Below are 144179 nucleotides of genomic sequence, written 5' to 3' on the forward strand. Positions count from 1 at the left end.
GGAAAGGTCTTGAGGGTCAAGGTGAAGGTGCCTTACATTATGAATCTGTTGATGATTGTCAGGTAAGGCAGGAGTGCTTCAGTATGAACGGTCTTTAGGGTCAAGCGGAAGGTGCCTTAAGTTATGGAGCTGTTGATGATTGTCAGGTAAGGCAGGACTTCTTCAGTATGAACGGTCTTGAGGGTCAAGCGGAAGGTGCCTTAAGTTATGGAGCTGTTGATGATTGTCAGGTAAGGCAGGAGTGCTTCAGAAGGAAAGCTCTTGAGGGTCAAGGGGAAGGTGCCTTAAGTTATGGAGCTGTTGATGATTGTCAGGTAAGGCAGTAGTGCTTCAGACCGAAAGGTCTTGAGAGTCAAGGGGAAGGTGCCTTAAGCTATGGAGCTGTTGATGAATGTCAGGTAAGGCAGGAATGCTTCAGTAGGAAAGGTTGTGAGGGTCAAGGGGAAGGTGCCTTAAGTTAAGGAGCTGTTGATGATTGTCAGGTAAGGCAGGAATGCTTCAGACGGAAAGGTCCTGAGAGTCAAGGGGAAGGTGCCTTAAGTTACAGAGTTGTTGATAATTGTCAGGTAAGGCAGGAGTGCTTCAGTAGGAAAGGTCTTGAGGGTCAAGGGGAAGGTGCCTTAAGCTATGGAGCTGTTGATGAATGTCAGGTAAGGCAGGAATGCTTCAGTAGGAAAGGTTGTGAGGGTCAAGGGGAAGGTGCCTTAAGTTATGGAGCTGTTGATGATTGTCAGGTAAAGCAGGAATGCTTCAGACGGAAAGGGCTTGAGAGTCAAGGGGAAGGTGCCTTAAGTTACGAGCTGTTGATGATTGTCAGGTAAGGCAGGAGTGCTTCAGTAGGAAAGGTTGAGGCTCAACGGGAATGTGCCTTAAGTTATGGAGCTGTTGATGATTGTCAGGTAAGGCAGTAGTGCTTCAGTATGAACGGTCTTGAGGGTCAAGCGGAAGGTGCCTTAAGTTACAGAGCTGTTGATGATTGTCAGGTAAGGCAGGAGTGCTTCAGTATGAACGGTCTTGAGGGTCAAGCGGAAGGTGCCTTAAGTTACGGAGCTGTTGTTGATTGTCCGGTAAGGCAGGCGTGCTTCAGTAAGAAAGGTCTTGAGGGTCAAGGGGAAGGTGCCTTAAATTATGGAGCTTTTGATTATAATCAGGTAAGGCAGGAGTGCTTCAGTTGGAAATGTCTTGAGGGTCAACGGGATGGTGCCTTAAGTTATGGAGCTGTTGATGATTGTCAGGTAAGGCAGGAGTGCTTCAATAGGAAAGGTCTTGAGGGTCAAGGGGAAGGTGCCTTAAGTTATGGAGCTGTTGATGATTGTCAGGTAATTCAGGAGTGCTTCAGTAGGAAAGGTCTTGAGGGTCAAGGGGAAGGTGCCTTAAGTTACGGAGCTGTTGATGATTGTCAGGTAAGGCAGTAGTGCTTCAGTAGGAAAGGTCTTGAGGGTCAAGGGGAAGTTGCCCTAAGTTTCGGAGCTGTTGATGATTGTCAGGTAAGGTATGAGTGCTTCAGTATGAACGATCTTGATGGTCAAGGGGAAGGTGGCTTAAGTTACGGAGCTGTTGATAATTGTCAGGTAAGCCAGGAGTGCTTCAGTGGGAAAGGTCTTGAGGGTCAAGGGGAAGCTGCCTTAAGTACGGAGCTGTTGATGATTGTCAGGTAAGGGAGGAATGCTTCAGTAGGAAAGATCATGAGGGTCAAGGGGAAGGTGCCTTAATTTATGGAGCTGTTGATTGTCAGGTAAGGCAGTAGTGCTTCAGTAGGAAATGTCTGGAGGGTCAAGGGGAAGGTGCCTTAAGTTACGGAGCTGTTGATGATTTTCAGGTAAGGCAGGAGTGCTTCAGTAGGAAAGGTCTTGAGGGTCAAGGGGAAGGTGCATTAAGTTATGGAGCTGTTGATGCTTGTCAGGTAAGGCAGGAGTGCTTCAGTAGGAAACGTCTTGAGGGTCAACGGGATGGTGCCTAAAGCTATGGAGCTGTTGATGATTGTGACGTAAGGCAGGAGTGCTTCAGTAGGAAAGGTCTTGAGGGTCAAGGGGAAGGTGCCTTAAACTATGGAGCTGTTGATGATTGTCAGATAAGGCAGGAGTGCTTCAGTAGGAAAGGTCTTGTGTACCGAGAGTGACAGCTCTTCTTCCCTAGGGGGAGACCTTTCCCATGGGGCCAGGCCGGTGGGTCCACAGTACAATAATCCTCATGCGGGTGGTGCACCAGGGGAGGATCACATGGGTGGAAACCCCTTATGGGATTAGGGGCGACCATGTTCAGAGAACGCAGTATACCCCTGCGTTAGTACACCTAAAACCTTCTCCAGTACTGAGCTCTCCCCTCCCTTCTGTGGTTACAGCCAATATCTGTTATTAGTTTATTATATCTGACACTGTGGCATTTACTGAGAAGAAGATGATCAGGAGTCCAAAGATCACTATGGAGAAGCAGAGTGAGTGCTCTAGCTTCTCAAGGACTGAGAAGAAGATGATCAGGAGTCCAAGGATCACTATGAGAAGCAGAGTGAGCGCTCTAGCTTCTCAAGGACTGAGAAGAAGATGATCAGGAATGCAAGGATCACTATGGAAAAGCCGAGTGAGCGCTCTCGCTTCTCAAGGAACATGATTGTTCCAAAGCAACTCCTTTTCCCAATAAAGGAGTTTAAATATCCCACAGCTGAGATGTACATTGAGAACGATACTCGAGGGAGCAAACCAGCGAGCCATGCAGCGGTGAAAGAGATGAGAACCAGTAGGAGGGAAGCAGAAATCGGAGGAGGAGAAAACAAGCGAGGTCCCAGAAGCAAGGACTGCTTGCGTTGCTGCAGCATGAAACCTCTGGGCAACCAGAGCACCAGTGAACTGTCCTGTAGAGCAGACTTGTCGCCAGGAAGAGGCAAACGTCAGAAAATCTGCTGCCGACCGCGATGAAGCCCTGAAGGCAACCATAGCCTCTGGAGATGCAGCAGCTGCTCTGGAAACACCAATACCTACTAGAAGGTAGTAAACAGGTATGCAGAATATGTGTGTGAGGTGCTGGAGGTCCAGGGGAGAAGGGGGCGAAGGTGGAAGCTGCATTAACATCTGGGATCTTGGGAATGAAGTGAGGGGCTGTAACACCCAAGCATATGAGAAACAGAAGCCAATAAGAATGCTGCGAGTTCGGGACATTCACGTGTATAAGAGATTGAAACAAATCAGAACAGATTCTTGTAAGTATAGGACCCACACCCAAAAAGAGATAATCCCTGTTGGGACTGTTGCTTGGCAGGCGAGTGAACCAAGCTGTTACATTGCGACTCTGGAACCCACACCAAAAAGGAAATAATCACTGCTTGGACTGTTACATGGCAGGAGAGTAAACCAAGTAACTGGGCTTGGCAGGAGAGAATACCAAGCCAGTTTTTTAAAAGAAGTGTATGAAAATATAACTGCTTGGCAGGAGAGTGAACCAAGCAGTTATACTGGACATTTGTTTGGCAAGGAAGAAACCAAGCCATTTCAGAAAATTGTGAGTCTGGGACCCGTACCCAAACTAAGTGAAGAAAGCATTGTGAAAATAGATCCTAAACTTGGCCAAAGGCAATGTGCCCAGTTAGAGGAATGAATAAGAGAAGCATAATGGATACATTCCTGTACACTGTCTATTGACATTTGCTTGAGCAAACACAGGCCAGAGAGGGCCAAAGGGGAAACTGCAGGCCTGCAAGGCCACCACAGGGAAAGAAAACCTACACGAAGGATTCTAGGGGAAAGGACTACGACTCTAACCTCAGAGAAACATAATGGATACATTCCTGTGAACTGTCTATTGACATTTGGTTGAGCAAATACAGGCTACAGAAGGCCAAAAGGGAAACTGCAGGCCTGCAAGGCCACCAAAGGGAAAGAAAACCTACAAGGAGGATTATAAGGGAAATTACTACGACCCTAACGTCAGAGTCCTAGAGTTTTGAACATTTCTTTATTTTTGCCACCTATGATTACCCAAGAGATTGGGAACTTTTATGTTGGTTGGATTTACACAGAACACATTTCTTTAAGAAGAGCTCATCCTTGCAAAGTGGGTTATTAGTGTTAGGGACTGAAGACTTTTTGGAACACAACAGTGACGGACTTTATTATTTGGACATTCTGACAACTTCTTTAGTTTAGTCAGAGGCATTGAAACCCCTCTTAGTTATAAGGCTGGAGAGGCCTTTTTCCAACCCCTTTTTATGTAATAAATGTGTCTACCCCAAAACATGCCACTGTCGTGTCCTAGTCTTACTCCTGCACCCTCAGATATGGTGTCAGAAGTGGGATTCTGCCCAGTGGTACAAACAGAAGAACCCACAGGAGTAGTAAGCAGATCACATGATCTTTACTCTTGCAATTGATACACCCAGAAAAGATTTGACTAAAATCAACTTTTAAGCCAGTTTACTGTTTACCCTAAAAACCCTAAAAAGCGAGACCAATCAACCACACTGCATTGGGGCAAGACTGCAAGGTCAGGGTTGGCTTGGAAGCCATGAACCCCACAACCATCTACACCCTAAAATAGGAGTCACAGTCCATCTATTAACTTCCTAAGCCATTATTCTGGTAAGGAAAACCACAGAGGGGAACAGTTATATATTTTTTGTCCCCGTGAATATATGGTTCCGTCCAGAGATAACATAAACATCTCTTTAGATCTACTGGCAGACCTCTCCACTAACGTCCTCATCTATATTATTCCTCTTGAGAGAACTGGCCAAAAGAGAGAGAGCAAATTATTACCCTCCTGTCCTATAGAGAGGAAATTAAGTTTGCCTTGCCATAAAGCCTAATTAAGATCAAAAGGGGTGACTTAGTGGGACACTTAATATATGAGAACCTCTGGGAGCTTTCACCCAAGCAGACCTATAGAGAGAAAGGATCTTCATGAGAACCAACCTAGGGAGAATCAGACCCAAGAAAAGGTTTCCTACAACTCAAAGCTGGAGGCGGTTTTAAATTCTAACTTTAGTCACAGTCAATCAGAGTCAAGACTTTCAGGGAAAGGGGAGAGGTATCCGAAAGCGTGAATATTGGGGGAGATCCCTCTCCCATTGAGAATAACAGATGGTGATGCTCTTGAGGCTACAACCTTACTGTCCTCACCCCAAACCCGGAATCACTATAAGAGAAACCCAGCCTATGCCCCATGTAAGGGACTCTCATTTACTGACCCCTACTGGAGAAAACAACAGCGACCTAGTTCATACTTTGCTGTCAGGGTCTTTTGCTGAGAAACTAGTAGGAAATATAGCTAGGGAAAATAACAACTTTCCCAATATATTTATTTATTTATTGGATATTTGTAATAAATATATACATACATAAATTGGGAAGGTTGTTTCTCGGGAAATGTCCTACACATTACAGACAAAACCTTGTGAGACTTCCGAGAACACCATTATCCTATCTCCCGCCAGGGACAATTATTCCCTAACGTATGGAGAAGAGAAGAAGGATAATTTTCACCTTAAGAGAACTATTCCTTAAGAGAAACTTGCCCATCCACTTTACCATCACTACCCTTTATGGAGGGACTGCCACACCATTTAGAGAGAGGTGTTGGTCATACTATGATAGATTGTCCCCTGAATATGTTAATATGTTAATATGTTAATGTAAAGGGATATTTATACCGTGCACTGTCACCACCACAGTGGTCCCCTGGCGCTCTGGTGGATCTGAAAGAAAGGGGGGTGGGTTAGGGCACATTAGTAGGACAACGTTTGGAGAAAGAGCAAGGGAGCGGTGATGTGCTGTTGGCAGCTTCAGTTCAGTTAACACCGTTTGCTGAGATTTTTGGTGTGGTATACGGTCAGAGTCCGTTGTGTGCTGTTGTGTAAGGCTCTGTGTGGTGTGTTTGTTGTTTATATGTGGTGAAGTGCATGCAGGTTGCTGTGGCTTAAGAGGTATGGTTGTGTGTATTTAAGGTTTGAGAGGTGTGTGAAGAGGGGTGAGGTTTTAGTAGGATTGGTCATTAGCATTGTTGTCTGGAGAAACGCACACTCATATTGTGTGTCTTTCGAGATTTAGACAAAATGTCTTCCTTACAGTGATATAGTTTCAGCATGACAAGGCTGTCTCTCATCTCTCCGTCCAACACTTGTGTATAGGCACGTTATAAATGCCATATCATATAATTTCATATGTTGTGTTAGTTAATCTCTATAGTACAATTAGTTAGTACAATTATATCTTTATTCTTACTCAGGCCGGCTCCTATATCCCAGTCTGTGCTTGATGCAAACTGGTCCCCGCGGATCTATCTAATTGTGACCTATGCCCATACGCATAGCTCGGTCTCAGTTCAACGCAGTACTGTTAAGTCCTTACCAGGATGTCTGGATTGACGCAAGTGAATCACCATACCTATGTCTCAGATGATTTTGTTGTGTGTGTTGGGTTAATCATTAGGAAGTCAGTACCATCTCCAAGAATACTGCTAGGGTATCGTGTATGTCGGACTAGTGCATTCTGTTTTCTACTTACTAGCTTGGGTGTGGATTTCTTAGTGGTGATGGTGGTCTCATTTGGCTGGCGGGTTAGCTTATATGAGGGGTTGGTTTGAGGATGGTGGTCTTGTGAGCGTGAGGTAGTAGTTGGATAATGTGGATGCACAATTGCGTTGGGTTGGGGTTTACACACAGGTCATGTAATCATGTCTGTCAGGGGGACGCTTGGTAGTGAGTAAGGTCGGTAGTTGTGTTTGTATTTATTGTATTTATATAGCGCCTTAATCCAAGGGCTTTACAGTTTAACAAGGATACATCAAACATGGAACAGTAGAAGCAACAATCTACATGAATCAAACCAAAAAACAGTATGTAGAACAATTTGCATATGAGAAGGAGGAGAAGAGGAGGGGGATGGGGAAGGAAGGATGAGGGAGAGAGTTTAGGGAGCAAAGTAAATAGGAAGAAAGGTCATAGGGAAGAAGTGGGGAAGATGAAGAAAACTAAGATGAGGTACTAGGGGGGAGAGAGAGAGAGAGAGAGAGAGAGAGAGAGAGAGAGAGAGAGAGAGAGAGAGAGAGAGAGAGAGAGAAAGGGAAAAAAGGGGAATAGGGTATCAGGGAGGGGAATGAAGAAGGAGTGATTTCAAGGAGGAATGGAATGAAGAATAGGTAGGGATGGAGCAGATAGAAAGAGGCAGGGAGTTCCAGTGTAAAGGGGCAAGGAGCTGAAAGGAGCAGAAACGAGAAGAGGCACAAGGGGGTGGGGGAACAGAAAGTAAGAAGAGATCAGCGGAGCGAAGGAAGCGAGAGGAAGTGTGGAATGAGAGAAGAGAGGAGAGATATGGAGGGGCAAGGTCATGGATAGATTTAATGACAAGACAAAGGAAGTGAAATTTAAGTTGGGAGTGGAAAGGAAGCCATCCTGTGCCTGTTATTTGTGTCAGCCTTCTTAGCTATTGTTCTGTCCTGATTGGGTTGTTGCTTGTGGTAAGTTCCACCTAACATTGTCTCTTTTGTTCTTGTGGGTGGTCCCCCTCTCTGTCGGTTCTAGGTGTTATCTCTACCGTCATGGGTTCTGTCAACTGGTTCTCTTTGCATTTTTTGGTTTTCTTGTTTCAGTTGTCTCCGTCTGGTTCTGAGGATTTGAAGAGCCAGGTTTTTAGTAGTTTTCTGAATTCTAGGTGGTCTTTGGTGTTTCTTATTTCTTTTGGGAGGTTGTTACAGGTTTTTGCCACCAGGTGGGAGAAAGAGGAGCTCTCCAGTTTTTTCCTGGGGTATGGCTTTGGTTCCAGGCAGATTTCATTGCTTGATCTAAGGAGTCTCGTTGGCTTGTAGATGGTGATTTTCTTTTGTAGGAATTCTGCTCCCTGGCCGCTGATTACCCGCTGATTGCCCTGTGTGTTATGCACATTGTTTTGAACGTTAGTGCTTAGTTTTGCTGTCTCGCTGGGTTAGTCTGGGGTGAGGCGGGTTTGTCCGATACAAGCTTGCAGACTGTCTGGTGATGTGGCTTGCTAGATAACGTGTGTCTGGTTCAATAGGTGAAATAAACTATGTGTAGTTGGTGCCTGAGGGGATGATCTAGTCGGGGGGTATATAGCTAAGGCAACTCTTTAGCTATTCATTTGGGTTTTATCAGAGTTCTATCTCAGTGTGGTACTGGCTAGTATCCACAGTTCTGTCATAATGTGGTCAAGGCCAATGGTCACTGTCCTCACTAGTTGTGACTCAAGGCGATATTCACAGTTCTCTCTCAGTTTCGTACTGGCTAGTATTCACAGTTCTGTCCTGATGTGGCCGAGGCCAGTGGTCACAATCCTCTCTAGATGTGACTCAAGGCAATATTCACAGTTCTCTCTGAGTGTGACGCAGATCAGTATTCACAGTTCTATCTCAATGTGGCCTAGGCTAATATTCACAGTTCTATCTTGATGTGGCAGAGGACAGTGATTGCGGTCCTCTCTAGATGTGACTTAAGGCCGCATTAAACAATATTCAAATCAATGAATATAAAACCCACTCATAGTTCCCAGGAGTTAGAAACACCTGCAAGGTCCAGGGATAGTGAACACTTGGCCAACGCCCTTGTGGTAAGAGATGAAGATAGGAATATATTATCATCTTTACCCCCATCACCTACACAATACAAGTCATGTTTCTGTTGTGGAGAGTCTGGTTCTATGGTGAGGCATTGCCCCTTAAATAGGATGGATATCCCAACCATACCACCATTAAAATAATGCCACCAGGAAGCGGGAGTTAGGCAATTAAAGGCTGAACCATCTTATGCTAGTATCCTACATACCCTGTCTAGTGGGATAAAAACAAGTTGGGAAGGGACACAAATAAGGGCAGGAGAAACCCTAAAACCTTTCTGTATGCACCATCTACAGAATCCCAGGCACCCTTCAAGGACAACAAATATGGGTCCAACTAGATAGCGGAGGCAGGCGTGTGCCATAAGAGTACAGCTACATCCCCATGGGTTGATGAAGATGAAGAAAGAAAAGGTTGGGTGCATCCATGGTCTAGTGGGGGAGGCGGTACCCCAAGACACAAATCCCCATTACCATATTAGGAAAGGAAAGTCATGTCAAAGCAGGGGTGATTCACAATTTTCCAATTCAATTGGTTACAAATAGCCACTGTCCTAAGGGGAAATGTTTCTCCTTTGGGAACACCACACACCCCGTTATAAGCTTTAGATTGGGAAGCCACCGTCCCAAGGGGAAAGGTATCTCCTGTGGGAACACCACACACCCTGTTATAAGCTTTAGATTGGGAAGCCACCGTCCTAAGGGGAAAGGTATCTCCTGTGGGAATGCCACACACCCCGTTAGGTATCTCCTGTGGGAACACCACACACCCTGTTATAAGCTTTAGATTGGGAAGCCACCGTCCTAAGGGGAAAGGTATCTCCTGTGGGAATGCCACACACCCCGTTAGAAGCTTTAGATTGGGAAGCCACCGTCCTAAGGGGAAAGGTTTCTCCTGTGGGAACACCACACACCCTGTTATAAGCTTTAGATCGGGAAGCCACCGTCCGAAGGGGAAAGGTATCTCCTGTGGGAACACCACACACCCTGTTATAAGCTTTAGATTGGGGAGCCACCGTCCTAAGGGGAAATGTATCTACAGTGGGAACACCACACACCCTGTTGTAAGCATTAGATCGGGAAGCCACCGTCCTAAGGGAAAGGTATCTCCTGTGGGAACACCACACACCCTGTTGTAAGCTTTAGATCGGGAAGCCACCCTCCTAAGGGAAAGGTATCTCCTGTGGGATCACCACACACCCTGTTATAAGCTTTAGATTGGGAAGTCACCGTCCTAAGGGGAAAGGTATCTCCTGTGGGAACACCACACACCCTGTAATAAGCTTTAGATTGGGAAGCCACCGTCCTAAGGGGAAATGTATCTCCTGTGGGAATACCACACACCCTGTTATAAGCTTTAGATCGGGAAGCCACCGTCCTAAGGGAAAGGTATCTCCTGTGGGAACACCACACACCCTGTTGTAAGCTTTAGATCGGGAAGCCACCGTCCTAAGGGAAAGGTACCTCCTGTGGGAACACCACACACCCTGTTATAAGCTTTAGATCGGGAAGCCACCGTCCTAAGGGGAAAGGTTTCTCCTGTGGGAACACCACACACCCTGTTACAAGCTTTAGATTGGCAAGTCACCGTCCTAAGGGGAAATGTATCTCCCGTGGGAACAACACACACCCTGTTATAAGCTTTAGATTGGGAAGCGGCCATTCTAAGGGGAAAGGTATCTCCCGTGGGAACACCACACACCCTGTTATAAGCTTTAGATTGGGAAGCCCATCCTAAGGGGAAAGGTATCTCCTGAGGTAACACCACACACCCTGTTATAAGCTTTAGATTGGCAAGTCACTGTCCTAAGGGGAAATGTATCTCCTGTGGGAACACCACACACCCTGTTATAAGCTTTAGATTGGGAAGCCGCCGTCCTAAGGGGAAAGGTTTCTCCTGTGGGAACACCACACACCCTGTTACAAGCTTTAGATTGGCAAGTCACCGTCCTAAGGGGAAATGTATCTCCCGTGGGAACAACACACACCCTGTTATAAGCTTTAGATTGGGAAGCGGCCATTCTAAGGGGAAAGGTATCTCCCGTGGGAACACCACACACCCTGTTATAAGCTTTAGATTGGGAAGCCCGTCCTAAGGGGAAAGGTATCTCCTGAGGTAACACCACACACCCTGTTATAAGCTTTAGATTGGCAAGTCACTGTCCTAAGGGGAAATGTATCTCCTGTGGGAACACCACACACCCTGTTATAAGCTTTAGATTGGGAAGCCACCGTCCTAAGGGGAAAGATATCTCCTGTGGGATCTCCACACACCCTGTTATAAGCTTTAGATTGGGAAGCCACCGTCTGTTAGGCAGAATCTGTGAGGAATAAGGGCTGGAAGCGCACAGGAGTCACATGTTTTGTCCCTTAAACCTCCTAGGGCAAGTATGGAGGCAAGACTACAATTCCCACCAAGCCACGGGAGGTTTGTAGTTCAGGCCACGGCCACAGGGGTATGTCACATGCGCGTTGCCAGCTGCAGTGATTACGAGCAGCATGAGGGGCAACGGCGCGTGAATCAGGTGTGGCTTATTGATGATCTGGGAGCGGTTGGTGTGAGGAGCCTGTCGGCGGAGCGCTGCGGAGCCATGGACGGCGAAGCTCTGTCCCTTTGATCCCGAATCTGCAACAAAGCTCCGCCCGATGGACCATTGAAGCCGCCAGCGTTCTCGCGCACAGTGCAGAGCAGGTGGAACGGCTGCGGCTTACGGCGTGCTACTAGTACTCCGAGGAGTCCCGCAGGGCTCTTGGAGATCAGATAAGTGCTGAAGACATTGCGGGGTGGGGGCTCATTATTTAAATGCTTTCACTCGCATTGGACTTGTGCTTGGCAATCACGGAAGGTCTGAGTTGATTGCTAAAACAGTTGGTTTTGTTAATATGATGCGAGGACATCACGGAATGCTTTTTTGGGCATAATCTCCATCTAGTACTATTCACTGTGGGTCACAAGAATACCCGCTCTATGGGGAGATGAAGTGCATTAGTTTGCCTGTTTAAACTTCAAGGACATGAATTTACGTGTTTATGTATTGCAGCATGCCTGCCCTACGGGCCATGTGTTTTGTCCTTCATTTATGGGAAAGGTTCCCTTGTCCTGTGTTCATCCCGCTTGCTACTACATGTGAATGCTTTGTTCTCTATGTTTGTTCTGAAGTCAAGTGCATACGTATTAAGGTGTGTCTTGGTCTATGCTACAGTGTGTTCAGGTATTAGGAAAAAACAGGTATCAGATAGGAAGGGTTTTTCCCCAGTGCTTCCCCCTACCTATCCAACTAAGGTTTGTCCTAACCCTTTTTCCGGTTTCCCTAACTTCCCCACCCCATCCACAACCTCTCCCTAACTCCTCTTCCCCCCATTGGCTGCCACGTGCACCTGTGCCAACCACAGTGGGAGGGTCGAATTCATTCGGCTTCTGTGGTTCGGGGGAGAGTGTCGATTCCTCTCCTCCATCATTGTAAGTGTGTATTGACAGAATCACATGCAGTACCCTTTGGTAACACTACATGCAATTAGGACTACAAGTGTAAGCACAATTTCATCTGTGGTACAAGCCTGTACTACACAGTAAAGTGGTAGCGATGGCTGAGCAGCCAGACTTATCTCAAGAGTTTAAGTGAGCAGTAGAACAAGTTACACAAAGGACCAACTAATACAGTGATTCAAACAAACACTTACTCAAGGTATCTTGGTAAAAGAATATACATTTATTTACACAGTTCGTTTGAAAACATTACACTAGAGATAGCAGCTCAATATCACACACTGATCAAACCACAAAAACACAACCGCTAAGTAAATGAACAAGTTTAGCTCCACTGAATTGGGAGCAAAATGGCACTTCAGATACTACAAGGTTATATGAATTAACAGCACAAATGCATTCATACGCAGGGCAAAGGGTTTCAGTATACTACAACTAGCAATTCATCACATAGGCCTGGGCCAAAGTCAATGGTTCAGAGTCTTTGTATTGGATAGCACAGTTCCGGTAGTAACTGTCAAGTTTTTGCCACAGAGTTTAGAAGAATTTGGCTAGGCGAAAAGTTTGACGAATGTTTAGGGAAGGACAAGCCTTTGAAGTTGAGCAAAATTCCACAAATTTTAGCGATGGCCGAAAAGATTTCCGGACCTCATTTGCACAGTACCTTTTTAGTGAAGAAGAGCTGTAGCTGAGGCAGTTGTTCCTGGCAATTCGAGCAGACCTCGCTGTTCCTGATCTACAGTCGTGGGGACAAGAAGGAGGACGTTGGGAGGTTCCTGCACTGCCCAGGGATGAGGCCAAAAGCTTAGCAAGATGTCGCTTTAAGGTGTGAGTGCCTTAAAGACCACGAACTGGTTTCCTTACCTCTGGCTATCCAGTTTTCAACAGCACTCTGAAGAAAATTCAACCAGATGGGGACGGTGTCCAGGTGGCTTACGAGTTGGTTGTTCCCACCAAACTCAAGGGAAGAAGTTAACCTTGAAGGGCTTCTCTGTCGATTGGAATTTCAGTCAATTCGGACCTGCAGCAGGGCTTCACCGGTCATCCAGTAGTTGCAGCAGTCCTCTTCCTTCAGCTCGTCTTCGGTTCTTTCGTTCCAGTGGTCGACTCTGCTTTCCAAGACCCAGAGACCTGCTTTTAAACAGTTTTCCCCCATTCATTCCAGCCTGGCTGTCACTCACACAGCAGGGTGGCTGTCCTTGCCAGACAGTCAGCCAGCCAATCACGCTAGAGTGCATTCAGGTCTCCTAGAAGACTAAGCACAGGGAGTTTCGGCACCTCCATCACATCCTGTCCAACTCAGACACTCAGGCACCAGAGGAGGGCTTCAGCCCTGAAGCCCGCGAAACGCACAACAAAAGGACCAAACCTGGTTTGGCGTGCAGAGACAAACACAAGAAGGACTATTCCTAAAAGAAATGGTGAAAAAAGATGACTAGAGATAGGTCTTGGGCGCCATATTGAAAAACATGGCTGACCCACTTTTTAGCTACTGTTGTTAGCGGTCGCAAAAAATCACGATAGTTGATCTAAACCACTGCCACCAGCCATTTAAAGTAGGAAAAGGTAACATTTGACTGTTACATGAGTGTTTTGGGGGAAGCTAGGCAGCCCCTCCAGCACTCTATAGGAAGATAGTGTGTGCTGGGTCAGTAAATTTAAAAAGACTAGTAAAGCCTATTTCACTTTACATGCCCTGCGAGACAGTAGTCAGCCCCAGAGAAGGTTTTTAAACCTTGGGAAGTCTGAAAGACATCCCTGTGCCACTGCACTGAAGGTGCTGTGTGACACACAGAAAAAGATGATGCCTATGGAGTTGTTTTAAAACTCCATAACCAAAGAACACAAAAGTAAAACACACACAAAATCCATGGAAGAGTGGGAAAAAAGGCTCACACTCTTCCCATGTAAAAAAATCAAATCCTAGAAATCCAGCAAAGTTGCTCGGGGTCTCAAAAGGTAAGGGAAATGAGCACATTTTGAGAATTCTCCCTAACACGTGTCCCCCCCCAGACTAAGGGACAGGAGGATTTAATCCACTACTGGATGAATCTCCTTACTCCAGTCGGTCAAACATCCTGGAGAGACCATCAGCATTTTGGTGGTGACACCCTGACCTGTGTTCAATAGTAAAATCAAACCCTTGGAGGCAGATTGACCAGCTCAGTAGTTTTGGGTGTTCCCCTTTCATTTGCATCAACCATCTCAAGTGTTGGTGGTCAGTCTGAATCCCAAAAGTAGATCCATACAAGTATGGCCTAAACTTCTTCAGTGACCACACAATAGCAAAGCACTCACGCTCAATGGTTGCCCACCTGGTTTCTTGTTCCTTCAGCTTTCTGCTGATGAAGCAAATGGGGTGCTCCCTACCTTTCTCATTCAGTTGACTAAGGACTGTACCTATATCTGTACTCGAAGTATCAGTTTGCACAATGAATGTTTGGTTATAGTCAGGAGCTCTTAGGACTGGAGCTTGACAAAGGGATTTCTTTAGGCCTTCAAATGCATGAGTTCACTCCTCATTCCACCTGACCTTTTTAGGGAATTTGGGAGAGGAGACCACATTCAAGGGAGAAGCTATGGTCCCATAGTTCTCTATGAAGTATCTATAGTACCCAGTGAGACCTAGGAAGGCTCTCACCTGGGTTTGAGTAGTATGGGTGGCCCAGTTTTGTACAGCTTGTACTTTACTAGGCAACACCAAGCTTACATACAGCAACGGAAACAACAGTGCTATCCCTGACATTACAATCAACCACACGAACTGCTAACCCTGCACCTGTTAGGGAGAATTCTCTGTTTAGGCTGAATTTCCTAACCTAGTGAGTCCCCCAGCAGCTTTGCTGGATTTCTGGAGTTTGTTTTTTTCTCCTGCCAAGAGTGAGACTCTTTTCCTCCCACTCTTGGACATGATTTGAGGGGTTCCTTTGAATGTTAATGGGCCTCATTACGACCTTGGCGGAGGACCATGGTGCAATTAGCACCATGGTCCATGGCGCTAAGGGTGCAATTCCGCCATGGTGGATGGCGGACTTACCGCCCCATTCCGAGGTTGGCGGGGCGGTAAGTCCCCAATCCCCATTTTACCCTTCCCCATTCCCATTTTTGCCCCATAGGGCATAATGGGAGTGGGTAAGGCGTTAATTACGCCACCGTAAATTACGGTGGCGTAATTAACAACAAGGTCCCTTAGCGCCATGGATTTTTACGCCTGCAAAAAGCAGCCGTAAAAATCACCATGGCGCTAAGGGACCTCGTAGTCAGGCGGTAAGGGTCGGCGCAGTTTACGCTGCCGTAAACCCCTTACCGCCAGGGTCGTAATGAGGCCCAATGTGTTTTATGGGCTATGGGGACTTTTACTCCATAGGGTCTCATGTGTTTTTACTATGTGTGTTGCACAGCACCCTCCGTGCAGTGACACCCCACCATAGACTCCATAGCCTGGGACTGACTACTGTCTCCCAGGGCATGTAAAGTCACCATTGGCTTTACTAGTCCCAAATTACTAACAGAACCAGTACAAACCATCATATTGTGGACGTACTGGTAGGGGCAATTCGATTCGCCCCTGGGTCTGTTGTTCGAGGGGGCACTGTCCCGTCCCCCCTCGTCGAGTTTTGGCTGGTGGCAGTGGATACTACCCTTTATATTCAACCGCGAATATATCTCTATGGGATTTTCCCATTGTTCGAGGCTAATACTTTTTAACATAGCCTCTGACATACCGCCGGTTTATTTATTGAATATTAATTCACCGGTTGGTATTTTTTGCCAGAACTCGGTTTTAAAATGGCGTTTGTGTTTGCCTCTGTAACTCCAAACCAAAGGTCGAGCCCTTTGTTCCACTTTTGGCGGGCTTCTACACAGAAGCCCTCCAAAGTGGTGCCACTCTGTCTGGCTACCACAGGGAGTGTGGGAGGGGGTTTAGGCACCTTGGACTAAGTTGCCTTGCCAACTCAGGTCGCACCCCGCTCACCACTTAGCATGTTTGATTGACAGCTAGGCTGAATGAATGGGGGTTTTCTGCATAAAAGCAGGGCTTTGGGGACTGGAACTTCAGAAGTCGCCACAGGACCTGAAAATCCGAAGAGGGAGAAGCTGAGTTGACCTGCTACGACGACACCACCGGTGGAGCCCTGCTGAACAGACTCACCACTTCTCAACGACAGAGGAGATCTCCCTGCTGGAGAGTCTTCTTCCCTTGACTGGTGGGCACAACCAGTTTACCTTCTTTTTCGCATCCCAGGACGTCTAGCGGTCGAATTGCCCATGCCAAGCACCCCGGCAACCGGATAGCCACTTACCACTGAACCGCAAATAAAAGGACCGCTCCTTTTAATTGAGAACTCCGCGGCTGGTTTCTTCCCTGGCAGTGCAACGGACTCCTGCTCTCCACGACAAGATCCTCTCTTCCCCCAGACGAAGCACCGACTTGCACCCACTGCCAGGAACAACTGCCCCCGCTGGAGCATTCTCACCATTTTAAAGGTACTGTGTCCGCCTGGCCGCCCTTTCTATAGATTGCTACAAGGTGACAGTAAATCCTTAACCTTCTGGACTGGGCTGGCCTCTTGACCATCTAACTGGTCCCTTTATTTTGGTCCAACTCTTTCTGAACCTTTTTAGAGACTTTTGTGCACTTTTCAACCGTGTGACCTTGGACACATTTCGCGCTGATCCTCTTAAAGTGGATCTGGCGCACTGAACTTTAACGTCACGGTTTTATCCTGCCTTCTTCTCTTACTGTGTTCGTTCTGAAAGTGTTGGGATCTGTTTCAATCTATGCTTTGCCTTTCTCTTCCTTTTTAACTGAATTATTAGAGTGCCATCTGCGTTAAGCGCTCACTGCTGTCTGGAAATAAGTGGTGCTTTACTTTAGACTTGTCTAATATTCTTTTAAGGGAGTGTATATACTGTAGTGACCGTGTTTTTGAACTGCTTGATATTAGTGCCAGTGTGTTTAACTAGATGTGTTTTTAAATAAATAATTATATCTTTTACACCAAGCTCTGGTCAGTGTTTTCTTGTTCTACTGTGTCCTTGTGCCCTATTGTGTATGCTCTGTATACTGCCTAACTCTTCTTGAGAGAAGTCTGACTGCTCAGCCACAGCTACCAGGTAAATCTGGGTGGTACAGACTGCTACCAATTGGGTTTACTGCCAACCACCTTTAGTCTTAAATCTTTAGCAGTGGTCCCAGAGTTAACTGCACAGGTTTCTGCCTAACAGCACCGAACCCCAAAAATGCCGGAACAGGAACGGGCAAAGGGATAGAGCACAAGAACGTGCAACAAGGGACAGGGACACACAAAACTCACTGACCCCAGCAGCACCAACCTCAACTGCAGGAAACACCCCACCAGAAACCAATATGATCAGAACAGACTCCGAAAGAGAAAAATCCTTATATCTCACACCATACCTCACAAGTACACCTGAACGTCGACATCCCATCGACACTGAGTGCCCGAGCCAAGTAAAGAAGCATGCCAGACAAGAAAAAAAAAAGGAAGCACCTTAGAAGAGGGTGGGAAGATTCCAACCCCACCACCCCATACATCACAAGAACAGAAGGACACCAACACCACCCACGTCACACCAGACAAAACAACGAAGCACTAATAACCAGCAACCCAACCGTAAACCTAACGGACCGATTCAATGAAGACGAAGCCTCCTCTGACCTTCAAACAATCAGCATGAGCAGAGAAGCACCGCTATTGAACAACCAAGTTTTCAATCTAGTAGACAGCTTCAATTTAGATGCAGCCTTCGATGATCCTCATCCTCACCATCACCCTCACCAAATAGACGTCAACACAGACGAACCAAGTCAGAACAGCTGCAAACCAACCCAAGGAACAACTAATAAGCAAAACCACAACCAAAAGATCCACTGCAATTTAATCAATGCAAGGTCAATGTCCAAGCATGCCACCGAAATATATGACCTCATCTGTGACGGAGGCATTGACATCCTATTTGTAACTGAAACTTGGCTAGACGACAACTACAAGATCACCCTCAACAACTGTCTGCTGTCAAACTTCAAATGCATCCAAGCAAACAGAAAAACCAAAAGAGGGGGCGACTGGCATTCATCCACAAGGACCACCTGGCCATCAAATCGGAAGACCCATTAAACATCGATAAATGCGAATCCCTAATCCTATGCCTATCAGTAAACCCCAAAACCAACCTGAAATTCATATTGATTTACAGACCACCAACCTATAACGCGATCTTCGTAGATGCCCTCACCGAAGAGATCACCACCCTAGCCATTAATCATAACCACATGATCGTCCTCTGAGATTTCAACTTTTGATTCGATGAAGAAACAGCAACCACACAAAAATCTCTCACCAGCCAACTAGCAGCAATGAATCTACAACAGCTAGTCAAAGGAGCAACCCACTCAGCAGGGCATATATTTGACGCAATTTTCGTGAACAAAAAAGTAATTAACACTGCACCGCCAATTCAGATACTGTGGAGTGACCACCTCATCATTCCTTTCATAATTACAATGTCCACGCCAGTAAACAAGCAACAAGACAAACCGATGACCACAATGAAAAGAAATTGGAGAACCGTAAAAAACTCCAACCTAACCGAACTCCTGGAGCTCACCAGTCCATCTCCAGTATTTATGCAACAGACCGACCTAGACAAAAAAGTAGCCATTCTCCATACCTGGATTGTAACAACCATCGACAACATCGCCAAAGAAAAACCTTTCACTCCCTCTCATAATAGAGCAATGGCAAAATGGTACACCCCACTACTCAGCACTATGAAAAGAAAAAAAACAAATACTCGAACTAGACTGGAGGGAAAATAACGACACTACAAATAAGCAGAAATTCCTCCAACATAACCGCGCATACAAAAAGAAAATACAAAAAGCAAAGAGGAAACGTTACGACAACTGAATCTTCAAAGCACTGAACACACAAACAGAACTCTTTAGAATCATAAATGAAATTTAAAAAAACACTGGGATGCAACTATGTGCCAATTCCGTCAATGAAACTATGCAATGACTTAGCAGACCACTTCAAAAACAAAATCATCAGCATCCAACAAACCATACAAAGCAGACCACCAGACCCTACTATGAACCCCACCTACCCTCAAGAGGAACACCCGAACACACTAAGAAGCTTTCCTGAAATATCAGCAGAGAATTTCGCCAATCTGGTAAATCAAAGCAACAACTCAGGTTCACCGGAGGAACCATGCTCCCCGGACATTTACAAATCAATCCTGAAACAAGGATCTGCCATGGAATATCACAGGAACGTCCTCAACCTCTCCATCACGACAGGAAAAGTGCCACAATCCTTCAAATCGGCACACATAAGGCCGATACTCAAAAACACAGCAGGATCCATAGATGACCTCTCCAACTACAGACCCATCTCTAACATCCTGTACACAGCCAAACCGCTCGAAACATACATATACAAAACAACCCAAGAATTCATAGAAGAATACTGCCTACTAGTCCAGGCACAAGTTGGCTTAAGACCAATGAGTGGAACACAATCAGCTCTCTCTATATGGGATGACCTAAAAACAAATGCAGACTCGGACAACAGTGCTGCCTTGATACTTTTAGACCTATCCGCAGCATTCGACACAGTTAATCACGACATTCTCCTAACGAGATTAGAAGGACTTGGAATAACAGACACTGCCCTACAGTGGATCAAATCCTTCCTTACAAACAGAACAGAAACCATATGGATGAAACCTTTCAAATCAATCCCAAGAGACTCTACTTGTGGAGTTACACAATCATCATCGTTCTCCCCGCTGTTATTCAATATCTACCTCTCCCTACTAATTAAATTCATCAAAAGTCACGGCCTCTCCTGCTACAACTGAACTGAATCTGCAACTGGGCCACTCACCGATCTCGGTCCTTGGCCCAGCCACTCTTCCCTGCACTTCCTCCCTGCACTACGGGACTGCCTCTGTATCCTACAGCCCCTCCTCTCGGCACTTACCTTGCACTTGCCACCAGCTGGCCCTATTATTTATCTTGTATTCTACTAACCCTGTACTGCACTTTCCCCTCTCCCCTTTCCCTTGCACTTTTCCCTTCCCCTCTACCCTTGCACTTGCGCGATCTGAATGACACCTGGCCTAGTAGGATCGTTGTCTGTCTCCCCTTGTTCACCTCCCTGCCTCGTCGCGTCTTGAAACACTTGTGTATAGGCGCGTTACAAATGCCATATCATATCATAACTATGCCGACGACACGCAAATAATCTTCAAAATACAAGATAACCAAGAAAATAACTCAACGCTAGAGAACTGCCTTCATGATATATTCAATTGGAAGAACTCGAACTGCCTCAAAATCAACCCAGGCAAAACAGAAATAATGATGGTCACAAAAAACGGAGGAGACATCCACGTCATCCCATGGCCAAAGGAACTCGGCACTACCCCAGCACCATTGGCAATTGTAAAAAAAAAACCTGGGGGTCCTGATGTACAACAACCTTACCCTAGAGCCTCAAGTTAACTCTATACTTAAGAAATGCTTCTTTCGCCTACAAGCAGCAAAAAATATCCTACTGTTCCTATCATTTGCCAACAAAACAACCACCATCATCACTCTTATCATGTCCAGAGTAGACTATGCCAATAGCCTATACCTGGGCATGTCTGAACGTCTTCTAAAAAAACTACAACGCACACAAAAAGCCGCAGCCAGACTGCTCCTCAAACTACCCCGAAGAGAGCACATCACATCTGCGCCTAAAACACTACATTGGCTACCAATAAAAGAACAAATCAAATGAAAAACCATGTGCATCACGCACAGAGCAATACACAAAGCGCTGAATTCTTGAGAGACAAATTATAACTACATCAACCAACAAGAACGCTCAGATCAAGTAACGATATCCGCCTGGAACCAAAACCCTACAACAAAAGAAAGAGGATCCTCTTTCTCTCACCAGGCGCCAAAAACCTGGAACAACCTATCTCAGATCATAGGCAACACAAGAAACCACCTACTAGTCAGGAAACTGCTCAAATCCTGGCTCTTCACTCCATAACTAGGAGACCGTCCACAGGGACACACGACTAACAGAAACAACGATGAATGAAAACACAGACCCCGTTCCCATTCAAAGCAATCATATGGGAAAGAAACAAAGGAAGACTCCACACGACATACCCATCAACTGAGAAAGAGGTAGGACACATAGACCGCACATATTACCAGACCAAGACGGCAGAACCAGGGCGACCCAGCTATAGAACCCTGGCCCGAAACTGCACCCCAGCTCCAACAGAACCACGACATAAGATAGGAAGGGAATAGGGACCCCTCCCTCTACACAGACATCAGTAGATGAAAAGCAGACACACCAATCCACACTAGAAAAAGCTGACACAGCGGGGAGCGCTCCCCTCATCCTTACACAAGCGACCACTACACCATAGAATTCAAGGAAGATGTTCTACGAGATAGGAGGTCCACATAAAATACTCAGCCACACCAATACCAAGTTCCAGGACATCCACCAATAGCACCCCGGCTCCGAGCCTTCCCAGGCCAACAGACCCAGGGCATTTCAGACAGCTAGGAAACTGGGAAAGACACAGACTCACCCCAACATATTATATTAAGCTCATCAGGACACAACTGGGAGGGTGACGCGCCATCACACACCAATGTCAGATGGCCTTTAAAGGAATCAGCAACAATCCCCACCCACAGCGATAGAACTGAAATCAGAAAGATGTACCTGAACCAGGATACTGACCCCACTAAACCAATCTTCCCAAATTTCCACACTAAATCTCACACAACCATCTCTCACCCAGCAAACTGCACACACTTCACCACACTGCATCAACAACACACGAACAGCACAAGTGGTCTTTCCCGATTCGCTACCCACACCAAAAGCTCAGCGCACAGTGTATACCGAACTGGAGCCGCCAGCAGCACACCACTTCTCCCACTCTCCTACTCCCCTCCTCCCAACTATCATACCCGCCCTCCTTCTTTGCAGATCCGCCGGAGCGGCTGGGGACCAATTCCGTTGGTGACAATGCTCTATATAAATACCTTTAACATTATCTACTATCGTGCCTCTGCTGTTTGTGACGGGCTAATACATTTTCCTCAGTCTGAACCTTTTGGCATGGCTGGGACGCTGCATGTGCATCCCCAACAACAGGACGCCATGTGGATTTACTGCAAGCAGTCATTTCACAGGGTAAATTCACTGATTTTGGCTTAAAGTGGAGGATCTATCTACAGTATCATCCTGGAGGTAACTCCTATATTTCAAGGTCAATCTGGGAATTTCACACTGTGGTAATTCTGTTACTGCCAAATAAAATGGTGGGGATAACAGAATTACCACCACTTGTTTACCACACTACTGAACCTGTAACAAAGCACTAAATTCAAGCAAATGCCTGAACACTTTTGGAGATGAAGCCTATTCTGTCAAATGATGCTCTACTTACCATAAATGACAGCAATACCATGTTATGGTCAAACTAGATTTTGGACAAATTATGTTCCAAATTACTAAGTGTCTCTTAAACATGGTCCTTTTTTCTCTGTCTCTTGAATTCAGTGAAGTGTAGCATTTTGAAACCCCGAAACTGCTCAGGTGGTCCATTAGCCTGCAAGGGCTAGACTTCACCATTGAACATTGACCTGGGAAGAGTCACGATAATGTGCAGATGGCCTTTCCAGAAGATATGTTGACCGTCTGGATGAGGGTGTCAATCTCATGGGGAGATTAGACGCCTTAACCTCAGTCTGGTGGGGTAGGGGGGGGCGACTGGGATGCTGGAAATACATTGGAGGGGCAGAGCCTCCCTGTCCTTGCTCTGTAGTCCTTTTTCACATGTGTTCTGTGATATTTTCTGCACAGGAGTCCATGTGGGACTCCTGGCAGTGCATCTCTTCCTCTTTTTGGTTTGGTGAACAGACCCCTGGGATACCCTTATGACAGCCATGGGTGGGGGTGCAACCCTGTACCCCTAGTGTATGTTTTTTGGGCACCTGTGGGTAGCCCACAGAGCAGGGTATGGGCTGGTGGCAGCTCCATGCTGAATTAGACAGGTGCTCTGAGTATCCTCCGTTTTGGGATACCGAAGACCTGCCATTGGAATCAGTTGATTCCCGATAGGAAACAAGATGGCCCCTGTGGCCTCTTGGTTTCTATTGCCTGTTACCTTGTTTTCCCAAAGTCCTGGGAAGCCCTGATTCTGTCCCTTCGCCTGAGTGGCTGTTGGGTGGAAGAAACATACATGGTCTTGTGGGGAAGTCCAGGCCAGACCGGCTGGAGCCTTCCCTGTAACTATGTTGTGGGTATACCTCTGGGGTGGGACCTGTGTAAATAGAGTGTGTGACCAATATACATTATATGCTATGAGTGTCTGGTACCTGTGTGTGTGATGCAAAGAATGAGACACCCCTGCCTGAAACTGACATGAATGCAGTGTGATGTGCTGAAAATCTGGGTGCTTGCCCCAAACCACATTCCTTGTTATGGGTGTCTGGGTGGAAGTGAATGGCCTGAATGCACTGTGAGCCAAATTGGCTGTCTGCCTGCATGAATGCCCTTCTGTGCGATTGGCTGAATAGCTGGGCTCAGCAGTGTGAATGAGGGACAGATGTGTACATCTGGGGACCTCTCACTTCCCAATTTGTTCAGAAGCTGAAGTTGAAACTTGAAGTTGGTTATCCTTGAAGCCCAGCTGAAAGAAGACAAATTGCTGCTGCTTTCCTTCGACGAAATGTAAAAGCGTGGAGTCGGTCGAAGACTGATCCGAGAGAGGACCTTCCTAGGAACATCTCCCCAGGCGACTAGGGAACATCGTGCAGAAGCTGATCTTCATCGAGGCACCCTGGAAGGCAGTCCCGAAAGGCTGTTGACCGGAGACTTGGTCTGCTGAGAAATCTTGAAGTAAAGCACCAAGACATCGGGTCCATCGAAATCCATCATCATCGATGGGGGTTCAGAGGATTTCTGTGACTGCTGGAAGGCCGTCGAGTCGTGCTGCCCAGAATCAGGGACAGCTTGACGCTGTGCTGCTCAACAAATGGAGCCACAAAGCTCCACCTTGTGCCTAAGAACATTTTCGCCAATTTGAATGATCAAAGTACATTAAGAAACAAACGTTAGACCCATCCATACCAACTAATTACAGGCATATTACTACTGTACCATTCTTGCTGAAGATTTTAGACAAGGTTGCATATATCCAAATCCAGAACTTCTTAGAACTTAACCAACTCTTAGGTTCACATCAACCATTACATGGCACAGAAACTGCACTCATCGATCTTAAAGACCAAATAGACAAATTAAGAGACAATGGAAAACCCGTACTACTACTACTACTACTACTACTACTACTCCTCCTTCTCCTTCTCCTTCTCCTTCTCCAGTGAGGCAATAGCATGGATACAATCATTCCTCAGTGACCGAACCATGAGGGTTTTCTCACCATCTGCAGCCGGGGACCCCATTCCCATCCCCTGCGGGGTTCCCCAGGGCTCGTGTGTTTCGCCAACCCTGTATAATATTTTCACCAATCCTCTGTTTGATGACTTGGACCATCTGGGTATCACCTACACTAATTATGCAGATGATACCCAGATCCTCCTACCACTTACTGGGGACTATAGCAAGGATTTAGCATTGGTGAATAGAATTTAAAGCATCATTCAGGCATGGATGGCCACTCACGGCCTCTGTCTGAACGATGATACAACAGAGCTTCTCATCTTGGGAACTGTATCTCTTCTCACCAGACTGGGCACAAAATACTCATCTTTCATCATTGATGGGAACCTTATTAAGGTTGCCAAGGAAGTAAAAACATTAGGCTTTTACCTGGATTCCACCCTATCTTTCACCAAACAGGTAAATACCCTAGCCTCCTCTACAGCATATACATGCAAATTAATTAGAGCTAGCAAACAATTCCTATAATCCAACAGTTGCATGACCCTAGCCAGAGCCCTCATTATATCCAAACTAGATTACTGCAATGCCCTTTACATTGGTGCGACCAAATTCATTGTTAACAAAATACAGATACTCCAAAATAATGTTCTTAGAGCCGCACTCAGTATCTCTAAGAAAGAACACGTTTCTGAAACAAGAAGGAAGCACAAGTTGCTATCCACTCAAGGGAAAATTAGACTTAAGACCGCTTCCCTCATCCACAAATGCCTAAACAATAAAGCACCACAATATCTAATAGATAGATTCTCTAGACAAACATCTACGAGACCTACGAGACTAGCGAACTCCAACTGCCTTCAGGTACCTCGCTTTAAACTTTCCACCATCGGGGGCACCAGTTTCCAAGTCAAAGCATCCCAAATGTGGAACGCACTACCCACCACACTGAGAAAGGACCAAACCTTCACCAAAGTTAGGCATAATTTGATTAGATGGCTCCTAGAGAATGATGATAAATGAACGGGCAAAACCCGATCTTACTTGTAAATAACTGCTCATCTTTTGTATATAATCTGTCTGTATATTCTTTACCATAGTATATTCTCTACCAATTTTCACTGTATGTACCTATACCAGGGACTGTTTGATCATATGTTTTCCTGATACTCTGTAAACAATGTAACCTGTGCACCAAGCTGCATTACTTCCTACTTTCCTGCGCCCTGATACCTTCGGGTCTGGCACGCACAATAAATACTAAACAAACAAACATTCCCTGTTGCAAGTAACAGGTTAAAAAGTATTTAATAGCAATGGGATTTTGCATAATGTAATATATCCCGCCCCGTAAGTATATACGTGAAGTGTGAAACCTATGCACATGTAGGCTTGCTTCTGTTTTAGTCTTTCGTCAATCGTGAATTGTGTGTAATAACTGGCAGTTTGATCTTACAGTGAGATAATATGCTCTGCTCAAAACACATTTTGAGAAATCACTTCACTGATGAGTTATCAATTATTCATGAATCCAAATAACAATACACTTTCTTTTAATTCTATACACAAATTATACTTCACAAAGTGCCTGTCTGATAATATGGGTTAGTAACTTTACTCTCCAAAAACAGCAGGGCCCAGCAGACTTTGTAAGTTGTGGATGTTTTGGGCATCCGTGTAGTCCATTTCAACACCTTTCATGAATTTGCAATGTCGCCACAGGTCACAGATTTCCTTGAAAGTCTTCATTTAGAACATGTATATTGCTCCCCCGTGTGATTTTTTTGTAATGTATGAACAAGTCAGGCGTTGCTGCAAACCCATATTGCAATTTCTCTGATGTATCACAGGTTTCTCATTACGCTTGTAAGCTTCATCACAGTGAGAACATGCAATTGTGATTTCTCTGGTGCAGCCCTAGTTCACCTTATTGCTTGAAGGACATGGGCCTCATTACGAGTTACTGGGCCAGCAAACGACAAGTCTGCAAGCGGGTGCCCTTCTGCCTGCCAGGTCTGACCTGGTGGGCGGAACGGCACATTCGTCCTCCCCATTCTCATTGAGTCCTGTGGGACTCAAAGGGAATGGGGAGCAATATTTTCTGGCACCCATGAATGGGCAATTACCGGGTCCGCCAGGGTTGTAATGACCCGGTAATTGCCTATTCCCGGTGCCGGAAAAAAATGACTGGTGGCAGCCATGCCGATTTTATCAGCACGGCTACCACCAGACTCATAATTAGGCCCATTGTATTCAGAACACATTTATGGTTTCTCATCAGTGTGATTTCTCAAATGTAGCACAAGTTGATCATTTCGCATGAAAGCCTTATCACATTCAAAACATGTGTATGGTCTCTCCCCAGTGTGAATTCTATGATGACTCAATAGTTCACGCTTTTGCTTGAAAGCCTTATCGCATTCAGAACATGTATATGGTTTCTCCTCAGTGTGCATTCTCTGATGGCTCAATAGACTACCAATGTGCTTGAAAGCCTTATTACATTCAGAACATGTATATGGTTTCTCCCCAGTGTGATTTCTCTGATGACTCAATAGATTACCCCTTTGCTTGAAAGCCTTATCGCATTCAGAACATGGATATGGTTTCTCCCCAGTGTGAATTCTCTGATGACGCAATAGATTATACCTTTGCTTGAAAGCCATATCACATTCAGAACATGTATATGAGTTCCCCCCAGTGTGAATTCTCTGATGACGCAATAGAGTATGCCTTCGCGTGAAAGCCTTATCACATTCAGAACATGTATATGGTTTCTCCCCAGTGTGATTTCTGTAATGATGCAATAGTTCACTCTTATGCTTGAAAGACTTATTACATTCAGAACACGCATATGGTTTCAACCCAGTGTGATTTGTCTGATGGCTCAATAGATTACCCCTTCGCTTGAAAGCCTTATCACATTCAGAACATGCATATGGTTTCTCCCCAGTGTGAATTCTCTGATGAATCAATAAATAACTCTTTTGCTTGAAAGACGTATTACATTCAGAACATCTATATGGTTTCTCGCCAGTGTGAATTATCTGATGACTCAATAGTTCACTCTTTTGCTTGAAAGCCTTACCACACTCAGAACATGTATATGGTTTCTCCCCAGTGTGAATTCTCTGATGAATCAATAAATAACTCTTTTGCTTGAAAGCCTTACTACATTCAGAACATGTATATGGTTTCACCCCAGTGTGACTTCTCTGATGTATGACAAGTTGACCCTTTTGTTTGAAAGCCTTATCACATTCAGAACATGTATATGGTTTCACCCCAATGTGATTTCTCTGATGACGCAATAGCTCACTCTTTCGCTTGAAAGCCTTATCACATTCAGAACATCTATATGGTTTCTCGCAAGTGTGAATTTTCTTATGACTCAATAGTTCACTCTTTTGCTTGAAAGCCTTATCACATTCAGAACATGTATATGGTTTCACCGCAGTGTGATTTCTCTGATGACGCAATAGCTCACTCTTTTGCTTGAAAGCCTTATCACATTCAGAACATGTATATGGTATCTTCCCAGTGTGATTCATCAATAGATTATTTGTTTCTGTAAAAGCCTTGTAGCTTTCAAAACATTTATGTTCTTTCTCTTCTGTGAGACATCTCTGATGTTGCCATAAATAACCAGTTTCATTGAAAGTTGTTTCACATTCAGAAAATTCTTCAAAGGGTAACTGCATTGTCAAGGTGTTCATTTTTGAATAGGGATTTCTGTCTAAGGAGCTCCTTGTCCAATTCAAAATATTTACATAACGATCTTAATCTCTCGGGTGGTCTCACCAAGTCAGATGCATTTCTGTACACATGAATGTCAATACAGAACCTCAATCCTCAGCCAGAACAGGAAAGTCTGAAAAAAAAAAAAGCTGCCACTGGAACATCAGCACCACAGCAGGGGTGCCATTGATTCTGAAGCATCAAATCCAAAGCTGGTGTTGAGCACCTTTCTCTTACTCAATGTGGTGCATTGCATGAAAATGCCCTGCCTCTACTTTAAAGTGGCAGCCATTCTTATTAGACTCGATGCTGGTAGTGACAGTTGTGAGCAAGAAAATGTTTCCTTTTAAAACCATATCACTGTTTTCCATGCTTCCTGCATTGTTGCCCTGTTTGAAAGAAAAGGAAAAACAGGATTAGTGTTCCATAAGAGATAAATACATATTTCTTGTTTTAAATAGAAAATGTGAAAAACCAAAAAGGCACTTCAGCTCATGAAATCCTGCACTTCTACTGAATGTCTTATGGACACTGAGTTAAATGAATAGAGTAAGGAGCCCTCAACATCATGGAAAGGGTTAACACAGAAATCAAGAACCAAGAGACACATTGCCTCTCCCACATCACATGGCACATAAATTAATAAAGGTGTGACCCACTAGCCCACAGCCAGGATTAACACAATGTAGTGACGTGTGGTCACTGAAGTCTAAGAAAAGGCCAACCTGTCAGTCAGTCATAGCTGGTTCTGTCAAGACTAAGGTAGATAGGAACACTACCGCTACCATTTTACTGTGTAGTACAGGCTTGTACCAAAGGTGAAATTGTACTGACACCTGTAGTCTTAAATGTGTGTAGTGTTCCCAAAGGGTACTGCATGTGATTCTGCTTAACATACAAGTATGGTCTAAACTTCTTCAGTGACCACACAATAGCAAAGCATTCACGCTCAATGGTTGCCCACTTTGTCTCAGGTTCCTTCAGCTTCCTGATGAAGCAAATGGGGGGCTCTCTACCTTTCTCATCCAGCTGACTCACAACTGCACCTATACCTGTATTCGAAGCATCTGTCTGAACAATGAAGGTTTGGTTATAGTCAGGAGCTCTTAGGACTGGAGATTGACAAAGGGCTTTCTTTAGGCCTTCAAATGCTTGAGTGCACTGTTATGCAGAATCCTGTGCAATACCCTTTGGGAACACTACACACAATTAAGAATGCAGGTGTCAGTACAATTTCACCTTTGGTACAAGCCTGTACTACACAGTAATGTGGTAGCAGTGGCTGAGCAGCCAGACTTATCTCAAGAGCAAAGTGAGCAGTAGCAGGAGTTACACAAAGGACCAATAATCACAGTGATTCAAGTAGACACTAACTCAAGGTTTCTTGGTAAAAGAATATACATTTATTTACACATTGGTTCAGAAAACATTACACTAGCACAAGCAGCTCAATATCACACACTAATAAACCACAACAATCCAACCGGTAAGTAAATGAACAAGTTTAGCTCTCCTGAAGTGGGAGCAAAATGGTACTTCATATACTTTTAAAAGGGGTAAAAAGACAAGGTTAGAAAAAGTCAAAGACACAAATACTCTCTCAGGCAGGGCAAAGGTTTTCAGTTCACTACAACCAGCAATTCAATTCAATAGGCCTGAGCCAAAGTCAATGGTCTTGTATAGGATAGCACAGTTCTGGTGGTGAGCGGTTAAGTCTTTGCCACAGTTCTTAGAAGAATGTGGTCAGACGAAAAGTTATATGTTGGTTTAGGGAAGGACAAGCCTTAAAAGTTGGGAAAGTTACACAAACTGTCACCGCGGCCGAACAGAGTTCTGCACCGCACTTGCACAGTACCTTTAAAGTGAAGAAGAGCTGTAGCTGAAGGCAGTTGTTCCTGGCAGTTCCTGCAGATCTCGCTGTTCCTGAGCTTCAGTCATGGGGACAAGGACGACGACGTCAGTAGGTTCCTGCACTGCCCAGGGAAGAGCCCACAAGCTTGGCAAAACATCGGTTTAAGGTGCGAGTGCCTTAAAGACCACAAACTGGTATCCTTCCAACTCGCTATCTGGATTTCAACAGCACTCTGAAGAAAATTCGACCAGTATAGGGACGGTGTCCCAGTGACTTGCGAGTTGGTTGTTCCCACCAAACTCAAGGGAAGAAGTTAACCTTGAAGGGCTTCTCTGTCAATGGAGTTTCAGGCAATTCGGACCTGCAGCAGGGCTTCACCGGTGGCCCATACGTTGCAGCAGTCGTTTTCCTTCAGCTCGTCTTCGGTTCTTTCGTTCCAGTGGTCAACTCTGCTTTCCAAGACCCAGAGACCTGCTTTTAAACAGTTTTCCCCCCATTAATTCCAGCCTGGCTGTCACTCACAGCAGGGTGGCTGTCCGTGCCAGCCAGCCAGCCAGCCAGCCAGCCGGCCGGCCGGCCAATCACTCCAGAGTGCATTCAGGTCTCCTAGGAAACTAAGCACAGGGAGTTTCGGGCACCTCCCTCACATCCTGTCCACCCCAGACACTCAGGCGCCAGAGGAGGGCTTCAGCACTGAAGCCCGCCAACGAACAAAGGGACCAAACCTGGTTTGGCACGCAGAGACAAACACTAGAAGGACCTTTCCAAAAAGAAATGGCGAAAAAAGTGGACCAGAGTCTGTTTTTTACAGATAGGTCTTGGGCGCCATATTGAAAAACATGGCTGACCCGATTTGTAGCTACCATTATTCGCGGTCGGGAAATATCATAGTAGTTTGATCTAAACCACTGCCACCAGCCATTTCATGTGGGAAAGGGTAACATGTGACTGTTACGTGAGTGTTTTGACTCAGGGGATGCTAGGCAACCCCTCCAGTACTCTATAGGAAGATAGTGTGTGCTGGGTCTGTAAATTTAAAAAGACTAGTAAAGTTAATTTAACTTTACATGCTCTGGGAGAGAGGAGCCCGTCCCAGAGAAGGTATTTAAACCTTGGGGAGTCTGGAAGACACCACTGTGCCACTGCACTAAAGGTGCTGCGTGACACACGAAAAAGATGATGCCTATGGAGTTGTTTTGAAACGCCATACCCAAAGAACACAAAAGTAAAACACACCAAAAATACATGTGACAGTGGGGGAAAAAGGCTCACACTCTTTCCAGGTAAAAATAGAAAATCCTAGGTTGCAAAGTTGCAGGGGGTCTCAGAAGGTAAGGGAAATTAGCACATTCTTGAGAATCCTCCCTAACAACGTGTATTCAGGGGTACGTGAGTGTGCCTCACATGCGATTTGACAGGCGCGAGAGGGGTACGGGTATTCAGGGGTTCGCGAGTGCGCTTTACACGCGATTTGGCCGGCGCGAGTTGGGTACGTGTATTCAGGGGTACGCAAGAAGATATTCACGCATTTCAGCTGGTGGGGTACGCGTATTCAAGGGGTTGGGCGAGTAGATTTTCACGCGGTTTGGCTGGTGCGAGCGGGGTATCTGTATTGAGGGGTACACAAGTGCGTTTCACATGCAATTTGGCCGGCGCGAGCGGGGTAAGTGTATTCAGGGGTAAGCAAATTTGTTTGTTTGTTTTAATATGTGTAATGCGCGCCAGACCTGAGGGTATCCGGGCGCAATAAGCATCAAGAGATTTGTTCAGATTCGGTTACATTGCTGTACAAGATCATACATTATATACAACAAGTTGTAGACAGGCAGTATCAGTAAAAAACTTAAAACCTTGCTTTTTAAGTATTTCAAGATAAGGCTTTACGACCTCTGATGGACAACCCCTATATGTAATGAATCGTCCTGTATATTGTTTGTCTTCACTATTTGTCTACGTCTTCATGTAAGTGCCCCGATGCTTGCGAGCAGTTCGGCGCTCTACAAATTAACAAATAAAATAAAGTATGTACAGAATACAGGCATAAGACAGGCGGGTTGCACATTGCAGCAAAAGCACCGTAGGTAGTATATACAGTATGTACAGTCGGAGGGGGAGTTGCAATAAATATGTGATGAGAGGTCAGAGGTCGTTTTCCTTGATCCAATGGATGAGGTTGGACCTAAAGCATAGGTAGGGTAGGTCTTCCCTCAGGGTCAGAGGGAGGGAGTTCCAGTATTGGGCAGCTTTGACCGGGAAACTGCTCCCACCAGTCTTAGTACGTTTAAATCTGGGCACCATTAGGAGGTTGGCATTAGCCGTTCTCGAGGGACAGTTGGAGGATTGTCTCATAAATCTAGCTATGAGGTATTGTGGGGCGGCTTGGTGGAGACATTTGTGTGTCAGGTTAGCTGTTTTGAAGAGGATTTTGTCTTTCGTGGAGAGCCAGTTAAATCTTCTGAGGTCAGAGATGTGGGTTTTCTTAGGGATACTTAGGGCTGCTCTCAAGGCATTATTTTGTAGAATCTGAATCTTATTGGTGATGTATTTGTTGCTCCCTACATATAAGGCATTACAGTAATCCAGTTTGGATAAGACAGGGGCTCTTGCTAGGGTGATGCAGTTGTTGGAGGAAAGGCTTGGCTGCTCTGATTAGCTTAGGCAAGTGCATTTAACACGCAATTTGGCTGTGGGTTGGCCCTCCCCATGCCCCGCAGGCAGCCCACACCCCCACACCCCTGCCATGTCCCGCAGGCAGCCCACACCACAGGGGACACCCCTACACTCCTGCCATGCCCCGCAGGCAGCCCACACCACAGGGGACCCCCCCTTACACCCATGACCATCCTCATGCCCTGCAGGCAGCCCAACACCCCTGACCATGCCCCACAGGCAGCCCACACCACAGGGGACCCCCCTACACCTGTGACCATGCCCCGCAGGCAACCCAACACCCCTGACCATGCCCCGCAGGCAGCCCACACCACAGGGGACCCCCCCCTACACCCATGACCATGCCCCGCAGACAGCCCAACAACCCTGACCATGCCCCACAGTCAGCCCACGCACACCACAGGGGACCCCCCCATACCCGTGACCATGGCCCACAGGCAGCCCAACACCCCTGACCATGCCCCGCAGACAGCCCACACCACAGGGGACCCCCTACACCTGTGACCATGCACACAGGGAGCCCAATGCCCCTGACCATGCCCCGCAGGCAGCCCACACAACAGGGGACCCCCCCCCTACACCCATGACCTTGCGCCACAGGCAGCCCAACACCCCTGACCATGCCCTGCAGGTAGCCCACACCACAGGGGACCCCCTACACCCCTGACCATGCCCCGCAGGCAGCCCACATGACACCATACACCGAATGCAGGCCCCCACTCATGTCCCCCCGACCCCCACCAGTGACGGCAACCTGCAGGCAGGCCCCGACTCTTGTCCCCCTCACCCCCACCAGTGACGGCAACCTGCAGGCAGGCCCCGACTCATATTCCCATCAACCAACACATTGTCACAACATACATTCATGTAGCAAATGTACACCCAAATGCCACCCCACGCTGCCACCCCCACAGTGCAACTCCACACCCATCCATTGTCCCCACTTCCCAGTACAGGCCCCATGGCATGTCATTCACAGAAGCACACATGCATGCACCCAAAGACATGCCCAAAATGGCCACACAGCAGTGACACATGACTGAGGCAATGACTGACACATGCACCAAACAAATGAGAGCAGACAACACAAATATATGAAATGTATTAAAAAAAAAATGAAATAGACCAAAGGAAAAGCAAACATGACAATGAAAAAGAAATGAATGTGAATTGAAATGAAATGCAAAATCCAAAAGGAACATGAAATCCAAAAAAGTGCACACCCTTAAACTGGTCCTTGTCCAAAGTCAAATAATCCACTTCCAAACGGTAAACCCCCCCAAAAAAAAAAAAAAAAAATGATAATACATTCTTCCATGGATAAAAAAAAAAAAATCACTAAATCCACAATACTACAACTATGTATAAGGAAAGTTTGAAGGATCCATGATCACAAAACAAAATGAAATACAATTATTAACAAAAAGTGGAGCAATGTCCATGGACTTCAAAGAAAAAAGGAAAAGAAAGTAAACTGAACCCTAAAAAATGATTTACAATGGCGGCGGGCTAGTCCTACGGCTCACCATTCTTACCAAGTGTTTTGGCCAGGGCATCATCGAACTCTGAGTCTATGGCCCAGAGGCGGGACTGTGCTCTATCCTCGAGGGCTCGCAGGGACGCCGCCATGCTCCGCCACCAGGAACAACTGCCCCCGCCGGAGCTGGCTCTTCACTTGCAAGGTACTGTGTCCGCCTGGCTTCCCTTGAAACGGTTAGCGTGAGGTCCGACTCCAGACTGTGGCAGGGATGGGATCTCCACCAGCCTGTCCGCAGTGGTTGGGGGAGGTCCACAGTGGTGGCATTTGGGCCGGAAAACGGCATGGAGGACTGGCGCATAGTGGGTGAAGAGGAGGAGGGGGAAGGGTGGGGGGGGGGTCGCAAGAGCGCCCAGCACATGGAGGACACCCCCGACAATGAGCCGGCCTAGTCAGTTCAGGATGGCACACGCCTGTTCGTGATGACGTGCGTGTTCCTGCCAGGAAGCACGCACATCATCACGAATGACGCGTGTGCGCATCACCAACTAGGACGGGCTCAACCCTGTCACGGATTTCCTTGTCCGCAGGTAGAGGAAGGTCAGTTGATGTGGACTCTTCCTCTACCTGCGGACGGGCCTGGACTGAGGCATCCGTGCCGGTGCACAGTGATGCAGTCTGTTGCAGGGACAGGGTTAGGCACAGGCCCCTCCGCGGTGACCTGCGGTGCCTCCTGCCCCTGGACTGCACCACTTGCACCGGTGGCATCACCCTCTCCAGGCCCCATGTGCTGGTCTGATGCGGCCTCCTCCTCTGCCTCAAACACCACCAACCTGGATGTCTCTGCACCGTCTTCCGCATTTTCCTGCCCCTGTGGGGTCTCACCTGCCACTTCCGCTGCCGAGGAGCAGACGTCCAACCTCGCCTTCTTGGGCATGCCCTCGGTAGCTGCAGCCGTAGTCGCAGACACGGCACCAGTCCCCCGCTCCCGGAAGATGTGGTAGCATGGCAGGGTGACTGGGCCTTGCGTCGCCGCCTGGTGGAGGCATCCCCGCCGCTTTGCTGCACAGCACCATCTCCACCCTCTTCCTCCATCAGCGTTGTAGAAAGGGAGACATTGAACACAAGCATCAGGGTACCGAACAAATGTCTGCTAGAAACAAAGCAAATGCAGATGAGTGGCACTGTGAAATGTCCTAATCATCATCATCATCCTCTAGAACACACGGGTCAGTGCATGCAACACACATGCACAAACAAGCACAAACAAGCAAGTCTGGCATGTGCAACACATATTCGCATCCATGTCCACGGCACTGTGGGAACAGCTGTAGAGAGGCTCAAACTCACATGCATCATGGTACATGCACATCACATGCACACACATCACCGGACAGTCATGCATTTGACCATGTCTACCTCCCGTCACTGTACACTCATGGACAACTGGGCCGCATCAGTCAATCAGGCATCGAGATGGCCATGCATCCATGGGGTTTCCCAGTCACACACACACCCACATGTACACCATCCATGTCCATGAAGGTGATGTAAGCATCCATGTCTCACACCCCTCGCATGGCCAAGTACAGACACGTAAACATGTGTGCATCGTCACATGCTGGTGCACATCATGCATTGCAACACAGACACCATTGATGTGGAACACGCTTGACTGGACTCACATGCAGCACCATCATGTCCCTGCACACAGAAATCCATACATGGGGCATGCCAGAAATACGACCGAGGTGCCCACTCCTGCCGCACCTCAACATGCACTATGCTGGACATGAACACATGGACACTTACCACTCGACTCCAGACGGGTCTGCAACTGGAGGACCAGGTGGTGAAGTGCTGGGCGTGTGCGCCCCAGGACCCGCATCTGGATCTTGCTCAACTGGTCCCAGCGCCCCACTTTTCCACCAGCCTCAACGAGGCACCGGGCCTTGCTGTGGGTCCTGGAGCTGAAATCCTCCCAGCGTTTCCGGACGCGTTAGTAGTCGTGGGGTGCCACCCCCTATGCGTTTATGGCACCCACGATGTCCTCCCAGATCCTCATCTGTCCTTCTTTGTCGGTGCGCAATGTCGAGAAGATGGCATCATTATGCCCCAGGACTTGCTTGCTACACCAGGATGCCAACTTCATTGGCAGTGAAGCTGACAGCCCTCTGCCTCTCTGCTGGGGGGTTGCCACTGGCCCCAGATGGTGTTTGTTCCGACATGGCAACCCCCGAGGCAGGTGTGGGTGGGCATCTGGATCCTGGGGCTGGGCTGTGGAGCGATGGAACAGCAGTCGGGACTCTTCTGTTTCAGCAGAGGTGGTCGCAGCAACCGGACCTCTGGCAATGTCTTCTGTGCAGGCACCAAATAGCAGGCAGACTGAGTTGGCTGGCAGCAGCAGATGGCTTGTAGGAGGCTGCTCAGGGCGTTGGGGGGGCAGGTAAATGGTCTTGTGGGCAGGAGCGTGGTTTTACGTGTGTTGTCGTGTGGCTAGCTTGATGCAGAGTGACTCTGCACGTGAAAAGCTTGCGCGTTAGCGTGTAATTCGAGGAAAGGCCCTTAGCATGTAAGCACGTAGGTGACATGACGCGCGAGGGCGTTGCCTTGGTAGGGGTTAAAGGTCAGCACGGAACAGCAGTTTGCTGTACATGCTTTTCGTGGAGACCGACGCGTATGTTTCTTCATCTTGTGGGTTGACACGCAATATCATCTTCACAGCGGTTAGAGTTCGTAATTCTTGTTTTGGTGGGGGAGTTGCCTATGCGCACGTGTGTGTGTGTTGGTTTCTTTTACACGCAATGTAGACAGTGAGTCGTGCATGCTTATTTTTCCCACTGTGGATCCCCCTGTGTGTCGCATACCCCATTTTCGAGGTCAGAGTAGCCTGTGTGTTCCATGCGTACGCATTTTTTGCGTCCCTGGGTGCCACTGCGTACTGCAGGAGGTCTATTCCACGCACGTGGGCTACCGGGGTTGCGTGCAAGTTTGTTTTATATTTTTGGGGTGCCTGAGCGTTGCGTGACCCGTCATTTTTCACCAGGGGTCACAGAGAGCCTCGTTGGAGCACAGGGGTGCGTCTACCATCACGTACCCTGCCCCCTTCCCCCCCCAATTGCCCAGGACAATTGTTGTGTGCACCTCCCATTGGCAATAATAGTCCATCTGAGCTGGGGGACCTTCCAGGGCTGGGCGTGGTGGGGCACGTGGCCAGGGAGGCCAAGTTGGACGCAGAGGGGGACGTTGCCAGGGTGTTCCACCGGGGTAGGATGTCGAGCAACTTGCTGGGACAGCCACACCACCACCCCGAGTGGCTCAGGGAGATGCTGCTGCTGCAGTCATCCCTGGCACACATCTGACCCCGCAACAAGTGTCATCTGCTGGCATGGGCCACCAAGTGGTGGAAGCTGCAGGTGCAGCTGTGGCAACCACCACCCAGGCTCGGGGTCAGCCAGCGCTGGCTGCCTTGGTACAGGACTCCCAAGCAAATTTTCAGGTCAGGAAGGCCAAGTCACGTGTGTCCAAGGTAGCTGTGACCAAGGCACATGTATCTGGGGCAGTGTTGACATCTGCTGCCCCAAGCAGCCAGGTGGTGGGAGCTGCAGGGGCAGATGCAGCCAACACCACCCGGCTGTGAGTCTGCCAGCCAGGACTGTGTTCGTCACAGCCCTTGGCAATGAGGCAGTTGTGCAGCTGGGTCCTGGCAACAGCACCCAGCAGCCAATTACTCAATCCAGGCCTTCCGTCCTCATGCCAAGGACTACTCCCATTGCCCAGTCCACCATCGCCACTGCCCCTACTGACCAGAGAGGCATTAGCCACTCAGAGTCTGCACAACTGGCCAAGAGCAGAAAGTGTGCTTCTGCGCAAGAGGCTGGGACCCCAGATACAGCTCCGGCCTCCCGCATGGCAAGGAAGAAACCTTTCAATAAACAGGAACTCGACTTCCTTGTGGACTATGTGTCGGCACACGACCGCAATATGCTGGTGGGCTCAGGTTGCCATACTACACCTGCCCAGCGTCAGGTCCACTGGCAGTGCATTACGGATAGTGTCAGTGCCATGGGATATGAGAGGCGCACGGCTTAGGATTGCTACAAGCGTTGGACTGACCTCCAACGCTGTGCAAAACAAAAGCAGGCCTCTAATTACTCCCTGACTCTGGTGACTGGCAGTGGGCCACCGCCAGAGGAGGATGAACTTACTCTGCACGAGGAAATCATTTCGGAATTCATCGATCAGGGACATAACCTGGGAGTGGGAGGGATGCAGGATTATGACGCAACGTCCGGTGAGTGTTGATGCGTGTGTGTCCAGCCCATGTGTGTTTTGCTTGTGTTGTGATTGACTGCCAGTTCAGGCTATGTATTGACGAGTGCCACGTGTGACACATGCAATGCTTGACTGATGCGTGCTTGTAGTGATGCAGTCTGCATGCAGGCCATGTGCTGCACACAGGGGCAGTCCTCATCACCACACATGCACCGTACTGTTAGGCAGAATTATATGCAGTACCCTTTCAATGAAGACTACAAGTGACAGTACAAATTTGCCTTTGGTACAAGCATGTACTACACAGTAAAAGTGGTAGCGATGGCTGAGCAGCCAGACTTATCTCAAGAACACGTGAGCAGTATCAATAGTTACACAAAGGACAGCAATTACTATGATTCAAACAAACACTGACTCAAGGTTTCTGAGTAAAAGAATATTCATTTATTTACACATCAGTTGTATAACATTTCACTAAAGTAAAGCAGTTTAAAAAATCACACTCTTCATACATCACACCACTCCCAATAGGTTCCAGACAAGTTGAGCTCACAAAATGAAGTGGGAGCAAATGGCACTCCAGAAATTTGAAAGGGAGGGAAAGACAAAGTTAGGTAGAAATTGAACAGCACCAACAGGTAAGTAAGCAGGGCAATCTAGAAAGAGGAACTACAGTGATGGAATAAAATCAAAAAGGCTTAAGGCCAAAGTCAATAGGACAAAAGTCTTTTGCTCAAGTTCACAAAGTTCAGGGTAGTTCGCGGTTAAGTCTTTGCCAAGAGTTCCGGACGAAGTTGGTCGGCAGAAAAGTTAGGTTAAAGAGTAGAGAAGGACAAGCCCTCGGATTGGAGAAAGATTTCACACACTTTCACCGCGGCTGAACGAAACGAACAACCGGATTTGAACAGTATCTTTCAATGGAGAAGAAGCTGTAGCTGAGGCGGACGTTCCTGGTAGTCCCTGAAGCGACTGTCGAACTGACACGCAGTAGGAAGATTGGAGGGTCCTGCACTACCCAGGGAAGAAACCAGCAGCAGAGCAAAGTAACAAATAAAAGGTGTGCTCCTTAAAACCCAAGCAGGGTCCGACCTTCCTGGCAATCCGGTCCACTGTAGCTCTGTACAGCGAATTCGACCAGAGGAGGGAGTCCTGGCTTATAGTTTGGGCGAACTGGTTGGTCCCACTAGCTCCGGGGAAGAAGATTCCTGGAGGATCTTCTCTGTCGTTGGAGTTTGAGGATTCGTACCTGCAGCAGGGCTTCACCGGGCGGTTCAGTCGTGGTAGGAGTCCTCTTCCGTCAGCTCCTCGTCGGTTCTTTCGTTCCAGTGGCGACTTTGCCTTTCCTGTCCCAGCGACCTGCTTTTTATGCAGTTTTCCCCCCATTCACACAGCCTGGCTGTCAATCACACAGCAGGGTGGCTTTCCCGCCGGGACAGTCACCACAGCCAATCATTTCAGAGTGCGACATGGGTCTCCAAGGAGACCCTGTGCAGGGAGTCTTAAACCCCTCCCTTACATCCTGTCCCCCCCAGACATACAGGTACCTAGGGGGGGGGGGGCTTCTGCGTGGAATCCCGCGAAAAGACGGTGAACAAAGGAATCAAACCTGGTTTGGCGCGCAGAGTAAAACACGAGAAAGACTTTTACAAAAAGAAATGGCGAATAAACCCAGCCGGAACCGTAATAAAACATATATGGTCTAGCGGGTTTAAGTTTGAGGATACCAAGATAGCCTAAAACAATACCAAGGTTATTTAAGATAACCGCGGTAGGAAAAATAGGGTAGTTACCACTGCCACCAGCCAAGTCTTGATGAAAAGGGAGCAAAACAATGATCCAAGAGGAAAAGACAAAAAGGGATAAGTATTAACCCTTTCCAGTACTCCATGTAAGATGGGTTGTACTGGATCTGTCGTTTTTCAGAGGCTAATAAAGTTAATGGCAACTTTATGTGTTCTGGGAGACAGTAGTCAGTCCCAGAAAATGGAGTCTGAGTTGGGAAGTCTAAAAGACAACTCTGTGTCACTGCACTGAAGGTGCTGTGTAACACATAGTAAAAAGATGATGCCCGTGGAGTAGGTGAGGCTCCACAGTCGATGAACACAAAAAGGTTAAACACACACAGCAAAACACATGTAAGAGGGGGAAAAAAGGCTCACACTCTTACTAGGTGAAAAAATAAATCCTAGAAATCCAGCAAAGCTGCTGAGGAACTCAGTAGGTAAGGGAAATTAGCCATTCTGGAGAATTCTCCCCAACACTCAGCCCCCCTTACCCCCACAGACTAAGGGACAGGAGGATTTAATCCACCCCTGGATGAATCTCTACCTCTAGTCGGTTAAAAACATCCTAGAGAGACCATCAGCATTTTGGTGGTGACATCCTGCTCTGTGCTCAATGATGAAATGAAACCCTTGCAGGCAGATTGACCATCTCAGAGGTTTTGGGTTTTCCCCTTTCATTTGCATTAACCATCTCAAGGGTTGGTGGTCTGTCTGAATCACAAAAGTAGATCCATACAGGTATGGTCTAAACCTCTTCAGAGACCACACAATGGCCAAACCGTAACGCTCACCTGATTCCCACGGAGGCGCCGACCTGTTCTGGACTGCTATGACCTCTTCCAAGGTGATGCGCAGGACTCGGAAGACGGACTGGACCGGACCCCCAAACCTTGCCTGTCCGGCCCGTAGAAGAATCCTTCTGTAGATGGAAAAGGGGATTAACTGTCCGCTGGATAATGTGTCGGATTCCCCTCCTTCCCCCTCTCACATTCCTCGAACCCCCTACGCGATTCCCCGTAGAGTCTCACCTTAGAGTCTGAAAGGACGAGCTCTCCATCCTGCTTCCGATGCAGGGGCGCGTTGATTTCCAGTTACTTCACTGGATCTCGGGTTTGGTGAGTATTCAACTCCGCTTGACTTTTCCGATATGAGGCCGTAAGTATTCAGTTGCAAAAGTTCAAGCCTTAATTGTCCGTTGTCCTTTTCTCTATTTCAGATGCAGGATGAAGAATCCGCGTTGAGGAATGGATTCGCCGAAGGTAAACTCTGGTGAGTCTTTTTGATGGATGGTTCCCTTAGTGATCTTGCTTTCACCCACTAATGCGTGTGTCTTTATCCCCTTAGGGGCCGGGGTACGAAGTGCCAAAGAAGCGGCACCGACCCGAGGTGAGGAAAGATTGTCCCAACAATAATCAGGTAAGTCTTAGGTGGAAGAATCATCAGCAAAAACAAAGAGGTGATGGCTGGAAGGTTTAGAATTAATCTTAACCACTGGCAATGCTCTGGGCAACCCTCCAGACCACCTTTCTTCGCCTGCCAAGCCATTACAGAAGGGAAAGACCATATGCAAATCAGGCTTGGCCCCACCCCAAAAGGGGCAGTCCAGTCCGAACTGCTAGGCCACATCCCTTCTGCACGAGACCACCAGCATCCCCAAACATGTTTCGCCCTTGTTGGGGCTCATCAGTGAGGAGTAGCTTGGGTCCCTGATTTGCATATGGTTTTTCCCCTTCTGTAATGGCTTGGCAGACTGAAAAACGATGGTCTGGAGGGTTGCCCAGAGCTTTGCCCGTGGTTATGATTTATTCAAAACCTTCCAGCCATCACCTTTTCGTTTTGCTAGAATCATCAGGCCTTCCTCAATCTGTTCCTTCGCTCACCTTTGTTTAGTCTCTTTTTCTCCTTAGGTGCTGAAAGGCGACGGATGGTGGCAATGGTCGCTGAAGAGCCCGAGGGCGCCTCGTGAAGGTGAGTGGAACGCGGCGCTGCAGCGAGCGATGCGATGCGCTTCTAAAAATAATGTTTTTTCTCAGGATCGTCGTAGTGATGGTTCCGGACTCCGGATGGAGGTAGGTAAAGTTCAATTATTCACCTTCAGGCGGGGGTGGCTGGAGCCAGGATGCAGGAGCAGACACGGTGAGCGTCTAGCTGCTAGATGCAGAACAAGGCGAAGCGTGAGCTGCTGTCTGGGCGTGGTTTAAATAGCCCCCAAAGTAGTTCCAGGTAAGTATTCTTCCTCAGCCACGCCCGAGTGGTAAAATAGTCCCATAGGTAAAATAGTCCCTTTCAGACCTCAAGGAGGTCTGGATCCGGCAGCATGGTCTGCATCAGGTAAGTCCATCCAAGCACTCCCATAATGAGCCTGGCGCCTATGGTGCCAGGACTGATGCCTTCTATGAGCCTGGCGCCACAGGCGCCAGGACAATGCCCAAAGAGCCCCTATAAGGGGTTGCTGGGTCCCTCCCTGGGGACATGATGTCTGCTTTCGGGGACACTGGTCCTGAACTGGCTTCCCGGGAGTAGGCATCATGACACAAACATTCACCCTCTATGGTTGCCCACCTTCTTTCTGGTTCCTTCACTTTCCTACTGATGAAGCAAATGGGGTGCTCCCTACCTTTCTTATCCAGTTGACTGAGGACTGCACCTATACCTATATTGGAGGCATCTGTCTGCACAATGAAGGGTTGGTGATAATCAGGAGCTCTTAGGACTGGAGCTTGACAAAGGGCTTTCTTCAGGCTTTCAAAGGCTTGAGTGCACTCCTCATTCCATCTAACGTTTTTAGGGAATTTTGGAGAGGAGATCACAATCAAGGGAGAAGATATGGTCCCATAGTTCTCTATGCAATTCCTGTAGTACCCAGTGAGACCTAGGAAAGCTCTCACTTGGGTTTGAGTAGTAGGGTTGGCCAGGTTTTGTACAGCTTGTACTTTGCTAGGCAATGGCCTTATTTCACCTCCTCCTACCTCATGACCAAGGTAGACCACTTTGCTCTGACCAATTTGACATTTACTTGCCTTTATGGTCAGATGGGCCTGCTCAAGAGCCTGCAAAACACATCCTAAGTGATCAATATGTTGTTTCCATGTAGGGCTGAACACTGCAATGTCATCCAAGTATGCCATGCAGAAGTCCTCCATCCCATTCAGAACTTGATTGACCATCCTTTGGAATGTAGCAGGTGCATTCTTTAGACCAAAAGGCATAACCTTAAACTGATAGAGGCCTGCTGGGGTTGAGAATGCAGTTTTCTCCTTGGCATGGTCTGTCGGGGCTATTTGCCAATAGCCTGATGTCAGATCAAATGTACTGAGGTACTTGGCTGAACCAAGCCTATCCACCAGTCATCTGTCATTGGGATAGGATGGGCATCAGTCTTTGCGACTGCATTTAGAGCTCTATAGTCCACACAGAATCTCAACTCCTTGGATCCTGCTTTTGGTACTAGAACAACTGGACTAGACCATGGACTTGTAAATGGGTCTATAACCCCGGGATCAAGCATCTTGTTGACCTCTCCTTTGATGTGGGATCTCACATGTTCTGACATTCTGTACCCCCTGTTTTTGACAGGTAAACAGTCACCAGTGAGAATATCATGCAGGCCCCAAGGGGTCAAGCCTGGTGAAAGTGAAAACAGGGAGGCAAACTGATTTAACAGAACTTTGCACTCCTCCTGTTGTTCAGATGTCAGCCGAGAAGAGAGATTGACTCCTATTTTTTCATCTAAAGGTTGGCCTCTGAGGAGGTCAGGTAGAGGTTCACTCTCCTCCTCCTCTAGAGATGAAGCTAGAAGCAAAGCTCCTACTTCTGGTCTCGAGACATATTATTCAATTGGTTGGTGTGAAAGACTCTGGGAGCCTCCTTAGGTCTGCCTAAGTCCACCAAATAGTTCACCTCTCCAAGTTTGCCCACAACCTTGAAGGGTCCTATCCATTTGTCCTGCAAGGCCCTCTGCCTTGTTGGCACCATAACTAATACAAGCTGGTCTTCAGTAAACTCATCCATGCTGGCCTTCTGGTCATGCCAATGTTTGACCAGAGCCTGACCTGCTTTTAAGTTATCACTAGCTTCTGCCATCATGTGTGACATTCTCCTCCGGAGACCTATCACATAGTCAAGTCACTCTGACTGGCGTGGCAACCCCTCCTTAATAAGGGCCAATGGACCTCTGACTGGATGGCCATAGAGAAGTTTGAAGGGACTGTAACCAACTCCCTCCTGAGGGACTTCCCTATAAGCAAATGGAAGGCATGGCAGTAGAAGGTCCCACTTCCTTTTAAGGGGTTCCTCTAAAGCACCTATCATGCTCTTCATAGTACGATTAAACCTCTCTACCAGTCCATTTGTCTGTGGGTGGTAGGCTGTAGAGAACTTGTAAGTGACACCACAGTTTTTCCACATGGCTTGCATGTAGTGGGACATAAAATTGGATCCCCTGTTGGATATCACTGCCTTAGGAAACCCTAAATACCAAGTAGAGCCTTGGCCACAGCCTGAGCCATAACAGTTCTCATAGGTATAGCTTCTTGGTATCTTGTAGCATGGTCTACTACAACCAGGATAAACCTGTTCCCTGAAGATGTGGGATGGTCAAGGGGACCAACAATGTTGATGCCCACCCTCTCAAAACGAACTCCCACCACTGGGAGAGGCACCAGGGTGCCACATTCTTGGCTCCACTCTTGCCAGAGGTTTGACAAGTGTGACAGCTCCTACAGAATTTGTCAACTTCTGAACCCATTTTAGGCCAGTAGAAGTATAAGGAGAGCCTTTCCCTAGTCTTTTTGAAATTCAGGTGACCAGCCAAAGGTATCTCATGGGCCAACTGTAGGAACTGGAGTCTGTTGGCAAGGGGCACTACAATTCTTTTGCAGTCCCCAGGGATAGACTCAGTTGGTTCACTGTAGAAGAGGCCATCTTCCCAGCTTAACCTGTGCTTTCCAACTTCTTGCCCATCAAGTTGGTTATAGCCTGTTGTCGCAGACCTTCAAGAATAGGACACTCTCTCTGTCCTCTGCTGAAGTCTGCCCTTTCGGGTCCACCTTCTGCCAGTAAAGACTGCAGCTCAGGATGGTCAACAGGGTCCAGATCTCCAACTAAAACAGTGGGCCTCATTACACGGAAGGCGGTAAGCCATGGTGCTATTAGCGCCATGGCTGCCGCCGGTACCTTACCGGGTCCGCCTTGGTGGATGGCAGAATTAGCGCCATATTCCAAGGTGTGTGGGGGCGCTAATTCCACCATTCACCATTGCCCCTTCACCATTGCCAGTCAGCCCCATAGGGCTCTATGTTAATGGTGAAGGTGCTAATTACGGTACCGCAAATTAGAGCCAAGGTCCCTTTGCGGGTCCCGTACTTAACGCCTGTAAAAAACAGGCGTTAAGGGAGGACCCGCAAAGGGACCTTGTAGTAAGGCAGTAAGGGTTTACCGGTACCGGTAAACCCATACCGTCTTCTGTGTAATGAGGCCCAGTGTCTTCTTCCAGATCTAATTCTTCAGAAACTGGCTCAACCACACAAGGTTCCACCTCACACTCCGCCTCAGCAGGTGGAGGGATCACAGGTGTGATCTTGGACAATCTTGGGGATGTCCTTGTTGGTAGCACAGGGGTGCTGTCTGACTATTTCCTGGGGGTCTTGGGTTTCCCCTTTGCCTCATTCTTCCTAGAAATAGCAGTGAGCAGCTCCTGTGGAGTGGGAGTGATAGTTTCCTCTATCAGCTCCTCTGGAGAGCCTCTCAAGGCCCTCTCCATTGCAGGCCTAGTGAGCTCTTGTCTCCTCATACTGGGGAGCCTGGGGGTGCTTGACACAACGCCAAGATTTTTCAGGCGATTACCCAACAGGACCCTCCCAGGCACTTCACTCTGCACACTAACAGGTGTTTTGACAGTCCTATCATTACACTGAATGAGAGCTGGTAACTGGGGAAGCATTTGCACAGGGCCTCCAGCTAACTTGGTAAGGCGTTTGGGTGCCTTAGCAACATCCTCCACCTTGAACAATGATTCATCCACCACAGTTGTGCTGTCTCCAGTGTCTCTGACGGCAGGACTCTCCTGGCCATTCACAAGAACACTATCTTTATAATACTCTTTAGTATTATCTGGGATGGAATTATAGACATCTAAATTCTGTTGTTCCCACAAGCCCAGGGACACTAAAGAAACACTAGCTGAGACTCTCATGGGTTCATCAGCCAGTAGGTGAAAGTTTCCACTTGCCATATGTACTTCTTCCTCTGGGGAGAAGGCTAAGGAGACAGTGTGGATCCCTGAAGGTGTACCCTTACATCTAGGATCGCCTTTCACATGGTCAATTGACCCACACACATAACATTTCCCAAATGTCTTGATGAATGGGGGTTTGTTCTGACCTCCATCTGGTTTGGGTCCAGATGGTGTACTAGCCTGATTTGGTTTCCCTTGTGGCTTACCCTTATGTTGTTGTTTGTGGCCCTCTTTTGGATTGGAGGTGTTAGAATTCTCCTTGTTATCTTTCTTTGGCTGCTTTCCCTCATCTTTCTTCGAGTTGCCCCAGAATCCTTGTGAGTAGCCCTGTTGGCAACCCACAAGTCAGCAGCCTTAGCTAGCTTCTTTGGATCTATCTCCTTAGAATCAGCCAAGTGCTGTCCGAGCTCAGGAGAGCAGGCATCATAAATTGACTCCAACATAACAAGATTCCTCATATCTTCATAAGTGTTTACTCTGTAACCCTTAATCTAACCATCTAGGTTTTTCAAACAGTCACACACCCCGGTAGCACAAGGGGTACCATCAAGCTTTTTGAGGGTCCTAAACCTCTTAAGGTACTGGGAAGGGGTCTTCCCAAATCTAGCAAATAAAGCTAGCTTCACACACTCATAATCCATTCTATCCACCTCCCAAACTCCATTACAACATCAGATGCAACAGTGGGTAGCCTAGAGAAGAGCAAGGGAAGCAACAGATTCCCTGCAAGACCTTGAATCAAATGGTTATATTCAAACATTGCCAACCAATCCAAAATATCAAGCTTAGCCTCATACATACCCACAATTTCTTTAGGCATACAGGGTCTCTTAGCACTGGAATACCAAGAAGACTCTGGGAGAGAAGTATTTTCAAGAGTTAACCTTTTAATTTCTAGTTCATGATTCAACTCCATTTCTCTGAGCTTAGGTTTTTGGTATTTTTGTTCAGTTTGAGCATGTAAACGTTTGAATTCCAATTCAAGCCTCATCTTTTGTAGAACAAAGAATTAAGTACTGAGTGTAGGACCTGATGGGGTCGCAGTGGACAAAGGTTGAGGTTGCTGAGCAGACAAGGGAGCAGTGAGGCCTACATTAGGAGACACAGTTATTTCCTCTAACTCATCAATAATAGACACATTATCATCCTCATTATTTTCCACATTTGCTGGAGTCAGGCATTTCAGACCCATTCACCAGACTTTGGTTCTTAAATCAATTCAGACTTTTTGCCTTTGGCAGAGAGGTTCCTTTCTCTACACAGATTTTTTAAATAATCCACAGTGTAACTAAGGAGGGTCTCCTGACTGTAGCTTTCCATATCAGACATGATTAATATTGCTTTTTAGTGATGGTAGCCTTGTGGTTAGTTGATTCAAGGTAATAGCAGCACTCTAATTGTAATTACTATACTTGATCCTCACCGCTGTACATCAGTGTTAGGCAGAATTATATGCAGTACCCTTTGGGAACACCACACACAATTAAGACTACAAGTGACAGTACAAATTCACCTTTGGTACAAGCCTGTACTACACCGTAAAAGTGGTAGTGATGGCTGAGCAGCCAGACTTATCTCAAGAGCAAGTGAGCAGTATCAATAGTTACACAAAGAACAGCAATTACTATGATTCAAACAAACACTGACTCAAAGTTTCTGAGTAAAAGAATATACATTTATTTACACATCAGTTGTATAACATCTCACTAAAGTAAAACAGTTTAAAAATCACACTCTTAATACACCACACCACTCCCAATAGGTTCCAGACAAGTTAAGCTCACAAAATGAAGTGGGAGCAAAATGGAACTCCAGGAATTAAAAGGGAGGGAAAGACAAAGTTAGGCATAAATTGAATAGCACCAACAGGTAAGTAAGCAGGGCAATCTAGAAAGAGGAACTACAGTGTTGGAATCAAATCAAAAAGGCTTAGGTACAAAGTCAAAAGGGCAAAAGTCTTTTGCTCAAGATCACACAGTTCAGGGTAGTTCGCGGTTAAGTCTTTGCCAAGAGTTCCGGACAAAGTTGGTTGGCAGAAAAGTTAGTTTAAAGAGTAGAGAAGGACAAGCCCTCCAATTGGAGAATGATTTCACACACTTTCACTGCGGCTGAACGAAACAAACAACCGGATTTGAACAGTACCTTTAAATGGAGAAGACGCTGTAGCTGAGGCGGACGTTCCTGGTAGTTCCTGTAGGCTCACGGTTCCTGAAGCAACTGTTGGACTGACACAAAGAAGAAAGATTGGAGGGTCCTGCACTACACAGGGAAGACACCAGCAGCAGAGCAAAGCAACAAATAAAGGTGCGCTCCTTAAAACCCAAGCAGGGTCCGACCTTCCTGGCTATCCGGCCCACTGTAGCTCTTTACAGCGAATTCGACCAGAGATGGGAGTCCTGGCTTGCAGTTTGGGCGAACTGGTTGGTCCCACCAGCTCTGGGGAAGAAGATTCCTGGAGGATCTTCTCTGACATTGGAGTACGAGGATTCGGACCTGCAGCAGGGCTTCACTGGGTTGTTCAGTCGTGGTAGGGGTCCTCTTCTTTCAGCTCCTCATCGGTTCTTTCGTTCCAGTGGCGACTCTGCCTTTCCAGTACCAGAGACCTGCTTTTTATGCACTTTTCCCCCATTCACACAGCCTGGCTGTCAATCACACAGCAGGGTGGCTATCCCGCCGGTACAGTCACCACAGCCAATCATTTCAGAGTGCGACATGGGTCTCCAAGGAGACTCTGTGCAGGGAGTCCTAAACCCCTCCCTCACATCCTGTCCCCCCAGACATACAGGTGCCTAAGGAGGGCTTCTGTGTAGAGGCCCGCAAAAAGACGGTGAACAAAGGAATCAACCTGTGTTTGGCGCGCAGAGTAAAACACGAGAAATACTTTTACAAAAAGAAATGGAGAATGAACCCAGCCAGAACCGTAATAAAACATATATGGTCTAGCGGGTTTAAGTTTGAGGCTACCAAGATAGCCTAAAACAATATCAAGGTTATTTAAGATAACTGCGGTAGGAAAAATAGGGTATTAACACTGCCATCAGCCAAGTCTTGATGAACAGGGAGCGAAACAATGCTCCAAGAGGAACAGACAAAAAGGGATAAGTATTAACCCTGTCCAGTACTCCATGTAAGATGGGTTGTACTGGGCCTGTGGTTCTACTGAGGCTAATAAAGTTAATGGCAACTTTATTTGTTCTGGGAGACAGTAGTCAGTCCCAGAAAATGGAGTCTGAGTTGGGAAGTCTAAAAGTCAACCCTGTGTCACTGCACTGAAGGTGCTGTGTAACACATAGTAAAAAGATGATGCCAGTGGAGTAGGTGAGGCTCCACAGTCGATGAACACAAAAAGGTTAAACACACACAGCAAAACACATGCAAGAGTGGGAAAAAAGGCTCACACTCTTACTAGGTGAAAAAATAAATCTTAGAAATCCAGCAAAGCTGCTGAGGAACTCAGTAGGTAAGGGAAATTAGCCATTCTGGAGAATTCTCCCTAACACCTACTTACATGCAAGTCACTCAGCAGACTCTCCTGTCCATGTACAAGCTCACTGACATGTTTGCTTATAGCCTGTGGTGTATTTCCACCCAACACTCGGCCTATGTCGTCACTTGACTGACGGCTATGTGAGGTCACCCTGCAAGCTGCTCTCCTCACGAGCATGCTTCCTTGCCTCTCCACCACCCTGCAGCTCACTATCTCCATGGTACTGGTGATTTCCGTGTTAGACTATTGCAATGGCCTGTTCCCCTTTCCTGTGTACATGCACACTTCCCTCTGCAACCCTGACATACCTGTACTGTGGGGTGCATCATTTGTCCTTGATGCAGGCTGTCTCACGTGGACTGTGCAGATAGCACAGGCTCAGAGTGGACATGAGTGTTCATTCATGGACCATTGCATACCCTGCAAGCCCCTATGGGTCCGTGGCAGGCTACTCATTGTACCACATCTCTGGTATTTTATCCGTCTCATGTTATTTGGTGAGCCATATCATGGTCACTCAGGGTCACTTCCTCATCACGCACATGTTTAGGGTGTCCTTGTCTATGTGGAGCACAGGCCTGCCTGTTACAGCCACCCTGCTTCTAGACAACTGGTGTTGTACCTTCTGCGTGTATAGATGTACTTGTGATGATTCCTCATGTGTCCTGCTTACTGTCCCCCTCTCATCTGCTGTACTGTCAGTTGACTGAGATGATGCAATTGACACCTGCCAACACTGTCTGCAACTTCACAGTACTCTGGTCAGCCATTCAGATCCATGCACTGCCTTCCTGCCATTCCCTGGGGGGGGTGAGGGGTTCACTGCATCCCTCCTACCCAGTGCCAGCACTTTGCACATGATGACCGCACTTGCCCTTACAATGCCGTCATGTCACGAGATTGACATCACTACTTTTTTGGTTCTGTAGATAGTTGAGGACGTACACATGTGCTGCACTGCACCCACGCACTTGTGAGCCATGTTTCACCCTTCAACATGCCTATTCACTTGTGTGATGTCAAAGTGACCTGGCATATATGTATCCATGTGCCTCCCTTCACTGTATTTCAATGCACTTGCGTTGTTGCATCCTGTGACGTGTACTTTTTTGGGTATTTATTTTCTTGTAGTGCATGTTGCCATGCATTTTACATGTGTCATGGACAGTTCTCTTTGACTTACTGCTGTGGCTATTAGGGAATTGTGCCATGGCTATGCTACGTGCCATCTCTTTGTTGACATCTGTCATTTTTCGTCTAAGATCTATGCCTGCCAGAAGGTTGTGTGTGATGCAGTTGATATGCAACTTGCAGCACATGTGCGAGTTTCGCATTTGACACACATCCCATGTCTGCTTTCAGGGTCCCCTTCCATTTCAATGCCACTGCATGCATGCCAGAGTTTGTGTTGTGTGTGACATGGCTGTCTCATGTGTTGGCCCTCAATATTGTGTTGTCTATGTGGGTGGTATGTGCTGCTGACATGTGTGCTCATGTGTTTTTTTTTATTTTCTTACAGGTGATGATGCACCAGAAGCAGGGGGGGGAGGAGATGGCAGACAGGGTGAGGGTTCAGGTCAACAACCATGCACCAGTGGTGGTCGTGGGGAGGTAGGCCGCGAACATCCATTGGTGCTACAGGCCATCCTGTCCAGGCCTGCCTCTGGGTATGGCTCCGAGGATCTCTGACTCTGAATCGGATGCTCATCAATCCGTGGCGTCGACAGTGGGTGATTCTGCAGTGGACGCTGTTCTGTCTGCCACATCTGCAGTGGGGGTTGAGCCCTCAAGGGGCCAGTCAGTGTTGGAATGTCCGCCTGTGGTGGTTACTGGTGCAGGGTCACGCTCCACACCAGTTGGTCCTGTTCCTAGGGCAGCAGATCGACGGAGGAATGCAGTCCTGCAGCTACAGGCAGTGCCAGCACAGCAAGGACCAGGTCTCCTTGGGCCCCAACATGTGTGGTGTCCGGCAACGCGGTGGCCATGCGCCACCGGGGAACACTGGGTGGGAGAATGCCATGTATGCCATTGCACAGCAACAGGGGGGGGGGAGCGACTGGGATGTTGGCTCAAGGCATGGAACGTGTGGCCGATTCCATTCTCCCCCCTGATAGGCAGGTGGAGCTCCAGCAGCAGGCAACGCAGTCCACGTGCCGCTCACTCAGGACGAGCACGGCGGCCTCCAACAGGGCCGGCAGAGCTGAACTGGTGGCTCTGCGCTCAGCTATTGCTGCTGAGGGATAGGCCCACAAAGAAGCCCTGAGGGAAGATAACACCTCCCTCAGAAGTACTCTGGCTGCACTCATTATGAGCCAGGGGACACGGGCAGATCAGAGGATGGAGCAGCTGGAACACACCATCTCGGCTGAACTCCATGCAAGCCGGGAGGAGGCCCATCTGTCAAGTGAGACCTGACTGGCAGAGCTCCGTGTTACACGTCAGTCCTTGCAGGAGGAACTATGTGTTACACATGAGTTGCTGCATGGTGACCTCTATGCCATATTTCTGCAGAACCAGGCTCACCAGGTCTGCATGCTTGCTGCCGTGGAGGGGCTTGCAGGGGCTATGCATGGTCAGGCACACGTGCCACGCGCACCTCCTGATGTACAACCAGGGGGGGGGGGTGATGACGACGTATCTCACTCAGGTCGGGCCGTGAAGACCATGAGCCCATGGAGGATTTTTTTTTTGTCTCAATATCATCGCATGTGGGTGTTGAGGTGCACCCTGCACCTCCCACCCCCCTCCCCCTGGGTCCACTATAGACATTTTTATTTTTTGTCTATTGTGCATTTATGTTACAGTGTGGTGCTATGTGGCATCCGATGGCATCCACTGTGTGTTCCGGCTGGGCCCATACAGGCTTGTCTCGTGTTTGTGGCTTGGGGTCCGGACACATATGCCACTCCTGCTTCCCCTTTTCATGGGCTCGCAAGGATGGCACCGTGTGACAGTAACTTACACAGAGTCATTGGACTTCCGTCATATCTGTGGCCAGTCTGAAGTCAGACTTGTGTATACACCCCTAGTGGAGATTCATGATGGTTTCTCCAGTGCATTGTTGAAGTGCATTTTGGCGAGTATATTGTTGACTGCACATGATTTCATTTTGCTTATTTATGTATTGCCTTGACTGTATACATTGTTGATGCACTTAATGCTGTATGCGGTCCCATGTCCCCTTTAGCTGTCGGAGCCACTCTCATGATGGTAGGGGGACGTGTGGTGGCAATGTCACATTGAGGCACTTGTGCTATGGTGTTTCCTCACTGTCTGACATTGTCACTGTTGGCTCTTGCGCACATGATATGTTATGCTGGTAAATTGATAGTCCTGTGTTGGTTTAGCTTATGATGTGTCACGGGATCGGCAATATGTTTCCATTGCAGATGTGTCCACAACGGAGTGGTTCACATGGGAAAAGTATGCAACACTGAAGGTTCATGTATTTCCCATGCTAACATGCATTGAATAGCCCTGCAAACACACCCCACAACACACAACCACCCCAACAACACCCCAAAACACACACACACACACACACACACACACACACACACACACACAACTTGCCTTCTGAGACATGCTGTGTCCCTGCTGCACATGTCCACATTGACTTTCGTGATCGTGAACTGGCACTGCAGGCTCATTTTAAAAAAAAATGTTATGCAGCTGCAGGGTTTTCCAGGCCGCAAACACCACTCACTGTACTGTGTTGTGTAGTGAGGGGGGTGTTGCGGGGCACAACCCCACAGCACCTGCATTTTCTTTTCTTTTTTGGGATTCCCTGAAATGCATGCCACCAAAAGGTGCAAGCTTTTGGTGTTCACACCTTTGGTGGCATGCATTTACATACTTTTAGTATAGGTTGGATATTTTTGCTCACTCTTTTTTTTCAGAGTCTGTGTCTGAGGGGATTGTCTGTGGCCTGTTTCCATTTGTGATGGTGCACTTTGTGACAGTTCTGTCATGTGTGTTGATATTTTTATTGTAGTTTTCACATTGCATGACATGGCATGGTGTGTGGGGTGGGTGACATGGGGTTGAGGAAGGTTTACATGACATACCAGCATTTGAATGTGATATTTTGCATGGGGGGGTGGAATCTGTAGCTTGCATGTGTGCCTTTTGGTCACACGGGATTGTGTTTGTTTAAGTGGCTAGGGATGCACACAATGCTGCTATTCCAAGGACACATTCTCAGGGTGTTAAGGTTGGGACAGTTGACTGTCCCTTCGTCATCATCGATTGTCACCTGGAATGTGCCAGGCCTGTGTGCACTCCGAAGGGGTGGGGGGGGGTGGGGGGAGGGGAGTTTAGGTGAAAAATGTAGCCACAAGCTGGGTACGGGCTGCCTCGCCACGTGCCCTTTCCCCTCCCATGCGCAGCGGCCGTGCGTGTGGTTGAGGATGTGGGGGCACCACCATGACCACCGGCACGCACACAAGCTGCCACAATGATCCTGCACACTACTGGGGGCGCATATAGTGGCTGCCCACCAGAGCGGTCAAGGGAGGGGAAACATGACTTGAGCACTTCGAATGTGGCTCCACTATGCCCCGGTTTGCAATATGGGCTGCGTTGTATCTTACCTCGGGTGGTGTGGCAGGGTTCCTTATTGGCGTCATCATGTAGGTGCTCAGAGGGTAGGCACTGTCCCCTCGGGGAGGTGATAATGGTTGTCTTTAGTTGGGTTTGTCTATGTGTGACATGCATGCATGTGCAGAGGCATTTGTACTCACCAATGAGCCATGTGTTGCATGCCTCCCAGCATCCAAGTCCCGGTTTAGGGCTGACATTCTGAATATGAAACTGTCATGGGTGGACCCGGGATAGTTTGCATAGACAGAGGTGATGATTCCCTTGGCATCGCATGCAACCTGCATGTTGATGGAATGCCAGTACTTGCGGTTGCGATAGATGTGCTCAGTGGCCCTGGGTGGACGTAGGGCCACATGGGTGCAATCAATGGCACCAAGCACTTTGGGGAAGTGTACCACCCTGTAAAAGTCCTGGACCACGGCCTGCCTTTCTGTGGGTCTTCTGGGCATGTATATGTGCCTGCGGACTGAGGGGCGTGCAGTCATGATTGCCAACACCTGGTGTAGGCAGCGGGGCATCTCACAGCCCACGCAACAACTATGGCAGTTGTCCGCTGAAATGACCCAGTGGCCAACAAAATGCAGGACATTGAGCACCTTTTCCAAGGGGCTCAGTGTTTGGGACCACAAGGAAGGTGATGTGAGGTCATCCTCCCACTCAGTGACCAGGTCTAGGATGATATGAGTTGGAAACCTATACCTGCCATAGACCTGGTCATCAGGCATCCCAAAAAGGCTGGTCCTGGGTAAGAAAATGCAGGGCCTGGCTATGCTCCACCTCCTGCGGTGTCCCACGATCACTGCTGCGAGAAATGGGACATTCATCGTAGCTGTATATGCGTGTTTGTTGTTTGTGCGCACTTTTATGCGGCGCAGGGGCGCTTCCGCCTGTTTTCGTGTGGCAGATGTGTTTCCGGCTTTGCACGTCTTTTGGCGTGCGCGGGTTTGCCCTGTTCAATTCCATGAATACGTGTTAGCGCACGTGTGGGCGTTGCAGGGATTTTGCTGCTGAACTTCCCCGTTACGCCCACATTTTCGTGTTGTTCCCCATTCCGCATGTTCCGCCCCCTTTTTAGGTGTGTGCGCTGGACGTTGTGCGCCTTCACTGGGAGACTTGCGCACAGCTTTCGGGATGTCGCAGAGACGTGTGCGCCACGCGCGGATTTGGGGCAAGTCCCAGGTAAGCCAGATGCAGTGCCTTCCACGAATCGGGAAACGGGCGCAGGCGTGCGCTGCGTTTTTCACGCTTGCGCCGCACATTTCGGTGCACAGTCATTCCATGAATCACCCTGTTAATTTCTAATGCTAACTATTACAGGTGGAAAATCATGCCGAACACCGGGCCGCTCGCAAGAGCCTTTTGGAGCCCATGCCAACTATAAACACCAGGCCGTGCATTCCACTTTACAACCTGCAATCTGTCCTGAATGCAGGACTATATTTTAATAATTGGGTAACTAGTATTATACTAGAACTTATATTCAACATTTAATAATCTGACTACAACCTAGTAACGGTATTATTCATGACCCCAACATAGAGCTTCATAGAGTGCAGTACAGCATACTTACTGTGGTACTCACATACCCTAATTTATCCTATCTGTAGGGATATATACCGCAATCAAGACCCTGGGCCGTGTATATAGGAACCTATCAGCACTAACATGCTGAAATGAGTGCTCACTTTAATCACTTTGCGCGTTCCGACAACATTCCGACAATTATTATAAGTAAATGAATATTCAAAGCATGATATATTTTCAATATATACTTTTGTTTCAGTTTTATGAGCTGAATGCTCACACGGTGACCATGACCCACAATACTATTGGTACTCATTAGCCTTACCTACTAGGTCAGTGCTCGCATTACCCACATCCCCCATTACTCCGACTTGACTCACCGAGGCAAACGCTTACTGCTTTAGGCCACTAACGAGTATAGATAGTGTTACCTCAACTGTAAGCAATCATCCAGCACCGACTCCTTGCTCTTACACCACTAACCTCACCGTTGATGCGTTCAAGGAATTTATGACACACCTTAAAAATGGTAAATTCACCTTATGGTGCCATCCTAACTATGGTAATTCTTTGGGTGCTTCTCCTACCGCGGTCTCATTTACCGCATGAACCACATGGATGTTACTCACTTATATCAGTTCACTGCTACATGGGGTTATTAGAACATGCTAATTATAGCATGAAGATGTAAAAAGTGCAATGCAACCATATTTTACTTGTCCTCTTGATGCAACTTCTCTCCCCGCTCTCCCAAACCCTGCTAATGGTATGTAAAATGATTTATGTGTTTTTTTAAACACTATTATTATTCAATTTCTTCATGTTTTTCTGATATGTTGTGAGATCAGCCTTGACAAAGAAACAACTGCTGTGATATGTATGAATTAAATCGCAGCTTAACAAGCCCATCAGGATACTTATGTTGATTTAACTTGATGATTGAAGTGTGCCAGTGTACATTTATTTGAAGAAAACACCTTCAGGCTAGCGCAATCACCTAGAACCACCCTGTTCGTGTGTATTTGTTGTGTGGGAGTGGAGCCTCAAGGTTCCGGTGGTGCAGCCAGCCTCACCATACCTTAGGACACTAAGTGCGCTAGAGTCGGATCTACTTGCATTTCTTAATCTACTATGCTAGAAGCAGGAGCCAAATAGCTCCCAGCTCCCCTCAATTTCGAGACCTGCCCTATACAAGAAAAGGGAGAGCGGCTGAACCCTGCAATGTACCACCTGATAGCGAGAGAGTACACAAGTCTGTATATGATATGATTGCTAGGCAAAGTTTGTATGGAGTACCCCTTGGGAACACTACACAGAACTAGGACCACAGATGTAAGCAAAACGACCTTTGGTAGAAGTCTGTACTACACAGTTTTGGTAGCGGGTTGGTCAACCAGGCATATCTCAAGAGGGAATGTGAGCAGTAGTGATGTTACACAGAGGTTCACAGTTACAATGGTTCAAATAAAGTCTTACACTCAAGGTTTCTTGTGTCAATACTCATACATTTAACAGTTTCGTTATAAAACATTCACTAGAAGGAGGCAATAATATAATCACACACAAATATACTCCAACAAATTGATGTGGAGTCTGGACTCTGGCGGAGACCAACGACCGCTGGTGGTCAAATCGCCGGAATGAGCTCCCCACCCTGTGAGGGAAGCATCTGTCACTACAGTCACCTCCAGCCATGGTTGCCAAAACGGCTCCCCTTTTATTCAGGTTCCCCTCGTTGGCCCACCACAGAAGATCCTGGGAGACCGAGAGTGGAACCTGAACGGGATCCGACATCTTGCCCGAGAATTGCGACCACTGCATCTTGAGAACCCATTGCAGGGATCTCATCCGCAGTCTGGCCTTTGGCACCAGAAAAATGCAGGAAGCCATGAGGCCTAGCAACCTTAAGAATTCGAAGGCCAGGAGACTCTGAGCATGTTGAAACTTGTCCACCATCTGCACAATGTGATGAGCCCTCACCTTCGGAGGCGAGCACTTCCCCAATGACGTGTCCAACACAGCCCCAATGTACCGGCGCTGTTGGGAAGGTGTCAAATGTGACTTCTTGAAATTGAGGGAGAAGCCCAGCTGGTGGTGGGAGCGGCAGGTGAGATTGAGATGATCCAGCGTCTGTTCAGGAGAACGTGCCCGAATCCGCCAGTTGTGCAGGTAGGGGTGGACGTGAATCTCCCCCGCCTGAGATACGCTGCCACCACCACCATTAGCTTGGTGAAGACCCTCTGGGCAGAGGTCAATCCGAATGGCAGGACCCGAAACTGAAAGTGCGAGCTGCCAGCCGCGAACCTTAGGTACTGTCTGTGTCTTGGATGCATCGGCACATGAAAGTAAGCATCCTGTAGGTCCAGGGACACCAACCAATCCTGAAGACAAAGGGCCTGGAGGACCTGAGAAAGAGTGACCATTTCGAACTTGTCCTTCCGGAGAAGTTTGTTCAACCAAAGTAAGTCCAAAATGGGTCTCAATCCCCAGTCTTTCTTTGGAATCAAAAAAATAGGAGGAATACCATCCCGTGTTCCTCTCCGCTACAGGCACCAGTTCTATAGCGCCTTTCTCCAGCCGGGTCAAAATTTCCTGCACAAGGAGCGGATCGGGAAGCTTCAAAGAGAGATTCTCTGGTGGATTGTCGTGAGGCCGCCGTAGGAAGGGAAGACAGTAGGCGTGGGCTATGGTATCCAGAACCCATGCATCTGAAGTAATGGCTCGCCACTCTTCGAGATGCTGAGACAGTCTGCCCCCAACCAGCGAACAATGGAACATGGCCTCATGACTGTTTTGGAGCGGCAGCACGTGAGGAGAAAGAGGCAGCTGCCTGAGCCGCTTTGGCACCCCTATTTCCCGGACCACCACGGTACTCTTTCGCTGACCCCTTTGACTGGCAGCTCCTCACATCCTAGCAAAGGAGGAGTAGTAACAAAAGGAACCTCCCCTCCACTGCTGTCCCCTAGGACGAAAAGGCGGAGGTTGACGCACAGCTGCGCTCAAAGATTTAGCCGCAGCTTTTGGTAACCTCTCAAGGCTCTCGTCAACATTGCTGCCAAACAAATGCTCGCCATCAAAGGGCATTTCAAAAGACGGTCTTGCACATCTGGAGCAAAACCCGACTTCCGCAAATCTGCGAATCACGGTGCTCGCAGCCATGTACCGGCTAACACTGTCGGCCGTGTCCAAACCCGACTGAAGGGACTCACACATGGTGTCCTTGCCATCGTGCACGAGAGCAAGGAACCCATCCCTTTCATCCCCTTCAGGAATACGTTCTGCCGCTAAAGAAACAATTCCACAGAGTGTGTGAAAACCTTGCTAAGGCACACGTGGAGTTGGCAGACTTCAACGCCATACTCCCTGCAGAAAACACCTTGCGTACCCAACCCTCGAAGCGTTTGTCACCCCTATCCGGAGGGATGGTAGGGTATGCAGCCTGCCTCGAGGTGGCCATAGCCACCTGAACCACCAAACTCTCGGGAGTGGGGTGAGAGGAAAGGTAGCTACGGTCGCTACCGGAAGGGCGGTATTTCTTAGTTAACGATTTGTTAACCGCTAGAAGAGATTACGTTGACTGCCAAGCAGCTGCCACCATTTTCTGCAAAGTCAAATGAAAAGGTAACACCGGGCCAGAGGATGGACCTTGATCCAAAATATCCGTCAAGTCATCTTGAACAAAAGCCTCTAGGACTAGACCAACCAAGATACTCCGTGACCCTAGCCATCAGTCTCCTGTAGGACGATTCAGCATGAGCCCCTGGTCAGGCCTGCCAAACTCCACCTCAGGAGAAGTGTCTTATCCACTGGCATCATGAAGAGTTTGCCTCAAGGACTGTCCCCGGAAAAAACAGGAGCCACATCCGGCTCCCCAGGGTCAACCTCCAAATCTGACCGTTCCTCATCCTCATAGATGTCATCCAGAGGGAGAAATCCTCCTGCCTCACGACAGAAGAGGACCTGGAAACCTTAACAGGCCTCACAGACTTGGAAGTAGTCTTCCTCGGAGGATCCACAGTATCAGGGACCTCACCCAGCAAATTCCAGCCAAAAGGCCCCAAAGGCGCAGATTGCTGTGGCATCGACAACGGCGCAGAGGGCTGGTGCGACAGCAAAGTGTCGACATTCGTATCCGAGGGACACTGCGCTGATGGAGTCGACGCTGACCTCGAGCCCTTAGCAGACTTCTGCGGTCTCGCTGGGGACGAGGACCGAGATCTCGAAGCACGTCTCTGGCGATCAGCCTGAACCTTGTCCGAACGGGACCTCGAAGGTTTCCGATGAGAATCACACCGAGGACCCGAGCCCGAAGGCGTGCGAGCCAAAGTCCGAGACCGTTCCCTGCCAGCTTCTTGCGAAGGCGCGGACGGAACTGTGCCCTGGAATTGGAAAATCGCCAGCATCTGCTCCTTGAAGGCAGCCCATTATTCCGGAGTCGAGGACATAGTCGGGCAAGCCACTTTCCTCATGGCACCATCCTCCGAGGAGGACAGGGAAGGCAACCGAAGACTGCTCTTCCGAAGACTGCTCTTCCGAAGACTGCTCTTCCTAGAATGCCGAGACGAGGACGACGAATGGCAGAAACCACTCCGGGACCGAGATCCCCGGGACACCTTCCGACACGGAGAGTCGCCCCTCGAGTCGTCGGTGGACATTACCTTAGAAGTTTTACAAGATTTACTGGGTTTGCAACCCCTACCTACCTGCAACTTCCCCTTACGCTCCCTCAAGGCCTTAGCAGTCAGCGACGGGCATTTGGAACAGTCGTCGGTGTCATGACTCTCGCCCAGGCACCACAAACAAATGCGATGCAGGTCCGTAATCGACATCTTAGACTTGCAGTCCCGGCAAGTCTTGAAGCCAAACGGCATAGTCGGAGGGGTCGAAGAATAAGACATATTCACGAGTAATACACGAGGCGCGCTGAGTCTCCGAAGCAAACACTTATGCAGAAAAAATGGAACTGAGGCTACGGGCGCCTTGCATCCCATTTATAACATCCAGTGATGTCGCCCTCGACAGAGGCCCTCGAGGGACATCAACCCGATGCCATAGACGCAGGACGCCCTCTGCCGAAAAGTTTCCGAAGTACATAGCTGTGGACACTATATGTCAAAGATGTACGTTGGAGGAGAAGGAGGGAGAGAGGGGGAGAAGGGGAAGAGGGGGGAAGAGGGGGAAGAGGGAGAAGAGGGAGACTACAGACCAGGCATTCAAAGGAGGAGTAGGTCTGCATAGGAATCATAGAGGAAGGAATCCAGTCAGGGAAGATCAAGGCTACACCACCACCAGAACGGTTGGGTTCATGGCGCAGAGAGGATCTTGTAGCCATCAGGAAGGAGGGTATCAAAGCTTATGACAGAGCTGGCTGTGAACCATGTTTCGGTGAGACCAAGGACATCGAGGTCAAGTTCTTCCAGGAGGCGGCATATGTCAGAGGAGTGTTTGACAGCTGAGCAAGAGTTAAGAGTGGCAAGAAGGAGAAGGTTGCCATCCTTGAAAGACTTCCGGGGAGGGGTACAAATCAGAGGAACTCCCTGCGGAGGTGTAGAAGGAGCCAGAGGGAGGGCAGAGGAGGTAGGACGAGATGCCAAGGTAGCTGAGGAGGGGGCACCAGAGTAGTGGCAGAGGGAGGAGACAAGGGACCCGAAGAAAGTAGAGAATGAACATCAGGAGAGGAAAGGAAGTTGATAAGGCATGGGAAGCGTCGATCAAAGAGGAGGAGGAGGTTGGCCTGAGGGCCTTGGACCAAGACAGTGCCATTGAGGTAAACATTGATGATGACCTTAAAGGAGAGGAAGGAAGCCATGAGGGCCTCCCACCCGGTGCCACCATTAATGGGAGAAGCAGAGTAAGGAGAGAGCACAGAGACCATATGAGGAGTCAATAGGTCTGGCAAAGGAACGACCAAGAAGATGTCAGTGAGGGTCAGCGCTGGTGTAGGTATCAGTTATCGGGAGGCCTGGGTTGGAGACCAGGATATCCTTTTTAAACTTCTTCCTATCAGATTTAGTGAGAAGGGTAGGATAGTCAAGCAGTTGGAGAAGATATGAGAAACAGAGAGCACCGTAGGAGATGTGGAAGAGGAGAGAGGCAGGGTGGGGAGTGAAGAAAGAACACTAAGGGAGAAAAAAGGGAGGGTGCAAGCGGACGAGATGGAGCAATACAAGACAGATGAAGCACAATGCAGCCACTGGGCACAGTGGGCAGATGTAAAAGAGAGTGAAGCCACTGGGCACAGTGGGCAGATGTGAAAGACAGTAAAGCCACTGGGTACAGCTGGAGGTAAAGAGAGTGGAAGTCCAGGTGAGACGGAATGAGAGGGGGAAGTTAGAGATGATCGCAGTGACGACTATAAGGATGACTAACCCCAAGGAATGAAAGTGTCACTCTCTTCACACTATGCTCTGATAAAGAGCAGGGACACATCAGTCACAGTGTGGGGGTGAAGGGGCAGCCCCCTCAGACCCGGCCACGGAGCAGGTAGAGCCTTTGTTTCGGGCCTTAGTTAACAGGCCGGATCGTGCCTCCCGTTTGCTACTATTGGTTAAAAAAGACCAAGGCAACCAATGGGAGGGGGAGCAGGCTCAGACAGCAAGGAGCCTAGTTAGGGCAACGTGAAGCGGCCATCTTGGAAGGGCCCCAAGGCAGGGCAAAGTACAAGAGATTTCCAGAGCAATAAAGTAAAACAGAGCTTAGTGGCTGAAGGCAAGATGTTAATGCTCCAAAGGTTGCATGCTTCAAGTGACGATAATCTTTTTTTAAATATATTCAGTTTGGGCGATGAGCACCTGCACACAATCATTGAAGCAAAGTGAAGGGAAATCGCCCAAAGTATAAAAGAAAAGGGAGAGCGTTCAACCCTGCAACATACCACCTGATAGAGAGAGAGTATACAAGTCCCTGTGTTAATGTTAAAGGATATTTGTACTGCACCTATCACCACCGGAGTGGTCCCCTCGCAGTTCTGAGAAAGAGAAAAAAGGGGAGGGGGGGCGAATTCATGGGGAATAAGCTGGAAAAGAGAAAGAGAGCAGTGATGTGCTGTTGGCGGCCTCAGCCCGGTGGGTCAGTTGGCTGGGCCTGGGGTGTTTCACGGTCGGGAGTCGTCGTGTATTGTTAAGTGAGTCTGTGTGTTTTGTTTTGTTGTTGCAGTGTAGTGAAGTTATGTGTGTTATGTTTTGCTGTTGCGATGAAGTGTGTGTGTGGTTTGTAGTGCTTTGGCGGTGTGGTTGTGTAGAGTGTGAGAGTTGTATGCAGACAGGTGAGATTGTTTAGTGGGGTTGGTTAGTGGCATCGGTATTTAGAAGCAACGCATTCCAATCTTCACAATTCTTTCCAGATGTGACGCAAAGCTAATCTTTGCAGCTCTGTCTAGCTGGGACGCAGGTTATCTCTATCTCAATGTAGCGCAGGCCAATATTCACAGCTCTATCTCAATGTGGCGCAGGCCAATAATTACAGTTCTACCTCAATGTGGCGCATGCTAACATCCATCCATCCATCCATCCATCCATCCATCCATCCATCCATCCATCCATCCATCCATCCCAATGTGGCGCAGGCCAATAATGACAGCTCTATCTCAATGTGGCGCAGGCCAATAATCACAGTTCTATCTCAATGGGGCACAGGCTAATATTAACAGTGCTATCCCAAAGTGACGCAGGCCAATATTCATCCCTCTATCCCAACGGGGCGCAGGCCAATAAATCACAGCTCTATCCAAATGTGGCGCAGGCAAATAATCACAGCTCTATCGTAATGTGGCGCAGGCTAATCACAGTCCTCTCTAGCTGTGATTCAGGTTATACTCACAATCCTCACTAGTTGTGAAGCTAGTTAGTATTAACAGCCTGGTGTGCTATGTTCTGAGGGTAGGTAGAGTGGCATGGCTTCCTGGAGTACAGTGGTTGCTCTATCCCCCCCCACCCAGGCCACACCTACCTTGGTGGTTGCTTCTGGTTGACGGCTGGCCCTGGCCTCCCCTGCTGACACCTGCAGACAGTTTGGAGCTGCCATTGTAAGAGCCGCCCTTTGCCTTGGGGCCCTTAGCTGAAGGGGATGCCGGGCATAGGGCAGCTCTGGTCAGATTTTCTGTTATGGGGACGAGGGCTAATCAGGGAGTGTGGGAGGGCTGGGAGGCGGGTTGATTGCGCAAGTGGGCAGGGGGAGCGGGGACACATGGGCCTTTTAAAGTACACTAATGTAACTTGGAGGCTCGGTGGGTCAGGGCCTTGAGTCTCACTCACCTTGGCCTCTTGGATTTTTCCCAAATGGTGCCAGCGAGTACGGTGCACCCTGGGTTGTTGTGACTACATAACTTGGAGCTCGAGCCAATCAGGGAGCGTGGGCAGGAAGGGAGTTCCGAAAGCGGGCATGGGGGGAGCAGGGACAAATGCACCCAGCACGGTGCTCGTGGTTTTTTAAACCTCACTAATGTAAATTGGAGCTGGCTCTGTGGGTTTGTGCCTTCATTCTCACTCACCTTGGCCACTTGGATTTTTACCAAGTGGTGCCCATAGCGAGAGAGTATACACGCCCCTATACCAGAAAAGGGAGAGCGGCTGAACAATGCAAACTACCTTCTGATAGCGAGAGACTAAACAAGCCCCTATAAAAGAAAAGGGGAGAGTGGCTGAACTATGCAATGTACCATCTGATAGGGAGAGAGTATACAAGTCCCTATACTTTTTTTTTAAAAATTAGTCAATTGGTTTATTACAAACCTTTTACTACAAAACATCAATTAATAGATTATCCAATTCATCAAATATATAATGTTCCGGAATCAAAAATTATTCAAAGTGGTTACTTCCAGCCAAAATTGGATCACCCTGAATATAAGCGATTTTTGCTCACCTAGTAGCAAAGAGGACCAGCAATCCTCTGTTAAGCAGAATCACATGCAGTACCCTTTGGAAACACTACACACAATTAAGACTACAGGTGTAAGTACAATTTCACCTTTGTTACAGGCCTGTACTACACAGTAATGTGGTAGCAGCCAGGCCTACCTCAAGAGTAAAGTGGGCAGTACAAGAGGTTACACAAAGGACTAGCAATCACAGTGTTTGTTTTTTTGTTTATTGAATTTGTAAGGCACACCAAACCCAAAGGTAACAGGGTGCAGATACTTAAAGCTTAGTTACAAAGGTATAGGTACAGGGTACAGGCGAATAGGTATATATACATAAGGTACAGACAGATGAACATGTATACATTCGAGCAGGGTCAGTAAAATATATAGGTTATATTCACAAAGCATGGTTGCATAGCTTGGGCATGTTTGTCTTCTGGATCATTGAATCCTAAGTTAAAGTCTCCCAAAATAAGTATTTGAGAAGAGTCTTTGATGTTATTTGTTAATAGGCTCGATAGGTCCTCTTCAAAATGTACCGATAGGCCCTGGTGGCCTGTATATTAAGTAGATAGTTAAGGTGCGAGGGGGGGATATGGGCAGTTAGCCGTAAGTAGTTCACAAGATTTTAGAGGGAGTGACGCTGATAATTTTAGGTTGAGGTTAGCTTTAGCAATGATAGCTAGGCCGCCTCCTCTGGCATTAGGTCTGTCCCTTCTAATTAGGCGATAGTCATCTGGTATGGCTAGTGTAAGGGCAGGGCCCACTGCTTCGTGCAGCCATGTTTCTGAGATCGCTAGGAATTCTAGTTTGTCAGAGGAAAGGATATCGTCTATTTCAGTAGCATGAGCAACTACAGATCTGGCATTGATCAGGGCTGCCGCTAGCGTGGTAGAGGTTGGTAATTTCTGTGGTTCCTTTGAGGCTAGTATGTGCTGTTTAAGGCTGGCACATGATGTCCTACATGTGTGTGATAGCTCATGGTGCAAGGTATTACGTTTGCAGTTGGATCGAGTATTAGGGTGCTTGTTGAAACTTTTAGACTCGTAAAGGCAGGGGAGTCTAGCTCGTAGCCTAGAGTTTCTGTCAATTGTAGGGCAAGGTGTATACATTATTTGGGCCATGCTAGGAAGGTTATAGTTATGGTAAACAACATTAGAGAGGCTACCAAAGACTTTATCATACATCGTTTAGATAGGGTGCAGTATGGAGGTAAGTAAGTCAGTATTGCTGGTCTAAGGCAGGATACTGGTGTGCGCAGGGGTCTACAGATCTGCCCATAGAAGGATGGTTGTGGCACTTTCTAGGCAAATCCAAGATGGGAGTAGCGTGAGCAAATTCGATTGAGCTAGGTTTAGTAAAAGTTAGGCATCCTGCCACAGGGAGAGCAAGTTTGCCATATGTAGGATTAATGCAAATCTTAAGTGGACTAATCTTGACCTGAGTGGCAATATCCGTCGTAGTGGTTAGGTTTGCGTAACCAATACATTATCATACAGGTATGCTAAACTAACATAAGTATGGCAGTTGTAGAGTAGTATAGTTCTAGTTTACATAGGCAGAGTCAATACAATGTTCAGTAGGCATGATAGGCAAATACAGAGTAAGTTGTATCAGGAACTAGTTGTGGTTGACAAATATATTTAGGCAATTTCAGTTTTAGTTTTGGCCTGGCCGATTATGCAATACACTGAACTTTCACAAAAAGGGGAGGGAACATTAGGATCGCTGAATTGGTAAAGCACTGCAATAGTGCAAGTGCCAATGGGCAAGCACAATTCAGCACTATGGGCACACTTCGGTAAAACAGGTTTCTCAATAACTGTTCTTGTTGGTGCATGAAACAGATGGCTAGGCACTATTGACTGGCATTTGCTATAGTCGGTAGATACAATTAGCTATCCACAGTCACAGTGGATGAGAGCGCACATTACTTACTAGTCTGTCATAGGAGACATCAATAAAGGCAAGTTGTGATACTTAGGACTTAGTAAAGCAATTTGCTGTACCTAAAGTACTGTTAACAATTTAACTAGGCAAGTATAGTTTGATTTAGACTAGTAGGCGGAACGACTTGGATAGTAGGCTATCAGTGGTACGATATGCATAGAGACTAGATACAGAATGTTTTAACAGCTAGCGATACAACATGTAAGAAACACTGAACATTGTACGTAGGCACGGTTGGGTGGTTACAGTTTTTGTGATAGGTAGCATTTAAGCATTATTACAATTAACATTGTGTGAGGCTCGGTGCCCAGAATCTATAAGTGTCTTGCATCGATTAACACATCGTATTGCAGACAATAGTGGGGTTGTTAAGGTGCAGGTGTTGTATAAGAACGGTAGCGGTGTGGTTAGGTAGCACTGAGGAGCTTTCTGAATCTTTTCACCAACCTTGCTACTGGCGTAGATGCAGTCTAAGGAGAGACCAACAGGGCGGTGGAAAGGTTCGATGATCACCGTAATCAAATGCAGAAGCTGGGTGGACGACAGTAAATACGCTGAATTCGAGGTGAAGGGCAGCGGACATCTCGCAGACACCTTCAGACAGATTCAGACAGATGGTAGGCCTTATATACCAGGATTAAAAAAGCACCAGACCGGCTAGCGCCATCCAGCGGTGCATGAAGCATTAAATACTATGGATAGCCCAATCGGAGCCTTTGATACGACAAGGCCTGTTGCTAGGTACACAGAACTTGGCGGCGGCCATTTTAGGGTCAGCTGCACGCGTATGAACGCTTCGTTAGACAATGGGAGTGGTGTAAAGCCACACGGAGGGCCTTGCATGGGAGGCAGGTATGTCAGAGGGGACCAGATAAGGCACAGCGGTGTAATCAGGATATGCACAGCCTTACCCTAGAGCCCTATGAAGATTCCACGTGGTCAGCCTGGCGTCGAGCAGGCAGATGGGGCTGGTGTAGCAAGGACAGGCTCCTGCCCTCCACCCTGTAAGAGCAAGCAGCACGGGGACAAATTCAGACAGATGGTAGGCCTTATATACCAGGCCTACAAGCACCAGACCGGCTAGCGCCATCCGGCGGTGCCGGAAGCAGTAACTACTGTGGATGGCCCAATCGGAGCCTTTGATGCGACGGGGCCTGTTGCTAGGCAACAGGTACACAGAACTTGGTGGCAGCCATCTTAGGGTCAGCTGCACGCGTATGAACGCTTCGTTAGACAATGGGAGTGGGGTAAAGCAACACGGAGGGCCTTGCATGGGAGGCAGGTATGCCAGAGGGGACCAGATAAGGCACAGCGGTGCATTCAGGATATGCACGGCCTTACTCTGGAGACCTATGAAGATCCCACGTGGTCAGCCTGGTGTCGAGCAAGCAGATGGGGCTGTTGTAGCAGGGACAGACTCCTGCCCTCCACCCTGTAAGAGCGAGCAGTGGTTCAAACAAACACTTACTCAAGGTTTCTTGGTAAATGAATATACATTTATTTACACATTTGGCTTGAAAACATTCCACTAGTAAGAAGCAGCTCAATATCACACTACACTACTAAACCAATACGTTTCTGAACAAGTTCGGCTCCCGGAAGTGGGAGCGAAATGGCACTTCAGTAACTTTCAAAAGGGATAGAAAGACAAAGGTTATAAGAATCAACACACAGTTACTTTCATAGGCAGGGTAAATAGTTTCAGTTCACTACAAGAGGAAGTTCAATTCAATAGGCCTGGGCCAAAGTCAATGGTCCAGTGTCTCGGATAGGATAGCACAGTTCTGGTAGTAAACGGTTAAGTCTTTGCCAATGTTCTTGGAAGTAGTTTGCAAGAAAAAAAAGAGTCATATGTCGGATTAGGAGCGAACAAGACTCCAAAGTTGGGAAAGTTTCACAAACTTTCACTGCGGCAGAAAGGATTTCTCTACCGCATTTTCCCAGTACCTTGTAAGTGAAGAAAAGCTGTAGCTAAGGCACTTGTTCCTGGCAGTTCTTGCAGATCTCGCTGTTCCTGAGCTTCAGTCGTGGGGACAAGGAGGACGTCTGGAGGTTCATGCACTGCCCAGGGAAGAGGCCACTGTCACGGCCCAGAGGTTGTTTTCTGGTTGTGTGCAGTTATTCCTTTCGCTCAAGTAATCCTGGGCCTTATTGAAGATGCGCCCAAGACTTCCCTCCCAAGAGCTCAGCCTACAGGGATAAATAAACCTGACAGGCTGGGGGCTTGAGCGAAAAGGCCGGAGCAGAATCGTCAGAGCTAGAGGGACAAAGAACAAAACAAAAAACAGTTGTTCAGAAAATGCAGCCAAGTAGTGTTGGATAACAAACAGCCAACACCGCCCACAATCCCTACTCTTACCTGCTCCGTAGAAACAATATACCAGTAACCTACTAGTATCGGATTGTAGTAAACAAGGAGGGTGAAGTGGAAGTTTGCCAGTATCTTAGGGTCACCACGGTGAAGGCAGCAGAGCGTCCCAAGTAGGTTCAAGGCAATCCAAGTATAAACAGCAGAACGTTCCAAATAAAGATTCAAAGCAATCCAAAAGGTAAACAGCAGAGCGTCCCAAATAAAGGTTCAAAGCAATCCAAAAGGTAAACAGCAGAGCGTCCCAAATAAAGGTTCAAAGCAATCCAAAAGGTAAACAGCAGAGCGTCCCAAAATATAGTTCAAAGCAACAGAAGAAAAAGGAAAATGAAAATGGGAAGTGAGCGTTCACTTCACGCTAATTCCCTTACGGAAATGTTCGGGGTATCGGGTCACCAAACTTTAAGGATTTAGAATTAGGAGGTCGAGAATGGGTAAGCCGGGTTCAGAATATCCAAGGGGAACAATCGAGGGAGGCTGGCGTCGGGAGGCAGGCACGGACAAGGCGAAGGCAATAACTTGATTCAGGCGCTGGTTATTCAAGGATTCAAAAAAACGGGAGTCCGGGAGCTCGCAACTAACAGTTTAGGAGCACTCGATCTCCGGATAGATGGGAGTTAAATGTCGTTCCCAACAAATGAAATCATCGCAACGTCACGCGTACTTCACGCGGCTATGATAGCAAGCGTTGTGGGAGTTGTAGTCTCAGGGACTTTTACGTGCCGAATAGCGCTCGGATAATCGCCAAGGCAATTTCCAACCTGGCCGGGTCGTGACAGTACCCCTCCACAAAGAACGCTTTCTCCTGAGACTACGCAAGCGGTGAGACCAAAAAGCACGTAGTAAACGGGGCGCGTTTAGATTAGAGGCCGGTTCCCAGGACCTGTCCTCTGGACCATACCCTTTCCAATCGATCAGGTAGGACCGAATCCCACGACATAGGCGAGTGTCCAAGATTGCACGCACCTCGTACTCGTCTTCACCATGGACGTTAACTGGGGTGGGGGCAGTAGGCAACCTCGTGCCAGGTACAAAAGGGCGAAGCAAGGAAACATGGAATACCGGGTGTACCCGCCAATGAGATGGAATCTCTAGACAAACAGTGACAGGGTTAAGACACCGTAGAATCTTATAAGGACCTAGGTAACATGGCAATAGTTTCCTTTTCCCTTTAATGGCCAGATGTTTTGTAGAGAGCCATACACGTTCCCCACAAGAATACGAAGGGGCGGGTGCGCGCCGTTTGTCAGCTTGCATTTTGGTACGACGTTGCGCCGTTTGCAGATGGGACAACACCGATTTACGGATGGCAAGCAAGGAGTCTTTTACAGCATTAGCGGCGGGAAATTGCTTCAAGGAGGGCAAGACAGGTGGCAGAGTCCTTGGGTGCAGACCATATAAAGCATAAAACGGAGAGCAACCAATTGATGAATGTATAGAATTGTTATAGGCAAATTCTGCAGCACCTAGTAGCGAGAACCAGTTGGACTGATGTTGCAGACACAGACAGCGAAGAAACTGTTCCATAGTGCCATTGGTACGTTCAGTCTGACCATCCGTTTGAGGATGGTAGGCCGAAGACAAGCGGGCATCGATACCCAAAGATGAAGTAAGGGAGCGCCAGAAGCGTGAGGTGAATTGAGACCCCTGATCAGAAATTAGAACCGTAGGAAGCCCAAAAAAAAAATCGTACCACATGGTCAAAAAACAGATTCGCTAACATAGAAGCAATAGGTATACCCGAACACGGTATAAATCGTGCTATTTTGGTGAAGACATCTACAACCACAAGAATGGTGGACATACCCCCGATACAAGGGAGATCCACCACGAAATCAAGGATAACCGTATGCCACGGATACGGGGGTAACGGCATACTCATTAGAAGACCGACGGGCTTGCCTGGTTGCCTCTTGCACTGTGTACATACTGCACACTTGGAGACATATTGTTCGGTGTCGTTCTTCATACCAGGCCACCAGCACCATCGGTGGAGAAGATCATAAGTTTTAGCCCGACCAGGGTGAGCTGCCAACGGGAGATCATGGGACCATTCAAGAGCTTTTCGCCGGATTCGATTATCAGGCAGGTATAGTAAACCTTTAACATATGGAAGACCGGTGATGAGTTCAGCGTCCAACTCCTTAAGAATAGGAGCATGATCCTTAGCCCACGTCCTTAACCCATCTAAGATGGACGGAGAAACCGAACAAACACACACCACAGTCCCTGAGGATAATACTGGGGTTGACTGTTTCGTAGTTTCCATATCTGTACCGATACGTGATAATGCGTCCGCCTTTCCATGTAATGGACCGGGGCGATATGTCACTGTGAAATTAAACATGGTAAAAAATAAATGCCACCGTATTTGCCTAGCATTGGTGCATTTTTTATGGGATAATGCCTGGAGATTCCGATGATCCGTATATACAGTAATGGGATGTTTAGCACCTAAGAGATGATGTCTCCACTCATTAAACGTTACCTTAATCGCCAGTAGTTCTCTCTCCATGATCGTATAATTACGTTCGGCTGGCGTAAGTTTCCGAGAATGGAAAGCCACAGGGTGTAGTCTGTGGGTGGCTGGACAAATTTGCGACAGGATGGCCCCCACAGCAATTGCAGAGGCATCGGCTTCCACGATAAATGGAAGGGTCGGATTAGGGTGCTGCAGGACGGGAGCTGTGGTAAAAGCTTCCTTCAATTCATGAAATGCAGAGTGCGCCTGTTCATCCCAAATGAAAGGGACGTTCGGGCTGGTCAACCGAGTTAGTGGCGCAACTATTTCAGAAAAGGAGGCGATGAAACGTCTGTAAAAGTTGGAAAAGCCCAAGAATGATTGAAGGGCTTTTACTGAAGTCGGGACAGGCCAATCCCGTACTGCCCGGACCTTGGAGGTGCACATAAGCACTCCCTTTTGCGATATTTGAAAACCCAAAAACTCCACAGACGATGCATGAAACACACATTTCTCCAGTTTTGCAAAGAGGGAGTGTTCTCTCAGACAGAGGAGAACAGAGCGTACATGGTGTATGTGTTGGGACAAGGTTTCTGAATATATCAGGATGTCGTCCAAATATATTACGACGTAACAGTCCAACAAGTCCCTGAAAATGTCGTTGACAAAGTGTTGGAATGTCGCTGGGGCGTTGCAAAGCCCGAAGGGCATTACACAGTATTCGTAAAGCCCAAATTTAGTTTTGAATGCGGTTTTCCATTCATCCCCCTCACGCATCCTCACCAAGTTGTATGCTCCCCGTAAGTCCAACTTGGTGAAGATGGTAGAGGAGGTCATTTTATCAAGGAGCTCCGTAATGAGCGGTAGAGGATATTGGTTCTTGATTGTGACGTTATTGAGGGCACGATAATCGACACATGGACGTAAATCCCCTTCTTTTTTTGGTACGAAGAATATCGGGGAGGCCGCTGGTGAACGGGATGGACGTATGTGTCCCAAGCGTAATGCATTGTCAACATAGTCCCGCAAGTGTTCTTCTTCCTTTCGAGTAAGGGAGTAGATACGACCATGTGGGATGACCGCCCCAGGTATAAGGTCAATGGGGCAGTCATAGTCTCGGTGTGGAGGCAGTTTTTCTGATAAGCCTTTGTCGAACACATCCGAGTACTCTCGGTATTCCACTGGAAGTACAGGGACTGGGATAGATGATAAAGCACTGATGGAAGGTACACTTGTCACCAGGGCCAGGCAAGGGGAGAAGACTGCTGCCTCTTGAGTCCCTAGGCATTTCTGACTGCAAAAAGAGGAAGAGAACAGCACGGTTTGTTTAACCCAATTGATTACGGGATTATGGGTTTGCAACCAAGATAGACCCAGAATCATACCGAACTGGGGGGCCGTAATGAGGTCAAAGGTGATGTATTCCGAATGACCCTGTAAGGTGGACATTTGTAGTGCAGTGGTTTGTTCCATGACTTGTCCGGATACCAAACGGGAACCGTCTACAGCATGTATGTCCTCAGGTCGTATTTTGGAAGTTATAGGTAGCCCATAATGTTTGGCCAAGCTGGAATCCATATAATTCCCGCTAGCCCCTGAGTCTATCATTACCGGGTTGGAAAAAGATTTGACGCCAGGGGCCTTGAAGCACATAGTAAGATACACATGTGGAGACGGAAAACATTCATCCGAGCCCGGATTCATTTGACTCATCCTAAAGGCCCGGTTTATGGACGAGTCCTGGCGTTTCCCGCCGGTTTAGTTGGTCTTTTAGGACATAAACGTATATAATGTCCTGACTGGCCACAATAGAAACATATGTTATTCAGTACCCGTTTCTCTCGTTCAGCCTTAGACAATGGACCCCTGATGGCCCCAATTTGCATGGGTTCAACCTCGCCTTGAGGAACCGTAGTAGGGCCATCTGATCGGGAAGAGGTACGAATATCAGGGTACCGACGTTCGCCCCGTCTTTGCCGAATCCGAGCATCAACTTGGAGAACCAGGTCGAGTAACTCAGGAAAACCAGGTGGAAGGGCGGGCACCACTGACAAGGCATCTTTTAGGTCCTCCGACAAACCTTTGTAGAAAACAGCCGCTTTCTTCTGTTCTGGCCAAGTGGTTTCAGCCGCCAACTGATTGAAACGGGCCAGGTAGGTCAACAGATCCGTCTTGCCTTGATTGATAGCTAAAAATTCTAAATCCGAGGTTTGTGCTTTGTATCGCATGTCAAAAACGCTGTTCATGGATTGAATTAGCCGATCAAAGTCATAAAGAGCCGGATCATTAGCTTCCAACAAAGGATTAGCCCATGCTGCGGCAGTGCCGCCTAAATGGGAGAGAACGAAGGCTGCCTTAGTGGTAGCGTCTGGAAACGCCAAAGGACGACAAAGAAAGTGAAGGCGACATTGATTTACGAAAGTCCGATATGCCTTGGGATCCCCCAAAAAGCGTTCGGGTGGGGCCAAAGGAAAGGGCCCAGGAAGAACCACCGGAGCTGGAGTTGGGGGGAATACAGGAGGAGGTGCCGCTGCAGCGCCATCCCCGAATTCCTCATCATGGGGTAATGGCTGCACAAAGCTCTGTAATACGTCCATGCGTTGATGTAAGGTCGCATGGGCAGATGCCATATCGGTACGCAAGGCAGAAAAAGCCTGCATGAGAGCTGCCATCGGGTCAGATGCGGCTTCCATAACCAATAGGCGTTATGTTAGGCTCCTAAATCTGTCACGGCCCAGAGGTTGTTTTCTGGTTGTGTGCAGTTATTCCTTTCGCTCAAGTAATCCTGGGCCTTATTGAAGATGCGCCCAAGACTTCCCTCCCAAGAGCTCAGCCTACAGGGATAAATAAACCTGACAGGCTGGGGGCTTGAGCGAAAAGGCCGGAGCAGAATCGTCAGAGCTAGAGGGACAAAGAACAAAACAAAAAACAGTTGTTCAGAAAATGCAAGTTGGATAACTAACAGCCAACACCGCCCACAATCCCCACTCTTACCTGCTCCGTAGAAACAATATACCAGTAACCTACTAGTATCGGATTGTAGTAAACAAGGAGGGTGAAGTGGAAGTTTGCCAGTATCTTAGGGTCACCACGGTGAAGGCAGCAGAGCGTCCCAAGTAGGTTCAAGGCAATCCAAGTATAAACAGCAGAACGTTCCAAATAAAGATTCAAAGCAATCCAAAAGGTAAACAGCAAAGCGTCCCAAATAAAGGTTCAAAGCAATCCAAAAGGTAAACAGCAGAGCGTCCCAAATAAAGGTTCAAAGCAATCCAAAAGGTAAACAGCAGAGCGTCCCAAAATATAGTTCAAAGCAACAGAAGAAAAAGGAAAATGAAAATGGGAAGTGAGCGTTCACTTCACGCTAATTCCCTTACGGAAACGTTCGGGGTATCGGGTCACCAAACTTTAAGGATTTAGAATTAGGAGGTCGAGAATGGGTAAGCCGGGTTCAGAATATCCAAGGGGAACAATCGAGAGAGGCTGGCGTCGGGAGGCAGGCACGGACAAGGCGAAGGCAATAACTTGATTCAGGCGCTGGTTATTCAAGGATTCAAAAAAACGGGAGTCCGGGAGCTCGCAACTAACAGTTTAGGAGCACTCGATCTCCGGATAGATGGGAGTTAAATGTCGTTCCCAACAAATGAAATCATCGCAACGTCACACGTACTTCACGCGGCTATGATAGCAAGCGTTGTGGGAGTTGTAGTCTCAGGGATTTTTACGTGCCGAATAGCGCTCGGATAATCGCCAAGGCAATTTCCAACCTGGCCGGGTCGTGACAGCCACAAACTTGTCAAAACGTCGGTTTAAGGTGTGACTGCCTTAAAGTCCACGAGCTGGTTTCCTTCTCACTGGCTATCCGGTTTTCCACAGCACTCTGCAGAAAATTCGACCAGTTTAGAGACGGTGTGAAGGTGGCTTGCGAGTTGGTTGTTCCCACCAAACTCAAGGGAAGAAGTTATCCTTGAAGGGCTTCTCTGTCGATGGAGTTTCAGGAAATTCAGACCTGCAGCAGGGCTTCACCTGGCAATTTCAATGGACCAGGAGCTGCAGCAGTCGTCTTCCTTCAACTCGTCTTCGGTTCTTTCGTTCCAGTGGTCGACTCTGCCTTCCAAGTGCCAGAGACCTGCTTTTAAACATTTTTGTCCCATTCATTCCAGCCTAGCTGTCACTCACCCAGCAGTGTGGCTGTCCTTGCCGGACAGTCAGCCAACCAATCACACCAGAGTGCATTTGGGTCTCATAGCAGACCAAGCACAGGGTGTTTTGGGGCACCTCCCTCACATCCTGTCGACCCCAGACACTCAGGCACCAGAGGAGGTCTTCAGCACTGAAGCCCATCGAAGGGAACAAACCTGGTTTGGCGCGCAGAGACAAACACTAGAAGGACCTTTCCTAAAAGTAACAGCGAAAAAAGGTGACTGGAGTCTGTTGTTACAGATAGGCCTTGGGTGCCATATTGAAAAACATGGCTGTTCCCGGTCGGGAAAAATCATGGTAGTTTGTTCTAAAACCACTGCCACCAGCCATTTCAAGAGGAAAGGATACATTTTGACTGTTACATGAGTGTTTAGACATAGGGGATGCTAGGCAACCCCTCCAGCACTCTATAGGAAGATAGTGTGTGTTGGGTCTGTAAATGGGTCTGTAAATTTAAAAAGACTAGTAAAGTCAATTTACCTTTACATGCTCTGGGAGATAGTAGTCAGTCCCGGAGAAGGTATTTAAACCTTGGGGAGTCTGAAAGACATCCCTGTGCCACTGCACTGAAGGTGTTGGATGACACACAAGAAAAAGAGGATGCCTATGGAGTTGTTTAAAACTCCATATCCAAAGAACACAAAAGTAAAACACACATCGAAATACATGAAGAGTAGGAAAAAAGGCTCACACTCTTTCCAGGTAATAATTCAAATCCTAGAAATCCAGCCAGGTTGCTGGGGGTCTCAAAAGGTGAGGGAAATTAGCAAATTCTTGAGAATTCTCCCCAACATCATCTTTGGGCATCGGTGTAGCTTTTGTTTGAAATATGTTCCGATATTGCTGTCTCGTTTCAGCCAGTGCATCACAGTCCATAAGAATATGTTGCATGGTCTCTGCTTGGTTAAGACAGAAACAACAGTAATTCAGATCTGCTTTTAGTTGATTCCGGTGTGTTAATTCTTCTCTTGTCGGAAGGAGGCACTGAAATTTGAGTAGCTATTGAGGTAACTGGATTATTGCACGACAGTCATTAGCACAGTTTATGGAGAGTTTGCATTTGGCCTTGCTTTCTTGCGTCTCCATCCAGTCCATCCATTGAATATATTTTTGGATCATGCAAGGATTCATTTTTAGGACTTCTTCTGAGGAGTCTAATGCACATAGCCATCTAGAGCAAATGGCTTTCCATTGGTTCAGTATTTCTATTTGCTGTGTAGTTTTGCTTGATCTCAAGATCTCGATAGAAAGAATGGCATCATCGACCAGAGTTTTTCGATACAGATCAAGTGACTTCCAGAGCACTATCGAATTAATCAATTGTGTCGCAATTTCAAACCTTATCCATACAATTGGAAAGGACTTTGGGTGGGACAGAACCCTTCTCCATAGAATACCTTCTAGCTGGTCCCAAATTGTCCATGATTGATTGAGAGCAGCTTCTGCACCGAAGGATAGAATTGGAATAACCTTCTGTCGGTAGAATGTTAATACCGGACTAGCAAAGAATTTCCCATATTTTCGATGTAGTACATAGGCTTGACGCGCCAGAGAGCGCACTTTAGTGCGAAGGGCATTTCCCCCATTATGTTCATCTATAGCAGTATTGATCCATACACCTAGATATATTTGATTTTTGTACTTGTGTCAACTTGGTTAGGCCCAAGTAAAGGGAACAATTCTCATTACACTGCCCTTGCCGGTTAGAGAAAGATATTGTTTGGGTTTTTGTAGAGTCGATGGTTAGCCCATTGATACCCAGGTAGTTGACAAGTGCATTTAGACTGCGTTGAACACCAATCAGTGTTTTGTCTAACAACACGTCATCTGCATATATCATCCAGGGTATAGCAGTACCATTTACGATCGGTGGTAATGCTCATACTTCATGTTGAGATTTATTCAGATCGGAGATATACAAGTTGAACAGAAATGCAGCAAGTCAGCAGCCCTATTTTAGTCCGTTCCATGTGTCGATTTTCTTGGATAATACGCCTTGGTTAGATAGCCTGACCTGAATTGACGTGGCAGAGTACAGCTCTTGAATGGCAGATATCAGGTCCGGTGGACAATTCCACATCCGTAGCTTCAGCCACAATCTCTGAAGGTCGACACTGTGAAACGTTTTTTAAAATCTATGGAAACAGCATAGATTTTTGTTTTCGCTCTCATTGCTTCGAGTTTTAGGAGATTTATTAGCAGAAGATTGATGTTAGTTCCTGCGCCTGTAACAAACCTGGTCTGTCTAGGATCCATTCTATTGGCTGGTTTTGCCCATTGTGTTAATTGCCTGTAAGGAACCTGGTCTGTCTAGGATCCATTCTATCGGCTTGTTTTGCCGGTTGTGATAATTGCCTGTGTATGGGAGCGAGGGGCCCCCAGGCCCCTCGCACCGCACACTCCTCAGTACAAGGCTTGGACCACGTGCCTCCAGTAGTGGGTTCACCCCTTGCCCTTATGTAATGTTAACCACGGCTGACAACTGCACCCTCACCTAGAGTAACTTATTGCCATCTTGACCCCGAGTCCCCCCGTGAGGTATCCCTTTCAAGTGCCAGACCCTCGCCTGCGCTGCGAAACCCACCCAGCACACCCACGACTAACCCTAGAACTTTACCGCAGTATATGGTTTACTTAGATTAACAAAAGTCCAAAGCTTGAGACTTGTGTGCAACACAGCCTAACCATTTTAACAAATGCATAATAAAGGTCAAGGCCTCCAATTAAAGCCATGAATGACCCAAGTGTACTGACAAGGTTTTATGTGCAATTTTTTGTAGACATGTAACAATAGCATAAAATGTTTATATAATTTGTTATTTAGAAATAAATAATGCAACATATTAGCTTAGGTAGTGACCACAGCCTCAACTCGACCAAACCTTGACCCGCGTGGAGCACAAGATGTCTGACGTCCATCATCTCATCAGCCGATCAGCCAACCAGGGGGAAGAGATGTCGCCCACACCTACAGCACCATACCGCCTGGCCAATCGGGTCCACTTAGTATTTTTTATTAGAGTTACTTTGAATGATATAAAAATGTGTAATAATGTAAATGATGCAGAGAGTGCTTTGGGATATTTCTGAGCTTAGAAATAAATCCTGCCTTGAACTCTCGCAGCCGGTTCTCTGTGCCTCATTCCCCGACAGGGGTTTTGTTGATTATTTTATTTTATTGCACGTTATAAGTCGGGGTAGGCACTAACATTTTGGTGACCCCCGCAACGTGATTTAGAGAGGTGCCTCGAGGCCTGCACCACACGGCAGCGAGATCCAGAACGCCCCCAGCAAAACCATCACATCCACGGTTGACCAGACTGTGCACACCACGAAGAAGGGTTAAGGGTTCCCGGTTGACGAATACCCGATCGAAAAAGCTGCTCGCCGAGGCGGGCCACGGGTTGGTTGGGGGACGGACCTGAGCGGGGTCCGGCCGTGAGCGGTGACCCTCGGAGTACCTGACTGAACACGTGAAGTGCCGGTTGCGAAGACCTCAAGGGAAGGTAAGGGGGAAATACGGGAAGGAGGGAATTAGCAACAAAGGGAAGGTAGCTAAGAATAGGGTCTGTGTGAGTGACGGCGAGGCTTTTCTGATCTATCCTTTATATGGCCATTAGGTTTTTGTAAGAAGAGAAGTGGTATCCTAGCTCGAACGGGGTAGAAGGCGGCGCCGCGTAGCATTTGTCCCGACCAAGTGCAGAATAGAGATATATTGAGTAGACTCGGAGTAGTTTTAGAATATTCTTTTTCCGTGGAGGTAAGAAATCTTGAGGTAAAATAAAGGTGAAAGAGGTGGGGAGTGAATGAAACTATTAAGCAGAGTAGGGAAGAGCAATAAAAGGGGAAGAACAAACGCGCGCAGGCAGTGCATGTGAATGTTGCATAATTATATGTTTGTCAGTCTGCTTTGTGTATATGTCCTGTTGAACACGCCAAAGTATTACAGTACAAACTTGTTGATTAATGAATTATATGCAAAGAAATAAATTGTGAGAAGTAACCAGGTAACACCTCTCAGAGAGAACAGTGGATGTGATATGCAATAACTGCTAGGATTGATAAAACGTGTTTTACATATTGTGTGGGAGGAGACTCGAGAATACCAGAACATACAAGTAGGGAAAGAAACATTGCCATGGGGGGAGTAACGCCATTAGCACATATCTGCCAACACCTTCCACTATATAGCGACAGGATACAGAAGTATCATGAACAGTGGATTACTGAGATCAAAGGGGACGGTGTTATACCGATTTGGCCAGAGGGGGGGGGTCATTCGATAAAAGAGTATTGGATCTAGTATCAACACATTTGCTAGCGCGATACAAAGGGAAACGGTTGCAGAACCGAAGGGAAGTATTAGACCTGTTGCGAATGTTTGAGGAAATTACCCCCACGGCATAGGTAGGTACAAGCTGAATGATAGAAAAACAGAGAATGCCGGAAGTAGTAAATGGGACACCAAAAGGCGAGTGCTCAACAACTACAGCTGAGAATGAGGTAACGAAAATCTATCCCTTGATGACAACGCCAGCAGTAGGGTTCAGCGAACCCCTGTATATAGAGCCCACCCCCACTCCTCCGTGTGGGGCAACAGCCCCTGCACTCCTACCATACAACAAAGGGGCCTGCCTGTAAGGCCCAACGAGCGCACCTCCTGTGAACTTAGCACAATTAACAGGCGATTTAGAACGTCAGTTAGCATACGCACAAATGGAAATAACACGGCTAAGAGCACTATGCGACAGAGGACAAATGCTGCCAGGGGGAGGGGAGACACCCCCGCTGACAATGGCAGATCTCACACCTCCGGTAAGGACAACAAACACCACAACCCCAGCAGCCTCAGAATCAAGACATTCTATAGCATCACAAGGGACATCAGCACAGCAAAGGCGGGAACAAGAGTGGCAGTCGGGACAGTTCCTGTTCCAGTTGAATGACAAACCAGTGAGAATTATACGCCCAAATACTCCAGAGAGTCAACAAATTGAAGGCCAGGGTGGAGAACAAGGAAGTGAGCACGAGGAAAACTGGGAGGATAACAATGAGCAAGAATCAGAAATAGAGGAAATATGGGATGATTTAGATGAATACGAAGAGGCAGCTGCTGCGAGAGGATCCCCATTGCCAAACTGCTGTTACTCAGATACACCAGCACCGCCATTATGGCAGGGCAGATTAAGACAGCGAACAGGGAACATACTGGTAAGTAAAACCAAGAAAAGGATAGCTAGCAAAACAGGAAAGAAACAGAAACTACAGATGCCATTGATACACAAAGGGGCAGGTAGGCCAAACTACATCCCGTGGGCCCAAATGGACAAAAACAACCTATTGAAACTCCTCCCCCCACTTACGGGAGGGGCAGGTAAATGGATACATGCATTTGAGAAAAACACGGCAGGAGTGGCGTTAGCGATAGGTGATGTAAAAAGCTTGTTAGTATCAGCAATCAGGGTTCCCCGGGGTAACAATGAGCTGTGATCGTCACGATGGATCACCATTCAATAATGTTCGAGCACAAGTATGGGACGCATTGCGGCGTGCATTTCCAGACATTCCAGATTTACATTCAGTGATGCAGTGCACGATGGAGGATAGCGAGGATCCTGTGCAATTCATATTGTGGGTGCAAGACTTGTGGAGAAGCGAAACTGGCACGGCGTGGAATCAGTCCACGGCCTTGTTCTATTTTATCATCAAAAAGGGGCTGCCGAAAGGATGTGCAGAAGGCCTTGGACAAAATAGCTGGGATAGAAGCCAAGGGGTGTCCTGAAATTCAGAGTATAATTGTACACCATTGGAGGAGGATCAAAGAGAAGGAAAAGGAGATTACACAAAAGAGGTTGGCCGATGAAGCGAAACTGGTGCAGAAAAAGTTAGTGAAGGTCGCCGCCATTAATGCCAGTGTGGCATTAATGCCAGGAGAGCCCACACCCGGGCAGCCCTCATGGAGCTCCAATGGGGAGAGGGGGACAGCAGGATCAGTATTGCTATGAACCCCCAATGCAACAGAGACAGCCAGCCCCACAACAGCAGCAACAGTACCAACCACAGCAGCACAATGCACCACAGCCTGTGGCAAGACAGAACTCGGTAGGGAATATAAACAATAACCCTTTTGCAGCAGCCGCAAACGGTGCTCCCGCGCCGTTTCAAGGTGTAAGAGTGGTGGGTGAAAACGTTTTCTTAGCCCCGGGGCAGCAAAAATACCAAGATTAGGACAGCCCACAGGGAGCACTTGCGTGTCCAGTCCTATCCACCACCCTATGTGCAGATGAGGAACCACTAGTGGCGGCAGAAATAGGAAACAAACAGTTTATCTTTATGGTAGACTCTGGAGCAGAAAAATCATGTCTTACAGAAGGGCGGTTTCCGCTCTCGGGCAGGAATTTGGAAACGCAGGGGTTCTCTGGGGCTATTTTAAAAAGTTCCTTACACAAAAGATCTTGATATAACAGTGGGGGGAAAAAACAGTGCGCGCACCCTTACTGTACTACGAAGACGCGCCAATCAACCTGCTGGGATGAGACTTGCTCAGCAGATTAAACATGACCATAGCCTTCACCGAACGAGGGATAGTGTGCTTGACGCCAGGGGTTATGCCCCGTACAAGCACTCCTGATGATAAGCACAACTATGAACAAAGTCGCAGTGCGAGGGATCCCTATTGACATGGACATGTTTGTCTATGGAATACAGGTGTTAGCCCGAGTAGTACCTGAAATAACGCAAAAAGAGTGGAGAATACCATCAGATTTCATATTCCGCCCAATCACACCCACAGATGTAGTGCCAGGCACAATTATAGCTATAGACATTGAGGCAGTTCAAATATCAAAACAGACGCATTGTGGTCATAGGTCTGGACACGCAAGGACCCGAGTAGAGAAGTGTGCTATGCATAGAACCCAACATAATGCTAAAAGACTTAACTGATGAAGAATTGTTCACTGATAATGAGGGGGATGGAGAGATAATAATGGAAATAAGCATACTATGTGACATTATGATCCAGTACAGAGAAATACACAACCCACTCATGGCTAACATAAAGGCCACACTGACAATATTTGAGGAAGACATGGCAAAAGTAGCACCTGAAATTTGGACTACAGGGCCGCACGATGTGGGATTGTTACATGAGGTGACTCCCATAAGGATAAAACTAAAACCAGGTGCCCTCCCACCCAGAGTGAAACAATACCCCATATCCAAAGAGGCAGAAGAAGGTATCAGATAAACAGTAAATGCACTTCTAAGCCAAGGTATTTTAGTACCATCAACTTCCCCATGTAACAGCGTTTTGTCCGATCAAAAAAGCAAAAGGAGGGGTGTGGAGGATGATCAGGATCTCCGCCCACTCAATGACGTCATCCAAAAAGAGTTCCCATTAGTGCCTAACCCGGCATCAATATTGTACAGTATACCCAAAGAGACTACCTGTTTTACTGTAATTGATTTGAAAAATGCCTTCTTCTGTGTGCCACTCGCCCCAGAGTCGCAGTACCTTACAGCATTCACATTAGGGAACAACAGATATGAACACCGCAGACTCCCACAGGGGTATTGCAAGAGCCCAAGCATTATCAATAGAGTACTACGAGAAGACATTGGTAACATAGATGTAGAGAGCACCATTATACAATACGTAGACGATTTACTCGTCTGCAGCAAGACAGAAGAGTGCAGAGAAGACTCAGTGATACTGCTTAACATATTGGCTGCCAATGGATACAAAGTGGACAAAGGAAAGTTACAATACTGCCTCGCAGACGTTGTATACCTCGGCCAGCAAATATCTAAAGATGGAAAAAGAATACTCCCAGACAGAGCAGCTGCCATTCGACACCTTATCATACCAAAAACAGTGAAGGACATGCAGAAATTTCTTGTCATGTAACTATTGCCGAGCATGGATCCTTGATTACGCAGCATATACACGACCAATGCTCCAAGCACTGAAGGAGGCACAAAAAAGCAGGGCCCCAATAAAATGGACGCAAGACATGATTGCCCAATTTTCCAGATTAAAAGATCTCATTGCAGACGCTCCGGTCCTAGCAAATCCAGATTATGAACGGGAATTCTTCTTGTTTTCACACAGCAATGGAAGGCTGATGACAGCAGTACTCACACAAAAAACATCGCTAGGACACAAGCCATTAGCATACTACAGCAGAACACTAGATCCAGCAATGCAGGGACACTTCGCTTGCGAACAGGCCCTCGCTGCAGCGGCATTCGCTATTGAAAAAAGGGCCACAATTGTGATGGGATGTTCAGTGACACTATATGCAGAACACTCACTATTTGCAATCCTTGAACGATCAAAATCGACCCTCACAACACAGAGAGCATCTGCTGACGAAATAATCATATCCAGCCCAAACGTACACGTAGTCAGATGCAAGACCGTAAACCCAGCTACATTCATTACAGAGCCATGCACAACAGAAGACATACAGGAACACGATTGTAGCACATATGAGGGAGAGGGTGATGATATTCCCAAGGCAAGTGAAAATGCCCTTACAGAAGGAGAGATCTACTTCATAGATGGGGCAGCCTCAATAAACTCAGAGACAGGAGAGAAACATGTAGGGATGGCAGGGTTGCGCATGGAAGAAGATACTTATGAAATAATTGTTCAAAAGTGCCTCCCCTCACATTACTCTGCACAAGCAGCTGAACTGACTGCACTAATCGACGCATTAGACACAGCCAAAGGTTATGCAGTAACCATATGTTCAGACTCAGTTTACGCCACCACCACAGTCCATTCAGGACTATCACGTTGGCGAAGAAGGGGGGTTCAGGAGAGCAGACAGGTCCCCCGTACAACTTGCCAAATTGCTAAATGAACTAATAGAAGCTTTAGCAGAGCCTTTGGTAGTGGCTGTGGTTAAATGCCAAGCCCATACTAACAATACAGACTCTATCTCATTGGGGAACGCGGCAGCCGATGCGGCAGCAAAGGAGGCCTCGTACTTCAATAAGGCACCAGCACCAGAATGCATTGTGAAAACAGCCACAACAGAAGAACCAGTAGAAGCATACAGTAACACGCCCATAGCACAAGTAATAGAGCTCCAGAGAAGGGCCCCGCCAGAGGAGCAGGAGCTTCGGGACAAATGAGGGTGTAAACAATCAGCCACAGATCTCATTTGGAGACAGGAGACAACAGGCAAAGTTGTGATGCCTGTGGAATTACTAGAGGTAGCATTCCAACAATTGCACTTTCCAGCCCATGTTGCAAAACAACACATCGCCTCAGACATTCAGGAGGACTGGTTCGTCCCCAATTTACACAAACACTTGTCTAAATTTGTGATTGAATGTACGATATGCCAAACTTACAATTCAGGAATGACATTAAGAACCTTGCGTAGCACTTTGCCACGCCCTACAGGTCCATTCAGAGAACTACATATTGACTATGCCGATATGGGAGAAAGATGTAACGGAGCGAGATACTTGATTGTGGTGGTATGCCCCTTTTCACGGTGGGTGGAAGCAGGCCCCTGCCCCCATCCCGATGCGAAATGTGCTGCAAAGTTCTTTGTGCGAGAAGTGTTCTCGCGTTGGGGAATCTGTGAAGTGATCCGTTCAGACAACGGCACGCACTTTGTGAATGATCTTTTCAAAGACGTGACCTCCCTCTTGGGGGTGAAACACAAACTATGTTCGATTTATCATCCAATGGCCAGTGGGGTCGTGGAAAGGATCAACGGCCTGCTTAAAAGCAAATTATCAAAATTATGCAGCACGTTGAAAAGAAATTGGATGCATTGTCTGCCCCTAGCACTGTTCCAACTCAGAACTCAACCATGCAAGGATCACCATTTGAGACCCCACGAAATCGTGATGGGGAGAAGAATGCACACGCCGCTCTCCCGTTAGGAGGGCGTCTGATGCACACAGGGCTGCAACAGTGCTGGGGGAAGAATTCCAAGATTACCTAGCACAGCTAACGTGCGCAGTACGCAGCATAGCGAAACAAATTGCTCCTCCATTTACTGAAAATGTAGAAACAGACACCACCATGCCAGCAGCAGACAGCCTAACTGGGCCATTAATGCCAGGAGAGCACATTTACATGCGTAGCTTCGTAAGAAGGTGGAATTCACCAAGGTTTCATGGCCCATATGAAGTGGTGTACAGCACACAAACTGCAGTTAAGGTGAAGGGATTGAAATATTGGGTGCACCTCTCAGATGTGAGAAGGGTGCGCAGTAGTGCAATCCCTCAAAATGACACAGAGTGTGTAGACGGTACTGCAAACACAGTCTAATATGACAGAAAATGCAACTGAAAAAAAATGAATTGATTCAGCTAAATGTCTTTACATCTCTTGTTATTGCATCTCTCTCCCTCTTATGAATTCTGTTATTTCTCCTATCTTTTTCCATTATTTTTCTATGACAACTTGAAAGAAATTGCTAATGACTAAATGAATACGAATGAAAAATGTTCTTTTGTATATATTATGCTGACTTAACGAAATTGTCTCGCCCACATAGGTTCAACATGAGCCAATGCTGCGAAACGGCTGAGCGGCCCGAAATGATAGATAGAAATAGGGATGCCACTAGGTTTAGCAATGTTGAATGGGTTATAAAATATGCTGCAGTACTATTTGCAATAATGATGTTTTATATGTTATTCGTGGTGAATGAAATGCACAAAGGAGGGAGCGGGGCTAAAATGATACGACAGGGGTCTAAACTAATATGGACTGGGGTAAAAACGATGTGGAAAGAAACATAATGTTGAGCCGAATAGTATAAATGCAACACCACCTAATGAACAATTGCATGCAAATATAACTGCTACCCCACTGTTGAGTGATGACATGGCTAGGGGAAAGGAATCCAAATGGAAGGAATATGAGGATTATTATTGGTCAACAAACTCCAGGAACACAAGCATGCATACACATACAGCACCAGAAACTACTACTGAATACACACGTTACCACGAACAACAATAAGGATACATGGTCTGGAATATTCCCCATACAGTACCAACAAGTTGGTATCAGATTAAAAGACAGGAGAAGGAGGAGAAAAAGGGGGGTGGGAAAAAACAGACACAATATTTATCATGACTTAGGGTTAGACGAGATAGAGGATCCCCGCCACCCTGACCAATCAAATAAATGGTATTCAGACATGAGCTCCGCAGCAAAGCAAGCAACAAATGAGAGCTGCTACGTGTGCTCACTTATTCCCCATGCATCTCGAACACCAGAAATGTTAATTCCACAAGAAATACCCTTGTCAGATGCGCAATGTTTGATTCATCTGGTTCTGTGTAAGATAAGAAAAACATTCCAAGCACACACAGTCACCATGGAAAAATTGGAAAACGAACAAACATGCACCAGCAGACGACAAGGAGCGATTTGCCTCAAAGAGCCATTTTTTTAATCATAAAAGGGACGAGACATGCAGACAACAAGTGGCATGATGAAACAATCGAATGTAAGGCGGAGGGCCTCCGAGGGCTGCCGGACGACATGTACGAATGGATAAAAGAAACGTGCATCGCCATCTAGTCACAGCATATCGCCAAGCTGACATGGGTCACAGCACTGGAGAAACCCATAAAGATTCAAAAAGAAACACTGCACGAACTTTGCTTCCAGGGAGAAGGGAAGGTGAACATGGGAGATGTAAAACGGTGCAATAAGACTTAAATAATACCAGATATGAAAAAAAGGCACCGCCGCACTAATGGACATATACTGGATCTGTGGCAAACAAGCTTACCTGCATTTCCCTGCATCATGGAGGGGCATTTGAGCCCTAGCCACCCTCCACACAGCACTAATGGTGATACCAGAGAGCAACATTCAGCATACAGCAGGGCCTTCGGCTGGCAGTTCGACAGCAGGTCAATCGGCTGACATAGACAGCAGGGCAAGAGCAATCGGCTGAACCATCGACAGCGCCCGATCAGACAATTACGGAGCCCCAGCATACAAACTATTATCAGAAGAAACATTGAGAACGAAGCTATCGCGTAGCAAAAGGTCCAATTATAGCTCGTCCAAATCATCAGAACTCCTTGCTGAAATACCGCAGCAGTACAAGCTTTTCTCATCTGCAGAGACATTTTTTGCATCACTCTTAGCACCAGGCCTCAAAGCACGAACAAACGCTAAGTGGCTGCAGATCACGTGCTGGGAGCTCATCCAACTGGCCAACGAAACTGAAGAAGGGTTCAACGTCATAAAAATAGAGCTCCGTGCACTACGCCTGATGACAATGCAAAACAGATATGTCCTAGATCTCCTCACGGCGATGGACGGTGGTGTTTGTAAAAAAAAATTGGGGGGGCCTGTTGCACGTTCGTGCCAACTGCAGACGCTGATAACGGAACACTTTCACACGTGATAAAAGCAGTGCATAATTTAGGAGAAAGAATGAGAAGCGAAGGCAGAGCGGACAACAGCACGTGGTTTGACAATATGTTCAGCTGGATACCCTCATGGGTGAACGTGGCAGCAAAAATACTCATTTCCATCATTGGGCCTCATCACGACCCTGGCGGAAAGGGGTTTGCGGCAGCGTTAGCTGCGCCAACCCCTTTCCGCCAATTACGAGGTCCCTTTCCGCCATGGCGGTTTTTACACCTGCTTTTAGCAGGTGTAAAGAACCATGGCGGTAAGGGACCATGGAGTTAATTACGCCACCGTAATTTACGGTGGCGTAATTAACGCCTTCCCCACTCCCATTATGCCCTATGGGGCAAAAATGGGAATGGGGAAGGGTAAATGGGGATTGGGGATTTACCGCCCCGCCAAGGTCGGAATGGGGCGGTAAATCCCCTTACCGCCATGGCGTAAACGTAGTTTGCGCCATGGCGGTAAAGTCACGGCCCTGGCGGTAACTTACCGCCAGGGTCGTGATGAGGCCCATTGTCTTTCTTCTCCTAATATTCTGTGTGTGCCAACTGGGACTACGGTGCTGTGAAAATAATATGCCTAACTCAGTGATGATGATGGTAACAGTGGGCCGACAGACAACGGTAGCTACCATGATAGATGCACAAGTACAAACTTGAGAATACACCACACCGCAGTATAGAATGACTGCCCTCTACAGGCAGTATGGGGACAGGGTCGATAACTTACATTACACTACCATTAAAAGAGCCAAAGGAATTGCAGTGGTATGAAGAAGTATGGATAGATTTGGATGGGGATGGTGAGATAAAAATTAATGGTCACCCCAGAAGAATACGCAAGAAGAGGTAACAGCTTGAGAAGTGTGTGCAAGGCATGGATGCCAATTAAAAGGTACCCCAGCTTGGGATGAGGCTGCTGCGGAAGCCGACTACCGAAGGGAGAACGAAAAGAACGAGATAAAATAGTTCGTTACTTTAGATGTAACGAAAGGGGGGAAATGTATGGGAGCGAGGGGCCCCCAGGCCCCTCGTGCCGCACACTCCTCAGTACAAGGCTTGGACCACGTGCCTCCAGTAGTGGGTTCACCCCTTGCCCTTATGTAATGTTAACCACGGTTGACAACTGCATAGATGGGACCACTGAGCAGGACACAGGGCATCCATCTTTTGTGCCCCCTTTCGACTCCATCTTGGTAAACAGGCCTCACTGCGATAGTACAGCAAGGCTCCGCTCCCTTTCGATCGCAGCAGCCAAGGACACAGACACACATGGCGCAAAGGCGTCCACCCTTGCTCCCCCTATGCAAAGGAAAGCTCTGCGATCCCATTCTCACGCTGACGCTGGAGAAATTTGCAATAACTAATACGATACAGTATTCTTCCTCTGAGATCACTGCCCCGCATGAGAACCGGCATGCGAACCAGCATGAGCTAAGCACTTTGCTCGTTCGTCTCCATAAACGAACAGTCATCCACCCTCACCTAGAGTAACTTACTGCTGTCTTGACCCCGAGTCCCCCCCGTGAGGTATCCCTTTCAAGTGCCAGACCCTCGCCTGCGCTGCGAAACCCACCCAGCACACCCACGACTAACCCTAGAACTTTACTGAAGTATATTGTTTACTTATATTAACAAAATTCCAAAGCTTGAGACTTGTGTGCAACACAGCCTAACCATTTTAACAAATGCATAATAAAGGTCAAGGCCTCCAATTAAAGCCATGAATGACCCAAGTGTACCGACAAGGTTTTATGTGCAATTTTTTGTAGACATGTAACAATAGCATAAAATGTTTATATAATTTGTTATTTAGAAATAAATAATGCAACATATTAGCTTAGGTAGTGACCACAGCCTCAACTCGACCAAACCTTGACCCGCGTGGAGCACAAGATGTCTGACGTCCATCATCTCATCAGCCGATCAGCCAACCAGGGGGAAGAGATGTCACCCACACCTACAGCACCATACCGCCTGGCTAATTGGGTCCACTTAGTATTTTTTGTTAGAGTTACCAATGATATAAAAATGTGTAATAATGTAAATGATGCAGAGTGCGCTTTGGGATATTTCTGAGCTTAGAAATAAATCCTGCCTTGAACTCTCGCAGCCGGTTCTCTGTGCCTCATTCCCCGACAGGGGTTTTGTTGATTATTTTATTTTATTGCACGTTATAAGTCGGGGTAGGCACTAACACCTGTAAGGAACCCGGTCTGCCTAGGATCCATTCTGTTGGCTGGTTTTGCCCGTTGTGTTCATTGTCTGAGCAGTACTGAAGCAACGAGATTTCCCAATGGATCTAACATGGATCTTCATTGCTAACAGCCGTTGTACCTTGTCCAAAATGGTCGTTATCCTTTCCTCCGACGGAGCAGCCAGGCAGGATACCGTGTTCAGCCTGGACCCCAGGAACAGTGCGTTCTGCGATGGAATCTAGCAGGATTTTGCATAGTTCACCCGAGAACCCCAGGTCTGTCAGCAGCCGGACGGTCCTTTCCGTGTGATCGACAGTGGTGTCCCTTGACTTGTCCTGGATGAGCCAGTCGTCAAGGTATGGGTACACATGAATTCCCTTTGGTCGAAGATGGGTCGCCACCGGCGCCAGGCACTTCGTAAAGACTCTGGGCACCGACTTCAGTCCGAAGGGGAGAGCCTTGAACTGGTAGTGCTTCCCTTGTACAACGAAGCGCAGGAACTGTTTTTACTGAATGGGGAAATGGAAGTACGTGTCCTCTAGATTCACTAGATAACTGTCTGAGCAGTAATGAAGCAAAGAGTTTCCCCAATTGGATCTACCATGGCAAGCAGATGGTAGTTATTTGGAGAAGCTCCGTCTTCTTTTTTGAGCCTGACGTCGGGGAATATTCATGAGCATGTGAATCCATGCCAGACGCCATGCTGGAGAAGGGAGAGCAGCTAAACCCTGCAAACTACCATCCGATAGCGGGAGAGTATACAAGTCCCTATACAAGAAAAGGGAGGGTGGCTGTACCCTGCAATGTACCGTCTGATAGCCAGAGAGTATACAAGTCCCTATACAAGAAAAGGGAGGGCGGCTGAACCATGCAATGTAACACCTGGAAGCACTTTTGGCAATTACCAGCAAGATTATTGCATATATTTGAATTGCTAAATTAAATCAGGAGGAAAGAGAATAAGTATTGCCCCAGTGTCAGGTTAGATCTAAAAAGGGTTTATCCAAATATACTAACACTATGATTTTGAGATTTTTAGCAAACAGAACTGTGGTTTCAGAGTTTTTAGGTCCGCGTCGATAGGGCGCCTTCGGGCTAAAATGGCAGCAAAACATTAAAGGGATCTGCTACTTCATTGTGAATTAAAAATGAGGGTGTGTTTAGATTTAGAGGGAATGTGGACTGAAAATCTTGGGATGGACTCAGGAGTGAAACAGGGGGGTGTCTTAACCCCTCCTGTTATTTAAGATTTACCTGATGGACTGGGGGCTACACAGCATATCCGCCACAGCTGGGATGGCTCTCCTTACGCTGTCGGTGATGCGGTGGATTTAGTACTAATGGACTAGACCCAGATCCGCCTACAGTGGCTGCAGAACACGGGGTCTACTTATTGTGCTGCCAATTAAAGGAAATAGATATAAGACCCTCGGCGGCGGGCCAATACCGCCCAAGGTAATGCCCCGGGGCTTCGTGAAGGCCCTCGATACGCTAGGGCCTGTAACTACGGCCCCGGGGGCATTACATGGGTCGGTATTGGCCCGCCGCCTCGGGTCTTATTGCCACAATAATAAGAAGAGAATCAAGCAGTCATTGGTAAATGATAAATAAGCTGCACCCACATATGGGCGCAATAAAGGGGTTCCAGGCCCTTGAAATGTGAGGGTTCTTCATTGACTAGAGAGATGGCTCCTATGGGCAGGAAGTGGCAACGGGTGAGCGCCCAGAGGCAGGAGAGTGCGAGCAGGAGCGGCCGGGGAAGGGTAGGAGTGGCCAGGGAAGAGCAGGAGCGGCCGGGGGAAGAGAACAGGGGCGGCCGGGGGAAGAGAACAGGAGCGGCCGGGGAAGAGAACAGGAGCGGCCGGGGAAGAGAACAGGAGCGGCCGGGGAAGAGAACAGGAGCGGCCGGGGAAGAGAACAGGAGCGGCCGGGGAAGAGAACAGGAGCGGCCGGGGAAGAGAGCAGGAGCGGCCGGGGAAGAGAGCAGGAGCGGGCAAAGGGGGGGATTTTGTGGGGGTCAGGAGTGGCCGGGGATCAGGGGGGGCAGGAGTGTGAACATATGAGGAAGAAGCTTGTGGGGCAGACACCCTCTGTCCTAAACCTCGGGGAACGGGATATATGAGCGAAGAACTAAGAATACTCGCTAGAATGGGGAATAATAAACCTCTCACCTCCGACTCCAAGAGAAGGAGAATCCGGGCCTCTAACCCCCGCGCGCAGGCCAAGGGCGGTCTCCAGTGCGCATGCTCCTAGCCTATGAGAGGCGCCACCACACTGTGCGCATGCTCCTAGCCTATGAGAACTCGACACTCCACTCTGCGCATGCTCCCAACCCGTGAGCCATGTCCTCCACTCTGCGCATGCTCCTACAATGTGAGAGACCGTCCTTCCCCTCTGCGCATGCTCTGAAGCTGGACACCTGAAACAGCGCATGCTCCTAGCCTATGAAGGGGGTGGCATTCCCCACTCTGCGCATGCTCCGAACCTTAATAACAGTACCTGCGCATGCTCCGAACCTTAATAACAGTACCTGCGCATGCTCCGGGCCTTGTGTGAGGGCACGTGTGCTGGTGCCTGCACTGCCTGGCTGGGCCGCCCCTGCTCTTCTCCGTGAGCAATCACCGCCGCGGCCCGGGCCACATATCACAATGTGGGTTGCTGCGGGCGGGCAGGCTGCCGGGCCCTCCTACGAGCGTTGCTGCGCCCGCGATCCCATCCTCGTCGCCATTGCGGTGTGCGGCGCGGCCTGGCAAGTGGTGACGCAGCAATAAAGGAGCGGGCACGGAGCTCGGAATCATGCGTCCTTCTTTATTCCATATAACATGTGAACTGCCCCTGCCCCCGCCCCCCTTCGTCACTTCCCTTTCCTCCCTGCTGCTAAGTCATGGAGACATCAACATGACAGGGGGGGGCAGGAGTGGGGGGGGGGAGGGGCAGGAGTATCCAGGGTAGAGCAGGAGTGTGAACATAAGAGGAAGAGGCATGTGGGGCAGACACCCTCTGTGGCGCACGTTCAGGGGGCGGGGCTGGGGCTGAGCGGGAATTTTGAACGCTCTGGCTGCCGCCGGTGCAAGTGCAACCGGACCCTGCCAGCCTTTGGCTAGCAGCGTTTGGGGTTGGCATTTCAACACCGGGAACAACATTTCTAGGAGGCCCTGGAGCGTCCTGAGCGGCAAGGCTCTGGCTGCCAGGCTGCAAGAACAGCAGCAACTCGTGTGCTTTTGGCTGTAAATACAATTGGAATTTTCTTCCGGATACCGTGAACGTTCCTGCAAGACACCCGATTTAGATGGGGGAGCAGGAATTTACATTTACTTTAAAAATCATGCTCAGCTATTCAACATGAAAGGTATGGAGGGCTAAGAAAAGGAACAGGGAGACAGTGTATGCTTGTGTTTAACTGATCAACGGGGGTTCATAGAGTGATTTAATGTTTTATGAGGGTGTGGTTATTAGGATGCATGGTTTTAGAGGGGGTTGGCTGGGGCTATCTGCGTGTGATTCGGGACGGCACACAGGCATCTGTTGCAAGGGGGAAGGGACATCTTGCTATTTGGAAGAAGGATCAAGCATTATGTTATTGGACTAGAGGGAGGGATTGGGCATCTTGCTGGGGTCTGAATGGTTGGATAGGGGCATGCTGGTGTAGGTCTGGTGGGATAAGGCACTTTTGCGTGGCTCTGGAGAAAGGGGGCACATTGGTGTGGGTCTGGAGGGATAGATAGGACATAGTGGTGTGGGTCTGGGTGAGGGATAGGGACACTGGTGTGGGTTGGGGTACATTGGTGTGGGTCTGGGGAGGGATGGAGGACATGGGTGTGTTTCTGGAGGGAGAGATGGGGCACAGTGGGTCTGGAGGGTGGCATGTGTCATCTAGGTGTGGGTTGGGAAGTGGGACGGGGCATTTTGGTGTGGCTCTGGAGGGAGGTGGTGGGGGCACATTGGTTTGTTTCTGGAGGGAGAGATGGGGCACAGTGGGTCTGGTGGGTAGCATGGGTCATCTAGGTGTGGGTTAGGAAGTTGGACAGGACATCTTGGTGTGGCTCTGGAGGGAGGTGGTGGGGGCACATTGGTGTGGATCTGGGTGGAGGGATGGTGCACATGGGTGTGTTTCTGAAGGGGGAGATTGGGCACAGTGTGTCTGGAGGGTGGCATGGGTCATCTAGGTGTGGGTTAGGAAGTGGGACGGGGCATTTTGGTGTGGCTCTGGAGGGAGGTGGTGGGGGCACATTGGTGTGGCTCTGGAGGGAGGTGGTCAGGCACATTGGTGTGGATCTTGGCGGAGGGATGGTGCACATGGGTGTGTTTCTGGAGGGAGAGATGGGGCACAGTGGGTCTGATGGGTATCATGGGTCATCTAGGTGTGGGTTAGGAAGTTGGACGGGGCATCTTGGTGTGGCTCTGGAGGGAGGTGATGGGGGCACATTGGCGTGGATCTGGGCGGAGGGATGGTGCACATGTGTGTGTTTCTGGAGGGAGAGATGGGGCATAGTTGTCTGGAGGGTGGCATGGGTCATCTAGGTGTGGGTTGGGAAGTGGTACGGGCATCTTGGTGTGGCTCTGGAGGGAGGTGGTGGGGGCCCATTGGTGTGGCTCTGGAGGGAGGTGGTGGGGGCACATTGGCGTGTTTCTGGAGGGAGGTGGTGGGGCACATTGGTGTGGCTCTGGAGGGAGGTGGATGGGGAACATGGCCATTTTTCTGGAGGGAGAGATGGGGCACAGTGGGTCTGGAGGGTGGCATGGCTCATCTAGGTGTGGGTTGGGAAGTTGGATGGGGCATCTTGGTGTGGCTCTGGGGGGAGGTGGTGGGGCACATTGGTGTGGCTCTGAAGGGAGGTGGATGGGGCACATGGGCGTGTTTCTGGAGGGGGAGATGGGGCACAGTGGGTCTGGAGGGTAGCATAGGTAATCTAGGTGTGGGTTGGGAAGTTGGGTGGGCATCTTGGTGTGGCTCTGGAGGGAGGTGGTGGGGGTACATTGGTGTGGATTTGGGTGGAGGGATGGTGTACATGGGTTTGTTTCTGGAGGGAGAGATGGGGCACAGTGGTTCTGGAGGGTGGCATGGGTCATCTAGGTGTGGGTTGGAAAGTTGGACTGGGAATCTTGGTGTGGCTCTGTAGGGAGGTGTTGGGGGCACATTGGTGTGGGTTTGATGGGAGGGATGGGGACATTGGTCTGGGGAGGGATGACTGCATATTGGTGTAGGTCTGGAAGGAGGGGACGGGGCACATTGGTGTGGGTCTGGGCAGATGGGGGGCATAATAGGATGGGTGGTTTTAGAGGGGGTTGGCTGGGGCTATCCGCATGTGATTCAGGATCGGCACATGGGCATCTGATGCATGGGGAAGGGGCATCTTGCTATGTGGAGGGAGGATGGGGCATTATGGTATTGGTCTAGAGGGAGGGATGGGGCATCTTGGTGTGGTTCTGAGAGGAAGGGATGGTGCACATGGGTGTGGGTCTGTAGGGAGGGATGGGGACATTGCTGTGGGTATGAAGGGAGGCATAGGCCACATTGGTGTGCATCTGGAGGGAGGGATGGGGCACATTGGTGTGGGTCTGGAGGGAAGGATTGGGGCTCATTGGTCGGAGGACGGATAGGGGCATCTTTCTGTGTGGAGGGAGCATGGGCCATCATGGTATGGGTCTTGAGGAAGGGATTGGGCATCGTGGCGTCTGGATCGGAGGGGGCATTGTTGATCTCAGAGGGGGCATTGTTGATCTGGAATGGAGGGACAGGGCATATAATGGGGGCATGTCAGGGAATGGTGGAGCATGTGGGTCAGGGCTGGAGCGCTCTGGTGGGAAGGAAGGGGGCATCTGGGTGTGAATGGAGGGATATGGGGTATGTTTGTCTGGAGAGAAGGATGTTGGTTTATTGGAGTGGTGGGAGCATGTGTGTGTCGAAGGCATGGGGTAATCGGGTGTGGGTATAGAGAGAGGGCGAATGGCGCCATCTGAGTGTGGAGGTAGAGATGAAGCATATGGGTGTGGCTCTGAGGGGTGGAGCATCTTGGTGTAGGTATGGAGGGACAGATGTTGGTGTCTTTGTGTGGGTTCGGGTGGAGGGATGGTGGCATGTAGGTCAGGAGGGAGGTGGCATTTGAATCTGGAACGTGTTTGGAAGGAGAAATGGGGTGTTTGAGTGTGAATGGTTTCTGCTTGTGGGTGGGGGCATAAAGGATCATTAACAGCGGAGCAGCGGGAGGGAGAGCCGTGGGCCCGACCTCGGTTGCATCCCAGACGTGCACACCCACAGCCCGGGGCACCTCTCGCAGAGCGGTCCGGTGCGCGTGGTCAACCAGCCCCCTCTCCTCACTGAGCCCGCATCTGCGCTGGCCGGGGGCGCACACTCCTCTCTCTGACCTGCCAGCGGCTGGGCATTGGTGGGCACACCCCGGTCACCAGGGAAGCCCCGAGTGGGGGCAGCCGGGAGCCGAGGGAAACCTGACTGCTCTCGAGGGGTGCCTCCCCAGGCAGACAGGCGCCCGGCACGCCAGGCATGAGCCCTGAGCCATGGTGCAGCTGGCTCACTTGACGGTGGGCGCCAAGGTTCCAGCCGCCCACATCTGTGTGTGAGCAATGGCCAGGCCCGCTGGCACAGTGGGTGACCTTCCCTCTTGCCCAGGTACCTGGAGCTGGGCTCTATGCAGCCGGGCTGGGGTTTGAAGACTCTAGTGGTCCCACCCGCCCCCCTGTCTGCTGTCTCTGGCCTGCCTCGTTGTCCATCTCCCAGCCCCCCCTCCCAAAAGGGAAGGGGTCGGGGAAGGAAGAGTGGATCGGGCCGTGTGGGCAGGTGGCGGAGCGGCCTACCTCCATCCCCCTGGGAAGCGCTGTGCTGCTGCACCTGGCGGTCAGGCTGAGCACCTGGATTATTATTATTATTATTATTATTTTTTTTTTAAACCACAATGGTTTCGGCCGAGCTAGACAGGGAGCTGGGCTGTCCTGCCACAGCCAGCGCTGCCTCCCCCAACCTCTCCTGCACCGGCAGGGTCAGGCCGACGTCTAGGACAAAAAAAGTTGCCTGTGGCTCCTGGCGGTGGATCACTCGACTCGTGCATCGATGAAGAACGCAGCTAGCTGCGAGAATTAGTGTGAATTGCAGGACACATTGATCAACACGTCGAACGCACCATGTGGCCCTGGGTTTTTCCCGGGACTACGCCTGTCTGAGGGCCGCTTGTATATGAATCGCCCCGGGGTTCACTCCCAGGGTCGTGGCTGGGGCTGTCGCAGGGACCCCATTCCATTCATCCCCCTAAGGTCAGTCCCCGATCAGCACCGTCGCTGGATCCTTGGATCTGGCGCGCAAGCTCATTGCCGACGCGTCCTGGCTTCCCCAGTTTCCCCTCCTCATGCTGGTTTCGGGAGGGCCGGGTGGCCGACGCGCCCTGGATGTGGTGGCGGCGGCAGCAGGCTTTAAAAAAGCCTGGCGCACCTTCACCCCACCCTGGGGCACCTGGCCGTGCTGTGTGTGGCTGTCTTTGGTGTCCCATGGCTGCCGGCGCAGGATGACCATGGAGCGCGGACCTCGTGACCATGTGGGCCTCGGTCACAGATTGGGACAGAATACACTCACCTGCGCCAAGGGCTGGGGCAACCCCCCGTACGGGCCCGAGGCCAGCTGCCCTGAGCTTTGTGCTCCCCGACCACGGCCTTAGATCAGACGTGGTGACCTGCTGAATTTAAGCATATTACTAAGCAGAGGAAAAGGAACTAACCAAGATTCCCTCAGTAAAGGCCAGTGAAAAGGGAAGAGCCCAGCGTCGAATCCCCATTCAGCAGCAGGCGTGGGAAATGTGGCGTACAGAAGACCGACTCCCCGGCATCGCTCAGGGGGCTCAAGTCCTTCTGATCGAGTCTCCCCACGCGGATGGTGTTAGGCCGATAGCGGCCTCTTGCACACCGGGAGTCAGGTTGCTTGGGAATGCAGCCCAAAGCGTGTGGTAAACTCTAAGGCTAAATACGGGCGCGAGACTGGTGGCCAACAAGTACCGTAAGGGAAAGTTGAAGAGAGTTCAAGAGGGTGTGAAACGGTTGAGCGGTAAACTGGTGGGGTCTGTGCAGTCCACCCACAGGATTCAACACAGCAGGCAGGTTGGTCACCTGGAACGGTGGAGGCCCTTGCAGGTCTGCGGCCCGGGCACATCCAGCCCCAGCAGGGCGCATTTCCTCTGTATCGGTGCAACACGACCGGCTGGGAAGGCCCCAGGGGGCAGGTGGCTCTCTGCTCGAGCAGAGAGTGTTACAGCCCCCTGACAGCAGTTTTGCTGTGTCCACGGGGCTGAGGGAGATAGAACGCCACCGGGCCCTTATCCGGCAACTGTCCTGGCCCCTCTTGGGGGTCGCTAGAGTGGCCACGGGAGACGGGGCTCCCGATGTGACTGTGGTGGATTGCCCTCAATACGCCCCAACCATGTCGTGCTGCCGGGCGGGGAGGCCCACAAAGGGCGCCAGGGGTCTGAGGTGATGTCGGTTAACCACCCGACCTGTTTGGAAACACTGACTAAGAGTATAACGCCTGCCCGAGTCAGAGGGATGAATGAAACCCTGTGATGTAATGATGTTGAGGGCCGGTGCCCGGAGATTGCAGTGGCATCCTGTCGCGGTGGGCCCTCCACCGATCCGTCTCGCCCGCTCTGTCAGAGAGATGATGCATGAGCGTGTGTGATAGGACCCGAAAGATGGTGAACTCGGCCTGGTGGAGGTCCGTAGCGGTCCTGATGTGTAAATCGGTCATCCGACCTGGGTATAGGGGCAAAAGACTAATCAAATGATATAGTAGCTGGTTCTCTCCGAAGTTTCACCCAGGATAGCTGGCGCACGGAAACTCCAGTTTTATCTAGCAAAGCGAATGATTAGAGGTCTTGGGGCCAAAATTATCTCAACCTGCTCTCAAACTTTAAATGGGTATGAAGCCCGGCTTGCTGGCGTGGAGCCGGGTATTGTATGAAAGTGCTCAGTGGGCAACTTTTGGTAAGCAGAACAGGTGCTGCGGGATGAACCGCACCCGGGGTTAAGGCGCATGATGCAGATGCTCATGAGTCCCCAGAAACGGTGTTGGTTGATATAGACAGCAGGGTGGTGGCCATGGTAGTCGGAATCCGCTAAGGAGTGTGTAACAACTCACCTGTCGAATCAACTAGCCCTGAAAATGGATGGCCCTGGAGCATCAGGCCCATACCAGGCCGGCGTTGAGAGCCGCGGGGGCTAAGTCAGGCGAGTAGGAGGGCTGCTGCAGTACGCACAGAAGCCCGGGGCGAGGAGCCGCCGCAGGTGCAGATCTTGGTTGTAGTAGCAAATATTAAAACGAGAACTTTGAAGGATGAAGTGGAGAAGGGTTCCATGTGAACAGAAGTTGAACATGGGTCAGTCAGTCCTAAGAGATGGGCGAGCGCCGTTCGGAAGGGATGGGCTATGGCCTCCATTGCCCTCAGCCGATCGACAGGAAGTCGGGTTCAGATCCCCGAACCCAGAGTGGCAGGGACGTGCGCCCTTGCAGCGTCCAGTGCGGTAATGCAAATGATCCCAGAGAAGCCGGCGGGAGCCGCAGAGTATTTTTTTTTTTTGTTTAAAAAAAAAAAAATTTTAAACAATTTTTATTTTATATAACACACCAAACATTAAACATTACAATTCTTGGGACTTCCATCATCAGATTCAGCGTCAGAGTGTTAAAATCAGCATTGTCCAGTCCCATTCCCTCCCTCCCCCCTAACCTGAGCCAATATGTCCATGTCATCATCCTGTGATTTTTCAGGCGGGTTTATCGTCGTCTCTTTATCCGTTTCATCATCGCTCTGATCAGACTGTGGGGGCCACTCATGGTAGCCACCAGCTGCCTCCATTCAATTAGGGGTCCTACCTCCTCCTCCCCTCCCCTACAAACCGTGTCCCACCAAACAGCCGTTTCTGCCTCTGCCCATTTTAAGAGGTCAGCCCACCACAACTCTATCCTCGGCCTCTGGGCTGCCTTCCAGCACATTGCTATCCTTCGTGTGGCCAGGACATATGCTAGATCTTTCATTTTGCTTATGTGCCTAAAGTTACGTGGCCTAGGGAATCCCCCCAGCATGCATGCCCAGGCCGACTCCACCTCCAGTGTAATACCGGTTCCTGCTAAGCGTGTCTTCACTTCTTGCCAAAAACGCCCCACCTCAGGGCAGGCCCAAAACATGTGGAGTAGCCCAGCCACCTCCACCCCACACCTAGGGCATTTCTGAGTCGTATGGCCACCAAACCTAGCGATCTTACTGGGGGTGAGATATGCTCTATGTGTGACATATAGTTGGATCTGCTGGAGCCTTGCGTTCGGGGACACTTTTTTAATGATATCTTTGGGCTCTTTTCCAGAGCCCATCCGACATAGGCTCTCCCACCTCATCCTCCCAAAGTTGTCTCAGTTGGGTCAAGTCCTTCCCCACCTTGGACCCCAACAGCTCGTATATGCGGGAAATCTCATGACCACCCTCTGAAATATCATATATAGCCTCCATAGTAGCATCTGGTTGTCCGGTGAACACCTCTGTTGGCCACTTCTCTCGTACTCTCTTGAAAATTCTGGTGTAAGTTATGTACTGCCCTTTATGCACCCCAGTATCTTCGATCAGGTTCGGGAACTCTAATGCCTCCCCTTCCAGCCATATGTCTCCCAGGGTGGCCAGGCCCACTGGTTCCCAGTACTTGCGGACCCCTTGTATCAGCTGGGGATCCTCTCCACATAGTGCTGCAAGCGGCACCTGCATAGAGTACGGAACCGGGTGTCCCGCAATCTGCCACGTTCTGTGCCATATCTCCCATCCCAGTACCAGCAGCCCGCCATCCCCCGGACCCTCGTCATGGACAGCCACACCACTTCTTTGAGGAAGAAGGGGAGCGGTTCCCTGCACAGCAGCCTGGTTTCTGCCGTCTCCTCGTCAGACAGCCATCTTGTTACATACTGCAGCTGCCCTGCCAGATAGTATAGCTCAAAATTTGGCAGGTTGATACCTCCCCTATCACACGAGTTCTGTAGTTTCCAGAGGGCCACCCTGTTCCTGGAGTTGCCCCAGATGAAGCCCCTACACAGGCTATGGAGGCAAGCGAAAAAGTGCCTCGGGATCCCATGCGGGATGTTAACAAAGAAATGCAACAGTCTGGGCAAAACTACAATTTTTAGCAGCCCTCCCCACCATAGCCAGGGGGGGTAACCTGGATCAGAATCCCATGCTGTTCTTAATTCCTTCTACTGCTTTAACCGTGTTGCGTGCATGTTCTTCTTCTGCCGTATGGTATATGTCAATTCCGAGATATCGGAACGACTTTGTGTGCCAGGGTATCGGCAACACAGGCAGACTCCCGGGCAAGACAAGCTTGTATCTCCCCAGAGGGAACACGCTAGACTTTTTGGGGTTAACCGCTATGCCAGAGAGAACAGCAAATTGCTCCATCATGTCTAGAATATATTTCATGTTCTCTTCTGGGTAGCGTAAATATAACAGTATGTCGTCCGCATATAAAGAAACCAGGTGCATGCCACCCGCAGTGCGAATACCTATCTCCTCGTATTGCTGTCTCAGGCAGGTGGCCAATGGCTCCAGTGCCAATATGTATAACATGGGCGACCACGGGCAGCCCTGTCTAGTGCCTCTGATTAGTTGCCATTTGTCCGAAATGATAGCACCCGTTTTGACCCTGGCGATCGGGGAGCTGTATAACATTGTCACCCACCTGAGGTAGCCCCGGTCCCATTCCATAGCCCTCTAAGGTCGCGATCAACCAGGGCCATCTCACTCGTCGAAGGCCTTGACTGCATCTAGTGAAACTATTGCCAGTTCACCTGGGTCATTTTTTGTCTGGTCAAGGATGTGATGCAGTCTTCTGAGATTATCAGTTATGTTCCTGCCCGGGACATAGCCCGTTTGGTCGGCGTGTATCAGTTTACCAATGACAGCCTTAAGCCTATTTGCCAGTACAGCAGTGAGGATTTTACTATCCTGATTGAGCATCGATAAGGGCCTGTACGACCCACAATCAGTGCTAGGCTTGCCCGGCTTCAGAAGCAGGATAATCACTGCCTCTCGCAGGGTCTCTGGTAGCCTGCCTTGCTCATACGACTCGTTAAGCGTGGCCAGCAGCGGGGGAAGCAACTCTTGTTTATAGGTTTTATAAAATTCACTTGGAAGCCCATCGGACCCGGGGGCCTTACAGGTGGGCAAGTAGCGAACCACTAGTTCAAGTTTTTCCATCGTAATAGGGGCATCTAGGTCTGCGCGTTCTGCCTCATCTAAGGTGGGTAGGCCCATGTCCTCCAATGTTACCTGAATTTCGTGGTCTCTAGGGCCACCTGGGTCCCCATAAAGATGTTTATAGAATCTCAGGAACTCCTCATTCACCCCCTCCTGGGTATTCTGAGTCCACCCTCCCTTGCCTTTAATTTCCCTGATCACCGTTCGCGGCGTCTCACTCTTGTATAGCCAGGCCAGCAACCTGCCCGTCTTATCTCCCCCTGCGTGCTGTCTCTCCACGTATTTCTTATAGCTTAGTTTACATAACCTGTCCCAGCAGTCCCCACTGGCCTGTTGTAATTGCCTTATCCTGTCTCTGTCCTCATCAGCGGTGCCTTCCGTACGCATCCTGCCCTCCAACTCCTCCTCAATTCCCTTCAACTCATGCTCTATGCCCCCCGGAAGCCCCCTAGACTTCGAAATGGCAACCCCCCGCAAAACCACCTTAAACGCCTCCCAAACAGTTCCCATAGAGCTTACACTACCAGTATTTATCTCAAAGTACTCAGTGATCGCCTCTCTTAAATCCTCCCTGAATCCCGGGTCCTGCAGAGCCTCGGCTCAGAGTTTCCAAGTGGGAATCCGTGCCCTGGGAGGTTGATGCCGCCACTCCAGGACCAGGGGGGAGTGGGCCGAAAGCACCCTAGCTTTGTATTCTGCACCTTCCATCTCTCCTGCCAACTCCGTGGAGGCGAACACATAGTCTAATCTTGTATGAAGGGCTTGTGGTGCCGTATTGTCTATCCACTGGATGCAACTGCCTCCAGACATCCACTAGGTCGAAGTCCCTCAGGAGGGCCTGTAGCACCTTTGCTGCTGGGGTTGGTTTGTCTATCTTACTATCCGATCTGTCAACATTAGGGTTAAGTACACAGTTAAAGTCACCTCCCCAAATAATCCCACCACCCAGCAGAGGGCCGACTCTACCGTACAGGGTCCTAAAGTAAGCCGCTGTGTCATGGTTAGGGGCATATAAATTTACAATACACACTTCTCGGTTTTCCAATATACCCTTCACAACAATCAATCTGCCATCTGGGTCACCCGTGACCTGAAGCGGCTGAAATGGCACCTGCGGCGCCACTCAGATGATAACTCCTCTAGCCTAGGCCGAGTATGTGGATCCCACCAGGCACCCCCTCCACTTCTTCTTAACCACCTCCAATTTCTCCCCAGTGAGGTGGGTCTCTTGCAATAATGCTATGTCGGTCCTCATCCTTTTCAGATACATCATCACCTTGTTACGTTTCAGATAGCTGTTGAGGCCCCTGACATTCCAGGTAACCACTCTAAGGCACCCTGGCGCCATCACCATGATATCCCGCACTCCTTCCCCGCCTCTTATCCCGCCTGTTAAGGGTCACATTTTGGCTCAATACCCTTTCCCTCCCATCAAACTTCCCTCCAACCCCCTTCCCAACTCCCCATTCCCCAACTTCAAACCACTGCACACCCCCCCCCTTCATCTACCCCAACCCCAACAAGTGCCCAGCTCCATCCCTGGATCTCAGGCCCCCCCGCGTTTGGTTCTGCCCTAAAAGGCCCCGGCCCAGAACCCAGCAGGGTGTCACCGAACTACCAGTGACCTAACTAAACTATTCGCTATGGGGTTGTGAGGTCATGCTCCGTATAGCTCCTATATCTATATCAAGGTTTCCAGTGCCACCGTATCATATTTATAATTGTAGCTCTGAACACACTCCTCTGCCGGTATATGCAATGCTATATTCAAGTCCCATTGTCATGAGCTGCAGCACCTAGGGCGCTTTACCGACGCATGTTACTTATCTCCACCTTCTGCTCCCTGGATGTCCGGTTCCTGGGGACAGTTCTGCGCATCTAACCAGCCCATGGCGTCCTCTGGGGTGTCAAAAAACAAGGTTCTGCTCTTGTAGAAAACCTTCAGTTTAGCTGGATAAAGCAGCATGTACCTATGGCCAGCATCCCGCAATCTTTTCACGGACCCAAAGTTCATGCGGCTGCGCTGTACTTGCAAGGTATAATCCGGGTATGCCGTTATGGTCGCAGCACCTCTTTGTATCGTGCTGCCCTTCCGAAAGTGTTCAAGGATTTTTTCCCGGTAGTTTAGGATCTTTGCTATCACCGGCCTGGGGGTGTTCCCCGGCGGTGGCTTCCTCATCAGGGCCCTGTGTGCCCTCTCTACAGCGAACCACTAGGACAGGGCTCCCCCGGTTACCTCCTGTAATAGCATAGACTCGATGTATTCCGTAGGGTTAGTTCCCTCAGCTCCTTCCGACAATGCGAATATTGTTCCTTCGGGCGCGTCCCTCCGCCTCTTCCGCCCTGCTCTCCAGATTGCCCACACGTTGTACCAAAGTTCAGATTTATGGGCAGCACAGGCTGCTGTGTTCGGGGCCACCTCTTTTTCCAGGTCCTCCGTGCGCTCAGCCAACAATCGTACGTCTTGCCGGAGAAGAATTACGTCCTCCTGCACCGCTCCAACTTTGAGCTCAAGTGCAGCTTTCAATTCACTGATTGCCAGGCCCAGTTTGGTCTCCAAGGCCACTTTCAGGTCCGCAATCGCCGCAAGTACCTCCTGGTTGCCCATAATGTCTGGGCCCCCAGCGGGGGTCCTGTCTTTCTTCGTGGCCCCTTCAGCACCTGGTGGTGTTTTGGCAAAATCGTCCAGTGTGGGCTGCTTGCCTTTCTGTCTGATGGGTTTTTAAAGTGAGTCGGCCCCAAAACGTGCTGTCTTCTTTTAGAACATGCTAACTTGCCCAAAATGTCTAGGCCCGGCCTGATCGTTTCAGGGGTGTCCTCCAGCGACCTCCCCTATTTCTAGAATGGACTGTGTCCTCCCACGTACCCATGTGGGTTCATTCCTCCTTCACAGGACTAAGGACCCTGCCCAGTCGATCTGGCTCCCCGGGCTGTCTGCCTGGCGCTGGTGTGGCTCTGCGGGCTTCAGTGGCCACTCTTGCCGGTCCCCACTTTCATGGGGCAACCCCGTACACCTTCATCTGCAGTTACCTCTTGCGGCCACCTCGGGCACGTTGTGTGCGTCTCTTTGTTCCCACTTCAGGCGGTTGCAAGTCTCTGTGTTTCTGTCTATGCCTGTCTGTGCCCCTCGGGTGGCTGGATCAGCATTCGTAAATCAATCATAGGCATGTCTTGTGCTTCGTTGTGCTATTGTGTTTACTAGCCTCCACAGGATGGTTAAGTGCAGTTTGTTGCAGGTTGGGTTGCAGATGTGTGCCTGCGCCTCTTCGTCTCACGGTGCAGCGCTGGGTTTATTGTGTCATGGGCATTTCAGCTTATCAGCTGCCTGTGAGCAGCTACGGTGCTCTTTTCTCTCCCCCCGTCACCTCGTTAAGAGACGGACGCTCCCAGCGTCGCCTCCCTCTGACCGATCTGCTTGGTGCACAACGTACCGGGCAGCTCCCCGCGTCTATATACACGCGCGCATTGGCGCAATTTTGAATGCGCTATCCAAGCTCCGCATTGCAGCCCATTCAAAGAATTGCTTGGCAACGTGATAGTTAGTTCAATATAAGTCAGTAGTGCTCTGGTCGCCACCGGTTCATTCTAGTTACTGGTTCCACATTCCACCATGCAATAGTTCCATGTTTGCAGGGTCAGCGCTGTGCATGACCCTGCCCTGTGCTACAATTGCAAGATCAACTCCCTTGTCCCCGGTGGATGCGTGAACTTATACACGTTGCAAAGGGTAATATGATTAAGCTGACATCTGTTTTGCTAGGAGCTGCTATCACATCTAATCAGGGTCCCCCTGTGTGCCTCTGTCAGGTCTCAGGCAACCCTTAGGCTGTGCTCGGCTTTATTATCAGTGAAACTTGATTGCATCCGTTTCAGGGTCTTCCTGTGTGGCACTCCGTATACTAAGCTGGCCCTGTACCTCCGTCCGGATGGCCGCAACACGGAGCCTGCAGCCGTGGGCACCATGCGCGACCCGAAAGGCTGCCCCGTCATAGGCCTGTCTAATGGCCAAGTCTCCACTGCGGCTGCAAGCGAACCCGCCCATAATGCTTGGACGGCTCACACGCCGTCACTTCGCTACAGCTGCTTGTGGGCACGCCGGTGCCTCGTATGTGTTGCGCATACACTGCCGAGTATTGCAGTGTATATTGTACTGTCACTTATTCGTGGGTGAGCAGCCTCGTAGTCTATCACGCATACAAGCGGACTGCTTGGGGTTCCAGACCCGTTTCGTCGTGCACCGGGCATGCGCTTTTCAATCACGACACTGTTCGTTTGCCGTTTTACTCCGACGTCGGGCTTCTCCCCCGGTTCCCGCGCTGTGGCCACAGAGGGTCTTCAAAGCTCCGCTCTACTCACGGCCCCTTCTGGCAGACCCGATCTGAGCAACGGGCTGCTCGCGAGTCAGCTGTCCTCCACATCTCTTTGTTGTTGGCGGATCACCATTTTGGATTCCTCAAAAGCGCACCGCCACAAAATTCTTCTGGCTGATTTCACTCGCATCACAGCGCTGATCCTCACCATCTCCAGCTCTGGTTGGGCAGTGTTAGTTCATGAACTCGGGCAAACGATGTATTCAGACAAGGATGGTTTCAATGTGTCACATTTTCTCGGATCATTTCAGGATCATCAGGAGCCTCCTTGGAAACACGTCCTCCTACATGGCTCTGTAGCCACGCCCCCAGCCGCACAGAGTTCTTTTCTTTTCTTTGTGAAGGGCAGGGCACCCTGGAATGGGTTGGCCCCGAGAAAGGGGCCCGAGCTTTGCAAAGCGTCGCTGTTCCGGCGGCGTCCGGTGAGCTCCCGCTGGTCCTTAAAAATCTGGGTGAGATTTTGTAAATCTCGCGCCAGGCCGTACCCATATCCGCAGCATGTCTCCAAGGCGGACCACCTCTGGCATGTCAGAACAATGTAGGTACGGGAAGTCCGCAAGTTAGATCTGTAACTTCGGGAAAAGGATTGGCTCTAAGGGCTGGGTCGGTCGGGCTGGGGCGCGAAGCAGGGCTGGGTGCGCACCATGGCTGGATGAGGCGTCTTCCCCCGCCCCCCCGGGGGCGGCTCTGCCTCTGGATGCGAGCCGGGCCCTTCCTGGGGATCACCCCAGCTGCAGTGTTCGCCAATCTCCACCCTCTAGGGGTTCAGGGCCGGCATTCTGCCTCGGCCGACACCTAGCAGCTGACTTGGAACTGGTGCGGACCAGGGGAATCTGACTGTTTAATTAAAACAAAGCATTGCGAAGGCCCGTGGAGGGTGTTGACGCAATGTGATTTCTGCCAAGTGCTCTGAATGTCAAAGTGAAGAAATTCAATGAAGCGTGGGTAAACGGATGGGGTAACTATGACCTTTAAGGTAGCCACATGCCTCGTCATCTAATTAGTGATGTGCATGAATGGATGAATGAGATTCCCACTGTCCCTATCTACTATCTAGCGAAACCACAGCCAAGGTAACAAGCTTGGCAGAATCGCCGGGGAAAGAAGACACGGTTGAGTTTGACTCTAGTCTGGCACTGTGAAGAGACTTGAGGTAGGATAAGTGGGAGGCCCTCGGGCCGCTGGTGAAATACCACTACTCTTATTGTTTTTCCACTTACCCGGTGAGGCGGGGGGCGAGCCCCGTGGGGCTCTCGCTTCTTGCTCCAAGCACCCGGCACCTGCCGGGCACGACCCGCTCCGGGGACAGTGGTAGGTGGGGAGTTTGACTGGGGTGGTACACCCTGTCAAAGGATAACGCAGGTGTCCTAAGGCGAACTCAAGGAGGACAGAAACCTCCCACGGAGCAGAAGGGCAAAAGCTAGCTTGATCTCGATTTTTCAGTATGAATACAGACCGTGAAAGCAGGGCTTCACGATCCTGCTGACTTTTTGGGTTTCAAGCAGGAGGTATCAGAAAGGTTACCACAGGGATAACTGGCTTGTGGCGGCCAAGCCTTCATAGCGACGTCGCTTTTTGATCCTTCGATGTCGACTCTTCCTATCATTGTGAAACAGAATTCACCAAGCATCGGATTGTTCACCCACTAATGGGGAACGTGAGGTGGATTTAGACCGTCGGGAGACAGGTTAGTTTTACCCTATTGATGATGTGTTGTTGCAATAGTAATCCTGTTCAGTACGAGAGGAACCGCAGGTTCAGACATCTGGTGTGCATGCTTGGCTGAGGAGCCAATGGGGTGAAGCTACCATGTGTGGGATTATGACTGAACGCCTCTACGTCCGAAATCCCCCCTCCACCCCAGACCGTGATACTGCAGCGCTGTCGAGCATCGGTTAGCTTAGGATAGCCGGCCTCGGGGGCCGGTGTGTAGAGCCGCTTGCCTCACGACTTGAGTGTGGACAGAAGGGGGCCACCTCTCACCCATATGCAACGCATGTTTGTAGGGAATGTGGTGCTAAATCATTCATAGACAACCTGATTCTGGTTCATGGTTTCGTAAGTAGCAGAGCAGCTACGTCGCTGCGATCTATTGGAAGTCATCCTCTGAGCCAAGCTTTTGTTGTAAGGCGGCAGCACCGCCAAGGTTCTCCATCCTTCCTCCTGGGGCCTGCGGGGTGCACAGGAAAATGCCACCCACCCTAGGGGCGCACCCGCGGGGGTGTGCGGGCTGGGCGGGGAGCACTCTTCTCACCTTTCCTGGTCAGCCTGGCAGACCAGATGGCCTTGGGCCCGGGCCTTCAGGGTGGTGCCTTAAGCCCCTGGACAGGGCAGGGGAAGAGAGGGTGCAGCCACCCCAGGGCGCGGGGTTGTAGCTAAAGCCTGTGCCCCTGGACAGTGGGGTTGGGACTGGCCACTGGGCCACCTGGCCTGGTAGTAGGCCCAGATGGCCCAAGTTGTGGCTGGTGGACCAGATGGCCCGAGTTGCAGCTGACTCCTGCATTTGTCTCCGGTCGGGTTCCGTAAGCTTAATAGTCGGCGTGGAAGTGTCTTCCCGGCCCAAGAGCACTGAGGTGGTGCCTTAAGCCCAGGGCGGGGAAGAGAGGCAGCAGCTTAAGCACCCACCCCAGAGCACGCAGGGTGGTACCTTAAGCCTGTGCCCCTGGGCGGTGGGGGCAGGTACAGCCGCTGGGCCATCTGGTCCGGGGAGTAGGCCCAGATGGCCCGAGTTGTGGTTGCCGCGGATGACTCCTGCATTTGTCTACGGTTGGCATGGAAGTGCCACCTTGCGGCCTTCAGGGCGGCCGTAGCGCAATTACCGGCTTTAGTTCAATGGCGTTCGTGGGTTGCTCCCGGTCCTCTGGCAAGTATCAACCACGTGTGGTCAGGTCCAAGACGAGGTGCGTGTGTCAAGGGGCGCCCTGAGCGGGTCCCTTTCCTCCGCGTGGGAGTAAATGCGCTCGCAGTGGCCGGCCCTGAGTTCCACAGTGTTTGTGGGTTAGTCCTGGAGGGAAAGGCTCTAATGTTGTGGGAGCAGCTCAGGCCAGAGCTCCAGGGTGAAAGCCCCCGGATCCAGTGGTAAGCAGCTCAGGCCAGAGCTCCAGGGTGAAAGCCGCCGGATCCAGTGGTAGTTGCATCGCTCCCCACAGGGAAAAGCTCTAAAGGGGCCCTGCTAAAGCTCCAGGATGGCTGGCGGCGGGGGTGTCCTGGCCTTGGGTGCCTGTCTCACGTCTGGGTTGACTGTCCCCAAGCCTGGTGGTGATCGTGGGGAGCCCTGTCCCTCTCTGGAGGGTAAAGCTCTAATGTGGCGGGCAAAGCTCTAAGGCGGCCCGGGCCAGAGCTCCAGGGTGGCTGGGGCTGCTGCCCCCACTGGCCTTGGGTGCCAGCCTTGTGCGTGTGGGTGGAGTCCCCAAGCCTTGCGGTAGTTGCGGGGAGCCCTGCAAGGTGAAGCTCTAAATGGGCCCTATTAAAGCTCCAGGATGGCTGGGGGGGTGCTGGTCCCCCCAAGCACCCAGCCTTGGGTACCTGTCTCACATGTGGGGCGACTGTCCCTCCCCAGAGGGATAAGCTCCAGGGTGAATCAAAAACCTCTTACGTGGAGCGGGGGGAGAAAAACTCTAAGGTGGCCTTGCCAGAGCTCTAGGATGACGATTGGTGCTGGCCCATGCCTTTGGGCACCTGCCGGTGCCCTATCCTTTGTCAGGTGGGGGGGCCAAAGGCCCTTCCCATCCAGGCCCATTGGATTGCTTTGACCTACCAGATGGCCGCTCTCCGAGCCCGGCCATCTGGTTATTGGCCAGAGGAATGTCTGCAAGGACCAGGCGGCTTGGCTGCTCTGGAAGTTCTGATGGGCGTCAGTTTAAAATGTTTCTCCAGTTGGGTCTATAAGGAGCCCGACGCTTTTGCCGACAGGTCCCACTCTGTCACTCTGGGTACACAGATGACAAAACTTAGTCTCCTTCCTCCGGATTACTATAGACTGGGTGAGAGGGACCTGTCTGCGCTCCTCTTGGTTCTCGTTGCCCAACCCGGGCTCTATGGTGAAAACCCGGGCCAGCCGGGGGGCTGCCCCACGCAATGCCCCAGCAGAGACTGGCCTGCTGGGGGTGCTCTTCCGAGCACTCCATGGGATCGATTTGGTGCACTTGGTCTGTCTAGGGTTGGACTGCTTGGCCATCCTCGGCTGTTTCAAGCATTTTGCTTCCACCCGCCTTGGGACCGGGTCAAGGGTTTGCTTCCCTCGGGGAGGGCCCCCTCGTGTGGGCAGCTCTAGAGCGAAGGCTAAGCAGCCCGGCAACTCCCCAGTGGTCAGATCAGACGGGATCCCCTCGCAAGCCACGACGCGGCCCCTCCTCCACCAAGCACGTTTCTCCAGCAGTTCGGAACACACGTTGGCTGCTGACCCCCTCTGTCGCCATACCAGTGGCAGCGTGCTGGCAAACCCCCCCTACCGGTTCAAGTTGTGCCTGGCCTCTCCCACCCACCCTGTGGCATGGCTGAGCAGGCCCGGCCGCCGGCACCCGCGTGACCAACCTGTCCACCCGACACGCACACGTCTAGGGATGCTCTTTGGCGCTCGGGTCCTGCAGACAGCCCCAGAGGGTGCGAAGGTTGGCTCTGAGGCAGTCGCGCGGCTCCCCCCGTTGCCACCCTCCATCAGGTGCGGCTACCTCATTGATCCTGCCAGTAGCATATGCGTGTCTGAAAGATTAAGCCATGCACGTGTAAGTACAAACGACTGGTACAGTGAAACTGCAAATGGCTCATTAAATCAGTTATGGTTCCATTGATCGCGCCATATGTTACTTGGATAACTGGTAATTCTAGAGCTTATACATGTCGACGAGCGCGGACCTCCCGGGATGCATGCATTTATCAGACCAAGACCAATCCGGGCTCGCCCGGCCGCTTTGGTGACTCTAAATAACCTCATGCTGATCGCACATCCATGTGACCGCGACGATGCATTCAGATCAACTTTCGATGGTACTTTGGTGACCACGGGCAATGGGGAATCAGGGTTTGATTCTGGAGAGGGAGCCTGAGAAACGGCTACCACATCAAGGAATGCAGCAGGCGCCGAAATTACCCAATCCCGACTCTGGGAGTTAGTGACGAAAAATAACAGCACAGGACTCTTTCGAGGCACTGTAATTGGAATGAGTACAATTTTTAAATCCTTTAACGAGTACCCATTGGTGGGCAAGTCTGGTGCCAGCAGCCACAGTAATTCCAGCTCCAATAGCATATATTAAAGTTGCTGCAGTTAAAAAGCTTGTAGTTGGATCTTGGGATTGAGCTGGCGGTCCGCTGTGAGGCGAGCTACCACTGCCTGTCCCAGCCCCTGCCTGAACGTCCTGGGGGTCTGAAGCGTTTACTTTGAAAAAAGTACAGTGTTCAAAGCAGGCTGGTCGCCTGAATACTTAAACTAGGAATAATGGAATAGGACACTGGTTCTATTTTGTTGTTTTTCGGAACTGGGGCCATGATTAAGAGGGACGGCCGGGGGCATTCGTATTGTGCCGCTAGAGGTGACATTCTTGGACCAGCGCAAGACGAACCAAAGTGAAAGCATTAGCCAATAATGTTTTCATTAATCGACTGTTGTTTTTGGTTGTTGGTCTTCAGGTCTGCCACTCTGCCAAATTCCCCTAGGAGTGCTGTTAACTTCCTGAGGGAAGTGTCCATGTCTGTTAGCACGACTAGGAGGTCGTCGGCAAAGGCCATTGCCTTATGGTCTTCCCCACCGAATGTAATCCCTTTTATTCCCCTCTCCTGTCTAATTCTAGCTAGGAAGGGTTCGAGAAAGTTTGCGTACAGGAATGGTGACATGGGCAGCGCTGCTTAGTACCCCTAGTGATCCTTATCGCCTGGGAGACATGCCTATTGATAGCCAGCCTGATAAGTGGTGCTCCATAGTTGACTTTGACCAGGTGGACAAGGCCCGGGCCAAACCCCATAACCATCATGGTAGCAAACAAGAATAACCATTTGACTTGGTCAAATGCTTTCTCTGCATCTAGTGCTAACACTCCCTGCCCTCAGGACTGCCCTGTTTGACTTCTCTATCAGGTGGGATATTCGCCTAATGTTGACAAACGTTTGTCGCCCATTGACAAAGCCTGCTTGATCCGGGTGGATCAGGTCAGTGATTACTTTATCCATTCTAGATGTTAGAATTTTTTGTAAAGATTTTGGCATCAAGGTTTATTAGGGCGGTGGGAGCTACAGAGGGTTTGTTTCTTGTTTGGCTTAGGGAAGAGGATTACCTTGGCCGCCTCCATGGACTGGGAGATGCGGCCCGTATCGGAGAAGGAGTTGAATAGGGATGTCATTAACGGGACTAATGTGGTATGGAATGCTTTATAGAATGTGGTGGGGTACCCGTCCGGGCCTAGGGATTTATTTGGTTGTAGCGATTGGATCGCTGCACGCACCTCGTCTTAGGTAATCGTCCCTTCTAAAGCGTCACGCTGGCTCTGTTCTAATCTTTTTAGCCAGCAAGATTTTAAGAAGGCCTTTTGGAGGTCACTCTCCGGTGCTTCCGCAGAGTAGAGGCTTGTATAGAACTCTGTGAACGCCTGAAGGATCTCTTCTGTACGTGTGGATTCCTGTCCCTGCACCATCTGAATGTGGCGTATTGTACCTGCCGCCTCCTTCTGCTTAACCTACCTGGCTAAGAGCCGGCCTGTCTTGTTTGCCTGGAGGTAATACTTCTGCCTCAAGAATCGGGGCGATTTTACTGCTTGTTTAGCTAGAAGGATATTGATTTGCCCTTTGATATGCCTATACTCCCTCCTGATCATTAGCCCCGCTATCGGTCTCCATTACCCCTGTCTAGGTCCACCTGAAGGGCCTTCTCTTGTTTGGCTCGAGATGCCTGCTTTGCTATGAGCATCCCCCACATGGTTGCCTTAAAGGCGTCCCATACTACATGTTCCTGCACCTCCGGGGTCTTATTTTCCCCAAAGACGTTGCGGATGGACTTGTGTATCTTGTCGCAAATTACTGCATCTCTCAGCAGATGTCAGGGGAACCGCCACTTCCAGAGGTCCCCTCCCTCCCATTGGATTTGTAGCTGCAGGGGAGTGTGGTCGGGCATGGCTATGGTTTCCCTTTCTATGATCCATACTTGGTAAAGCATTGTCTCCGAAACCAATATGTAATCAATTCTTGAGAATGTTCGGTGCACATGTGAGTAGTAAGTATACCCCTTGGAGTCCCCTTTTAGTTCATGCCATGTATCTGCTAATGCCATTCTGTTATGCTAGCCTGTAGTTTACTAGATGGGCCTTCAGATGTGGGTGTCCTGTCTGCGCTTCTGTCCGTGGATGGGCGCCACGCCAAGTTAAAATCCCGTCAGTATGAGCTGGCTTGTTGTTAATTGGTTTAGCTTCTCCAAACCCCCTGCAAGTATTCGTCCTGCCCGGAGTTGGGGGCGTACACTGTGGCGATTGTGAGAGGCCACCCCCCATTGTAGCTGGACGAAGAGGAATCTACCTTCCTTGTCGACTTTTGTGCCTATTATTTCGACGTCAGGTAGGTGTCTAAACGCTATGAGGACCCCTCAAGCTTTGCTCTTGTCGTTGGCCTGCAGAACCTGGGGTTATCCTCAACTTCATTCTATATCTGTCTTGCTTACGGATATCGGTCCCCTGGAGCGTCACAATGTCGGGCTTGGTATCCTGGAGGAGGTTCTCCAGTTTCTGTCTCTTTAGTCGGTGTGTTTAGTCCTCTAACATTGAGTTTTAGTATTTGGATCCCTACCCATACCCCATTACGTTCTGAGAGTAACCATGTCGAAACGATCCCCCTCTGGCTGGACTGGGCTCAACTTTGCCAGGCCGTAACATCGCCCCCTCCGGCTGGACTCGGCTCAACTTCCCCAGGCCATAACATCGCCAACTCCGGCTGGACTCGGCTCAACTTCCCCAAGCCATAACGTCGTCCTAGGTTGCTGGATCTCGTTCCCATCCCAGAGAATAACTGTGCAGGGAGAGCCATTCCTCTGCTCTCCCCTGTTTCCAAGATCCGTCACCCCCCAAACCCCCCGTCTCTCGGAGCCGACCCTTAGGCTGACATTCCCTGTGTAACCCCACCGGGTCTTAACCCTTGTCTCGTGATCCCCCCCCCCTGCTGCTGTTAAGTGGACAGCCTATTCAGCCTGGGGCTTCGGTTGCTATCCCCCCCCGGACCCCGCAATTGTTTGTGTCTCGGCTCTGACCTCTCTACTCTTCTCCACTCCCATGGCTTCTCTTGGTGGATTTCATGTTCTGGCCTCCTATTAGGTACTCCCCCTGCATCCCCTTCTGCTTCAATATTCAGGATTATGGGTCCCTCATCCAACGTAGTAATGAGGTGTTGGCACCCTTCCCACTTGAAGACCATTCCAAAGGGGAATGCCCACCTGGATCTTATCTGGGCTTTGGTAAGGGCTTTGGTCACCGGGCCCATTTGCCTCCTCATTGTTAGTATGGATTTGGCCAGGTCCTGGAAAAGTTCTGACCGCGCTGTTCACTTTTATCAGGGTTGCTTTCCTCGCCGCTTGGAGGATCCATTTGTTTCGGTTGTATCGCTGTAAAGCCATCGCCACTTCTCTTGGCCTGGCCCCGGGTTCTTCTCGCTGCAGACCTTCTATCTGAGAATTTCTCCCCCAGCCATGCCCAGCAAATCTTTGAACACATGCTGCATTGTTTCCCTGAGGTCGGCATCGCTCACACTTTCTGGCAGCCCCTTCACCCTGATGTTGGACCTTCCCGAGCGGTTCTCCAAGTCCTTGGCTTGGAGCTCCAGGTTGTGTCGCTACCGCCTGCTGCTTTGCTAATACATCTATCTTCCGGGTGTTTTAAGTGAGTTCTTGAATTGCGTTTCATTTGTATCAATTCAACTGTCGCCTTTGATTTCCTGCAGGGATTGTGCAAGTTCTGTGCGTATTAGGCTTAATTGTGTCTGAAGGGTAGCAGTCATTTGGTCACTGAATGCCTTAAAGCACTGTTGCAGCCCCTTGCTCGTGACCTCTTGCCCCTGTGGTAGCGTCAGGGGTTCCTCCAACTGCTGCCTCTCTGTCACCGTTGGATCCTCTTCCTCCGGGGCTTCCCCCTCATTTCTCCATAGCTTGTGGAGGGTCCCTTCTGTTTTCTTGAGATCTTGGCCCTTGAGGGGCCTTTTTTGGCCTCCTTGGCCTTGTTGCGCAACATTCCCTTCTGATGGCGAGTGCCTGCCTGCAGCTTACTGTAGGGGGCTTCTTCCCAGGCCTCTGAGGTTCTTCTTGACCCCGGGGTATTGGCCAGTTGTTCTGTAGGAAGGGGATGCTTTTCTCTCCCTCCTGTGCGCAGTGGGGGTCTAGCTCCCCTTTAGAGCCTAGGTTGGTTGCCCCCTGGGGGCCGTGGGGCTAATACGCTCAAAGGTGAAAGTGGTTATGGTCGCAGTGTCACACTGGCCTGGAGTCCAGAAGCTTCTTGAATTTCTTCCCGGGGGGGCCCCCGTGCTCCCACCACTCGAGCCTCTAAGTATGCTCTTGAACCCATGGAGGTTCCTTCTCGGTTAATCTTGCCTGGCAGTGTTAGTTTTCATAAGGGTGGGTGGTGGAGCGAAGCAGCGCTCTCCTGCAGAGTCAAATGCTGAGGGTTGGGGGCACGTGCCGTCCCCACCCCTCGCCTCCGGGTTCCTTCCCTGGCCGTTAGCGGGGGGGATGCTGCAGGAGACTTAGTGCTGTCGCACTACTATTACTGCAGTTTGCCTCTGATGTTGCTGAATGGTATGGGCATGGGCCTTTGCCGGGGTCCGGGTATGCTGCGGGTCTCCTGCCATAGGGGGGTCCCCTTCCAAGTGTAGGTTATGGTGCGCTGGGGCAGATGCTTTCATAAACCTCCATGTCCGTTGTTTGGGAGGACAGCGTCTTGCGTGCGCCTGCTTCATGGCTGCCAACTCCCTTAATTATGCCTACTTACCCTGCGCCAGCTGGGGCGCATCACAGCTCATGGGGGCACTGCATCGCGTTGTTCGTGGAGGCCCTGCGCTGCGTGGAGCCGGGCTTGCTGTATGGGGCAGAGGCAGGCGCAGGATTTCAGGGGAATACTACCCGCTCCCTCTCATTTTTAGCTGGGTGTCCGGGTTGCGCCGGCTCTGCTGTACTGCCAGTGGATCCGTGGTGGTCTGCTCACACTCCCCAGTCTCGCCTATGTTGCCTTGGCTGAATGGGCACCCTGCGTCTTCTGCACCACCCGCGTTGGTTCGCTGATCTCCTCCGGCTCGACTGCCAGTCCCCACACAGGCATCGCTGCTGGCGGTCTCAGGTCCACTAACTCTGCCCCGAAACGCTGCAGTTGGAGTTTTCTTGGGGACCGCTTGCTTCACGGGTCATCCCCTTTGCTTTTGCTGCCCTGGGGTCTTGTAATGCCGCTTATTGCTCCTTTTTCGGATGGCCGGGGAGGAGCGCGCTCCTCACAGTGGGGTGGTCACGGGGGCCCATTTGGAATCTTCTTATGAAGCTTTTTGAACCTTCATCTGCCTTTTCTTGAGTAATCTTTCTTCCACACTTCTCAATCCATTTTTCGTCCAGGATGTGGCACAGAGGGGGTGCTGGTCTCCAACGTTGATGATGCGGCTTGGCTGCACAACCCTGGCAGCGTCGGTGCTTATTACTTGACTTATCTGTCGCCTTTGATACTGTTGACCATGCCGCCTTGCTCGTCTGGGCTGGCCTTTCTGGTGCCGTACTTTCCTGGTTTTCTTTGCTTCTCTCTAACCGAACAGTCAATTTCCATCCCCCCCTTTTCACTCTGTACCGTCTGCCTTGAGATGTGGATTCCCTCAGGTTTCCTCCATCTTCCAGGTTTTGTTTAACATGTACATGTAACCTCTTACCAAGCTTATCTGCTATCACGGCTTCGACTGTTTTTCTTAACAGATCACACAGATCCTGGTCCGTTTAGATCTCTCTTGTCAAGGCAGCGACCAGATTTAGGTCCTGTCTCGAAGCTGTGGGTGCATGGATGTGTAATAGCTGGTTCAAGGGAAAAAAATGTGGTGTTGGTGGTGGGCCCTCCTTAATCTACTGCCTTTTGGACGCCCTCTTTTTGGCCATCTTTACGGGTAAATATGTCATCTGAGATTCCACAGACAGAAAAGCTAAGTCCAGTATGTCAAAGGGGCCATCTTCAACTGAAAAACCCATAGTAAGGTTCTTTGTTTACTCCTTTCTCAGTTACGTCAAACTGGCTACTTCTTATGGCACCTTCAGGTCCTGCAGAAATCTGCAGCCAGAGTAGCCACTCACATTACTCCATGTGTGCACCATCTTCATTGGCTACCCATGGCCAAGCCCATTCAGGTCAAGTGCTAATGTCTAGTACATCATGCCTTTTATGGAACTGGGGCAGAATATCTACAGGCCAAATTCTGTTTGTATATTTGTGCTCGGCCACTCCGCTTGGAATGCCTGATATTAAATACTGACAAAACTGCCTTGTACATATAAATCCATTATACATCCATATAAAAGTGCTGTGTGCAAATGCGTCATAAAGTCAAAGCAGAACCATATTACTTCAAGGCAAATCGTAACTATTGGAAATGCCTGATTAAAGTGCAAAGAGTATAACAGATTCAAAAAGTGCCAGGTGCGCTTGAGAAAAGTGTCAAGTGTTTCTGAGTTCCTTCCACTCTAATCACATTTTTAATTTTAGGCAGTGTGAGTTGCTTTTCATGTTATTTTAGCTCACTGTCCTATAAATCCATATTTCGAGTGACATTTTTTACTTGCAAATGTTCTGAGACATTTAGTTGTCTATAGTTTACCTGTACTTGTTCACATTACAGCACCATTATGAAAAGCAAATAATTTATAGATCGATAATTGCGTTACAAACCTCTGGCACTGTGTATCATCGTGCCCCTGCTGAAGGTGTTAAGTCGTGATATCTGTTGAGCCCTTACAGGAAATATTGTGACAAAAGATTGTGAACATTTGCAATAATAAAGTTTACTTTTTCTTTTATCCAATTCTTGCAACGACTCATGTGCAGTTATGAGAACTGTTTTTCCATAAATGTTTCACTATTCGGCTTCTTTTTCCTTCCAATCCCCCAGGTAAAGCAGGTTCACTCCATATGGCTCCACCAATTTGATCTTTGGTTTACTATTTGTTGCTTTACAGTGTAAGCACTTGTCATGATAAAAACACTTAATTACCCAATTGTCTATTTCTTTAAGCTAATGTGTTATTTGTTTTTAACCCCTTAACTGCCAATGCCTCCCACCCCCCCGCGCGCCAAGCCCTCTTTTGGTGGTTTCGGTATGTCGCCATTCAATCACTTGTAATGCTTTATTTACATGTGATATCTCCCTCAAATTTGGCCCCCTTTATCCCCACATGTAGGTGATCATAACGCCACCTAGGAATCCTAGTTTGCTGTATGGGCGTGAGAGAAAATAACCGAAAACGGAGCACATTTTGTGTTTTTTCAGACAATGCCAATAAAATTATGTACAAAGAAGCCTGTGGGTGTTTCCTTGTAAGAGCTAGGAACAAATGATTTGCTGTGCTGAATTTGCCATTTTCCAGGCTTTCAAGAACAGGTTGAGTGAAAACCAAAAAAATAAGGTTACCATCAATTTTGTGAGAGCTATGCGAGTTTACCCCTTTCCCCCCCCCCCAATAGTCCATGCGTGGACGGAATGGAAGAGGAGGGTAGGAAAGCTGAAAGGGAAGACCAAGGCATACATTTCCGAAAAGTAGACAAAATTCCAAGTTTAGGAAAAGTGATTTGCGCAGGTGAGGCAACATCTATGTAGGGAAAATGCCCATAGTTTGGGGAAAGATTTGAAAAATGACAGTTAAAAAAGGTATGTGCTGGACATGGTTGGACCTGTAAGGTAATGGCTTCTATGAATATTGAGAAAAGCAGTGCCCCGCTACATTCCCCTGACTTTTCCAGTTAGGAAATCGCATGTACCATAAGCCAAAAACGGAGCCATAGTACACAGGAATTTTATGCTGACGGCCTAAACAGACATACTTAGCATGTGTAAATAAGGAAAATAAATGTGAGGAATGGCAAGCATACCATTTTTGAAAGAGTACAGGCAGCCCTTTTGAAGGGTAGGTGACATGAGCAGGTTACAAAAGCATACAGTGCTTAAATCGGCAACTACATGTAGTTCACATTTGGGAAATTAAAGGGTTGTGTAACAAAGTGCAATAGCAAATGTATGAAAATGTTAAACCAAGAGAAAACAACAAACGTCCTACCATCCTACATACCCACACATGTCCTGACGAAAACTGTACCTCATGTGTTGGTGCAACTACCTGGGTGCAAATGGAAAAGGCTAAACCACTGGTAACCAAGTGTTACTCCCGTAGGAACCCACAGAGGTCTGACTTGTGCCAATTGCCCTATAATTTATTACCCAAAAGCCCAGCAAAGTCTGAACTTTAGGGAAAATAAACAATTTTCAGACATTTCCAACCTGGAAACTACTGAAACATACTGCCAACACATGGCCAACCTTCCCAAAGGTGTCTGGATGAAAACAGTACCTCGTGTGGGTGTACCTACCTGGGTGAAAAAGTGTTGACCATCCCCCAAGTCCAACAGCAGTCCCAAGGAGCACCAGCAGGGTCTCCATCCGTTCCCTGAGGGGAAATTCTGTAATGCTGCCTAGCCAGAGCTCCAGGATGGTCTGGGGTGATGTCCCCGACCTTGGATGACTACCATGTGGGTCCACCATCCCCAAGTGCAGCAGGACTCCCAGGGAGCCCCGGCAGGTTCCCCGACCTTTCCCAGAGGGAGAAGCTGTAAGTCAGGCCAGCCAGAACTCCAGGATAGTTTGTTCCTGGCCTTGGGCAGCTGTCTCCCATATGGAGTGACCATGTCCAAGTGCAGCAGCTGTCCCAGGGAGCCCTGACAGGGTCACCTACCCTGAGGGAGTGGCACCCTTCTGGGGCTTCCTGGAACCGCTGCTGGGCTGCGGGATGGTCAACCCACATGGGAGACAGCTTCCCAAGGCCGGGCACTTTACCTGCAACCATCTTGGAGCTCTGGCTGGCCTATGCTACAGCTTTCCCCCACCAGGGAGCCCCGGCAGTGTGCCTAAACCTCCACGAAGGGAAAAGCTGTAATGTAGCCCAGCCAAAACTCAAGGACGGCTGGAGGTGATGTCCCCGGCCTTCGGCATCTGTCTCCCATGTGAGTCCACCATCCCCAAGTGCAGTGGCAGCGACCTACCCCAAATTCTGACATTTAAAAAAATTGGTACAAAACATTTGGAAAAAATGCAACTACTTCAGGTTCAATTTCAACACATAGATCCATAATTATGCCAACGGCTAAGATATTTCACACTTTGGTCCAATTAAATGGTTATAATAAATCTTGAATATGATAAATATGTAAGAACCATGAACTGATAACTCAAGTAATAAAATAAATGAAAATAAGGCCTACTTTAACAATATAAATACTTTCATGGAATATAAATGACTTAAAATATGAAACTGTCAATGAAAAGAATTACATATTGAGTACAACAATGAACTGAGTGACAGCATAAAAAAATGAGAGAACTGTGACCATGTTTCTAGGTGGACATATGGGAATGGAGCTACGAGACCCTGGAGGGGCCTGTACTTTCAGAAAGATAATAGCCAGTATATAAGGTATTCCCAAGGCGTCTACCCTATCCACTTTATCTTTTGCCAGGTACCAGTCTGTAATTCAAGACCTGGTAGAGTTTTGAAGAATTAACAACTCTGCATTAGAAGGTCAAAAGATTTGTGGGTATCGTCTTTGATCCCACTAAAAGTACATTTGAATACACAGTCTGCAGGATGGACTGTGGAAAAGACCTACTTGAGCTTGGGTATGCAATGAAGTTGGCATATGAGGAGGTTCAAGGTTGGCAGAGTTATTGTGCAGCTGCCTGCAGGAGGCACCATGGTGGGGTCAGGCAGCTACCATGACAGCGCTGCTTGACTTCAAGTTGGCAGCTGACAATTTATAACTGATACGAATCCCTAGATCTGAAGATGGCGAGTTACTCAGAAGAGCCAATCACTTTGTCACGTACACACAAGGAGTTGGGCACATTAATTAACACCTTTCCTTTTCCAGTATAAAAAGGGGCAGGACTATACAGGGAGGCTTTGGTAGAAGGCCTGGTATGGGAGTTTAGAAACAAGCGTTGCAGTAAAGAGCGGAGTAAAAGAGGAAGAAGGAAGGCGAAGGGGGTGGAAGGAGAGTAAGACTTGAGGTGGATGGGAGAGGATGGTGAAGATGCGTCAAAGGAAGGGAAAGGGGAGAGCAGCGTGAAAAGGGGGAAAAGCAGAGATGGAAGGTGAGACACAAGAGAAAGGAGGAAATTACTTGGAGAACAGTTTAAAAGGTACAGACAAAATCGGTGTAGGAAGAGGGCCACCGATGGAGGAACATTTTTGGAAAGGTACTGAGGAAGAAAAGGAAGGTGGAGGAAGGAAGAAGTGCAGAAGGTGGACCCTGAAAATAAGGTAAATGGTGTGGACGAAAGCCTGTGTCCATTAAGTATTATGCTAGCTGGTGCCTTGTTGTACATCTTAACCTAATACCTAGCCCATCAAAAGTAGAGAGGGGTATTGGAAATATGAGGAGGGGTGCAGTACCCTGTGTAAACACACTTGACTGTGGTTTAACTCTCAACACCAAGCTGAGTGGGCCTGTCTTCGGTTTCTGGCCCTGCCGATGCATCACATCATCAGTTTCTGGCCCCTGGAAGGGCCTATCTTTGTCTTCAAGCCCAGGAGTGCCAGCGCATCTTCAAGCCCGGGACAGACAAATGGTCTTTCTCGCCAGGAGAGCAAACAAATCTTCATGCCCAATAGGGCCAATGCGTCGTCAATCCGAGGAGGATCAACCTATGCTCATATAGAGCACTAGAGGGGGACTAACTGAACCATTCCCACTTGGCAATACAACTCTAGTTGAGTAATATTAGAATACAGAAAGTGGCCATGGGATTAAAGTCCTCTAGAAGAAAGGGGGACTCCTTACAGTGTTAGGAATGTCAGCAGAGGGAATCTTATGGGTGTGGAATGTGAACAGAGAACACTAGAAGAGAATGCAAGGCAAGTTGTATGGTGGTTGGTGTAAGGGTGAGGACAGAGAGAGTTGTTACAGCATAAATATGAACTTAAAAGAAATGAAGTCACACATACTGGCTGTGTTCTGGTTCACTTCCTTAAGTGGTGATGAGTTGCAGCAATGACAAAGAGCCTGCACTTGCCATTGAGTGCGGTTGCACTGGCTGAACAGATACAGGGTTAGTTGCACAGTCAAAAAGGTGGCTCAGTGGGACTCTCCAGGCATGTATTGGGGATTATCTGGGCTGTGCATGAGCCTATGAGGACACAGGAAGCACCCTAGCAGCATAGCCGTGCATGCAGACGACAGAACACGTGATCCAAGGACGCATCGTCCGGTGTTGCAAGTTGTTACCTGGCAATTTTAGACATGATAAGGAGTTGACATGTCTGTTGCTTAGCTATGTAACAAGCTGAAGGCCTTCACTGCGGGCACTGCGCTCCGTGCTGTGCCTGTCCCACGTGCACTGTAGCGACCGAAAGAAAAGCTTGCACACATAAAGAAGGGAGCATGCCGTAGCACAATTGGCTGTTACTCTGAGAGGTGTTTTTTCATTGCACCTTAAAAGGGAGATTACAGACATTTGTCCCTGTGAACAAGGTGACAAATACCAAGAGCACAAAAATAGGGAAGCAACAGAAACGAATTCAAAGATTATGGGAAATATACCGGGCACTGGGTTATTCCTAGGTTATTAAATCGAAAGAAAGATTCCAGAAGTATATGTTAGCAGTATATGGTCCTAATTATTTGAGTAAAAAGAAAGAGGCACTGTTTCTTTGTCGAGGTCGGGCTGGACAACAATTTCTTAAAACAAGCTGAATGCATCAAGATGAGCAACGAGCTTGATGTATGCATAGCCAAGATGGACAAGCATTACGAGGGAAGGGGAATAACATTTTGGCTTGTTATCAATTTTCCATCAGACAACAGAAATGTTGTGAGACCATTGAGGAGTTTGTTACAGCACTGTGAGGGTTGGCTATAAAGTGTTGTTTTGAACATTATCAGAAAGAGGACATTCGGGACAAGTTGATGATCAACAGGAGATCAATTGGTCCCCTTGTCTAATGGGAACTAGCCCACTCACACTGAAGCAGCTATTTCCCATTAGAGAAACGGCCCTCTGGCCTGGAGAGGCAGAAAAGTCGGAGGGCTGTTTCTCTAATGGGAAATAGCTGCTTCAGTGTGAGTGGGTGAGTGGGCTAGTTCCCATTAGCCGAGAGGACCTTTCTGCCTTTCCAGGTCGGAGGGCCGTTTCTCTAATGGGAAATAGCTGCTTCAGTGTGAGTGGGCTAGTTCCCTTTAGCCGAGAGGACCTTTCTGCCTTTCCAGGTCGGAGGGCCGTTTCTCTAATGGGAAATAGCTGCTTCAGTGTGAGTGGGCTAGTTCCCATTAGACGAGAGGACCTTTCTGCCTTTCCAGGTCGGAGGGCCCTTTCTCTAATGGGAAATAGCTGCTTCAGTGTGAGTGGGCTAGTTCCCATTAGACGAGAGGACCTTTCTGCCTTTCCAGGTCGGAGGGCCGTTTCTCTAATGGGAAATAGCTGCTTCAGTGTGAGTGGGCTAGTTCCCATTAGCCGAGAGGACCTTTCTGCCTTTCCAGGTCGGAGGGCCGTTTCTCTAATGGGAAATAGCTGCTTCAGTGTGAGTGGGCTAGTTCCCATTAGACGAGAGGACCTTTCTGCCTTTCCAGGTCGGAGGGCCGTTTCTCTAATGGGAAATAGCTGCTTCAGTGTGAGTGGGCTAGTTCCCATTAGACGAGAGGACCTTTCTGCCTTTCCAGGTCGGAGGGCCGTTTCTCTAATGGGAAATAGCTGCTTCAGTGTGAGTGGGCTAGTTCCCATTAGCCGAGAGGTCCTTTCTGCCTTTCCAGGTCGGAGGGCCGTTTCTCTAATGGGAAATAGCTGCTTCAGTGTGAGTGGGCTAGTTCCCATTAGCCGAGAGGACCTTTCTGCCTTTCCAGGTCGGAGGGCCGTTTCTCTAATGGGAAATAGCTGCTTCAGTGTGAGTGGGCTAGTTCCCATTAGCCGAGAGGACCTTTCTGCCTTTCCAGGTCGGAGGGCCGTTTCTCTAATGGGAAATAGCTGCTTCAGTGTGAGTGGACTAGTTCCCATTAGCCGAGAGGACCTTTCTGCCTTTCCAGGTCGGAGGGCCGTTTCTCTAATGGGAAATAGCTGCTTCAGTGTGAGTGGGCTAGTTCCCATTAGCCGAGAGGACCTTTCTGCCTTTCCAGGTCGGAGGGCCCTTTCTCTAATGGGAAATAGCTGCTTCAGTGTGAGTGGGCTAGTTCCCATTAGCCGAGAGGACCTTTCTGCCTTTCCAGGTCAGAGGGCCGTTTCTCTAATGGGAAATAGCTGCTTCAGTGTGAGTGGGCTAGTTCCCATTAGCCGAGAGGACCTTTCTGCCTTTCCAGGTCGGAGGGCCGTTTCTCTAATGGGAAATAGCTGCTTCAGTGTGAGTGGGCTAGTTCCCTTTAGCCGAGAGGACCTTTCTGCCTTTCCAGGTCGGAGGGCCGTTTCTCTAATGGGAAATAGCTGCTTCAGTGTGAGTGGGCTAGTTCCCTTTAGCCGAGAGGACCTTTCTGCCTTTCCAGGTCGGAGGGCCGTTTCTCTAATGGGAAATAGCTGCTTCAGTGTGAGTGGGCTAGTTCCCTTTAGCCGAGAGGACCTTTCGGCCTTTCCAGGTCGGAGGGCCGTTTCTCTAATGGGAAATAGCTGCTTCAGTGTGAGTGGGCTAGTTCCCTTTAGCCGAGAGGACCTTTCTGCCTTTCCAGGTCGGAGGGCCGTTTCTCTAATGGGAAATAGCTGCTTCAGTGTGAGTGGGCTAGTTCCCATTAGCCGAGAGGACCTTTCTGCCTTTCCAGGTCGGAGGGCCGTTTCTCTAATGGGAAATAGCTGCTTCAGTGTGAGTGGGCTAGTTCCCATTAGCCGAGAGGTCCTTTCTGCCTTTCCAGGTCGGAGGGCCCTTTCTCTAATGGGAAATAGCTGCTTCAGTGGGAGTGGGCTAGTTCCCATTAGCCGAGAGGACCTTTCTGCCTTTCCAGGTCGGAGGGCCCTTTCTCTAATGGGAAATAGCTGCTTCAGTGTGAGTGGGCTAGTTCCCATTAGCCGAGGGGACCTTTCTGCCTTTCCAGGTCGGAGGGCCCTTTCTCTAATGGGAAATAGCTGCTTCAGTGTGAGTGGGCTAGTTCCCATTAGCCGAGGGGACCTTTCTGCCTTTCCAGGTCGGAGGGCCCTTTCTCTAATGGGAAATAGCTGCTTCAGTGTGAGTGGGCTAGTTCCCATTAGCCGAGGGGACCTTTCTGCCTTTCCAGGTCGGAGGGCCCTTTCTCTAATGGGAAATAGCTGCTTCAGTGTGAGTGGGCTAGTTCCCATTAGCCGAGGGGACCTTTCTGCCTTTCCAGGTCGGAGGGCCGTTTCTCTAATGGGAAATAGCTGCTTCAGTGTGAGTGGGCTAGTTCCCATTAGCCGAGAGGACCTTTCTGCCTTTCCAGGTCGGAGGGCCGTTTCTCTAATGGGAAATAGCTGCTTCAGTGTGAGTGGGCTAGTTCCCATTAGCCGAGAGGACCTTTCTGCCTTTCCAGGTCGGAGGGCCGTTTCTCTAATGGGAAATAGCTGCTTCAGTGTGAGTGGGCTAGTTCCCATTAGCCGAGAGGACCTTTCTGCCTTTCCAGGTCGGAGGGCCGTTTCTCTAATGGGAAATAGCTGCTTCAGTGTGAGTGGGCTAGTTCCCATTAGCCGAGAGGACCTTTCTGCCTTTCCAGGTCGGAGGGCCGTTTCTCTAATGGGAAATAGCTGCTTCAGTGTGAGTGGGCTAGTTCCCATTAGCCGAGAGGACCTTTCTGCCTTTCCAGGTCGGAGGGCCGTTTCTCTAATGGGAAATAGCTGCTTCAGTGGGAGTGGGCTAGTTCCCATTAGCCGAGAGGACCTTTCTGCCTTTCCAGGTCGGAGGGCCGTTTCTCTAATGGGAAATAGCTGCTTCAGTGTGAGTGGGCTAGTTCCCATTAGCCGAGGGGACCTTTCTGCCTTTCCAGGTCGGAGGGCCGTTTCTCTAATGGGAAATAGCTGCTGCAGTGTGAGTGGGCTAATTCGCATTAGCCGAGGGGACCTTTCTGCCTTTCCAGGTCGGAGGGCCCTTTCTCTAATGGGAAATAGCTGCTGCAGTGTGAGTGGGCTAATTCGCATTAGCCGAGGGGACCTTTCTGCCTTTCCAGGTCGGAGGGCCCTTTCTCTAATGGGAAATAGCAGCTTCAGTGTGAGTGGGCTAGTTCCCATTATCCGAGGGGACCTTTCTGCCTTTCCAGGTCGGAGGGCCCTTTCTCTAATGGGAAATAGCTGCTTCAGTGTGAGTGGGCTAGTTCCCATTATCCGAGGGGACCTTTCTGCCTTTCCAGGTCGGAGGGCCCTTTCTCTAATGGGAAATAGCTGCTTCAGTGTGAGTGGGCTAGTTCCCATTAGCCGAGGGGACCTTTCTGCCTTTCCAGGTCGGAGGGCCGTTTCTCTAATGGGAAATAGCTGCTTCAGTGTGAGTGGGCTAGTTCCCATTAGCCGAAAGGACCTTTCTGCCTTTCCAGGTCGGAGGGCCGTTTCTCTAATGGGAAATAGCTGCTTCAGTGTGAGTGGGCTAGTTCCCATTAGCCGAGAGGACCTTTCTGCCTTTCCAGGTCGGAGGGCCGTTTCTCTAATGGGAAATAGCTGCTTCAGTGTGAGTGGGCTAGTTCCCATTAGCCGAGAGGACCTTTCTGCCTTTCCAGGTCGGAGGGCCGTTTCTCTAATGGGAAATAGCTGCTTCAGTGTGAGTGGGCTAGTTCCCATTAGCCGAGAGGACCTTTCTGCCTTTCCAGGTCGGAGGGCCGTTTCTCTAATGGGAAATAGCTGCTTCAGTGTGAGTGGGCTAGTTCCCATTAGCCGAGAGGACCTTTCTGCCTTTCCAGGTCGGAGGGCCGTTTCTCTAATGGGAAATAGCTGCTTCAGTGTGAGTGGGCTAGTTCCCATTAGCCGAGAGGACCTTTCTGCCTTTCCAGGTCGGAGGGCCGTTTCTCTAATGGGAAATAGCTGCTTCAGTGTGAGTGGGCTAGTTCCCATTAGCCGAGAGGACCTTTCTGCCTTTCCAGGTCGGAGGGCCCTTTCTCTAATGGGAAATAGCTGCTTCAGTGTGAGTGGGCTAGTTCCCATTAGCCGAGAGGACCTTTCTGCCTTTCCAGGTCGGAGGGCCCTTTCTCTAATGGGAAATAGCTGCTTCAGTGTGAGTGGGCTAGTTCCCATTAGCCGAGAGGACCTTTCTGCCTTTCCAGGTCGGAGGGCCCTTTCTCTAATGGGAAATAGCTGCTTCAGTGTGAGTGGGCTAGTTCCCATTAGCCGAGGGGACCTTTCTGCCTTTCCAGGTCGGAGGGCCGTTTCTCTAATGGGAAATAGCTGCTTCAGTGTGAGTGGGCTAGTTCCCATTAGCCGAGGGGACCTTTCTGCCTTTCCAGGTCGGAGGGCCCTTTCTCTAATGGGAAATAGCTGCTTCAGTGTGAGTGGGCTAGTTCCCATTAGCCGAGGGGACCTTTCTGCCTTTCCAGGTCGGAGGGCCCTTTCTCTAATGGGAAATAGCTGCTTCAGTGTGAGTGGGCTAGTTCCCATTATCCGAGGGGACCTTTCTGCCTTTCCAGGTCGGAGGGCCCTTTCTCTAATGGGAAATAGCTGCTTCAGTGTGAGTGGGCTAGTTCCCATTATCCGAGGGGACCTTTCTGCCTTTCCAGGTCGGAGGGCCCTTTCTCTAATGGGAAATAGCTGCTTCAGTGTGAGTGGGCTAGTTCCCATTATCCGAGGGGACCTTTCTGCCTTTCCAGGTCGGAGGGCCCTTTCTCTATTGGGAAATAGCTGCTTCAGTGTGAGTGGGCTAGTTCCCATTATCCGAGGGGACCTTTCTGCCTTTCCAGGTCGGAGGGCCCTTTCTCTAATGGGAAATAGCTGCTTCAGTGTGAGTGGGCTAGTTCCCATTATCCGAGGGGACCTTTCTGCCTTTCCAGGTCGGAGGGCCCTTTCTCTAATGGGAAATAGCTGCTTCAGTGTGAGTGGGCTAGTTCCCATTAGCCGAGGGGACCTTTCTTCCTTTCCAGGTCGGAGGGCCGTTTCTCTAATGGGAAATAGCTGCTTCAGTGTGAGTGGGCTAGTTCCCATTAGCCGAGGGGACCTTTCTGCCTTTCCAGGTCGGAGGGCCCTTTCTCTAATGGGAAATAGCTGCTTCAGTGTGAGTGGGCTGGTTCCCATTAGCCGAGGGGACCTTTCTGCCTTTCCAGGTCGGAGGGCCGTTTCTCTAATGGGAAATAGCTGCTTCAGTGTGAGTGGGCTGGTTCCCATTAGCCGAGGGGACCTTTCTGCCTTTCCAGGTCGGAGGGCCATTTCTCTAATGGGAAATAGCTGCTTCAGTGTGAGTGGGCTGGTTCCCATTATCCGAGGGGACCTTTCTGCCTTTCCAGGTCGGAGGGCCCTTTCTCTAATGGGAAATAGCTGCTTCAGTGTGAGTGGGCTGGTTCCCATTAGCCGAGGGGACCTTTCTGCCTTTCCAGGTCGGAGGGCCGTTTCTCTAATGGGAAATAGCTGCTTCAGTGTGAGTGGGCTGGTTCCCATTAGCCGAGGGGACCTTTCTGCCTTTCCAGGTCGGAGGGCCGTTTCTCTAATGGGAAATAGCTGCTTCAGTGTGAGTGGGCTGGTTCCCATTAGCCGAGGGGACCTTTCTGCCTTTCCAGGTCGGAGGGCCCTTTCTCTAATGGGAAATAGCTGCTTCAGTGTGAGTGGGCTGGTTCCCATTAGCCGAGGGGACCTTTCTGCCTTTCCAGGTCGGAGGGCCATTTCTCTAATGGGAAATAGCTGTTTCAGTGTGAGTGGGCTGGTTCCCATTAGCCGAGGGGACCTTTCTGCCTTTCCAGGTCGGAGGGCCCTTTCTCTAATGGGAAATAGCTGCTTCAGTGTGAGTGGGCTAGTTCCCATTAGCCGAGGGGACCTTTCTGCCTTTCCAGGTCGGAGGGCCGTTTCTCTAATGGGAAATAGCTGCTTCAGTGTGAGTGGGCTAGTTCCCATTAGCCGAGAGGACCTTTCTGCCTTTCCAGGTCGGAGGGCCGTTTCTCTAATGGGAAATAGCTGCTTCAGTGTGAGTGGGCTAGTTCCCATTAGCCGAGAGGACCTTTCTGCCTTTCCAGGTCGGAGGGCCGTTTCTCTAATGGGAAATAGCTGCTTCAGTGTGAGTGGGCTAGTTCCCATTAGCCGAGAGGACCTTTCTGCCTTTCCAGGTCGGAGGGCCGTTTCTCTAATGGGAAATAGCTGCTTCAGTGTGAGTGGGCTAGTTCCCATTAGCCGAGAGGACCTTTCTGCCTTTCCAGGTCGGAGGGCCGTTTCTCTAATGGGAAATAGCTGCTTCAGTGTGAGTGGGCTAGTTCCCATTAGCCGAGAGGACCTTTCTGCCTTTCCAGGTCGGAGGGCCGTTTCTCTAATGGGAAATAGCTGCTTCAGTGTGAGTGGGCTAGTTCCCATTAGCCGAGAGGACCTTTCTGCCTTTCCAGGTCGGAGGGCCGTTTCTCTAATGGGAAATAGCTGCTTCAGTGTGAGTGGGCTAGTTCCCATTAGCCGAGGGGACCTTTCTGCCTTTCCAGGTCGGAGGGCCGTTTCTCTAATGGGAAATAGCTGCTTCAGTGTGAGTGGGCTAGTTCCCATTAGCCGAGGGGACCTTTCTGCCTTTCCAGGTCGGAGGGCCGTTTCTCTAATGGGAAATAGCTGCTTCAGTGTGAGTGGGCTAGTTCCCATTAGCCGAGGGGACCTTTCTGCCTTTCCAGGTCGGAGGGCCGTTTCTCTAATGGGAAATAGCTGCTTCAGTGTGAGTGGGCTAGTTCCCATTAGCCGAGAGGACCTTTCTGCCTTTCCATGTCGGAGGGCCGTTTCTCTAATGGGAAATAGCTGCTTCAGTGTGAGTGGGCTAGTTCCCATTAGCCGAGAGGACCTTTCTGCCTTTCCAGGTCGGAGGGCCGTTTCTCTAATGGGAAATAGCTGCTTCAGTGTGAGTGGGCTAGTTCCCATTAGCCGAGAGGACCTTTCTGCCTTTCCAGGTCGGAGGGCCCTTTCTCTAATGGGAAATAGCTGCTTCAGTGTGAGTGGGCTAGTTCCCATTAGCCGAGAGGACCTTTCTGCCTTTCCAGGTCGGAGGGCCGTTTCTCTAATGGGAAATAGCTGCTTCAGTGTGAGTGGGCTAGTTCCCATTAGCCGAGAGGACCTTTCTGCCTTTCCAGGTCGGAGGGCCGTTTCTCTAATGGGAAATAGCTGCTTCAGTGTGAGTGGGCTAGTTCCCATTAGCCGAGAGGACCTTTCTGCCTTTCCAGGTCGGAGGGCCGTTTCTCTAATGGGAAATAGCTGCTTCAGTGTGAGTGGGCTAGTTCCCATTAGCCGAGGGGACCTTTCTGCCTTTCCAGGTCGGAGGGCCCTTTCTCTAATGGGAAATAGCTGCTTCAGTGTGAGTGGGCTAGTTCCCATTATCCGAGGGGACCTTTCTGCCTTTCCAGGTCGGAGGGCCCTTTCTCTAATGGGAAATAGCTGCTTCAGTGTGAGTGGGCTAGTTCCCATTATCCGAGGGGACCTTTCTGCCTTTCCAGGTCGGAGGGCCCTTTCTCTAATGGGAAATAGCTGCTTCAGTGTGAGTGGGCTAGTTCTCATTATCCGAGGGGACCTTTCTGCCTTTCCAGGTCGGAGGGCCCTTTCTCTAATGGGAAATAGCTGCTTCAGTGTGAGTGGGCTAGTTCCCATTATCCGAGGGGACCTTTCTGCCTTTCCAGGTCGGAGGGCCCTTTCTCTAATGGGAAATAGCTGCTTCAGTGTGAGTGGGCTAGTTCCCATTAGCCGAGGGGACCTTTCTGCCTTTCCAGGTCGGAGGGCCGTTTCTCTAATGGGAAATAGCTGCTTCAGTGTGAGTGGGCTAGTTCCCATTAGCCGAGGGGACCTTTCTGCCTTTCCAGGTCGGAGGGCCGTTTCTCTAATGGGAAATAGCTGCTTCAGTGTGAGTGGGCTAGTTCCCATTAGCCGAGGGGACCTTTCTGCCTTTCCAGGTCGGAGGGCCGTTTCTCTAATGGGAAATAGCTGCTTCAGTGTGAGTGGGCTAGTTCCCATTAGCCGAGAGGACCTTTCTGCCTTTCCAGGTCGGAGGGCCGTTTCTCTAATGGGAAATAGCTGCTTCAGTGTGAGTGGGCTAGTTCCCATTAGCCGAGAGGACCTTTCTGCCTTTCCAGGTCGGAGGGCCGTTTCTCTAATGGGAAATAGCTGCTTCAGTGTGAGTGGGCTAGTTCCCATTAGCCGAGAGGACCTTTCTGCCTTTCCAGGTCGGAGGGCCGTTTCTCTAATGGGAAATAGCTGCTTCAGTGTGAGTGGGCTAGTTCCCATTAGCCGAGAGGACCTTTCTGCCTTTCCAGGTCGGAGGGCCGTTTCTCTAATGGGAAATAGCTGCTTCAGTGTGAGTGGGCTAGTTCCCATTAGCCGAGAGGACCTTTCTGCCTTTCCAGGTCGGAGGGCCGTTTCTCTAATGGGAAATAGCTGCTTCAGTGTGAGTGGGCTAGTTCCCATTAGCCGAGAGGACCTTTCTGCCTTTCCAGGTCGGAGGGCCGTTTCTCTAATGGGAAATAGCTGCTTCAGTGTGAGTGGGCTAGTTCCCATTATCCGAGGGGACCTTTCTGCCTTTCCAGGTCGGAGGGCCCTTTCTCTAATGGGAAATAGCTGCTTCAGTGTGAGTGGGCTAGTTCACATTATCCGAGGGGACCTTTCTGCCTTTCCAGGTCGGAGGGCCCTTTCTCTAATGGGAAATAGCTGCTTCAGTGTGAGTGGGCTAGTTCCCATTATCCGAGGGGACCTTTCTGCCTTTCCAGGTCGGAGGGCCCTTTCTCTAATGGGAAATAGCTGCTTCAGTGTGAGTGGGCTAGTTCCCATTATCCGAGGGGACCTTTCTGCCTTTCCAGGTCGGAGGGCCCTTTCTCTAATGGGAAATAGCTGCTTCAGTGTGAGTGGGCTAGTTCCCATTAGCCGAGGGGACCTTTCTGCCTTTCCAGGTCGGAGGGCCGTTTCTCTAATGGGAAATAGCTGCTTCAGTGTGAGTGGGCTAGTTCCCATTAGCCGAGGGGACCTTTCTGCCTTTCCAGGTCGGAGGGCCGTTTCTCTAATGGGAAATAGCTGCTTCAGTGTGAGTGGGCTAGTTCCCATTAGCCGAGGGGACCTTTCTGCCTTTCCAGGTCGGAGGGCCGTTTCTCTAATGGGAAATAGCTGCTTCAGTGTGAGTGGGCTAGTTCCCATTAGCCGAGAGGACCTTTCTGCCTTTCCAGGTCGGAGGGCCGTTTCTCTAATGGGAAATAGCTGCTTCAGTGTGAGTGGGCTAGTTCCCATTAGCCGAGAGGACCTTTCTGCCTTTCCAGGTCGGAGGGCCGTTTCTCTAATGGGAAATAGCTGCTTCAGTGTGAGTGGGCTAGTTCCCATTAGCCGAGAGGACCTTTCTGCCTTTCCAGGTCGGAGGGCCGTTTCTCTAATGGGAAATAGCTGCTTCAGTGTGAGTGGGCTAGTTCCCATTAGCCGAGAGGACCTTTCTGCCTTTCCAGGTCGGAGGGCCGTTTCTCTAATGGGAAATAGCTGCTTCAGTGTGAGTGGGCTAGTTCCCATTAGCCGAGAGGACCTTTCTGCCTTTCCAGGTCGGAGGGCCGTTTCTCTAATGGGAAATAGCTGCTTCAGTGTGAGTGGGCTAGTTCCCATTAGCCGAGGGGACCTTTCTGCCTTTCCAGGTCGGAGGGCCGTTTCTCTAATGGGAAATAGCTGCTTCAGTGTGAGTGGGCTAGTTCCCATTATCCGAGGGGACCTTTCTGCCTTTCCAGGTCGGAGGGCCCTTTCTCTAATGGGAAATAGCTGCTTCAGTGTGAGTGGGCTAGTTCCCATTATCCGAGGGGACCTTTCTGCCTTTCCAGGTCGGAGGGCCCTTTCTCTAATGGGAAATAGCTGCTTCAGTGTGAGTGGGCTAGTTCCCATTATCCGAGGGGACCTTTCTGCCTTTCCAGGTCGGAGGGCCCTTTCTCTAATGGGAAATAGCTGCTTCAGTGTGAGTGGGCTAGTTCCCATTATCCGAGGGGACCTTTCTGCCTTTCCAGGTCGGAGGGCCCTTTCTCTAATGGGAAATAGCTGCTTCAGTGTGAGTGGGCTAGTTCCCATTATCCGAGGGGACCTTTCTGCCTTTCCAGGTCGGAGGGCCCTTTCTCTAATGGGAAATAGCTGCTTCAGTGTGAGTGGGCTAGTTCCCATTAGCCGAGGGGACCTTTCTGCCTTTCCAGGTCGGAGGGCCCTTTCTCTAATGGGAAATAGCTGCTTCAGTGTGAGTGGGCTAGTTCCCATTATCCGAGGGGACCTTTCTGCCTTTCCAGGTCGGAGGGCCCTTTCTCTAATGGGAAATAGCTGCTTCAGTGTGAGTGGGCTAGTTCCCATTATCCGAGGGGACCTTTCTGCCTTTCCAGGTCGGAGGGCCCTTTCTCTAATGGGAAATAGCTGCTTCAGTGTGAGTGGGCTAGTTCCCATTATCCGAGGGGACCTTTCTGCCTTTCCAGGTCGGAGGGCCCTTTCTCTAATGGGAAATAGCTGCTTCAGTGTGAGTGGGCTAGTTCCCATTAGGCGAGGGGACCTTTCTGCCTTTCCAGGTCGGAGGGCCCTTTCTCTAATGGGAAATAGCTGCTTCAGTGTGAGTGGGCTAGTTCCCATTAGCCGAGAGGACCTTTCTGCCTTTCCAGGTCGGAGGGCCGTTTCTCTAATGGGAAATAGCTGCTTCAGTGTGAGTGGGCTAGTTCCCATTAGCCGAGAGGACCTTTCTGCCTTTCCAGGTCGGAGGGCCGTTTCTCTAATGGGAAATAGCTGCTTCAGTGTGAGTGGGCTAGTTCCCATTAGCCGAGAGGACCTTTCTGCCTTTCCAGGTCGGAGGGCCGTTTCTCTAATGGGAAATAGCTGCTTCAGTGTGAGTGGGCTAGTTCCCATTAGCCGAGAGGACCTTTCTGCCTTTCCAGGTCGGAGGGCCGTTTCTCTAATGGGAAATAGCTGCTTCAGTGTGAGTGGGCTAGTTCCCATTAGCCGAGAGGACCTTTCTGCCTTTCCAGGTCGGAGGGCCCTTTCTCTAATGGGAAATAGCTGCTTCAGTGTGAGTGGGCTAGTTCCCATTAGCCGAGGGGACCTTTCTGCCTTTCCAGGTCGGAGGGCCCTTTCTCTAATGGGAAATAGCTGCTTCAGTGTGAGTGGGCTAGTTCCCATTAGCCGAGGGGACCTTTCTGCCTTTCCAGGTCGGAGGGCCCTTTCTCTAATGGGAAATAGCTGCTTCAGTGTGAGTGGGCTAGTTCCCATTAGCCGAGGGGACCTTTCTGCCTTTCCTGGTCGGAGGTCCCTTACTCTAATGGGAAATAGCTGCTTCAGTGTGAGTGGGCTAGTTCCCATTATCCGAGGGGACCTTTCTGCCTTTCCAGGTCGGAGGGCCCTTTCTCTAATGGGAAATAGCTGCTTCAGTGTGAGTGGGCTAGTTCCCATTAGCCGAGGGGACCTTTCTGCCTTTCCAGGTCGGAGGGCCCTTTCTCTAATGGGAAATAGCTGCTTCAGTGTGAGTGGGCTAGTTCCCATTAGCCGAGAGGACCTTTCTGCCTTTCCAGGTCGGAGGGCCCTTTCTCTAATGGGAAATAGCTGCTTCAGTGTGAGTGGGCTAGTTCCCATTAGCCGAGAGGACCTTTCTGCCTTTCCAGGTCGGAGGGCCGTTTCTCTAATGGGAAATAGCTGCTTCAGTGTGAGTGGGCTAGTTCCCATTAGCCGAGAGGACCTTTCTGCCTTTCCAGGTCGGAGGGCCCTTTCTCTAATGGGAAATAGCTGCTTCAGTGTGAGTGGGCTAGTTCCCATTAGCCGAGAGGACCTTTCTGCCTTTCCAGGTCGGAGGGCCCTTTCTCTAATGGGAAATAGCTGCTTCAGTGTGAGTGGGCTAGTTCCCATTAGCCGAGAGGACCTTTCTGCCTTTCCAGGTCGGAGGGCCCTTTCTCTAATGGGAAATAGCTGCTTCAGTGTGTGTGGGCTAGTTCCCATTAGCCGAGAGGACCTTTCTGCCTTTCCAGGTCGGAGGGCCCTTTCTCTAATGGGAAATAGCTGCTTCAGTGTGAGTGGGCTAGTTCCCATTAGCCGAGGGGACCTTTCTGCCTTTCCAGGTCGGAGGGCCCTTTCTCTAATGGGAAATAGCTGCTTCAGTGTGAGTGGGCTAGTTCCCATTAGCCGAGAGGACCTTTCTGCCTTTCCAGGTCGGAGGGCCGTTTCTCTAATGGGAAATAGCTGCTTCAGTGTGAGTGGGCTAGTTCCCATTAGCCGAGAGGACCTTTCTGCCTTTCCAGGTCGGAGGGCCGTTTCTCTAATGGGAAATAGCTGCTTCAGTGTGAGTGGGCTAGTTCCCATTAGCCGAGAGGACCTTTCTGCCTTTCCAGGTCAGAGGGCCCTTTCTCTAATGGGAAATAGCTCCTTCAGTGTGAGTGGGCCAGTTCCCATTAGACGAGAGGGCCTTTCTGCCTTTCCAGGTCGGAGGGCCCTTTCTCTAATGGGAAATAGCTGCTTCAGTGTGAGTGGGCCATTTCCCATTAGACGAGAGGGCCTTTCTGCCTTTCCAGGTCGGAGGGCCCTTTCTCTAATGGGAAATAGCTGCTTCAGTGTGAGTGGGCCAGTTCCCATTAGCCGAGAGGACCTTTCTGCCTTTCCAGGTCGGAGGGCCCTTTCTCTAATGGGAAATAGCTGCTTCAGTGTGAGTGGGCCAGTTCCCATTAGCCGAGAGGACCTTTCTGCCTTTCCAGGTCGGAGGGCCCTTTCTCTAATGGGAAATAGCTGCTTCAGTGTGAGTGGGCCAGTTCCCATTAGCCGAGAGGACCTTTCTGCCTTTCCAGGTCGGAGGGCCCTTTCTCTAATGGGAAACAGCTGCTTCAGTGTGAGTGGGCCAGTTCCCATAAGACGAGGGGACCTTTCTGCCTTTCCAGGTCGGAGGGCCCTTTCTCTAATGGGAAACAGCTGCTTCAGTGTGAGTGGGCCAGTTCCCATTAGCCGAGGGGACCTTTCTGCCTTTCCAGGTCGGAGGGCCCTTTCTCTAATGGGAAACAGCTGCTTCAGTGTGAGTGGGCCAGTTCCCATTAGCCGAGAGGACCTTTCTGCCTTTCCAGGTCGGAGGGCCGTTTCTCTAATGGGAAACAGCTGCTTCAGTGTGAGTGGGCCAGTTCCCATTAGCCGAGAGGACCTTTCTGCCTTTCCAGGTCGGAGGGCCCTTTCTCTAATGGGAAACAGCTCCTTCAGTGTGAGTGGGCCAGTTCCCATTAGACGAGAGGGCCTTTCTGCCTTTCCAGGTCGAAGGGCCCTTTCTCTAATGGGAAATAGCTGCTTCAGTGTGAGTGGGCCATTTCCCATTAGACGAGAGGGCCTTTCTGCCTTTCCAGGTCGGAGGGCCCTTTCTCTAATGGGAAATAGCTGCTTCAGTGTGAGTGGGCCAGTTCCCATTAGCCGAGAGGACCTTTCTGCCTTTCCAGGTCGGAGGGCCCTTTCTCTAATGGGAAATAGCTGCTTCAGTGTGAGTGGGCCAGTTCCCATTAGCCGAGAGGACCTTTCTGCCTTTCCAGGTCGGAGGGCCCTTTCTCTAATGGGAAACAGCTGCTTCAGTGTGAGTGGGCCAGTTCCCATAAGACGAGAGGACCTTTCTGCCTTTCCAGGTCGGAGGGGGGCTAGTTCCCACTATTATGCAGGACTTGGCCACTAGGGGCAAAAAGGGCAATTTTTCTAATGGGAACTAGCCTTCTCAGTGTGAGTAGGCTAGTTCCCATTATTATGCAGGACTTGGCCACTAGGGGAGCAAAAAGGGCAATTTCTCTAATGGGAACTAGCCTTCTTTGTGTGAGTGGGCTAATTCCCATTATTATGCAGGACTTGGCCACTAGGGCCAAAAAGGGCCACTTCTCTAATGGGAAATAGCAGGACTTGGCCACTAGGGGCAACAAGAGCCATTTCTCTAGTGGGAACTAGCCTTCTCTGTGTGATTGGGCTAGTTCCCATTATTATGCAGGACTTGGCCACTAGGGGCAAAAGGGCCATTTCTCTAATGGGAACTAGCCTTCTCAGTGTGAGTGGGCTAGTTCCCTTTATTATGCAGGACTTAGCCACTAGGGGTCAAAAAAGGGCAATTTCTCTAATGGGAACTAGCTCACTCACACTGAAGCAGCTATTTCCCATCTGAGAAATTGCCCTAACAACCGATGGTCCGTTTCTCGGATGGGAACTAGTATCAACCGATCCCCGCAGGCCAAGGGCGAAACACGAGGCAGTGTCTCCTGTGCGCATGCTCAGAAGCTGAATACCTGGCACTGCGCATGCTCCTAGACTAAGAGGGGCCGTTTCTCCACTCTGCGCATGCACAGAAGCTGAACACCTGACATTGCGCATGCTCCTAGCCTATGAGAGCTCTCTCCACTCTGCGCATGCTCCTAACCTTGATAGGCCGTCAGGCTCTTAGCACATGCTCCTAGTCTATGAGGGGGCCGTCTCTACAATCTGCGCATGCTCCTAGCCTAGGATGCGCCGTTCTCCACTCTGCGCATGCGTTTGTTTTCCTGCGCGTGTCCGTCCAATCAGGACTTGCGATACAAAGGTGTGCACTCATGCGCACATTTAATGACGTCATGTTAAATGACATCACTTTACGGTTCACTCGGGGTCCGGGTGTGTGAGGGGATACTTCCAGCATGGACAGCAGGCGCGAGCGGCGGTCGGAGGACACACACGTTGCTGAGCTCGGGGCATAGTCTAGGCGAGGGTTGTTGTGTACTAGGTCTGAGCTGTAGTCACTCTGCAGGTCAGAGACGTTCACTCAGAATAAGAGAGGGGGGCTGTGGGTTTGAGTTTGAATTCGGGTACCTGGAGGAGCCGGGAAGATACCAAAACAACTTCTGCATAGCAGCTGCTGCCTGCTAAAGAGTCCGTAGACCAGACTGGGAGCAGCAGGACAGCTACGAGAGTCGGCTGAGACACTGTGGAGGGACGCTAGCAGAGGTCCGTTCCTCTTCTAGGAATTAGGGACGGTGGCCCTGCTGCAGAGGAGTGGAGACCTTCAGAAAAGGCGGACCCAGGCAGGGCGGAGCGGTGACTGGGTGGAGGGTGCTGGGTTCGAGGAGGAGGAGCGGTCTCTGGAGTCGGATGCAAGGAGTGAGAGTGCTCAGAGGAGGCGGTAAGAATGGGTAAGGGGAAAGGGAAGGTTGGAAAGAAAGGGGGGGTGGAGGAGGAGGAGACAAAGAGGGGGAAGGCATCTTCTGTGAAATTTACACCTGTGGAGGGGGGCAAGGGGAGAAATGAGGGACGGCATCGCAGCAGATCCCCTCAGAGGGATGATGAAGGGGGGCTGGTCCGGGACATCTCAGGGTCGGGGGCTCCAGAAAAATGCGTTTTGGAGGAGCTGGAAGTCTCAGTGAGCAGTATGTCTGAAGAGAAGATGCAGTCTGATAGTGTGTGGAAGGTAGTGTTAAAACCAGAAAATCGTGACAAGACGTTTCTGGGGGTGAATCCAACGGAGATTGCTAGATGGTTGAAGGTGGCAGTAGGAGATGTTTCTCGAGTACAAGAGGTGGCTGGGGGTCGATTGTTGGTGGACGGGTCGGACGCTGTTAGCAAAGCAAAGATTCTGGAGATACATTGTCTGGGTAGGCATGCAGTAAGAGTGTATGATCAAAGTGGAGTGTCTTGTAAGGGAGTGCTGTATGGAGTGCCAGTGGTTATGAGTATGTCTGAGGTGGAGGAACAACTATCGGGAGTGGGGGTGGTGGAAGCGTGGAGGTTGGGGAGAAGGGATGCACATGGGGATGTGGTGTCTACAACTGTGGCAGTGAGATTTGAGAGAACGGAGTGTCCGGAGGTGGTGGAGATGGCTTATCAAAGGTATCGTGTGAAAGCATATGTGGCAATGCCATTAAGGTGTTATAAATGTCAACGATTTGGACATGTGGCGAGAGCATGTAGGAATGAGAGACATTGTGGGAGGTGTGGTGGAGAGCATGATATAAAGGAATGTAAGGTGGGGACTCCGGAGAAATGTGTGAATTGTGGGGGGGAGCATTCTTCCGAGTTTAGGGGATGTGAGAGTTACAGGGTGGCGAGAGAAGTGGTACAGGTGAGGGCGGCGGAAGGTCTGTCTTATGCGCAGGCTGTTGCAAAGGTGAAACCAGTACGAGTGGTGAGTGAGTTGAGTGAGAAAAAGTTGGTGGTGGATGAGGTTGCGGGAAGAAAGAAAGTGCTGGGTGAAGTGAAAGGTGTAGAAATGATGGTTGTTCCGAAAACTGAGTTTTTGTGTTTTATAGTGAATGTGCTGGATCTGGTTCGGGGGAATGCGTCCATCAGTTCATCAGATCTTACGAAAGGAGTAGTGGAAGCTGGGAGAAGGTTTTTGAATGTTGTAGATGTGCCAGAAGAAGATGTGTTTAAGAAGGTTGCTAAAGTGCGGAAGCTGAGTGGGGTACCGGCATGAGGATTTTGCAGTGGAATGCGAGAAGTTTGTTGAGGAATGGACAGGAGTTGAAAACCGTGTTGTGTGAGGAGTTGAATGTTGACGTGGTTTGTATTCAGGAGACGTGGTTGAGGGGTGATTTGAGATTTGTGATACCAGGTTTTGAGTTGTTTCGTAAGGATAGGTTGGAGGGGAGAGGGGGGGCGTGGCTTTAGCAGTTCGAAAGGGGTTGATTGCAAGGGAGATTGTGGTGGATGGAACAGTAGAGGCGATTGGGGTAGGGATTCGAGTAGGAGGATCGGAGGTATTGGTTCTGAATTATTATAATCCGTGTGAGGTAGTGGAAGTGGGTGTGTTGACTGGAGTGGTAAGAGGACATGTGGGACCGTGTGTTTTGTGTGGCGATTTTAACAGTGCCAACACGTTGTGGGGTAGTGATAGGACAGATTTGAATGGAGAATTGTTGGAAGACATGGCGGATGAATTGAGTCTGGTATTACTGAATGATGGGTCGGGTACGAGGTTGGATGTGAGGACTGGGAAGTTGTCGTGCTTGGATCTGACCTGGGTGACTGCTGCAATTGCAGGAGAATGTGATTGGAAGGTGCGTGAGGATGGAGACATGGGGAGTGATCATTCTGCTATTTTGGTAACTGTGAGGGGTGAGGTAGGGATCAGGTCACGTATGACTGGAAGTCGGTTGAATTTTAAGAAGGCTGATTGGGAGGTGTACAAAGGAGTGTGTCGGGATTTGATTGGTCCAAGAGGAAGAGAGGGGGGATTGGATGAATGGAATGAGCATCTGGTGCAAGGAATGAAAGCGGCGTCTGTGGCAGCAATTCCGGAGGTAGAGAAGGGGAAGGGTGGGAAGATCGAGGTTCCTTGGTGGTCAGTGGAATGTACAAGAGCAGTGGCGGCACGAAAGAAGGCTAGAGCAAGAGCGGTGAGAACGGGAAGTTTGGTGGATTTGGTGGCATATAAGAAGGCTAAGGCGGTGGTGCAGAGGGTGATTAGGGAAAGAAAGAGAGGATATTGGAGAGGTTATTGTGGGTCCCTGGGGAGTGATTCTGGTGTGAGTAAGGTTTGGAAACAGTTCAAGCGGATGTCCGGATTAATGAGGTCGCAGGGTGGTATGTCTGTGTTGTTGAAGGGAGAAGAGGTGATTAGTGAGGATGAGGATAAGGCGAATTTGTTGGGGGAATACTTTGCAGGGGTTCACAGTTCAAGGAACTTCCCAGAAGAGGTGAGGATACGAATGGGTGCGGTAGAGGAGGAAACGCGAGAGGCGGTGGCGAATGTTGGGCCTTGGGAGGAGCAATATGAGATTTCATTTTCGATGGTAGAGTTGAATGGAGCGATTCGGAAGGGGAAGTGGTCTAGCCCTGGGGTGGATGGAATTATGTATGTATTTTTGGAGAAGTTGCCTGAGGAATGTAAGTTGGAGGTATTAGCGTTGTTTAATGAGATCTGGAAGAATGGAGTATTGCCGAAGATGTGGAAAAGAGCGATTGTAGTGGCGATTTTGAAGGGTGGCAAGGTTCCTACAGAGTGTAAGTCATATAGACCGATTGCGTTGACTGTTGTGTTGTGTAAGATTATGGAACGGATGGTGGTTGAGCGATTGGGGTTTTATTTGGAGTCGAATGGATGTTTGAGTGACTTTCAGAGTGGGTTCAGGAGGAATCGGTCGGTGGCTGATCCATTAGTGAGATTAGTGACTGGGGTGGAGGAGGCATTATGTGATGGAGAGTTGGTGGGAGCGTTCTTTTTGGATTTGGAGAAGGCGTATGATATGGTATGGAAGGGAGGGTTGTTAGTGAGACTGTTGGAGATGGGTGTGAAGGGAAGAATGTTTCGGTGGATCAAGGCATTTTTGGCAGATAGGACATTTCAGGTGAGAGTGAGGGGGGTGTTGTCTGAAGTTTGGAAGATGGAGAATGGAACACCACAGGGGAGTGTGATTAGTGCGATGTTGTTTAATGCGATGGTGGATGGGTTGATTCGAGCTTTGGCGGGAATTGGGTGTCAGGTGGATTTCTTCGCGGATGATGGTGTGGTCTGGGTAAGAGGGCGGTGTTTGTTGTTGGTACAGAGACGGTTGCAAGCTGCGATTGTACGTATGGAGGAGTGGTGTGGGAAATGGGGTTTCTCGGTGTCTGTGGATAAGAGTGTGAGTATGGTGTTTTCAAGGAAAAGAGTGCAGCAGGAGTTGAATTTGGTTTTGAAAGGTGTGAGGGTGAAGAGCGTGGAAGAGTTTCGGTACTTGGGGGTGATTCTGGATAGAAAGTTGAATTGGAATGTGCAAGTGGATGATGTGGTGGATAAGTGTAAACGCAGGCTGAATTTGTTGAGGGCAGTGACTGGGAAAGAATGGGGTGCGCAACAGAAGTGTTTACGAATGTTGTATAAGGGGTTGATTTTGAGTGTGATGGATTTTGGGTGTCAGGTGTCAGTGGGTTATACGTCGAGTCAGAAGTTGCGGTTAGATAGAGTGCAAGCGAGGGCATTGAGAGTGTGTTCGGGTGTGATGAGGTCCTCTCCAGTGAATGCGGTTCAGGTGCTTGTGGGAGAGATGCCATTGGGGTTGAGGAGGGATGCGTTAAATATGAGATGGTGGGTGAAGTGTAATGCGAAGAGTGTGGCTCATCCGGTGCGTGAATGTTTGAAATATAACTGGAGGTTTGACTATTACAGAGATCGGTGGAGGAGGAAGGGGGGCACTTTTGGGTTTCACATGTGGGAGAAGGGAGTGCAGTGGGGTGTGGATGATTTGATGATTGTGACAGATACGGATTTGGAGAGAAGGCCGGGATGGATGATGAGATCTCCAAAGGTGTGTTTGGAGTTGGCGAATGTGGTATCAAAGAAGAGAGGTATGCGGGGTGAGATCAAAACTTTGGGTCAGGAATATGTGGCAGGAAAGGAAGGATACAAGGTGTTTACGGATGGTTCAAAGGATCCTATGTCTGGGAGAGTGGGAATGGCGTATTATCTAGAAAGCATTGGGGAGTATAAAATAGGACGACTGACGAATGATGTGTCTATTTGTACGGCTGAGTTGGTAGCGATTGCATTGGTGATTGACAGGGTGTATGAGTTGGGGTATGAGAAAGTGGTGGTGTTCTCAGATTCATTGAGTGGGTTACAGGCGATTGTGGCAGGGGATGGTGATAGGAAGGATGTGATTTTGGACATTAGAATGAAGATTGATCGGTGTGTGCGCGGGGGTATGGATTTGGAGTTGGCGTGGGTCCACAGTCACAGTGGCATTTTGGGAAATGAGTTGGTGGACCTGGCGGCGGGCGAGGGTATGAGGAGGGGAGCGATTGATGTGA

General features: G+C 49.5%; 1 protein-coding gene and 1 non-coding gene across 3 annotated transcripts; one reads left to right on the top strand and one right to left on the bottom strand.

Annotated features, from left to right (window-relative positions):
* Positions 1–25781: 25781 nt before the first annotated feature.
* On the bottom strand, positions 25782–93434 carry LOC138473382 (zinc finger protein 84-like). Of its 2 annotated transcripts, none has more exons than XM_069612072.1 (2): positions 93135–93434; positions 25782–28633 (listed from the first exon to the last, which is right to left on the bottom strand). In XM_069612072.1, exon 2 carries the CDS (start codon positions 28220–28222, stop codon positions 26771–26773), a length of 1452 nt encoding a protein of 483 aa, XP_069468173.1. In that variant the 5' UTR covers positions 28223–28633; positions 93135–93434; the 3' UTR covers positions 25782–26770. The 2 variants fall into 2 exon arrangements, with proteins under 2 accessions (XP_069468173.1, XP_069468172.1); XM_069612071.1 differs by lacking the exon at positions 93135–93434 and adding an exon at positions 92776–92858.
* A 4201-nt stretch (positions 93435–97635) lies between these two features.
* Positions 97636–97786, top strand: LOC138474875 (5.8S ribosomal RNA). Its single transcript, XR_011269104.1, has one exon. It is a non-coding gene; the product is annotated as a 5.8S ribosomal RNA (ribosomal RNA).
* The last annotated feature ends 46393 nt before the right edge of the window (positions 97787–144179 follow it).

This window comes from Ambystoma mexicanum, chromosome 8 (genome assembly GCF_040938575.1).
Source record: "Ambystoma mexicanum isolate Mex_15411 chromosome 8, UKY_AmexF1_1, whole genome shotgun sequence".
NCBI lineage: Eukaryota > Metazoa > Chordata > Amphibia > Caudata > Ambystomatidae > Ambystoma > Ambystoma mexicanum.

Excerpts from the sequence above, each read along its gene's own strand:
- LOC138473382 (XM_069612072.1), bottom strand. The coding sequence starts at position 28,222 with ATGAACACCTTGACAATGCAGTTACCCTTTGAAGAATTTTCTGAATGT.